The 143,891-nt window shown below is 29.7% G+C and overlaps 10 protein-coding genes across 38 annotated transcripts; 6 read left to right on the top strand and 4 right to left on the bottom strand.

Annotated features, from left to right (window-relative positions):
- The first annotated feature begins 8,030 nt into the window (after nucleotides 1–8,030).
- Nucleotides 8,031–9,737, top strand: LOC101256065 (probable WRKY transcription factor 41). The gene is made up of 3 exons (XM_004234227.5): nucleotides 8,031–8,548; nucleotides 8,625–8,756; nucleotides 8,845–9,737. The coding sequence occupies exons 1-3, from the start codon at nucleotides 8,196–8,198 to the stop codon at nucleotides 9,419–9,421; spliced, it is 1,062 nt and encodes a 353-aa protein (XP_004234275.1). The 5' UTR covers nucleotides 8,031–8,195; the 3' UTR covers nucleotides 9,422–9,737.
- A 1,139-nt stretch (nucleotides 9,738–10,876) lies between these two features.
- Nucleotides 10,877–24,458, top strand: LOC101256354 (pentatricopeptide repeat-containing protein At5g40400). 25 transcript variants are annotated; one of them, XM_069296142.1, is made up of 7 exons: nucleotides 10,877–15,053; nucleotides 16,215–16,559; nucleotides 16,973–17,014; nucleotides 17,183–17,261; nucleotides 21,121–21,222; nucleotides 23,328–23,474; nucleotides 24,022–24,458. In XM_069296142.1, exon 1 carries the CDS (start codon nucleotides 13,151–13,153, stop codon nucleotides 15,038–15,040), a length of 1,890 nt encoding a protein of 629 aa, XP_069152243.1. In that variant the 5' UTR covers nucleotides 10,877–13,150; the 3' UTR covers nucleotides 15,041–15,053; nucleotides 16,215–16,559; nucleotides 16,973–17,014; nucleotides 17,183–17,261; nucleotides 21,121–21,222; nucleotides 23,328–23,474; nucleotides 24,022–24,458. The 25 variants fall into 25 exon arrangements, with proteins under 25 accessions (XP_069152243.1, XP_069152245.1, XP_069152254.1 ...); XM_069296144.1 differs by having other exon boundaries at nucleotides 23,407–23,474; nucleotides 24,022–24,336; XM_069296153.1 differs by having other exon boundaries at nucleotides 16,210–16,448; nucleotides 16,524–16,559; nucleotides 16,973–21,222; nucleotides 23,407–23,687.
- Nucleotides 24,459–30,723: 6,265 nt separating this feature from the next.
- LOC101256653 (transcription factor SPEECHLESS) lies at nucleotides 30,724–33,330 on the top strand. Its single transcript, XM_004234229.5, has 3 exons — nucleotides 30,724–31,257; nucleotides 31,796–32,344; nucleotides 33,021–33,330. Exons 1-3 carry the CDS (start codon nucleotides 30,868–30,870, stop codon nucleotides 33,084–33,086), a joined length of 1,005 nt encoding a protein of 334 aa, XP_004234277.1. The 5' UTR covers nucleotides 30,724–30,867; the 3' UTR covers nucleotides 33,087–33,330.
- Nucleotides 33,331–41,623: 8,293 nt separating this feature from the next.
- Nucleotides 41,624–46,774, top strand: LOC101253356 (uncharacterized). 2 transcript variants are annotated; one of them, XM_069296159.1, is made up of 5 exons: nucleotides 41,624–42,433; nucleotides 43,396–44,476; nucleotides 45,679–45,880; nucleotides 46,093–46,224; nucleotides 46,491–46,774. In XM_069296159.1, the coding sequence occupies exons 1-3, from the start codon at nucleotides 41,893–41,895 to the stop codon at nucleotides 45,863–45,865; spliced, it is 1,809 nt and encodes a 602-aa protein (XP_069152260.1). In that variant the 5' UTR covers nucleotides 41,624–41,892; the 3' UTR covers nucleotides 45,866–45,880; nucleotides 46,093–46,224; nucleotides 46,491–46,774. The 2 variants fall into 2 exon arrangements, with proteins under 2 accessions (XP_069152260.1, XP_069152259.1); XM_069296158.1 differs by having other exon boundaries at nucleotides 45,679–46,224.
- Nucleotides 46,775–48,107: 1,333 nt separating this feature from the next.
- Nucleotides 48,108–56,504, bottom strand: LOC101253663 (mitochondrial carrier protein MTM1). Of its 2 annotated transcripts, none has more exons than XM_004234134.4 (11): nucleotides 56,150–56,504; nucleotides 55,304–55,598; nucleotides 55,032–55,121; nucleotides 52,093–52,221; nucleotides 51,882–51,941; nucleotides 51,585–51,755; nucleotides 51,273–51,369; nucleotides 50,423–50,514; nucleotides 50,188–50,337; nucleotides 49,216–49,274; nucleotides 48,108–48,654 (listed from the first exon to the last, which is right to left on the bottom strand). In XM_004234134.4, exons 2-11 carry the CDS (start codon nucleotides 55,571–55,573, stop codon nucleotides 48,522–48,524), a joined length of 1,251 nt encoding a protein of 416 aa, XP_004234182.1. In that variant the 5' UTR covers nucleotides 55,574–55,598; nucleotides 56,150–56,504; the 3' UTR covers nucleotides 48,108–48,521. The 2 variants fall into 2 exon arrangements, with proteins under 2 accessions (XP_004234182.1, XP_010317482.1); XM_010319180.4 differs by having other exon boundaries at nucleotides 55,304–55,586; nucleotides 56,150–56,310.
- Nucleotides 56,505–64,001: 7,497 nt separating this feature from the next.
- Nucleotides 64,002–69,376, top strand: LOC101253973 (plastid division protein PDV1). Its single transcript, XM_004234135.5, has 2 exons — nucleotides 64,002–64,517; nucleotides 68,629–69,376. Exons 1-2 carry the CDS (start codon nucleotides 64,194–64,196, stop codon nucleotides 69,142–69,144), a joined length of 840 nt encoding a protein of 279 aa, XP_004234183.1. The 5' UTR covers nucleotides 64,002–64,193; the 3' UTR covers nucleotides 69,145–69,376.
- A 22,955-nt stretch (nucleotides 69,377–92,331) lies between these two features.
- Nucleotides 92,332–94,375, bottom strand: CRF4 (cytokinin response factor 4). Its single transcript, XM_004234136.5, has one exon. It carries the CDS (start codon nucleotides 93,821–93,823, stop codon nucleotides 92,633–92,635), a length of 1,191 nt encoding a protein of 396 aa, XP_004234184.1. The 5' UTR covers nucleotides 93,824–94,375; the 3' UTR covers nucleotides 92,332–92,632.
- Nucleotides 94,376–121,021: 26,646 nt separating this feature from the next.
- On the bottom strand, nucleotides 121,022–125,007 carry LOC101254567 (SUMO-conjugating enzyme UBC9). Its single transcript, XM_004234137.5, has 5 exons — nucleotides 124,767–125,007; nucleotides 124,584–124,661; nucleotides 123,412–123,539; nucleotides 122,138–122,242; nucleotides 121,022–121,343 (listed from the first exon to the last, which is right to left on the bottom strand). The coding sequence occupies exons 2-5, from the start codon at nucleotides 124,651–124,653 to the stop codon at nucleotides 121,200–121,202; spliced, it is 447 nt and encodes a 148-aa protein (XP_004234185.1). The 5' UTR covers nucleotides 124,654–124,661; nucleotides 124,767–125,007; the 3' UTR covers nucleotides 121,022–121,199.
- A 4,998-nt stretch (nucleotides 125,008–130,005) lies between these two features.
- LOC101254872 (uncharacterized) lies at nucleotides 130,006–133,217 on the top strand. 2 transcript variants are annotated; one of them, XM_004234139.5, is made up of 4 exons: nucleotides 130,006–130,418; nucleotides 130,782–131,100; nucleotides 132,328–132,386; nucleotides 132,514–132,868. In XM_004234139.5, exons 1-4 carry the CDS (start codon nucleotides 130,166–130,168, stop codon nucleotides 132,543–132,545), a joined length of 663 nt encoding a protein of 220 aa, XP_004234187.1. In that variant the 5' UTR covers nucleotides 130,006–130,165; the 3' UTR covers nucleotides 132,546–132,868. The 2 variants fall into 2 exon arrangements, with proteins under 2 accessions (XP_004234187.1, XP_025886160.1); XM_026030375.2 differs by lacking the exon at nucleotides 132,514–132,868 and adding an exon at nucleotides 132,970–133,217 and having other exon boundaries at nucleotides 130,032–130,418.
- Nucleotides 133,218–134,193: 976 nt separating this feature from the next.
- Nucleotides 134,194–137,941, bottom strand: LOC101264309 (probable inactive receptor kinase At4g23740). Of its 2 annotated transcripts, none has more exons than XM_004253392.4 (3): nucleotides 137,182–137,941; nucleotides 135,458–136,741; nucleotides 134,194–134,988 (listed from the first exon to the last, which is right to left on the bottom strand). In XM_004253392.4, exons 2-3 carry the CDS (start codon nucleotides 136,677–136,679, stop codon nucleotides 134,333–134,335), a joined length of 1,878 nt encoding a protein of 625 aa, XP_004253440.2. In that variant the 5' UTR covers nucleotides 136,680–136,741; nucleotides 137,182–137,941; the 3' UTR covers nucleotides 134,194–134,332. The 2 variants fall into 2 exon arrangements, with proteins under 2 accessions (XP_004253440.2, XP_069152237.1); XM_069296136.1 differs by having other exon boundaries at nucleotides 137,801–137,925.
- Between the last annotated feature and the right edge of the window lie 5,950 nt (nucleotides 137,942–143,891).

A 143,891-nucleotide genomic window follows, 5' to 3' on the forward strand; every position in this document is an offset into this window, starting at 1 on the left:
TGGGCTAAAAATAGTTACATCAAAAAGTGTCTTTTACTTTTTAATTTTTTATTTTAAATTATATTATTTATTATTTAACATTAATAATTAATATAATATAAATATATAATAATATAATATATTTTGATAAATCGAAATACCGAATAACACAAAATTACATACCGAAAACCGAATCGAAATACCAATAAATATAAAAACATATATTGAATATCGAATCGAAAATCGAAAAACCAAAACCAAAATATTAAAAAAAATCAATTCGATACAATATTTCAATTTTCCGGTGTTTATACTCAGCCCTACATTGAAAATTTTCATGCCCTTTGAATATTGGAAAGGTTCCCATATTGTTGAATGATGAATGTACTTATATGCACATGGCTTAGAAATACTAATAAATAATAAATCCATTTGATTTGAATCTGTTGATGTGAACCAAATAGGGCCAATTTCAACCGTCACTTTGCATGCATTTTTGTTAGTTAGATTTCTTGATTAACCGATAAATCCATTTATAATAGTTTGAATTCGGAGGTGGAGCTAGGTGAAAGTTTGTGGTTCAAACGAATCCAATAGTCTGGAGCGGAGACAGCATAAAGTGAAGGGGATCATCGGCGAAAAATATCACTATTTATATATGATTAAAATTATTTTTAAGATATGTATAATAGATGTGGAACCCCTTTTTCACTAGTTCGTATGTTTACTTCTCAGATTTTGAACCCCTCATTAAAATTTCTTGCTCCACCACAATCAGTAGCTTTTCTTATACACCATATATTTGTACTAGAAAATTAAGTACAATAGTTTGTAAATCTCTAACAAAATTGATCGACACTCCTACAAACTCTTAATACTGGACCGACCTCTGCCGTTTGTTAATAATTAAGTTTCGAATTAACTGATATCTTATTAGTAAGGCTAAATATATATAGCATATTTAAAATATCAATCATTGATAATCTTAACTATTAAACGCAAAATATTCAATTGAATTGTTCGATAAGCACCCATGATAACTTGTCTTGTTTTCATGCTCCTAATCAAGCTCATTTTTTCCGTCCTAATTATGCGTTATTTAGACTTGACACGGATAAGTTTAAGAAATAAAGAAATATTTTATAAATTTGTGGTCTAAAATAAGTTATAGATATCAAATAAAATAAATATTTAAAGTTAAAGTGTTATCAATATGGAAATGTATCATTTTCTTGGAATTGACTAAAGAAAGTAAGTCGTATAAATTGAGACAAGAAAATGATTAATTTTGAGGGTGTTTCATGTGTGTGTGTGTGAGAATCTCTTGTATATCATGTATATATATGCGTGTGTGAATATCATGTATATCATGTAAATATATTGTGTGTATATATATATACTAAAAGAAATGATACATTATCACAATGACATTTCCAAGATTAATTTTTGAAATTAGGTCTTAGGCTTAACTCACACCACAAAAGCTAGCTCAAAGGGAGGAGGATTGTCTAAGCCTTATAAGAAATTCACTCATCTCATTAATCACCGACGTGGGACTTATGTCATTCTTTTAACAAAATTTCGTTTGACATATTATATTGTGTATTGTGCCAAAGCCAAACTACATATGTTTGATGTTGTACCTCTTTGAAATTAGCATAGATGACTGAACTTAAGACATTTAAGCTTAAACCCTCATATATTAAGTCATCTATGCATCAAGTTCAATATGTAAAATGATTATATCCATTAGATGAATGTAATTTATTACCTACTTTCGAAATAATTGTAATGGTGCAACTTTATGTTTTGCAGGTTTTTATAAATATAAAAATAAAATTGTTGTAATACATGTCATTTTTCAAATTTCATATCCTAAAAAAAAAGAAGTAGGATTTCAACTTTTTTAAAAATAAATAAATAAAATTTAATTCATAAATTTATATTTTTTAATGAGATCTATAATTTTCTTTTAAAATGTTTTAAAAAGAAGACTTATGTTCTAAGCAATGATATTATACATACAAAGTGAGATGATTATATATTAAAGAATATCGAATTACAACCACGGTTGTTAATTTATTTGACCGGTACATCTTTTGTAAAATTATGTATATTATATTAAAAGTTATTAATCACAATCATTTATATATAAGAAGAGCATAAAGATGTGTGATTTGTTAATGTTGTGCATTAGGATATCTCAATATCTTATTTATAAACTATAATTTACTTTACTCATGATGAAATTTATATTTAAGAAAATACAACTTCAAAGATCCAAATTATATATTCAACTAAAATTTTAATTTTAAATTAGTGTCTTCTTGAAACTCAGGACAAATATATGTAATTTATGTATATGCAAACTACAGGACCAAACAGTTACTTAGAATTGGTCAAGTTAATTTAGTGCGCACAAATGAGCAATTAAAATTTGAGGAGAGGGAGTTTTACCTGAAATTTATTAATATTGACGGTGAGTTAAATAGAATATTCAGAACTATTCGATGAAATTAATACTTTCATTTCTTTACGTACTTACACTGTTTATCTTTTGAATGGATTGATTTTTAATTTTTACTCGTCGAATAATTATTTTTATCCTTATAAACAATCGAACTTATGCATGGTGGGACCAAATATGATAAGAACAATTGAAAAAATGTGCTGAATTGAAAGGACCAGGTCAATTGAATCTCCATTTTCTTCTTCAACAAAATATAAGAAGAGAAAGAGATTGTATATATAATTTGAATTGTTAAAAATTCAGTTTTTCTTGCACGGCTAAATATTTTACAATTCAAAACGCACTATCGAAGTCTCAAAACGCGTAATTACTTGAGCGGGTCATATTCAATTATCAATACTCCATCTTCCCTCTCGATCTCAATTACGCGATGCTCTTTATTTTTTAGTCTGTTTTTTTAAAAAAATATTACTTTTTTTATTTGATAATTATTTAATATCATCTGATTTAGAGTTAGTAAATTTCACTTAGCATTTTATTGTGAAGAAAAAATCAATTAAAAGTAAGCATTAAAGTCACTCTGATAAAAAGAGTCCGGAGCCAAAAGGGCGACTCTTTTCTTTTGAAAAATCAAAACAGCACATCAAAATTTTTTTTAACAAAAGTGGCAAATAGCTTCGTCAGGAGCGATTTTCTTTTGATAAAAAAGTAAAAATTCATGCCTTTCCAGCAATTTTCTGAAAGAAAAAAAAATTCCTTTAAAATCGTTGCTATAGCAGCGTTTTTATCAAAAAGTATTTTGTTAAAGTTAAATCCCTGCTATAGCAGCTATATTGGTTAAGATTTTTTTAAAAAAGTGTTGTTATGTATCTAATCTTTCTCTTTTTAAAGTTTTCTTTTTTTAATTCAATATTCTTTTGTTATTATTTATGACATATAATTCAATTTTCCTTATGCTTTTAACAATAGACATGAAAAACGCTGCCCCCGCAGCAATGTAAGAAAAACATTAGCAACGATTTTTGATTAAAAAAAGAAAAAGGTTTTTGGATAGCAGCGATTTTTATTTTTAGTGTCAGACGAAATCGCTTTGTGAGGAACAATTTTACCCTTTTGATTTTAAGAAAAATTAATGTGCCCTTTTTAAAAATTTTGTTATGACTTAAACTTTATATCTAACAAAAAATATCACGTAAATTAACAGATAGAAATATTACTTTACGAGTGGAACATATGTGGACTTTATTTTATTTATTCACTAGAACCAATTATCATATACCATCCTTTTATAATATCGTTTTGGTTTAAGCATTCTTTGAAGGACGTGTGGGTCCATTAATGGAGAAAATGAATAAAAAAAGTGCTCTATATTTTTTTTTATAATTCTTAATGGTGTATAAATTTGTTTTTTTTTAATTGAAGAACTAACATAACACAAAGTTATAGTCATTTTAAATACGCTGTATTTTTTAAAAAGAACACGAAAGGGCGTTAATTGCAACTATTATGAGTTAGAAAAAGTCATTATAGTAAATCAAATGTTTTTTTTAATAGGAAAAGTAAACTTCTTAATTACACGTAAAGTCATTATAGTAAATCAAATGTTTTTTTTAATAGGAAAAGTAAACTTCTTAATTACACGTATAGCACTTGACAGACTTTATTAATTATTATGAATGTGCACAAATTATAGCTTTGAAATTGGGTTACCAAGATTGTTTTTACCATTAGATAATCAAGTTAAATCAGATTGTCTCTAAAGTTTATAGCGATATTTAATCTAATAACTTAATGTTAATAAATATTTTAATACTTTTTGTGTGTGTGTGTATATATATATATATATATATAGTCACTAAAAGTCATTTTTGTCGGCAAATAATGTTATTCCCGATCAATTGTCATGTCCACGTACTAACACTTTGTTTGGATCATTGTTACTCATTGTTTCATAATGTATTGTATTGTATTGTACTCTATTGTACTGTATTGTATGGTAGATACAATGTTTGGCTAGACTGTATTGTTTGTTGTTGTTTAATAACATTTTAATTGTTTGATTTGATCGTATCGTACTTTATTGTAATTTATAAATTTACTAAAATATCCTAATTATTCTAGGATAGGAGGTTTGACTAGATTTAAATAATTAAGATAAAGGGTAAACTAGTATTTTGAAATATTATGTAAGTATATAATTGGAAAAAGAAATTAAAAAACAATGAAAACACACAAAATTGGTTGTTCCATAAAATAGAGGTTTTCATTGTTACGTTACAACGAAATTTAACAATACAATACAATACATTTTAAGTAACAATCAAAACAAACATTGTAAGTACAGTAACAATACAATACAATACAATACAATGGATAACAATGATCCAAACATAGTGTAAATGATTTTATTTATCAAATTCATTTATGTGGTATATAATGAAAAATGATAAAAAGCAATAAATTAAAATTAAAAGACAAAAATATAAATTATTTTATCTTGTATTCTAGTTTTTAAAAACTAATTAATTGTATAATAATAATAATTATTATTTATCTCATTAAATAATATTATAATGTTGAAATAAATTTATTGTTCGACATATATAATAGGATAACTATTTTCATGTCTTAACCTATAGAACCTACTTTGTCCAATAACCGCAAGCCTTTTGTTTTTCATTTTAGTAATCTCGTTCGTTTTTATCTGTCTATTTTAATTAAAATATTTATGTATTACATTTTTAAAAAAATAAATTTACTTTATCATTTTTGATATGTCAATTTGTTACACGTTTTATCTTTGATATTATTGATTACAAATTTTTCTAGTTATTTTTCAAGACTTACGATAAAACATTAATTAATATGATCATTATAGTGATATAACAATCATATATGGCATTTAATCTAGAGACAAGAACACAATTACTCATAGAGTACTCAAACGTACCATGTTTTGACTTTGTTAACCTAAGTACATTTTTCAAATAGTTAATATAATATTAATGTATTATGACATATATATAGCTCTATTACTAATAAACTTGGAGTAGACATGCAGATACATTTTTTCAATTAGAATTATTGAGTCTTAATTAGTAAATGGCATATTCAACGTAAATTATATTCTTAAGTTAATGGTTTTTTGACTACTCAAAATTAAGTAAAGAAGAATATAGCAATAATTAACAATGTGCATAATTAATAAGCACTATTGAGTCTTAATTAGTGAATGCTATTCAACGTCAATTATATTCTTAAGTAAATGGCTTTTGACTACTCGAAATTAAGTAAAGACGGATTAAAGCCCTAAGCAATAATTAAGAATGTGACTAATTAATATGCGTAAATAACCATTTAAATATTCTAGTTTATCTTTTTTCTCGTACGAGGTTTATTCAATTAATTCAAATTTATATTCGAAAAATTTAAAAGTAAAGCGCTTAAATTTCATTATATGTTTATTTTTTTTTTATAATGTGTAATGAAATGAAATGAATAAATTAGCTCATTTACTACTTAATGATCAAAGATTGTAAATTCTTTTTATATTAATATAAGGTTATCTTTGACTAGCGCAAGTTTTGGGACAATGTTTAGCAACTTAATTTAAAGTTATTCAGAGCAAATTTTTAAGTCAAATCAAATAGAACTATGAGTCAAACTAGTAGAAGAAAAAAAGGGAAAATAAATAGATTGAGTATTGTATTTACGTATCGATTAAATATCTATGTTTTTTAATAATCTATTTATATTATTACGTTTATAAATTTTCATTTAATTGAAAATAAATTATTTCAAAATTTATTATAGTGCTTAAAAGACATTATGTACTACCATTGGGGGTAAATTTTTACTCATATAGGACAGACATCACATGGATTTTTTTTTCTTATTATAAACATCTAGTTGGTCCTGTTTCTTTAAAATTAAATTAAAAGAGCACAACCTGTAAATAATTTTTTTTTCGTTTTTTCAGTCTACCCATTAAAATAAAATAAAATAAAATTGGAGATCTAACTCAAAGTAGAGTCAATAGTCAAAAATATACCTTGAATGGTCAATGTCTACAAAATAAAAACAAAACAAAAATGAGATGCACTGTTGACTGTTGAGTATGTAGTACTGTTTCTGTTAAAATATTAATACTTTACTAAATTTTATGATGAAACATTATATTATAACTAATTAAAGAAAAATAACGTAACGCCCATGCATGTTGAGTACTACTAGTTGTAATGAGAAGCTCAAAATCGCGAATTTATGAATTCTGAATTTTATAAATGATAACTTATTGGATTTTGAGTAAATTAGTTATATAATTAAGTGAATTTCTTAGAATAATATATTTTGTGTATATATCAAAACTTTGACATAAGAAATTTATAAGTTTTTGAAAGTTTTCACATTTGCTGGTAAAAATTTTAAGAAGTTTTTAAAGGGTGAATTAGTAAAATTATCTTTTTATTTATGATTTCTTAAGTATTGTGTAAAATAAAAAGTAATCAACTAATATGAAAGAAAGAAAGGAAGGAACAAATCATAAGAATTATATTGAGATTCAATGTTAGATCATTCATATTTTACGATTATCACGTTTCGACATTTTTTTAATCATAATATATTTATGTAAATTATTTTTTTTGTATTTGAATTAACTTATACTCCCTCCGTCTGGAATTATTTGTCATGATTTCTATTTTTAAAGTTAAACTATAAAAACTTTGACTAACATTTTAAGATGTATTTTTTCATCATATTAATATGCAAAAAAATTTATAATTTATAGTACTTTTCATGTAGTTTTAAAATATCTATTTTTTTAATTTAAAATTTTAAAAGTCAATTTGACTAATTTACAACTGATCCTGTTTATTTTCCTTTTTCTTCACGTCCTTTAAAAATATATTTATTAAAAAGGCCATTTGTTCAATTTATTCTTATTTATTTCAATCATATTAATTTATCTTTATATTTTATTAAGAATAAAAGTGGAAGCTAACCTTTCATTCATTTCAATTTATTCATCCATTTTTTTTAGTCTATTTCTCTTTTTTTGTTTAACAACTCCTTATTAAACACCTAATGACATATTTAAGATCATAAAATTAAAAAATATTTAATACATTTGACATATATTTATCCTAACATCATAAAATTCAAAGTCTTTTTTACTTTCTTAAATTTAATATTAAGCTAAACGTAAAATCCAAAAAATTATAACGTAACGAACGAAATAGTTAACAACGACAAGTAAAACTAAGAGGAACAGTAAACGCGGCAAGAAGGTTCTTTGGTCTTCATTTTTTTTGTTGATCATTCCATTTTCTCAATATTTTTGACTTCCATTCCCAACTCTAATGTTTATTATTTTGCTCCAACATTATATTATCAAAGACCAACTTATTTTTTTTCTCTACCCCACCCCCCAAACTCCCCATGGGGGTAGTTTTTTGAGTTCAAAATCTTAAAAAATAACAGTTAAATAGACATGTTATTATAAAGTTATTAATTAGTTTGAAATAGTCAGCAATTAGACTTGCTTACTTATACTACAATTCCCTTGACCATAGACTGGTCTAACCAAACTATTCTTCAGTCAAACTTTCTACATTCCCTTTGTTACTATCACCTTATATTATATATAGATATTCTCTACTTTACATTCAAAATCACAAATCTTTATATGGTTAATTAACAACTCTGTCTCTCCCCTGTCTTTGTATTATTTCAAACGATTTCTCAAATGGATAATTACGGAGCTGATAATAACAGTCACGAGATCAATAGACTTGTAAGTCATGAATTAACTCAAGGAAGGGATCTAGTTCAACAGCTTCAACTTCATCTTAATGCTCCTAATTCGTCGTCTTCGTCAGAAAACACTAGGGAATTTTTGCTTCATAATATCCAGTTCAAATTTGATAGGGCTCTGTCCTTGCTACAATGTAACACTATTAACGGAGACAACTCTAATTCATCACTACCACGTTCTAATTCCCCTGCTATTCCGATTATTGGAATGTCTGATTCTCCGCGATCAAGTGAAGATTCTGATCGTGATCTTGAGCCTAAAGAGCATCATGCAACACGCAAGAGGTTTATAATTATCTTTTGCTCTTCTTATAATTAACTTTTTTTTTAACGTACGATCACTAAACTTATAATGTTACAGAAAAAGCAGTACACCGCGTTGGACTAAGCAAGTTCAAATTCAACCAGGGGCGCCAATTGAAGGGACTCTTGATGATGGTTATAGTTGGAGAAAATATGGACAGAAAGATATTCTTGGTGCTAAACATCCGAGGTAACATACATATTAAGATTAAAACGTTTGAATCCTGTATGTATTTATGTAGCAATGAGTACTTATATTTTTTGTCTGTTAAATGCAGAGGTTATTACAGATGTACGCTTCGACATGTCCAAGGTTGTTTGGCTACGAAACAAGTTCAAAGATCCGATGAAGATCCCAACATTTTCGAAGTCACGTATCGAGGAAGGCACACTTGTAATCAAGGTGGTGGTGCTAGTGTCAGTAACGTGAATCCAGCACCACCACCTTTACCTTTGCCTTTAGTGATACATCAAATTCAAGAACCAAACATAGGAAATCACGAACAATATCAACAACTTAATCAAAACCCAAATGAAATTCTCCTGAATTTTCAAAAAAGCCTTAGTATCTCCAAAGACGACTTCAACTTCAAAAATACTCATCATGATCAACCTAACAATGTGCCATATATACCCTCGTTTAATAATTATCCTTCATCGTCGTCCAACGATCATCAAGATTACAACTTTTTGAATAATTCTTCCACAATTCCAAACAACATCTTTGTGGAGAGTTTTCCCCCTTCCTTTAATAACATGTCTACAGGAACTTCTCAGCAAAATGAGGCAGATTACCAATTTAACTCAATGGGATTTGAATCAAACTTCCCATATGATTATCACAGATTCTCTTAATTACTAATTAATCTTCTAAGAAAGTAACTTAATTAACTCAAGGTCATGATGAATCAAGGACAATTTTGCAACCAATTTGTTACTAGCTAAGCAAGGGATTACCACTTAATTATTAGATGTTTCAGTTTAACCATTTGCTAATAATTATGATGATAATATTTATTTTTGTTTTCATGTGGTCATCTTGAATTGTTGTAGTCTCTCAATTAATCTTGTATCAAAACCTTTCAAGTTTTGTAACAATCTTTTAATCATTTGCAAAGGGTTAAAAGAAATGTCCTTCGTCGATCGAAAAATAGGATAATTTCATCTTAAATATGTGTTTATCGTTATTGGAATCGTTCATATTTGTCCTTCAACTTCATAAACTACAACTAATTTGCCCTCCATTTAGATTTGGTCTCAAATATGCCCTTATAGTCGGAGAACTTCCTCAAATTTGCCTATTAAAACTAACAAAAAAACCACTTTTTTTTTATCAATCCTTTTACTTTAAGGTCGAGTTTGTTTGACTTCTATAAAACGGACGCCTAAACTATGAAAAGTCTTAATTACCCCTCAAACATAGATTTTTGAAATTATTTACTTCCTCTAAGTCATGAAAAGTCTTAATTATCCCTTTAAACATGTATTTTTGAAACTATTTACCCTCTAATATGCCACATGGCACAAAAATATTGCTTCGTCAATTATATATAACTCACTTTTTAGTCAATTTCAAAAGAAATAACATATTTCTATATTTAGTATAAATTTAATCGCTATTTCTATTATATGATGTAATTTGATTTGATATGACGTTTAAGAAAGATATGTTTCAAATTAGATAATAATTAATAAATATTGTGTGACTATAATCAATTTATCTGGGATAAATTAAAAAATTCTAAGTTAAACTTTTACTTAATATAAAAATATCTCATTTCTTTTAAGATTGACTTAAAAAAAAGTATATCGTATAAATTGTAATGGATTTCTTTGGGTGCTATTTGGCATATTATTGAGTGTTTGAGGGGTAATTAGAACTTATTAATTTTCATAATTGAAGTGTGCATTCAATAAAGTGTGTCAAATTTATCTGGGTTTTGAATTATTAACTCTAAATATTTTAGAACTTTGAATTACATAATTTAAATCTTTGTAATAATAAATAATTTTTTGAAATAATATCCAAGAGAATATATGATAAATAAATAAGTAACCTTATAGACTAGAATTAAATTTTAAGTTCTATAAATAATAATATTATTACGTGAAATTGATCAACTATTTTATGTCGTTTAAATATTATACTAAAAATAAGAGTGCCATCAATCACTAAAAGGTTTTACTCAGCACATTTTCATGTCTTTCTTTTATTTTTACAAAGTCTTGTTATGATAAAAACTAAAGGAGAGTTATGATTACAAATACTTATTATTATGTGCTTCAATTAATATTAACAAAATATTTTTATTTTTTCTTTTTTGGACAAATGTTAAGTGTAAATTTTTATTGGCAAAGAGTTAAAAGAGAGTAGTACACACATTAGGTAAATGGAGCATAGAGGGAGAGCCAAAATGTCTTTGTTTTCTTGGAAGTTTCGCCGAAGTTCCCAACCGAAAATGTTGTATCTTGTAGTAGTGTATGAAAAACTTTTAAAAATTTAATTCTAAAATCCATGCTTCAAAAAAAAGTAAAAAAACTAAAGAGATAGTTCTTCTTTCATTTATACAAACACAAACTAAGAATATAGTTATATGAAATTGTTAGTTACTCTCTAATTTTGTTGATCTTCATGAATTTATTCAATTTAATTTAAAATATTAGTTAAATAAACTCTCAAAAATAAATAGGACCGCATAAATTAAATTGAAAAAAATATAAATAAATAATTTAAAACAATATTTTTATCCATAGATTCTTTACGATTTTGCCAACCATGATTCTTAACCGTGCAAGCAATTCAATGTTGTGGTGATTAAGATTTTGTTCGTTGCCCTTATGTATGATATGGTAATGGATAAGTGAAAGAATAAGTTGAATGAGAATATGAATTTATGTAGACAGAGTAAGAAATGTCATAAAGTTTCATAAACTTACAAATTAAATTTTGGGAAATTTCTGGGATAGATAAAGATTTGTTTTAATCTTAAAGTAAGTGTCATTGGCCTTCTAACTGCAAATGCTCTAAATATCTCTTTTATTTTTTAGATAAGTGTTAAAACTCATCTAAACTGTCTTTTTTTGAGTTTTGTATCTAAATTATTAAGAGTGTGAGTTTCATACCTTAATTATCATTTACTAGTTTGAGAAACATCTCTCTATTTAATTTGAAAAATCTTGACACATGGCATTCATCAGGAATAAAATATTTCACCTTCACAAAAATTAAATAATAAACTATTAATATTAATTAAAAATTAAAAATTAAAGTATGACTAAAAAAAAGTTAAATATAAAATTTAAAATATATTTCTAACCCCACTCCAACCCCCCTCCCCCTCTCAAAAATAAAAACACCCACAGATTCTCCTAAAAAAATGATATTATTTTATTTTAAAATATAAAAATTCTACGTCATCCTATTTAACCATTCACTTCTAATTTATTTATTTTTCACGTTTTATGTTAAATATGTACATATATTTTTTTAAAAAAATTTCTAACTCATATACTAAATATAACGTAAATAAAATTTTATTTTTACAAAAACAAATAATTTTTTCCTGATATGCATATACATCTATCAGTAAAACGAGAAAAAAAATTGGATGCAAAAGGCTAGGTGAAGCGGGTTAAATAAATTTTTTTAATTAAAAAATAAAATAATATCTAACTTTAAAATTTGAGGGGCTAAAATAAAACAAAAATAAAAAAGAGAAACGTGTTTCTCAAACAAATTACTAAGGGCCCGTTTGGCCATAAATTTTCCAAATAATATTTGGGAAAAATTTGGCAAATAATGTTTGTCCATATAATTTGTCATTATTTGGCAAATATTTTTGGCAAATATCCTAAATTTCCAAATACTAGTTTTTTCTAGTATTTGGGCCAAATATCATTATTTGGGATATTTTAAAAATTAAAATTTTACCCCAATCTTTTATCTTTTACAAAAACACCCTTTCTAGTATTTGCTTGCATTGTATTACATCATTTTTTACGTGAACACCAAAATAGTGATGAAATATTTAGTGAATATTAAATAATGATATGATTGTTGATGAAAATTATTAAAAATTGGCTTTAGGTAACAAAGTCATATACTTTATCTACTCCACGATGTATGGAATAATTCTTATTGCACTCACTCCAAATTACCACATTGCTTCAGTGTCATGGACATTATTTGTTATTGTTGTAACTAACATTCAATTGACTTGTAATACAAACTTTTAGTTAGTTTGATAGTTTTTAAAACTTGTGTGTATAAATCATATTTTTCTAAAAAGGTGAAATATATTTCCCAAATTTTATGGCCAAACACATGGTGAAATTTCACCCAAATTTTCACTTAAATAATATTTGCCAAGAATATTTGAAAACGCTAACTAAGTTATAATTTAAAAAGTATAAAATTCACTTTTTCCATAGTTGGGTTTATGCGTGCTTTTGCCAAATTTAATTTTGAGAATATGGTAGAACGAGGATCTTCAAATTTCAGTCTCCTTAGGTAATCGTCTCTTTATCTGTATTCAAATTTACTTTACTCCTTGAAGAAATTAGCTTCATTTTCTTGATTTCCCCATGAATTTAACGCAGAAATCAATCAAATCTACTTGTTCAAATGTAGAATTACTTATTAATTTCAATAATCGACTGAATTTTTCATCATTGTCATCGTCAAATTGTCTCCAAATTCTAACAGATTACAATGGGTCTGCAAGACCCATTTCAAACCCTCTACATAACTTTCTACCTAAAACCCAAAACCCCCAAAACACAGTGAGTCTGATATGTTCAGCTTTAAAGAATGGAAACAATGACCATTTGTCCCTCCTTCAGAAAACCATCCGAGATAATGGGCTTATTTGTTACTTCAGTGACAGTGAAATCTCAAGGGTCCTGTTGAGATGCCAGTCTGATTCATTTAGTGCTCTTAGTTTCTTTAACTGGGTTAAGAATGATTTGGGTGTGGAGCCTAACACTCAAAACTACTGTCTTGTGATTCATATACTTACTTGGACAAGGAACTTTTCACAAGCAATGAAATTTTTGTCTGAATTGGTTGATTTGAAGAGAAATGGAATGGAGGATGTGGATGTGTTTGAAAGTTTGCTTTCATCTAGTGGTTTATGTAATTGGGACCCTGTTGTGTTTGATATGCTAATTAAGGCTTTTCTCAAGGTGAATATGGTGAAAGATGGATTTAGAGCGTTTAGAAAGACGGTGAAGCATGGTATGTACCCGAGTGTTATTTCTGTGAACTGTCTTTTGAATGGTCTTTCGAAGTTGAATTATAGCAAAAAATGTTGGGAAGTTTATGCTGAAATGGGAAGAATTGGAGTGCACCCGAATTCGTGTACCTTCAATATATTAACTCATGTATTGTGCAAAGATGAAGATGTGAACAAGGTCAATGACTTCTTGGTTAAAATGGAAGAAGAAGGGTTTCAACCTGATATAGTTACGTATAATACATTAGTTAGTAGCTATTGTAGGAAAGGAAGAATGAAAGATGCAGTTCACTTGTATCAAATTATGTACATTAGAGGCGTATCACCAGATTTGTTCACATATACTTCTTTGATAAATGGCTTTTGTAAAAAGGGAAATGTGAAGGATGCTCATCAGTTGTTTTTAAGGATGGCTGACCGAGGGTTAAAACCAGATATTATTGTGTATAACACTCTTATTTCTGGTTATTGCAAAGATGGGATGATGCAAGAGGCACGTTCTCTGTTGCATGACATGATTGGAGAAGGGATGTATCCTGATAAGTTCACTTGTTCAGTTCTTGTACAAGGATTTCAAAAACAGGATAATTTGGTTTCAGCTGTGAATTTAGTCACCGAGCTTCAAAGATTTAGATTTATAGTATCTCATGATATATACAATTATCTTATTACTGCACTTTGTATTGAGAATCGACCATTTGCAGCCAAAGCTCTAATTCATCGAGTTTCTGGCGACAGATATGAGCCTGGCAATATGGTGTACGGGGAGTTGATTGAATCTTTCTGCAGATGTAATTTCCCCGATGAGGCTTTATGCTTGAAAGCAGAGATGGTATCAAAAGATTTGAAGCCTGATATTGGTACATATAGAGCTATAATTAAATGTTTGTGTAAATTAGGCCGAAGCATGGATGCTAACTCCTTGATGAGAGAAATGACTGATTTTGATGTGTCACTTGATATTGAAGTCTGTAGAGCTTTAATAAATGGTCATTGCAGGGAGAACAATTTCTGTGAGGCTCAGTCGCTGTTAAGCTTCTTTGCTCAAGAATTTAAAATATTTGACACAGTTTGTTACAACACAATTGTCAGGCTTCTAAGTGGTGAAGCTGATATTGCAAAATTGATGAAATTTCAAGATAAAATGAGGAAAGTGGGTTTTGCGCCAAATCAGCTGACATGCAAGTACATTATTGATGGATTACAGAAAGCTGTCGGAGTTCACAAGATCAACAGCTGAGTGCAGTAATGAGGTATACATTTTACATTGGGTCTTCTCATCCGGTGAATCATTCTTAAACCAATTAAAAAAAATACTAATGCATGAAATCTTATCTTGTTATGTTGAGCCAAACTCCGGTTTTAAAAAATTGGAATCCTGCAGGGTGATAACTGATTGCAGTAATGTCTAGGAAGCATTTTGTTAAAGAAATAATCCCCCTTTCCTCTGAAAAATACTGCTTCACATTAGATGCATTTATTTGGAGAAATCTTGTGAAAAATAATTATGTTCTAGTTGCCTGTGGTTCCTTTGCCTTTACTTTTGTTTCAAGATTGTACAAGAACTCCAATGTAAAAAAAGTACCTTCATTTTCTGAAGCAATTACCCCTACTTAATTACTTCTATATTAGGGATAAATTCATAGACCTCTCCCCACGTTTGGCTTCTTCATGATAACCTCCCTTGTTGTTTATGATATTAAGCTTACTCTCCTGTTTTGATTTTTTTTGCAATAATTCTTTTAGTATATTTTATTATTCATGCAAAGATATGGTGGTCTGAATTAAATTTCCCTTCTAATATACTCTTTTGTTTTAATTAATTTTTTTCCTAGGAATTCATTTGCCTTCTTCATATCTGTTACTTCGAAAAAATATCAAAGTCCTATTCTAAAGTTGCTGAATTTGATTTCACGAAATAAATCTCCACGATCTTCGACTTCCTAAATCTATGTATTGCATTTACCTAAGCCAAAAAGTTGCCTCAAAGGCATTCCTCTTGCCACCACATCAATTTGCCCAAATCTCTCACCTTTACAAACCATTTCATTATGAATTGCAGAGTGCTCTACAATAGCCATTGCTTTCCAAAGTGAGAAGCCAAGTCAGCTTCTCATGTAGTTTTTGTTCCTGTGGTCCTGCTAATTTCCGGGACAACATGAGTTGCATCAAAGGATGAGGCTGTTATTCATTTACGTGTTGTGACAACTCATACAAACAATAGTTACTAAAAAAACGAACTACTATATAAACAAAATTTCCGCATTCCAAATAAAATGTATAAGTAGGCCTTTATATCGCAGTTTCTATTTCAAAGTCTTCATCATGACAACTTTACATATTCTGTAGTGTCAGTCCAGATGGTCATTTAGAGAACTCTCCGAATGTAATATCTTTTTCTTTGGGCAGTTCAGTCTTTGGTGGCAATGATTTTCTTCGTTAAGATGTCATTGCTGCAGTGGATCTCTAATGACTTTAGCTTCTTTACTGAAAGGTGCTTGGATTCACACATCTTGAGATTGGAAATGGAGGTTCTTGATCTTGACGTTTCAGAAATAGAGGATCAATCACTTCAGGGTACAGGATTGTGAAATATGAAGCTATACTACTTGGAGAGGGATTGACATTGGTTTCTGTTAGAGTTGAACGTAAGATCCTCAGTACTAGAGCCACAGATCAAGTTTGAATTATATGCTCACTGGTTCTTTGTGTATTGTATTCAGCTGTATTATGGTCCCTTCATGGCTGACCTAAATTTGGTAAGAAAAGTTCCGTTCTAAGTTCATCTCTACCTAATTTGCCTCACTGCCTTTTTACCTTCGTAGTTTCTGAATTTGAACAAATCTTTTGATAAACAAATGAAGGTTGAATCATCTGACTCTGTTATTGCTGTATTATGTTTAAGCTTGTTCATACAAGAAGCCTAACATCTATGTCAATATGGTTCATATAGACGAGGGAATTATTTCATAGAAGTCCTCTAATGTAATTTCAATCTAACTATCTAAAAGCACTCTTAGTGCCCGAGTATCTAGTCCAAACTTGTGAATTCCGTAAGACAGAATAATCTAAATTGTCTTTATTAGCTAGTGTTGTTTGGAACAGATAATGTACAAAGTTACTGTGATAAGTAGTATATCTGACATGTTGTCAGCATATGCTCAAATTTCAGGAATTGTAAGTGGATGGCTAAAGAAGGTGTCAATGCTCAAAGGTCTGATCCTGCTTCCATAGTATTGGAGGTCACCTGTATTTTCCAGTTAATTGTGAAGATTTCTGTTAATATCAAAAGCACCGGCCTTTGCTGCTATGTTTTGGTTTTAATACATGGGAGGAAACAATGAAAAGCTTCTTCAGATTTAAAGTTGGTTTTGACATGCAGATGCACATCTGGGTTGGTAGAACTTCCTTTAAGATTTTTCGTTGTCAAGGATCTCATTCAACCACTCTATCTTCACAAGGTAGGTTAAGGCTGCATAGACCCGACCTGTGGGATTACACCGGATATATTGTTGTAGGGATCTCATCTCATAACAAGACCTTGTACCCTGCTGTTCAAGAGTTTATACATTGTTGAAGCTGATGCATCTGTCTGCTTATATAAGATGCTTCTGTTATCCTTTCATATCTCTGCTCTTAACCTATCACAAATTTGCTTTCGCTTTGTCTATACTTTTTATATTCTTTATTACATTCTTTTATAGAATACTATGGAAGCAAAGAAACCTCAGGTGTCATGAGAATATTCCTAACACTATTCAGAAGGTTAAAGAAAATTGCATTAGCATGTTGTATTTTTGGTGTAAAGAAGATGGTATAGAAGAAGTAGAACAATTGGTAGATCTTCGGGATCTATGTAATTATGGAAATAGCTGGTAACTTTTTGGAGGCAGCCAACATACACATAATGCCGAAGAATACAACTTTATCTTTATCAAAATAATTAATAAAAAATCTATGAATGCAATATTAATTAGTTGGGACTGGCCTAGTTGTCTTTGTTAAACTTAGATTAGGCCTGGACATGGATAATTGTAAGACTTAGAGATCCACAAGCTTTATGAAACCCCAAATTTGTGTTAAAAGACAAAACATTAGAGTCTTCTAACTCTTGTTATTACTGATGTAAGGTTGAAACTGGTTCCTGATAAAGGTATATAGAGGATTCGTAGCCTACCCTATCTAGGTTGTGGTTGAAGCATAGTAGCTTGATTGATTTGCCTTCTTTCTCTTTTCAATCCAAGATACAATTTGATCCGTCTTCTGGTCTTTTTGCCTCATCCTTTTACTTGGTCTTCCTTATTTTCAGAAACTACTGTACCTCAAGAATTTACTCCAACTATGACTAACTTCAGGATATTTGAGATTTGGGCCTTATCACTGCTATTGCACTTCTTGTTAAAGGTTGATACTTTGTATGCTAACCCACTTAAAGGCATACTCTATTTCTACAGGCATCCATAGCTGCATCTGTGCTGTATAAACCACATTAGGGGTGTGTCATCAGGTTGTCATTTGTTTCTGTCAGCCATTCATGTTGATGGTCTTACCTGTTGATGGAAAATCTGCCAAAGCCCTTGGTCAACTGAGTTCTTAAATTGGGCTAGGGGGTTCAAGTGGAATAAGTGGATGACCCCTTAGCTCTCGCTTGAGTGAATGTAATCGTTTACTTTAATGACACAAGTGTTCTCAAGATACTTAAGTAGTAAGTTCTATCAGTTACTATTTGTCGAAGCCCATCTTACATAGACTTTTTTTGAAACTGGTAACATGACCCATCTTACATAAACTTTTCATTTGCTTTGATATATTATGTGTCAAACAGGTTTTACGTGTGTATTGGTACTTCATAAAGACCCTTCAAAATATACTAAAAGTTGAACTTATGCAACCAAATACTTACCTGGTACATACTTGTATTCAAGTTCAGCAACATAGGTTGAAGCGTAAGTTTTTTAATGTTTAGTCCCTAGTTTATGGAACAGGACAACAACAAATGCACTTCACAAAATGTATATCCTAACTTGTGGGCTGTATCAAGCAGTACAATAAACCTTAAAAGGTAGTCTCTTACAACTTTCAAGCATACTGACAATTTTTTTTATTATCTGAGCACAAGAAATATTACTCGGAAATTTTTAGAAGAAAAGGTGATAATTAAGTAATAACTTCACGAAAATATTTGTAACAGACTTTTGTATTCATCATTATGGGGTCTAACCTTCTGTTTACACTCATTTATGGGAGTGATAATAGTAGCTGCATCCTTGGAACATGGTTAAGTCCGAGACTCATTCATCAGATCAAGCTAGATCTCCTTATGTTAAAATCTATAAAATTCAAACAATTGACTTCCTGAACATGATTGTGGTCTTTGGCAGACTGTTCTTAAAGTTATGAGAATCTAAAAGTGTCTCAATTTTTAATCAAATCATACAAGCCTATTGCCTTTGATAAGTGTTTGGTCTGACAGTAGCAGAAGTTAGGCAGTAAAAGTTTGAGGATAATTGATAAGTCATTGGGTTTATCCATTCCAACAGAAAGAAGTTAGAATTAAACAGAAAATGAATGTTGACGGAATCAGTTTAAATAGTTGCATTTCTATGAAATTACTTTTGCTCGTCACATTTCTATGGAGTTGTTATTCCAAAGTATTCAGTGTTCAGCTGTTCATTTTGGGTTTTCAAGACAGGTAAATCGCTTCTGTTTCTTCTGAACGCGCATAGTAGTTAGTAGTTAGTACTACAACAGCTGTCGATGTTAGAGTGCTTAATAGTTCTGGAATTTGTTCAACAATCTAGTTTTATGAGAATTAGAGTCTTTTAATATTGTTTAGAGGGAGAAATATGACAAAAAATTGTCCCTCTATTTAGTAGGGTAATTTTGTTGAGGTTTGACTATCTTTGCTTTAGGGACCTGAAGTTAAAGACATTCCTGCTATATGGTGTGGGGCTAGAAATGGGAGCTCGGAATTACATAATTCCAACCACCTCAGTTGCTCACTAGTCACCATCACCTAAAGGCTGAAGGAAACCATCATTGGGATTATCTCTCTAGGTAACTAAAAGAGCAGCTTCCAGAAAAGAAATTAATCATATTCTTGAGAGTACAACTTTAGCCCAAGTAGGGGCTTGCACAATTTGCATTATTTTCTTTTTGTGCGTGAGTTAGCCCTTATATTAACTGCACGATGAACATCAATGGTTAAGGATACATTAAATAGAAAATGAGTATGGTTTGAGTTAGACGTAGCAACTGAATAGAGAGATGTATAAATTGTTTTCTTAATGCTTAAATTTGGAATTATATTTGTGCACATAAAGTGGTTGCTAGACCAATTATTTTGTATGGGGCAGAGTGTTGGTTGGTCAAGAACTCGCACGTTAGAAGATGAAAGTAGCGGAAATTAGGATGTTGAGATGGATAAGTGGACATACTAGGAGAGGTAGGATTAGGAATAAGATATCTGGGACAAGGTGAATTGTGGTGGAAAAGATGAGAGAGGCTAGATTGAGTTGGTTCGGGCATGTAAATAGGAGATGTCCCAGTGAGAAGATGAGATGTTGGCTATGGTGGGTCTTAGGAGAGGTAAAGATAGACCGAATAAGTATTTGAGAGAGGTGATTCGACAAGCCATGACACACATGTAGCTTATCAAGGACATGACCCAAGATAGGAGGATATGGAGGTCAAGAATTTGGGTGAAAGGTTAATAGGTAGTCGAGCTTGTCGAGTTCTCTTTATTTGTACTGTCCTATTACCTTTTTCTTCGATTTTAATTTTTACCTATTGTGTCTTCTGCTTCGTTTATCGTACTATTTGTAGTTGATGCTACTTTTCTGCATTATTTTCTATATAGTTTGTTCACTACTATACTTTCTTTTCTTTACTTTACTTTACTTGAGCCGAGGGTCTATCAAAGACCACCTCTCTATCTTCACAAGGTAAGGGTAAGGCTGCATACACATTACCCTCCCCAGATCCCATGGATACTTCAGCGTGTATGTTGTTGTAAATTGACATGATGTTTACTCCGTGCATTATAAGAGGAACTAGGACAAACCAAAGACAAGAAAAAATGCATTTAAGTGCTTCTTTAAGTTGTACATCAGATTTGTATGGTATCCTAAGAATTAGAGGAATTGAGGGCCCAAAAGGTTCTTGCTTTGAAAAGGGCTCTTAGTGCACTAAATTGAGATATAAGATTGGGACAAGTGCCAACTAGAGTGACAAAACAAATCTCTTTTGTATATATTTTGTTTTGTGTGTTTTAAATTCAAATTGATTTGTTTATTCTTTTTTGTTGATGAGATGAGGAAGGGGGCTTGAACCAGCAGGCATAAACACAGTCTTTCAACCGTTAGAGGGAAGAATGGGGACAAGACATCCTAATGGGACATGGAAATCTATACAGCAATCAAGGTAGTAGGTCCCTCTACTCCCTCACCCACCCACCCCCTTCTTACTATTGGGTATCACATTCCCCTAAAACTCCCGAAATTTCAGCTCCAAAAATATAATTATTTGCCTGCGTGGATTAATGTACATGCATTTTGGATTTGCTATAGCTGTGTGGTGATTGGTTATTGATTCAAAAAGAAGAAGAAAAAATGAATAAATTGGGAGTAATGTATAGCTCATACATTTCGTGGTGATCTTAAATGAGTTTGCAGATTGTGAAATGAATGAAGTTAGGAGGGCCCCGCATATTTACTGTCTTTGTTTTTAAAATTTGTCCTGCATTCTCATTTATGTTTGTGTGCAGGTTGCAGTATATGCCATCTAATGCATATCTCCATTTGCCCTTTAATAATATAACATTTCATTTCTCTATTGGACTACTAAGTTTTACTTCCACTTGGACATAAAATTTTTTTAAAAAGAGTAAAGGGTAGTAACCACTTATTTTCTTGTCGGCCGCCAACTTTTGAATTTTTTTTTAAAAAAGTATGAAAACTCAAATTTGGTGACATGCTTAATGTGTTAAGCTACGATTACTGACATTTAATTTTGACTACATCCCCCATTAAGTGTCTCGAGTTTGAGTTTTAGATGTCAAATTGGTCTATTTTAAGTGTAACAATCAATTAACTGAATTTCAAACTAATTGAGGTTGTTTAGATGAATCCTGTATATACATTGTGTTTTATTTGCATTTTTTTGATCTAAAAAATGTATTTTAAGATAAGTTAGATGTTCCTTAATATAACAATTATTATTAGAGTGAGATACAATCTCAACATGACTGAGAAGAATCCAAACGATAATTCCAATTAGTTGGTGTCGCCCATGTGGATCCTTTTACTTCTAATGCTATACTTCTTAGGTTGATTTGTGTTGATTTTGAAGGATTGGAAGTTGTAACACTTCTGAGACATTTTTTCTATGTGATTTTAGATTTACTTTTTTTTTTTGATTGTCACTTATCATCATATCGTTAGAATCCTCATTTCGTACTTATGGACCGATTTAATTTTAGGTAGGTGTAGAAATGACAGATCATAACAGGCATTACATTTGTCTAATGCGGTCGTTATATTCCTTCGATATTGTATTTTCGTATATCCATCTCAATATGTGGATTTTACGACTCTTATCTTGTAGATGTGTTGGGCCTTAGAGGTTCAATATTGAATTCTGTATAGCATTATTGGTTTTACAACCGGTCTACTAAACGTTTCAAGTTTGATAGATATATTCATCTTATTGAATAACAATACCCCACAGTACTTCACCAGTTTTACAGTCTTATTTTGGTGTTTGTTAATTAAGTATTTCATCTATCATGCCATTCTACTGGAAGATTTAGCTTTTACATATATGAATTGGGTGCATTTTGGGCACCGGAATCCCTTTCGTTACATTTGTTCTGCTTATGAGGATTAAACTTGCAACGTGCATTTCTTGTTTTATTTCAGTTTAACCTAAAACCTTACTTCCAGTGCGCTTCCTCATAATTATCATGTTTGGTTTATTGCTTTGCTAATTCGCTAACTATCTTAATATCATATGCAATTAACATGCATCCTGTACCTCATCCAACAATATATACTTGTAGTTCGCCCCTCCAACTAGGGTAAAGCATGGATTCAAGGGACATCCCAGATGCAAACCCTTGGTGGTTGGAGATCTTAATTATATCTTTTTGTCCACTTGATCGTACATTTTAAATCAATGTATTTGGACAGATAGAATACACCTCTAAGTGAAATAGATAGAACCGAAGGAGCAAAGGAAGATTAGCACCATAAGATCTAGGTGAGCTATGAAAATTTAGAATTATGGAAACTGAAAAGATACTGGAAAATCGCGCAAGGGTCTTAACACAATTTGTCACAAACAATTAACATAAATATGTTAGGTTACAATATTAGGTGATGTATCATTTTTGTTGTCTGCTAAAGCAACTTGAGTGGTTTGCTGAAAAAAAGGGTACCAATTTTGTATGACAATGATATATATATATATATGTAATGATTCTATAGTGAATTCCAGTAAAATAATTATTTGGTTATTTGTTATTTCAGTGTTTGTTGTGGCAACTGGCAAGTACCTTGTTGCTTCTTCATTCTTGTTGTTGGTCTAATGAAGGGTGCATGCATGCAGACAAGTATACTGCGTACACAGTGAAAGAGAGAGCTGGAAAGGGTTGGTGAGGATAGTAAATGTGAAAGGTGATTTCTGATTCTAGAAAATACGAATTGGTAACACCGAAAATTGAGAGGCCTGGTAAATATTGTCCTCTCTCCTTTGAAATGCGTTGTCAGGAGTGAAAACCATGCTTACCAGCATCTCTTTTGTGTTTTGGCTATGTGGAACTCTTGTTCTAAGCTAGAGTGTCATCTCTGCCAGAGCGATATGTACTCGAAATTATACTGTGTAGCTAGGTAAAAATTTACTTTATACATGTATATATATATATGGACACTCCTCTGCTTCTACATCATTTGCTTCTTTATATTTTGACACTCCTTAGTCGTAAGAACTTTGTTAAATTCCTTGTGTAACAGTCAAATCTTTTCTACCGTTGAACTTACAGTCCCATCTCTTTATTGTTTGTAGTAGTTATTTGATTTTACTGCCAGTGAAGTAAAGTGTCGTTCTCTTGTTCCGCATTTTGTCATAAAACGCACTCCCATGCGTTCTTCATCCATCAGTGCATTTACTGCTCCGCCTTTCAAACTTCGCAAGTACTGATTAAATTCGAATTGTGCATTGCAGGATTCATATTCGGGGGTTTCGAAATCGAGACATACTTCTGATTAAGGATGAAATAGTCTCGTCATTTCATTGTCTACGGTGAAACATAAAAGTTTCAACTTGGTATTAATTTTTTTTTTTGATAAAAAAGGGCACGGAAATGCCGTGTGTGGGCATTGAAAGCTAAATTTAAGCAATGTCTGAAGAGACAAGTTGCAGATCTTTCTTTGTTGGGGCCCTATCACACTATGCTTCTCTCATCTTCTTTCCATCTCCAACATTAAATTTACTTCCTACCTTATTTACAATACAAAATTTGTCGCTTTGCATTTAAAACTCACAAAAACTCCTCTTTATCTAGGGGCGGATCTAGAGTGTGTTGACTTACTATTACTATCACATGAATTGTAATTTGTTTTAAAAATTCATTAGTAATGAATTACCTTCTTTATCTCGTACCCATATAATATTTCACAAGTTATGAACGCTGTCTAGCGTCGTAAAATAACTTAATGTTCCTCACACCTCCATTAGTTTTGGGAAGGGAGGAAAAAAACCTATTTGAAGGGAAACTGTGCAATTAAATAAATTAGTTTGGCACAAACTTGTATTTTATAACTCATAAGCTTCTGGTTTTATCTCTCCATCAACTTAGCGTTATCAAAGGCGAAAAACTCTAAGGTCTGTGTGACTTTAAGCGTAAATAAAGTGGGTTTTAATGAAAAAAGTCGCAAAGGGAGAGAATAAAATAGAAATATATATGTTTAGTCCAAAATTAATACGTATAACATGAATGATGAATATATGATCAATTTTTTTTTATAAAAAGAAAAATATGATTTGAAATTTTCTTCAATTTTTTAGTGTCGCTTATTAACGAGAGGTTCATTGACAAGAAAAAGTTACGTTTGAGGTTCTTTTACAAAATTAAAAATAATACTAGTATGTATACAACGTTATTGAGTCACTGAAGTTAATTTAACGAGAGAATAACAAATTTAAAATGAGAGAGGACATTATTCAGTACTATGATAGAAGTTTTTAAAGTTTAAATTTCAAAATGTTTTCGACTTTGAATTTTTGAATCTTGGGAATGATTTTTTTTTAAAGATTACATTTTGACAAGTGCCTATCGACATTCTGTGCTAAGGAATTACAAGTGGATGGTGTTATTGCGGGGCAAATCGTATAAATTTATGAAAATTTTAACTTATAATGCATAATATAAAATTTCGTTTTTAATCTGTTTCACGTAAAAAAAAAATAGTTTCAAATGAATTTTGATGGTAAAATATGAGAAATCATAAATTTATTTTCATTGTCTCTCTCACTAGGTATTAATTAATTTATTTTGTTATTGAAACTTCTTATTTTAAAAATCTATTTTTTACGTTTTGCTTCTTTTTTTTTCCTTGCTACTTTACTAGTAAGAATGCGTAAAGTAGTGCCAAACTTGGCATTACTTGAAATCATTTACTATTATGATTTAAAAAATGCTCTGATAAATTCTATAAGCATTTATATTAAAAAGTTTACGTTAGAAATATGTATTATCATATTATGTATAGTTAGGAGCGGAGCTAGATGGAGTTCAGATAAACACATTAGTTTTTTTTATAGACACAATATATATATATATATATATATTAACTTGTGAATTTCTTAACAAAACTGATTGATAGCTCTATGATTATGATTAATTAATGTTAGCTTTAAGATGCCTTTGTATGAGTAATTTTGTGTCATCGATCATATTCCACAAGTTATATCTCCATTTCTAGTGAACTTACGTTTCTTCCATATAAGTTTGACTCAACGCATTTGAAGGGCAAATATGTAATTTTCCGAGTTAATTCCTAAAGATGATAGACCGTATATTGGCTTAAATGTACGTACATATCTAACACAAAATGAAAAAATGTAAAAAATTAAAATAAAAAGTCTTTTCTATTTATCATATGGATAGTAATATTTAATTTTTAGTTAATATTAACAGTTTATTATTTAATTTTTGTCAAATATAGATTTTCTTTAAAATATGAGCAAAAAATGTTTAATAGAATTACTTTTTCATATGCTTTACTGAAATATGTGATAATTCAAGTGTCTCAACTTGCGTTTGGACACGCAATATGGAATAATTATTTTAAATTAATATTTATGCGATATAAAATTTAAAATTTTGATTTCAAATCAACATTTGAATAAATGATTAGGGAGCAAATCTTAAATTCTTCCAAAAAAAAAATAAAAATATAGTTTGAAATTTCAAATCATGGTTGCAAAATGTAAACTCGATCCAGAAGTTTATATATACTGTATAGAAAAATTTCAATAAAATTTGCCAAAATGGCTCATGCTTTGCATCACAAATAATTATTTATAAAAGAAACATCGAATATGTTATAATTTTATTTAATATGTCATCTCATGATATTTCAATATCTTGTTTATGAATTATGATTTGTTTATTTCTTAAAATTACGTAAGAATTGAAAAAATTTGGAAACTTTTCACAAAGTACTGAATTTTCATATTTATAAAAAATTACAATTTAAAAAATCCATATTACATATCTAAATGCATCATTTACTTTTAGAACACATAGTCAAACGGGTCATAAGTAAAGTATATATTAATAAATTTAAGAAATTGTTGATCAAAGCAAAATTGAATTATAAAAAAATTAGAAGACAATACAATATATATATATATATATATATATATATATATATATATATATATATATATATATACAATTAAAGTTTGGTGCCAATTTTGCATGCATTAGGCCTGCAACAAGTTTGGTCCACTCTATATTTAGGAGAAAAATAAATAAATTCTTATAGTAACTTTGTTATTGAACAGTGATAACTATCATTCAGAGAAAAGAATTATTGTTTTTTATTACTATATGGAGTTAATTGCCTTTATAAAGAAAAGAAAAAACACTTAAAACTTTTGCAGAGATAAATTGAAAGCAAAAACTTCTTTTTCTAGTTATATTCTATTTTGAACTATCAATGATGTTTTTGACAAGACAAAATATCTTTTTTTGGATTTTAATAAGAATAAATTAATTAAATCTGATCTGCTCATTCAAGACACTGTATGTTTTTGATTCCTGGAGCAGGATCTAAATAAATGGATTATTAAGAGAATGTTTCACAAATAGAATTAATGTTATCTCATTTATTTTTTATTTTTCATTAAATAAGATTAAGAAGCTTTATTTATGTTAATGTTTTGGAAAAATATGTGCTTGTGGAAGAATCAGTGCATGCTAAAATTTTCTAAAGAAAAGGGTGAGAGATGAGAGTAAAGTGTTTTATAGATGTATTGTGTAAGTTCACGTAATACACACGCTTTTGAGTTCGATATTCAGAGTTGAATTTATGTGGTCTAATATGGTGTCACGATTTGAGGTGTTATTAGTATAGTGGTGGGCACGAATCTCGGTGGGATGTTATGTCCCTTAGGGAAGGTGTGCATACATACATGACGCTCATGACGGCGGAGTCATTTTCCTCGGATAAGTTGAGGTGTTTTTGCCAGTTATTCGACCCCGACCATGAATCCATCGCCCTTCCTTTAGCGTGATTGGGCGATTGGTTAGAAGGTAAGAATAGCATGATGAAAGGAATTTCATTTGTGTATGTGCTCCCGATAAAAAAGAAATAAGGTACTCTATTCCATTACATACATGGATCGGGTTGAAAAACCAGACCCAGTCTCTCTGGGGGGCTATTGAACAACTCGAAAAAGCTCGTTCTCGTTTACGGAAAGTAGAAACCGAAGCCGAGCAGTTTCGAGTGAATGGATACTCCGAGATAGAACGAGAAAAATTGAATTTGATTAATTCAACTTATAAAACTTTGGAATGGAGGGTGAAAAAGACCGACTATTTAAGAAAAATCGAGATGATATTTGCGTCGTCGGAAAATCCAAGGAAAGGGCATTTTTAGGATTTATCATGCATTAATATGCTTGTTATATACATACATGCATATATCATATATATATATATATGTATATGTATGGTTTGTTTATCTACATAAAAAAATTTTAAAAATTGATTATTATTATTATTATTTTTTGTATAAATTAGGTATAATAAACATAAACTTATGGAGTAGTATGGCAATATTTTGATGCATATTAGTGGGTCCAATAAATATGATATATTATGGAGGTAGATACGGCTACAATAAAGCCACTGTCGTTGAAGAGCCCAATTAACTGACAAAAACTTTACACAACATTCAATTTGACAATGGTTCTCTTATTATAATAACCATATAATATTGATATAATAATAATTATTTTATATTATTTAAAATGGTACATATATATTACTGTAATTACTAACAAAGCAGAAAACTTAAAAAGAAACGCGACGTGGATCGTAATGAAATGATAAGTACTTTTATTGGAGAGTTTTTTACTCCAAATATGAAATTTAGATGCATAAATTTAAATTTAGTCAGATCGTACAAATGAATAACCAAAAGAAAAAAGAAACCCTAAGAAAGAGCAAGACAAAGTCTGTTTGAAATAGTTTGCTAAATTTGACATAATTTTGATGAAAAAGGAAAGTAAGTGAATATCATGCAAGAGGGTTTTTTAGTGCTTTTCAATTATCAGTATTGTATATAAAACCTAGAACCAAGTCTAAAAAAACATACAGATTTTGACTAAGAGCTTGTTTGGCTCTGCTTGAAAGCTGGTCAAATTGACTTAAAAGTTGGTTTTTGACTTATTTAATTGTTTGACAATATTCAAAATAACTTATTTTATGTAAAAAAAAACTTATTTTAAGCAAAAAGTTAAAATATGGGGTAGGGGTGGGTTTTTTTTTAGCTTATAAGTTGTTTTAAGTTGACCACATTTTTATCGTTTTGCTCTTTATATTTTTATACTATCTCTAAATTACCCACATAACCCTAACATCTCTTTCTTCCATTTTTCCCTTTTCACGTTTGGCATAGCAACTTCAGCACTTTTATCCATACGCATAACTGCTTATTTTAAAAATAAGTTTTAGCACTTTCAAAAGTACTTTTTAAAGCTACTTTTATCAAGCTCATCCAAACGGACCCTAACTATGAAGTATGAGTATATATTTACTCAAAAAGGGAAATTACTACAACAAATAAAGGATTTAATTGCTACATTAATTACATTGAGTGAGAATGATATAACATGATTATTTTTTAACAAATACTTTATATAAATACTATTAAAGACTTAAAGCAATATTAAAAATATAATAACATTAACTTAATTATTGATAAATACTTTTATCATCAATACAAAAAGAATCGAAAAATCAATTGTAAATTGGAGTCTGTTGTTGAAAAAATACCTGTCACAATCAAGGACAAGGAAAAATAAATATAATCTACACATTAACACGGTTTGTTTTTCTTTTGACACTCTTGAGGTACTACCAAAAACATATAATTTAAGTAGACATTGACATGATTTCAAACAAGAAAAGAAGTTTGTAAAAATGTTTTATTTATTGAGTTTGAATAAATTCGTAGCACATAATTTCAAATAGAAAGATACGAAGGTCGAAGATTAGGATAAAAGGTTAGCAGGTAACTGAGTGTAATTGTCAGTTAGGTGGGAGGAATAGGGGGCTAGCCTCACATCATCTTGTCTTTATCAATTAGTAGTATTTAGTAATTGTGTAGTTCTTTGCTATTTGTTGCTCTATTTATATTTCGATCTTCTTTTTTTTATGATTCTTTTCTAAATAACTTTACTTTTTGCGTCAAAGATTTATAACAATTTTTTTATTTCATCAAGATGTGGATAAAGTTTATCTTAAGGAGTATTAGTTGAATTCTTTACCCTCTAATATTGAATGATTTTTCTCCTTAAAAGGATAGGTTAAGGTTCATAAATTTACTCAAAATAAGAACCCGTTTGAACTTGCTAACATAAAATTATTTTTGTAAAGTCGTATTAATTTGAAGTTAAATTTAAAATTTTATTTGTACATGTAATTTGAATTTAATTTTCTTTCATAAATTTAAAAATCTGACAACTTATGAAACTATAAAAAAAAATTCAATTCTTAAACAATTTTATCAAATAAGCTAGCACGCTGTTCATAAATAAAATATTTGAATATTAAGGCACCACTCAACAAAATGGCATATATCTCCATATTCTTTTTAAAAAAATAAATGTTTATAATTACAAATTTTCAAAATTCATACGTAAAGACCCACTAGTCAATATTCAATAATAACAATAATTAGTTGTTACTTAATATAATTATTTTCCATTATAATACAAACAAGCTAAATGCGAATTTTCTTTTTACAAAATAAACAATGAATCTTTTTCTTGAAAAAAATATAAATTTATAATTCAAAGTTTACTTTTACAAAATTTAAAATCACAATACAAAGTTAAATCATATTTATTAAAAGTTCAAAATTTCAAATCATAAATCCACATATTTAAATTCATAATTTCATATCCGAACAAAAGTAAAAGTGCAGAAAAGGTAAAAGTTGGTGTTTTTATAATTTCACCAAACTTTTTTTTTCTTTTCATCATTAACCTATTATTATAAACCTTGTTCGTACTCTTTTGACTTCATTTTATACTTAAAAAACTACATTTTAGTACACATATATACTCCATTATTATTCTCTTTTTAAATAAAGTATATTTACTTATATAACACCCTTACCTTTATTTATTCAGCAATAAATATCCATCCATTGCTCTCTCTCTTATTCCCTTTTCTACATCTCCTCTTTTATTTTATTTTTCCTCTCTAAAAATTTCCTTTCATACGCTCACTCACATATTATTACATTACCTCTACTTTTTTCAACGTTGAAAATGGATGGTGACCAAAATTTATCTGATTTATTCGACGATTCCGAATGCGATATCTTCGGTATTTTAGAGGCTTTAGAAGGCGGTGGAGGTGGAGGTGGTAATAGTGGTATTACTTCGAAATTTAATGATAATATCAACAACCAGACTGCAACAATCGCAACCACAATCACAACCACAACGTCTGATGAAATTACGGGTTTGGTGTCAGAAGAAGGAAAGAAGAGGAAGTTAATATCTCAAAAGTCCACGGGTTCATGCGCGACTTTACAAGAAGAGGAAACTATAGAAAATAAGATTTCTCATATAACAGTTGAAAGGAATCGCCGCAAACAAATGAATGAACATCTCTCCGTGCTACGCACTTTGATGCCTTGTTTTTATGCTAAACGAGTACGCCACACTCATTTCTATTTTTATTTATTTTTTCGATCTTTTCATATATTATTTTCAAAATTATACTGAGTTTATTATTGTCATTGTTCGTTGTGTTCAGTTGTTTTAGACATATACATAACATCTTAAAAAAACCACAAATTTAATTTATGGATAAATACTTTGCTATTTGCCACTAATCTAATTTTTTTTTTCCCCACAAATTAATTAACACATATAATACATAATAAAAGTAAAAGGAGTTTTGATTTGGAAGGTAAAGGCGTTGGAGCTAGGGGCAAGGTTACTTTTTATATATATATAATGGTAAATATTGAATTCTTTAATTTCATATATGTTAAATTAAATTCTGATTTCGTCACTCAACTATGAATTATTTTTTACATAGAAGGTCGCTTAATCAAATATATATCTGTTTAAATCATTTAATGACTTACCCTACTTGATCTGACCCGTTGGAAACATGCATGTTGAAGATATAAAAGTTGTTTTTTTTTCTTCTAATGTTTTGTTTTTGTGGTTGTGTAATAAATAGGGTGATCAAGCATCAATAATTGGTGGGGTTGTTGATTACATAAACGAGCTACAACAAGTTCTCCAATCCTTAGAAGCCAAAAAGCAACGCAAAGTTTATAGTGAAGTTTTAAGTCCAAGAGTACTCCCACCACAACTAGTCCCAATTAGTCCAAGACTATTAACACCTTCACCATTAAGTCCAAGAAAACCACCACTTAGCCCTAGAATGAACTTACCAATTAGCCCAAGAACCCCACAACCCACAAGCCCATATAAACCTAATGCTAATGCTAACAAGCCACCTGAACCATCTCCTACTACTTCATCTAATTCTTCCATTGATAGTCATGTCAATAATGAGCTTGCTGCTAATTCAAAGTCAGCCATTGCTGACGTTGAGGTGAAATTCTCCGGCGCCGGCGCCAATGTCATATTGAAGACCGTCTCTCCACGTATTCCTGGCCAGGCTGTCAAGATTATTGCTGCTTTAGAACAACTCGCACTTGAAATACTCCATGTTAGCATTAGTACAATTGATGGTACCATGCTCAACTCCTTCACCATTAAGGTAATCGTAACTCTTTCTTTACTTTCCTCAACTCCATGTAAACATTAAAACGGAGAAAGTTATGTATGTACTATCACTACTTAATAACTAACTCCCAAGTTATGGAACCCTAAAATAGTTTGCATATCATTTGAAACAACACAAACTTGTACTTAATTGGTAACTTTTCTACATACATAATATCCCACACTTTTTTAACACCACACTTCTCTCAAAAGTGTTAAAAGAATGACAAAACTCTTACATCGGTGGTTCATGAGATGGCTGGACTCCCTTTGAGTTAACTTTTTGGGTGTGAGTTAGGTCTAAGACCTAATTTCACATGGTATCAGAGCAGAGCCCGTCTCACCCGATGTTGGGGTCCCCAAAATCAAAATTGCCCACGCACCAGATGTTAAGCACTGGGCGTGAGGTGGGGTGTTAAAGAATGGATGGACTCCCTTTGAGCTAGCTTTTAGAGTGTGAGTTAGGCGTAAGACCTGATTTCACAAAAAGGCCTCCATTTTGTTTATTCAGATTCGTCTAAACTATCACTAGTCTTAATTACTCTTAAATTTAACTAACGATGTATTATCTATTATATATATATATAAAATTAAATTGAATATGTAGATATATAAATGGTGTCATTAAATTAGTGAAGATTTCAAAGCTAATGATTGGTAATTTTTGGCAGATTGGAATTGAATGCCAACTAAGTGCTGAAGAACTGGCTCATCAGATTCAGCAGACATTCTGCTAAGAACAGTACTCATTACTCTTTAGTATAATACTAGTCGTAATTTTAGTACTTTTTTTTTTTTCAATTTGGGAAAATTAGAAGTGTCTCAATCTAGTAGAGATCTGACTAGGGAGCTGTAACAATAATAAGAGAATGTAGTACGTAAAATAGTTGAGGTTCGTATAGATTGTAATGACTTTTATTTAAATTATTACTAGTAGTCGATCGATCGATTAATTAATTAATTAAATATGACCCTCCTCAATCTATGTTATTGCTTTAATTTTGTTCAGTCATTGTAATTTTCATTTATGTACACTCGATTTCTAGTAATTTCTTATATGATCAAATTTCATGCTACTTTTTCAATATTAATTTACCAAAAATTATATTTTTAGATAAAAGGTTTAGGATATTATTTTGTTGAATATAAGAATGACTCTTTTTAAAGATGAAGTAAATGCTCATATATATATATATATATATATGAATTCGGAGTTAAAAGGGCTAAAAGAAATTGTCAAAAATTCTAAAAGGGCATATCAATTTTCTTTTTAACCAAAATAGCAAAAACGTTCCGGATGGAGCGATTTTGTTCTGACAAAATTAACGTCGTTACTCAATAAAAAACATAAAAATCACTGTCAAGACAGCGGTTTCGTCCAATTCTTTTTTCTTTTTTTCACTAGAATCGCGATAATGGTTGAAATTTTTTGGGAAAATAAATGAATCTTTCAATGTACCCCAAAAGTGAAGAGTGTACTAGTTCTCTCAATTGCCTTTCACTTATAAAGAAGAAATTTTAAAGATTTCAATTTTAATTTTTTTTTTTTTTTGAGAAACGGTACAGGAGCAGCGATTTTTTTTTGTAACGGCGTCAATTTTGTCAAAATGAAATTGCATCGTCACAAGCAATTATATCCTTTTCATTTAAAAAAAATTAATATGCCCTTTTGAAATTTTTGACAATTTCTTTCATCCTTTTAGCTCCAAACTCATATATATTCGTCTCCACTATATTCATCTCGAACATAATGACAATAAAGGTAAAAATGAAAGAATGACTAATAAAGAAAATATTATATGACAAATTAACTGATGATTTTGTTTTAATGCTCTCAACAAATTTGGCCTCTAAAATCATATTCAAAGGGTATATATTTAATTATCATCCTGTGAAATTATATTCAAAATATATTTATGTTGGCATACAAATATTTCAGTTGGACCGTTGACAACCTAACATCTAGAAAATACTTCAAAGGACTTAAATCCTTCATATCGAAACACTTTGTGCACATATATACTCTTTTAAATTAACTAATGTAATTCCAATAATGTAATTCCAATCGTAGTTTTTTTTTAAAAAAAATAATCAAGTAATTCACATAAAATAAAAAGTGGATTTGCACACTACCACGATATTAGGTAAAAAAAAAAGGAATTGTAACTTGGGCCAACATGAAAAAAAACGAACCGAAAACTCAGTAAGATGTTGGAGAAACGAAATATTAAAGATGATGACTTAAAATTGAGTATTCGTGATTTTATTTAAAATTTGTTAGACAAAAAAAACTTTTATTTTTCATTCGGCATAAGCAATTTTGGTTCAAACAAATTCATTTTCTCTGATTTATTGTAATGTCTCGAATTTCTACCTCGTAAAGAAAATTATTTTATGTTCTATGAACAACTTTGTCTAGCCAATGTTATTTTTTTTAGTTCGATAAGTAAGGTCAAAGCTTCAAGATCATCTTTTTTGAAGATCATTCTTGCAAATAATGTGATCGCGATTGCATCGTCTTCTTTTTTGTTCTTTTTGCTTTGTATCCTACATAAATATTCAAATTAGAACTTACAAGCAAAAACGTAATAAGTAGTTGAATACAACATTACAGTACAAGGTTTTTGGATTAACTTAAAAATTGATCAAATCTATAAGTTGGTTTTTGATTTCTGGAACTGTTTGGTAATTATAAAAAATTACTTAAAATAAGTCAAATTATTCAAAATAAATTAATTGTTTGACAAGATCAAAAATAATTTCTTCCTACTTTTATTTTTCTGACTTATGAGTCATTTCTATTTAAACTTTCATTTTTAACCTAAAAACTACATTATTAAGTCAATCTGCTCTCCCCACATTGATTTAATGTAAGATATTGAATTTACTTTTTTGGTATTTTAATTACAATTTCGAAAGTGATCAGAAATGACAGTTTGTACTATTTATCTTATTTAGCCACCTTTAAATTCCTGTACGTAGCCACATAAAAACTTAAATTCTCCAGCTTTTATTTTCCCTTCCTTGCAATGAATGTAGTCATTAATAATTTTTTACCCATATAAAGAATTTTTACATTATCATCACGTAAGTTACTTTTTTTCTACAATAAGGGTTCGAATCGATTGATCTTCTTACACCCCTCTTAGCTCCGTTCCTGATTGTAACAAGCCAAGACAACAGTACATTTTTATTTTTAAGATTACAAATTTTACGAAAAGTTAATAATATATCTACCTCTAGCAATTAAAATTAGTTTGGAATATAGTAAATGCCTCAAATTAGGATGACATGATAATCATATGATATTCCTTCTAGCATAGTCCTAAGCTAGTCTTCTAGTCTAACAACTTTTTTAGATTTTTGTATTAATGGGAAGACCTGAACCTATATATAGTACTGATCAGTTTATAAATAGGTTTTAAAGCCAGAAAACTAGCTATAGGTGATCCTTCAACAACCCTTAGCCTTACAATTGATTGACTACTTCCAAATATTGTAAGGTAAGTAAGTCTTCGGTACCAGTGGCGGAGCCAGAATTTCAACTAACGAATGTCAAAATATGAAAAAGTTTAATTGTGTGAGTGTCCAAATGTAGACATAAAAAATGTTTTTTTTAACTAGCTATGCGATATATTTTTTCGACGAAGGGGTGTTGATCGACACCTGTTATGGCTCTGCCACTGTTCGGTACACTATTATGAATAACGGTGCTAATAGAAACATAATCTTTTTCAGCGAACCATCTTATCGAGAAACTATAGTCTATAATAGTACGTATATTTTCGAAAAACTGTTAAAAGGTACATATCCATGTATACACTACCGTACATACAGCTAGCAAAAAGAGATGCGAAGGTGAGGCCCTCCGTTGGATCGAATCTCATCAAACGAGAGAGACTACATTGATCCAACGGTGGTCACTCAATCAAACACCCTTTGTTAGAAAATTATATTATGTATATATAGAATAAATAGGTTAACAATATTTTTTAAATATATATCGTACATGAAAAACCCTTTAAAAGGATTAATTACTTAACTAGATTTTTTATTAAAAAAAATTACTTATTTTAAATATACTCTTTAATTATTATCATTTATAATAATATATAGCAATACTATATATTTCATTAAATTTGTCTTTCTCGCTCACCTCATTTTCCCTTATCTCACTAAGCTTTTTTTTATCTCTCTTTCTCGCTCTTTCTCCCTTTTGCTCTTTCTCTTCTATTTTTCTTTCTTTTCTCTGTTGCTTTTTTTTCTTGTTCTTTTTCTCGTCTCTTTCTCTGCTTTTTTTCGTTTTCTCTCTATTTTCTTTCATACAGTAGTTAATGATTTTTAGACTAAAAAAAATTAGATAAAAATTAATTAATTAGGCAAGTAATATAATTGTAACGAATGAATAGAATTAATAAATTACAAAATGAATTAAACTTACATTAAAAATGAATTCCACAAATATTAAAATTGAATTAGAATACAACTAAATATGAATGCAAAATGTAGCAAACGAAAGAGCATTCTATGTTCTCTAAACTGAATGAATTTGTATTAACAATGAATTTCACAAATAATTCAATAAGTTGCAAAATAAATTAAAATTGTATTAGACAAATAATAAAACAAGTAAACAAATTATATGTGCTTTAAAATTGAACTACACGATATTAAAGTTGAATTAGAAGAGAAAATTAAGAATGAATGAAAAACATAACTAACAAAAAAAAGACATCAATTAATAAACCAAATTAAATTTGTATTATTCATGAATAATCATGTCTTATATGTATCTTATAAACTATTTTGAGTTTGTATCACTAAGAACGTAAGTGATGTTTGTAATATGTATTAAAAATGTATTGTGCATATATTATAAGTGTGTTACCTAAATTATTTTTGTTGATACATTAAAAGGGTAGTGAAATTTGCCATATGTATTATAAATGTAGGATGTATTGGTCATGATTTTAATATACAATTTTAATATAATTATAAAACATATCTAATACGACTTTAATACAAACCCGATATAGTTCCAGAAACTTCATCATTTTCGAGCTTCAACGTAGCATTTCTCCTAAAATCAATTCTTAACTTAGCCAAACCTTTTTAAAATTGAGATATAAACTCCAAAAGATACTTTCAATTATTTGTAGGAACAATCTGTTCAAACTAATCGCAAACGAAATAGCAAACAAGTAAACTAATCATAACAAATGAAGAAACATAATAAACTGCTGAATGAATTAAACTTGAATTAAAAATGTATACACACATATTAAAATTGAATAAGAAGCGAATTAAACATGAATGCAAAATGTAGCAAACTAAAGAGTATTATATGATTTGTAAACTAACTAAAACTTATATCAATAATGAAATAATCAAGTAATTTAAGCGGAGCAAATCAACCAATAAACTCCAAAATGAATTAACTTGTATGAAAAAGTGAATTACACAAACATCAAAAATGAATTAGAAGAGATAATTAAACATGAATAGAAAATTTAACTAATGAAAGACTAGCCAATGATCTACATAGTGAATTCAACTTATATCAATAATGACTTAAGCAAGTTATTCAATAGTAACAAATAATAAACTACAAAATGAATTAAATTTGCATTAAAAAGTATACACAATATTAAAGTTGAATTAGAAGAGAAAATTTAAAAAAGATGAAAAATGTAACTAACAAAAGTCAAGACAATAATCTCTGTACTGAATTAAGCTTGTATTATTCATGAATAAAACATGTATTATATGTGTCTTATAAATTTTTATTTGTATCACTAAGAACATGAAAGATGTTTGCATATGTATTAAAAATGTAGTGTGCATGTATTATAAATGTATTATTAAGTGGTTTACCTAAATCATTTGACTGGTATCACTAAGAAGAGAGTAAATGTATTGGTTATGATTTTTATACAATTTTAATACAATTATAAAATATATCTAATTCAACTTTAATACAATTGCAATACAGTTCCATAAACTTTACCATTTTCGAGGTTCAATCTTATATTTCTCCTATAATCAATTATAAACTTAACCAAACCTTCTTAAAATTGAGATATAAACTTCAAACTGCATTTTCAATTATTTGCAGGATCAATCTATCTAAACTAATCATGAGTTCGTATGATTCATAAAATGAAATCAAAATTTAAAACTTTATGATGACCATCAATGGTGAATTCTTGTTGTTGTAATATTAGAGATTTGAAAATTTTGTTTGAGAACACAATATTGTACAAATTTTTTATTTTTTTATTTCTCTTCTCGTTATATTTTTGGATAAAAATAGTGAAATAGGAACAAAAAATTATTTGAGAGTAATTATTTAAATGAAAATTTTAAAAGAAGAAGAAGAAGAAGAAGAAGAAAAAGAAGAGGGGGGAAGAGAAAGAATAACAGAAAGAGACGAAGAAGAAAATAAAAAGAAGACGACGAGGAAGAGAAAAGGTCAAAAGAAGCGAAGCGGTACAACTATTCAATCCAAAAAAATGTTATATTTAGTTAGAAAAAATTTATTGTCATAAATGATAAATATTTTTTTAATTTAACATATTTATATAATTTATCCCATTAAAAATGATTAATGTAAAACTTATTTATAATTGTATAACAATCTAATTCCTTACATCCATATAAAGCAATGTATGTGGTCCAATATATTTATATAACAACTTTACACTTTTTCTTTTTCCAAATTTGAATAAATTAAATTAGAAATTTGTGTGTTCTGTTATTTAAGCGTGTTTCAAATATTTATATTATATGGTCCCAAAAAAAAAATGCAAGAGAATTCTCTAATGTCATCAAAGTAGGCTGCGACGGACCACATTTGATTGTGACTTCTCTCTGCTACTAATATTAGCAAATTAATGATTTTATTTCTCTCAGATTCTTACTTTTATTCAATATTATATTTATTTTATTGTAGGCTGAACTTATAAATAGATTCCTAAATTCATTTGATTTTTTCCTTCAGGTATCTCAAGTACGCTATTTTTCTATTAAATCATTGAACCATCCATAATTTATTCCTTTTAAATACTGTTGATTGATTTTGATCAGTTTTTCTATTGCAAATGTCTTCAATTGTGTTCGTATTGTAATGATTTTGATTGAAGAATTAAGAAAAACTCTACAGATCTCATTTGCTTTTAATGTGTTCAAATGACTTTAAGTAAAACACAATTATTTTCAAACATTTTCATTATCAATTGGACTGATGAGTTTTGGAACAAAATATGTGTCTCTACCAATACCCCTCACAAAATCTGATTCAACATCAGCCAACGATGTTTGTTTAATAGGAACAAATTATGGGTGGTTCAATGATTCAATAGAAAAATAGCATAGTTGAGATACCCGAGGAAAAAAATCAATAAATTTAGAGATCCATTTATGTATTTGACCTTTATTATATTATAAATAGAAAATAAAAATAACGAGTAGGAAATTGAGTGTTACGTGACGTGAGTAGACGTTTATTATTTTGCATGAATTTAATTTTTTTTATGACAGATATATACTACTCAATTGTATGTCTGGTGGCTGGATAAGCCAAACTTACACTATGCATGAAACAATAATACAGTTATATATTCATTTAATTTCTCTGTTCGAAAAATATATCCCAGAGGCATTTAAAAATAATTGATTCGATGTGATCGCGTATATTATTATATAATAATAAACAAATAATTCTAATGGAAAAAACAATAATTTTTTCCATTTACAATACTCCTATCACAATATTTAAAAGTTATGGATTTGATTGGAAAAAAACAAAAACGAAAGCAGCTGGTGTCCTTTTTATTTGATAAAAAAATAAATAAAACAATATTCAATACCGAATGGCTCAAATTAAATTAAATACCAAGTGGAAATTGCAACAAAACGAATATTTAGAATTTATTTTATTCGTTCTACGGATATAGATTAAATTATTTTTCTTGGCATTATTTCTAGTCTAATAGCTCAGTATAAGATCAATGAAAGAGGAGATGTGAAATTGACAAGACTAGCGAGGTAGAATTCTTTTTTTACTTTAATAGTATTGCACGATGAAGACGTAGTAGTGCTAGACCCGATTTATACGCACACACAGTTCAAAAATGATTTAACTCAAAATCAATTCTGATTCTTTTTTTTAATCAAAATAAATCGAATTTGATATTTAATAGATAGGATGAAGATGTTTGTTTGATTACGTAGTTTAAAAAAAAAGGTATAACTATCTTCTTAAACATACATTCATACCATATATATTAATTCTATCCATACTTCCAAATAATTACATACCTTACCATTAATTAAGAGTTTCCTATTATATATTAAGGAAAATACATCTAGATATTTTCCTACCAGATAAACTAAAATAGGGAGAGATGCAAGCGTTATGGGAGGGAGATAGTCATGTATCCCATATACATGTGATTCACACTAGATACATGTATCTGATATAATTCACGTGTATTTAGGATATCATGTACATAGGATAGTTGTGAGCAAAATGGGAGAGAGGCGAGGAAGATTCGTCTATGTATCCTAGTTACATGCAAACCCACTTTGATACGATGTATTAAGGATAAATCACAACTAATTCTGGACATATATATCCTGAAATACATGTATCTAGACATATATAAAAGATTCGTAATATTGTAAACTAAAGTATACTTTTAAGTAATTCTCTCCTAAAATAAACTTATGAAATTTCTTTATTTTGGGAATTGGTTGTATCCAATGAAATCCAGCACAAGTGCCAAACAGGCCGAGTCCTAAGAGGAACATATATAATTGGGCCTGTTATCTGGATCTACTTGGGCTAATAGTATACGAGCAGAAATCAATATGGGCCCGTATAAATTGGAACCGTTTTTCGTTTTTTCTAAAACTTACGTAAATATATTATAATAAAAAATAATTTTTTTCACCTTTTCACTTTAAATTCATTTATAAGATAAATTTAATACATATTACAAATATTATTCACATATAATATAAATTTTAATAATGAATAATACATTTATTTCATATTTTAATATATTTATAATACGACAATTTTTCACCTAATAAACATGATATATTTCAAAAAATAATTATAATTTATATATATTGCATACATAATTCACTTTTAATATACATTACAGATTTAGCAAAAGCATTACTATAAAGGATAATAAACAAAAAAATATCGCTAAAATCAGTAATTTTTTTAAAAAAATATATTAATTTATGTAATTTTTTCAAAAAAAATTGAACAGACAATGAATGAACCCGTAACGTCTGATGGTAACGGATGCCAAAGGGTGAAAATTTGTTCCGGCGACCCTTTGGGAGTTGCTCGAAAATGCTTCAGATTTCGTAAGTTTTTTTCTTTTTCTTTTCAAAAAACGCCATTGAAGGTTGTCCAGAAGAATCGATAGATTTCGCTTTCTTTAATACTAGGGTTTAAGCTAACTTTGGAGTTTTCAGTTTCTCTTTGAAACAATGGTTATATTGAAATAGTTGGGGAGATGAAACATGGACAGTAGTAATGAATCTTTGAGGGTTGATATGGGGGTGATAGTAGGAGTAAGTGGAAATACTAAAAATTGCGATAATTGTGTAAATCTGGTGGAAAAGATCAAGGCAATCGAATGTAATTGTTCCGATTTGCGGCAGGGGATTGAACAGGAGAGAAATGAGCTTGAAGGTAAGTTTGAGGTGTTGAAGAGAAGGAATCAAGAGTTGGAAGAGCAGATTCGTCGAATAGAGAGTAACGGCAGTAATGAGGAGGAAGAGAGGGTTTTGCAATGGATGATCGAGAACAGTGTACTCGAATGCGAGAAAAAGAAGGCTGAAAGTGATGTTGAGTACTGGAAATCCAACTGTAACGAGCTACAGTTAACAGTGGCGGAATTGGGAAAAAAGTTGGATGCAAATGCAGGAGATACAGTTTCAACTAGAGTACATGGATTGCAAGATGAATGTGATGATTTAACGCAGAAAATCCATCTGCAAGTAGTTGATGAAATGCAAAACAAGGATGGAGAACTTGGATCTCTACTATCTCAAGATTCAGGTATTATCATTTTGTCTAACCAATTATTGTTGACAAGTAGTAGAAATCATGTTAGTAGTTTGAAGTTTTGGATTTAATTATTCAAAAACTAGTGCGAGAAATTACTATGAATTACAATTTTTTGCATATTAATATGTCGAAAAAATACATAGTAAAATGTTACTCATAGTTATTATTGTTTGACTCTAAGAATGAAAAGCATGACAATTAAAAATGGACGGAGAGAGTAATTATATAGTCAAATATTCAATATAATAAAGATGATGGAATAATAATTTGAGAAAAGTAGAAAAAAGATGATTTTGTCTCTGGAAGACTGTCTTTAGCACAGTGTTTTGAACGGCGAGAGACGACAAAAGGCAACAAGGGCCTGCCCTGCCGCCAGTTAATACCAAAATTAAATATATTTAATTGCACATATAAATATTCAAAATTTCAATAGCAATAACATATATTAGCAAAAGGAAAAAAAGAACAGAGCAACTGAAGAAGAAGAAAACCCAAGAAGAACTGAAGAAGAAGAACAGTAAAGATTGCACGAGGAAGAGGAGTCGAGGAGCAGCAAAAAAGAGGTATACCTCATGTCCTCAGTGCAGCAGCAACTCGAAGTCTCGAAGAGACGCGACCGGTGAGGGGAAGAAGAGTCGCGCAGCAGCAAATTTTGAAAATAGAAAATAAAGGCCTAATATTGTTAAGTCAAATCTTTTTTAAAAAATTAAATCAAAAAGGCGCCGCCATTTGTCGCCATTAGCTTGCCATGGGTCGTCTTTTGTATGTCGCCTCGCCTCCCCTCTCGCCTTTGGCGATGAGGCACTCGCCATTCACAACACTGCATAAGCAAAATTACCAATCTAACATTTCTATGGATCTCAAGGACCTTCATGGTTTTAAAGTAATATGGATATTTTGCTTTAGAAAGAATTCTTTAACTTATTCCATTGCTTATTGATTTTGATGGACAGGAAAATCTTTAGCAAAAACTCCAATCTTGCAAGCCAAGTTTGTGAGAGAAAACAAAGCTTTACTATCTGAAAGTGGCAATAACTGTGTTAACAAAGTGAGGAAGCGATTGAAATTTGAAGAAGAAAGGGGGTCTAACAAGAGGATGGCTCCTTCTACACCAGCTAGTGAAAGTCGTGCAAAAGTTGTTGTTATTGACATAACTGAAAGCGATGATGAAAGAACTACTGGTCCACCTTATACATCAATAATGGGAAATGACTTTGAATTTTCTGTGCCCCTCGGTACACCTCCCGTTCCAGGTAATGTTTGTACTGTACCTTTCTGTGGATCAGGGAGCAACTTGTCCAATTCTGAATTGCCTTCAAAGAATGATTCAAAGATGACTGTCATTGAGCAAGTTGAAGACAGTGACATGGTTTGCCATGATGAGGAGCCTTTATATGTTCCAACTCCAAAAAGAAGAAGAGCTTCAAACATAATTGCTAGTGACAGTGACACCGATGATGATGATGATAAAGTTCCAATCTGCATGCTCAAAACTAGGCATTTTTGTGAAAAGAGCTCCAATGATCATCCCAGAGGCCACTCAACTCAAACCGGTGATTCCGATGATGAAGTCAGGAATTTGTCTAGTAAACGGCGCCTAGTGAAGCTAAGTCAATGCGAAGGGAAAGGTGGCGGTGGCAATGATATTGAAGAAGAAGTGTCCAACAGTGAAGGAGAAAGCTTAGGTGGATTTATAGTTAGCAGCTCTGACATCTCAGATGATGATGACACCTCTAATTCTGTTGGTGCATTGCAAAGTAATTCTGCTGTAGCTGAAGATTCGATAACTGATTCAGAGTATGTATCAGAGAGTGATTCAGATTATGGTGAGATAATATCGAGAATTCGAAGGAACAAAGGTGATAAGTTAGAGTGGGAGTTTGAGGGGGACATGCTTGCTGCCTTTGGTAAGGATCCTGAATTATGTATGAAGGCGGTTTGTGTTTTGTATAGGCAGCAAACATCTGAGGAGCAATGTTGTAAAGGAACAATAGATCACAATCAAAGAGGTTTTAGCCACTGTGATGCCTTCAGGTATGTGCTTGAATGAGATGTGAATACTACATAATCTATATATTCCGACAACATGCACATTACAGTCTTTAAGTGGTGTTGGTCTGGATGAACGGAAACTTAATTTAGCTCTACATGGCTAGTTCTTGTATGAAGTATCTCCACTATGGCGTTAACTATTTGTTTGTTGCAACTTCTCCAAGCTCATAGCCTAGATAAGATAAAAACACATGATTAAAAATGTGTCTGCATAAACTTTTTTGTCAATGTCAGTAATTTTCCATCTCTTACAATTTTTTTGAAAACAATGATGTTTGGGCCAGCTTGTGTGCCTCGACTAATTCCACAATGTATATATTACCTCCTACCATCTACCATTACAGGTACCTTGTAGTCGGGTACAATTTGGATGTCTTATATATCTGGGATATTGACTTATTATTGAATTTAAGGATTAACAATCTCCTCCTCTCGTACATTGAGTTGTTAAGCATGATACACTTTGGTCGTATTCCTTGATTCCTTTGGTGCTGCACTGCATTTTGGGTGATCAGTGAATCTGTGATATGGACATATTTCACCGTATGACTGTATGACAGAAGGCATCGTCTGTCGAACTCCCATTTTTATTCGATTTGAAATTCGGGGAAAGAGTGATAGAGCGTGAACTTACGATGTAAGCAGTTGTCTCGAAAGACCTACAATTTCTAGCAATCAATGCCAACTTAGCTAAAGACATATGGGACAAAGGAGATCCAGATTAATGTGATCTACTAGTTGGGATTAGGTTTTAGTCTTGTTAGAGGACTTCCATTATTATCATTATTAAGTTTACCCCCGCTTGTGGAATTATACTGATACAGGCTTGTCTAATTACATAATGAAACGTCAACCATTAAATTCAGAGGGTTTGCTCTGCTTCTCTCGAAAGAGTTCATAGTGTGTAAGAGAAGGAAACTATTGCTGGGACATATTACGGTAGGCCAGGGAAACTTGGGATTGATATTTTCTCTGCAAAAAGGATGACTGCAAAGGCAGCAAATCTGTAAAATATGAAAGTATTTAATGCTAAGCATTCGTTTGAAACATCTAAAATTTATTCTTTTAACCAGAAAGGCATTTGGGCATTGATCCTATTTTATGCTTCTTTAACTTGCATTGAAACAATGTTGAATCGGAAATTTGATTTGTATGTGTGAGGTTACTCTGATTTCACATTACAGGGGAAGTACCTTGGCTGAATTTCTTACTGATGGAGATCCGAAAGGTGATATGACCAAGTCCGTGAAGGAACTGCAAGCTTATGATCCCAAGGGTATTGAACTGTGCAGAACTTTGGCTACAAGATACTCTAAGCAGCTGTTTTCTATTTACAAAAACGAAGAGGATCCCTTTTTCTCAGCTCCTTGACATAGTGTATGCACGGTTTGTTCCCTTTTGCCCGAAATGATGGTCCAAAATCACTCCTCCTAACCTTGATATAGCTTACATCTTAGCATGTATAGTCGTTCCCTCTGTATATACAACCTATATCGTAGGTGCTTTTGCTATCAAGAATTAACTATTACAGACTTTTGAGCGTTGGTTCGTTTACTTGGATCCTCACTGACCATGTCAACGGTCTAAGTTTGCCTCAGATCAGCGAAAGATGTGCTGAATTTTTTCATAAAGCGGAGAGCAGAATCAAGGAATAAAAAAAATGGAGGTCAAAAAGGCAACAACTTCCCCTTCTACAATAGCCTGTGATAATATTGTTCCCACAAGTGACGGTACACTTTTTATTTAATTTTCTTTCGATTATTGCTTCAAATTTTGGATAAATAGTTTTTCGAGAAAAAAAAATGAAGCTTTTTTCATAAGAATCGTTTTTAACCAAAGAAATCAAATATAGGGGAAAAAGATTTTTAAAGCCTCAGAAAGACTTTGAGTCTTGATGATTCGAGATTCATAATAAAATACGCAACTAAAAAGAGACTACCCAAATACATAATGTATTTATCTCATATAATACTTTGGGTTTCATTTATGGTTGCAGGGACAAAAATAGACCAAGGTATTGCATACGGCCTAATGCTGGTGGCATTGGTGCTAACATACTTCATTCGCTGATTCGGGTAACGGAGCTAAGATTTATATTAAGTTTAAGAAGAAATCAAAGAGAATTCAATGTGTGTTGTATATACAAAATTAATAATATTAATTATGTATAAATAATGTAATTTTTTATCGAAGAGGATTCAGATAAATTCGTCGAGCCCTCCCTCCCTTGTATATAAAGAAAAGAAATTGGTATAGAGATGTACGTACATGTTTGTTTTATTTTTTGCATTCTTCCTACTTTTAATGCCTTTTTTCCCTAGAGTATATCTATTTATGCATTTATTATTATATTTTAAAAGAATTAATTATGTCACCAGTATGGTGAGAAGTCTGGCAGGGACCTCAACTTAGTAGGTATAAAAACATGTAGGATAGGGACAAATAGTATGTCTACTAACAACCTTTTGGAATTGAAATAAATTCGCCTAAATGTAAAAAATTTCGTGATCTTTTTTTGCTATAATTATTTCTTAACTATGACTCAAATTTAATGAACATTTTTATATTATCTATTTGAAAAAAAAAGCATCTTTATACTATTCAAACAATAACATGAATCATCCCTCAATATATTTTAGTTAAGAAACCGATAGAACCAGTAAAAAAAATAATTTGATCATGTCTTGGCCATAACGAGAAGATCAAAGTTAGCTAAAAAGAATAAGGATATAGATAGAAAATAAATCTTCAATTCTCAGGATCTAAATTTGAGTGTTGTTAGTTTATATGTATCATCAAGTCAATTGACTTGCACCAATAATAAGTTTTGAAATATTTATACAGCAGGTTTCGATGGTTAGAAAGATTATGTTAAAAAGATCATTTCAAAAATATTACGTTCAACTTTTTAGAGATTTTCTTTAATACAATATTTAGGGCGTATCTAATATATATACAATGCAGTTTACATTTTAAACAACGTGCAAAAATACTGAAAATTTAGTGAAATTACGTAGACATTTAGTTATGAAAATAAAATAAAATTACTTTATCTAAAAATTTTGAAGTTAGAATAGTATTTGGCCATATTTTACAAAGAAATATTTAGAATTTGAATATATTTTGTCTGAATATGATTTTAATCACCGATGGTTTAGATCTTTTTTTATTGGTCGCATGAATTTCTTAAAAAAAATAGATAAAAGGATGAATCTTGCAACTCTTTGGATAGTTCAAAGATGTTATTCGTTCACTTATATAACACAAAGATGTACTTTAGGTTTAGATCATACTTGAAAGACGATTTTAACCAAAAACTCATTTTTTTTACCTAACAAATAGAAAGTCCACTTCTAAAATCATCCACCATGCACCCCCCCTTTTTCAATAGTTGGGTCAAAGTGGTTTAAGTTTTACATGTTGTTCCAACATTCCAAGAGCCGAACTTAAGACTGATAATGCCATATACAGCGAGATAAAAAATTAACTTCGGGAACATTCGTTTTATTGTATATATCGACAATTCAATTTATTGGGAATAAATACTAGAACAAACTAATCATTCCATCTAAAGCAATGTACCAAATGTAACATAAAGAAGATTAAGACAGTATTTTATGGTAATGAAAAATAAAATCGATAAAAATCCCTCCGCATCAATATTTTTAGCTTTGATATCACCAGACAAATAATAAAAGACATGAAGAACTTGAACATTTTTATGAGAAGTGAGGAACATCTCAGGAAAAACTGCTATTTGATGCAACCAAAGTATATCAAAATCTCTTCTTAGTCCAAAGACAATTATGCCGAAAAAACAACCAATATTGGCTGGAAAGCAAAGAAGAGAGGGATTATTTTCTACAAGCTAATCTGTGTAGGTAAATCTACCATGGTCAAAACTGCTCCTTAGTGTGCTACCATATCCACATTAGAGCTGAGCGTCAGAATCATGGCGCTATTTCAGCAACCAGTGCCCGATCCAAGATGTTGGAAAGAAGATACCTAATTAACCTGACTATGCTCCCTATGAAGAAGCATATTGTTGGTGTAACATATATTTGACAACTTCATAGAACGAAACCACAATTCCAACTGAAGGGCCAGCACGACCAACACGAGGACCTACTCCAGTAAACAGTCCCTTGAGCCCTCCATCCCTGTAATAGTCAGAGCATGATTTCATTCAGAATCTACTTAATGGCCAGAAAAATAGTGAACAAAAACACGCACATGCCACTCTGTTTAAGGAAAATTGTCCAACCCTATGAACTCACAAGACTCATCACAACCGAATGTGGATCTCTGGAGAAGTACTAAGTCCAACTGGTGGGGTGCATGGATTAATCAGGTTCAGCTTTTTTTGCAGTGAAAAGAAAAACTAAAAGCATAAACAAAATGCTTTCTGACTTGGAGCATTCAGTGGGAGTTTTTTATTTTTAGCGACTTTAGGCTTCTAGGCTAATTTTTTTGGTGCTTTTAAGCATTTTTTTGGAACTGAAAAAGTACCCAAAAAAGCCAAAAACCCGACTTATGACTTTTAACTTATTAAGTCACTTAAAAGAAGCCAATCCAAACAACCCCTCTGCACAACAAACGATCTGCTGCCATAATAGCTTTTCCAATAGCATGTTCGGCAATATCATCATGGATTTAATATATGCAGCTTATATGTTATTTTGCACAGGAACAATTCAGTGGGCATATTCTCAAAGCTGTACCTCCAAATCTCAAGTAGAGTTTGCCTTGTCGTCATTGTCAACGCCCTGGCAGGGTCCATCTGTAATAAAGAAAAAGAGGTAGATAAGCAAACAATCGAATAGATGTGGAGAAACAAGTCAATTATCGTTATGGATCCTTGGTGCAAAACAAAAACAGCACTCTCAAATGTAAGCTTATTTCAGATACTAATCCCTTTAATTTTAAAGACAAATTGCAATCACCCGAGGGCAAAATAGTGTGCATGGTTGTAAAAAGAATTATATCGGTTATACTCTAGTGTAACAGAAGAAAGGTTAAAAAAAAAAGAGATAAATGACTACAACGACAGTTCACCAGAAGTTCAAGACGTCAATTATGAGACTTTCATCCCAAATGCGAACCTGGTATTGCATCCTACCATCCACTCACTTCCTAGATTTGAGGTCCATAATGAACACAGCACTAGGCTAAGGGTGCCAAAAGTGATAGATATAACTAAACAGACATTCAAACTGTGATGTCTATGACTATTCATTCCTGGATCAAAGAAGAAAGATAAAAAAGAAGAGATAAATGACAACTACAACGACGGTTCACAAGAAGTTCAAGACGTCAATTATGAGACTTTCATCCCAAACGCGAACCCGGTGTACATCCTACCATCCACTCACTTCCTTGTTTTAAGGCTTATAATGAACACAGAACTAGGCTAAGGGAGCCGAAGTGATTGATATAACTAAGAAGACATTCAAACTGTGGGGTTTAAGGCTCATAATGAACACAGCACTAGGCTAAGGGAGCCAAAGTGATTGATATAACTAGGAAGACATTCAAACTGTGGGGTCTATGACTATTGATTCCTGGATCACTTCCTAATTTATATAACAGACAAGAACAATGTTGATTTTAATTGATTGAATGATGCTTGAGCCAAGTGGACAAATCTAAATATCAGTATTCCATATATGAGGATTTGGATGAAAAATAAACACCTCAATCTGTCTTCTAGTCTTAGCAACATCAAGGGGACATGTTGCAGCAGCAGCAATGCTTCCTGCAACAAAACCAGCAGAAAAGTTTGCACCTAGGACACCTACGGCATTAGCTTCATCTCCCAGCGGACAAAGGAGCCGCCTTCTTACCTGCAAATATGTGTGAGAATAATGCTTGAATCAAATGAAATTCATGAACGGATTAGAATCTAACAAAAATAGAATTGAATCATACTGGTTCAAGAGTTGACCAACAAATTGCAGAAAAAGGAACGTCGCGAGCAAGCTGTGCCCCAAGTCCAGACCAAAGTACACGATAACTTTGTACTGCAGCAGAAAATAATACGTCCACTTCAAAGAGATTGCGAGAGCATTCATATATAAAGAGTGAAAGTGAGACACAGATTTTAAGTAGAGAAACAAGGAGCTAGAATGAGAAGTAATGGACTTTTAAGAACTATATAAGCTATGTGAAGATTCAACTTTCTGAGGGACCATGCTTTGGAAAATATTCTCCTCTCTTACACAATTTAGGACATCACTCACAGCATCTCCATTGCGAAGCTTGGATTCACTTACACATGTTGTAATAGTGCTATTAGAAGACGAGCAAATGAACTGGCACAGAGACGAGAATTTAAAGATCACAACTGTTGAGCTTAAAGTTGGGACACAGAATTTTAGGAATATATTCCGATGGCACCTTTAGTTTTCTTTTTATGACATGGGAAACCCGCAGCCGTTACCCTTTGGGTGCGCACAGGGTAAACCCCTGCTCTTATGCAATAGCTCGCAAACCACATTGGAGAGGTAGCCCGCACTAGGCAAGCCTGGTTCGACGAGCTCGACCCAAAAAGCAAACCCCTTGCATTCGCTGGCAAGGAGTTTTGAATTTGAGACCTCCAACATGGAAGTCTCAAGCTCAAACCACTGGACCACCCCGAAGGGTTTATTTATTTTTTCGGTATGTAATAAAACCTTTAACACTACTATGGAATCTGCAGCTACTCATTTTCACTAACAAACAGTATCTATAAACTCTTTCCTATAGCTAGAAAGCAGGACCAGGGAAAAAATTGACTTACAGCCAAAATTGGTACTAGTTGTGCTCCTGACATTGGCAATAACCTCAAACAAAGTCTTCCAGACTCCAGCAGGCTTCTTGTTCATATCCTTAAATGCCTGTAAACAGAAGCAACTCAGTGAAAGAGATAATCAGAACAATTGAAGGAGTGGATCACCCTTGTTTGTAGCAAGTAAAGAGCAACAGGAACGCCTTGAATGACACATACATAACAAAATATGCAAAATAAATTATTTATATACCATCCAGACCCTTTTCTCTCCAATAAATATGGTGGATAGAATAAACCTTGACAATAGGAGTTGTGAGATACCTGCATTCGTGTTCTGGCAAGTTCAATAGGATAGCAACTTGTGCAAGCTAAAGACCGTGCCAGAGAACCAGCTAATAAAGGGGCATATGGTGTCAAGCTTGGGGCATGTTGAGCTGTGAACTCCTCTAACTTGTTGCGAAAAATGTCATAGCAAGGCAAGTAAATTCCGACCTGCTCAAAAAGCATCAGCACAAAATTGTGATCAAAACATATAGCCTTTACTTACTTAAATACACAATAACAGAGTCATTGCCGAGTTCAAAGAAACTAATTATAATTAAATCAATAGGCACATACTGTTGGTACAGCCAGAGCTAGACCAGCATTTGTACCTCTCCATAGCTTAGAAATACCCTCCTGTGAAAAGACACCAGCTAGAGTCAGAAAAACTTTAAAACAATCCAAACTGCAAGATGAAAATTCAGAAGATAAACATGAAAGAAACATGAAGACTTGAGCAATCAACACACTCGAGCATCTGGGAGAACATGAGAATAAACTTGCCAACCTGCCGAATAATTTTGTCGAAGACATCAAGTGCTCCTTTGTACTGGAAACAATCAGGTGGGCAGATTGATACTGTACCATGAACACCAGCTCGGGTACATGAAGGTGAACACCTCAGGTCTGCAAACATCTGAGTGAACAAATGAATAAATCAATACTATATTGCTCATTTCAATAGAAGAAAAGATCTATAAAATTCCACATTCTTCAAGAGATGAATACAGATATATATATTTGAGACGAGGGAAACAGTTCACCCAGGAAATACTGTATTTAAGACCCTTTTTTATTTTTTATTTTTGAAAAAGGCAACTTTATTACAAACAAAAGAATACACGGAGTATTCTAGTAATACTCATATCCAAAAGTTGCAAAAGAGAGAAAACTCCAATGTAGGTCGTTAGTAATCTAAAATACTAGGAATATCCTCTACATTTGAGGATATTCATGTTTACACCCAAAAAAAAAAGGAACCAGACAATTCAGCTTCAAATTCTGCATAGAGAAGCTCTTCTTTTTAAAACATTTCTTATTCCCATCTCTGTTCCAGCTAGCTAGAACTTCTTTGATGTTCCCTGGCATAGTCCAACTGATGCCCCTTGAGTGGAAGAAATCTGCCACAGCTTCACTGTCTCTCTAAAATATAGAAAGAAAGGCTTATTGTCTTGACCTCACATTCACAAAACCAACACATGGAACAAATTTGCACACCTCTTTTCATGAAGTTGTGTTGAGTGAGTGCAGCCTGTTCAGCTAGCAACAAAGTGAAACATTGAATGGTATCTTGACTTCCCAAATCATCTTTCCGAGGCCGTCCACCTATATGAGTCCCAGGTCTTTGTGAGCTTCTATAAGCTGAGCCAACTGAATATCTGCCTTGCTTATCTAGATACCAAAATAGATTGTCCTCATCTTTGCACTGCCCAATAATGTTGAGCAGCTCAACTACTCTATTGACCTTTCCATCATTTAGATGTCTTCTAAACCTGAGATGAGATCCCACCCCTGATTATCTCATTTCTCTGATAGTAGCCTCTTTTGAAGGCTTGGGTTGAGCAAAAAGAGGGAACCTATTTCTCAACGTCACCTGATCCACCCATCTGTCTTCCCAGAACAGCGTCCTTCCACCATTCCCTACCTTGGTTTTGCATTTGTTAAAAACTTTGGCCCATAGATTTCTGATGAATCTCCATAGGCTAGACCCATAAGGTTGTGTGGGCAAGCTGGTAATCCACAAACTCTCCATTCCAAACCTAGTCTTTATGGTTTCCTTACAGAGAGCTTGTTCTTGTGAGTCAAATCTCCATAGCCACTTCACGAGTAAGCTTTGATTCTGGATTTCAGATTCCCAATCCGTAAATCTCCTTCCTTTTTGCTGAGAATAACTTGGTCTATGTACTTCTATTTTATGTTGATGCCCGAGTTAACTTACGTGAATCTCGACTAATCTACGGGGTATATACTACTAGCACATGCACAGAGTAACTACTTCCCACTAAGTAGGCAAATTGGAAGAATTAAGCTAATAATGTCTCATCGGATTTGAAACTTGATTCCTATGATATTACTTCTAACTCTTCCATCACTAGGCCACACCCTTGGAAGTTTTTACACCCTTTATTAATGACAAAAGATCTATGCTAATAACTTTACCATCTTGAAAATACAGTTTACGGCTCATAATAAAATCATGTTTTACATTTTGTCTCCAACTAAGAAAGGAAGTTGCTTTCACCTCTGCTTATACCATAAAGGTGGTTGAAATCAGCCAAGAACAGATAATATTTATACCTGCAGAATCACCTCAAACTTGCTGAACGTGCCCACTATGAAGGAAGGCTATTCATACTCCTGCTATATCTAGAAATTCTAAGGATGAATAATTCACATCTTTAAAACATTCTATCAATTTATCTTTCTCACTATACAAAGTTTACGTGCTATATTTGTTTCTTGTGCAGTCGCAACTGTTTTTCCAAATTTACACTTTAAACTAATAATAGCATCAAATTGATTTTTATCAAAAATTAAACAAATAACACTGTCAACTTTGATTTTACTTCAATGATTATGTAAAACATGCTCTAATTCCACTCCCACTCCAGGTCTGGTGTCTTGGACACTACTCACAAGTAATCAAGCAGGCAGGCACATGTAGTACTTTAAACAAACCACTTTATGCAAATGCAATAAAACAAGGTGTAAACCACTAAGAAACATTAGGAATAAGAGTGGAGCATTAGCCGTAATTTGTTCTGCAAGTCCATCCTTCCAACAATAATCAGAACCACTAAAAATTAATCAGGTTAAACAGGCAATAAGTAGATAAATGCATCCAGCATTTCTTGTGGCAGCACCAATGCAAAGAGTTTTATGACACAATTAAGTATTGTCATAGCTTATTGATCTATCTTCCACTTGAAAATCCAAAACTTAGCAAGCCATTCAAGTTGATCAGACAACTTTTTTCTATTTAGAAGTTCAACAAAGACAACACCAATACACTAGTGAATGTCCTCTTTTCTTAACTACCTCATTTTAACATAACGATTAACAAGAAAGCATATAGATTTTGCATGTCTTTCCACAATAGTTCTGGGTTATGCTCAAAACTTAGCAAGCCATTCAAGTTCACCAGACAACATTTTTTCTATAAAAAAGCTCAACAAAGATGCCACCAACACACAATTCAATACCCTCTTTTCTTAACAACCTCATTTTAACATGAGGACTAACACGAAAGCATATTGATTTTGCCTGCCTTCCCACAATAGGTTTTGAGTTATGCTTAATACCATAGTACTCTATGTATGAAATAGGAAAAGAACTTCAACGGGAAGAAACGAACATATCTACATTCAAGGATCAAGGAAGACAAATTAAAGTAAGACACAAAAAGTTGTTTCCACATAAAAAAGAACACTTCAAAGCAAGTAATACCATATTTGGCCCAAAAACTGCCATGCGGCTAGTCATGTTACTCATTGGATGTGAATAAGCAACTCCAGCTGCCTGTGCTTGCAATCTGGTCTGTAAATTAGTGCAGAAACAGAAATTAGTCAGCTTATCAATTATATTGTATGCATGTAACATTCCTGTATCTGAAATTCAACGGAAGTATCAAAACTTCTGGATACAACTGAAATGAACATCAAATGATAAGTAAAGGTGAACAAAATAATCGGGTAATTGTCCATATTTAGCATAAGTACCTTGACAACATCAAGTGGATTAACAAGGACTGCAGAGAGAAATGCTGCACCAGCTGCTGAGACCGCTCGTTCAGGAAAGCCCAACGGGATATCCGAGGAGGGGTTGGTACCCTGAGGTGGAGGCTGCTGCGGATGTAAGGGTTCTACCCCATCAGTGATAACTACTGATTGAGACATCAAGCAAACATCATTATCAACATTCAATACTCTATCCGACTGCTCGGCAGTGTCTATCCATGAATTTTCTCCTTGCTTCAATTCATCCACCATTTTCTCTCTCAACCTATGGATCAACCTGACGTGAATTATAGCCAGAAACAAACGAAATGAATATCTCCGACCTTTCTACTCTAACTTAATATGCTTCTACAACAAAAGGAGGCCAAACTAATAGCAAAAAAATTGGAAAAAAACAAAGCTAAAAGAGAAATTAGGGCCAGAATGTCAACATAGATGAAAAACATCCAACCAAACCCATACAAGCAAAACCATAGAATATGTTCCTTTCAAGAAAAAGTTGACAACAACAACACCTCAATATCATATTAGAATAAGTCGATTATATGAATCCTCAATATCAATTTCTCCATTAAAATACTCAATATTTCTTCCAAATAAAGGGAAAAAAACTTATATCCCCTCAGCGCCTCAACCCAAAAACAAAATGAAGAAAAAAACCAAAATCCATGAACTGGGTTTTCAAGATATTCATAGTAAACAGCAATCAACGAAAAAATACACAAAAAAAAAACCGCAGAGAAATCAAAGGTTTAACCAGAAAATCGATATACAGTAGGGGAATCATTACTCGACGAGAAAAATAAAGAAAAAAATCAAAAAAAAAACCTGTTGATCCGAGCTTTGATTCAGCAACAGTGATGAAGGAGTAAAAATCAAAATGATAATTATTATTATTATTTTGGAGAAAGGAGTTCCCTAGTTCCTTGGAGAAGAGGAAAACCAAAATTGCCACGCCTCGCGGGGCAGTAAAGGCCAGAGAATTCTCTAGAAATTAGGGCTTGTTTGGCACGCCTAAATATTAGCGCCTTTGTTTTTTTTTTTCTTTCTACTCCTGCAATATTTGATTTAAAATATGTGGAAAAGGAAATTTGATTTAAATATGGAAATTAGTTTAATAGATATTTCTTGCTTTTTTTTTTATATATATATATATATATATATTTGTAACATTCAATGAACCAACATGAAACAGGAAATTTGATTTAAATATCGAAAAGACCGAAATAAAATTAAAAAAAAAAAAAAAGCTGTCTAGAAGTACGACTTGTATATCTGAAGACCGCATATAGGACTTTCTATTTTAAAAAAAAAAAAAGAAAAAGGAAAAACTTGATTTTTGAGCAAAAAATAAAATGGAAATTAGAAAATAAACCAAACACCACATAAATTTGTCCAAAATATTGACTATTGTGAATTGCCCATTGGTTCTCCAATTTCAAATACATAGTCAAATTATGTATAGCAACAATACACCATCCATTTGAGAAGGATAAAGGGTAAGTGTACTTATTTCTATTTTATATATAAAAAAAATCAGTTTTCGTTAATTCTCAATTTACATTTTAAAAAATGGGCAAATAACAGAAATTACAAACTTTTAAGAAAAAATTTATCACTTATTCTTTATAAGTTTATAATTACAGATATATCTTGATACAATAATATAACCACTGATACATTAATTTGAAGGGCGAGATACATTAGTCGTTAAGTAATATGCGTTACATTTTATACCGGCGTAACCCATCAGTAGCCCCCTAAAGTAGGCACAATATTTCAGTTAGATAACTGAGCGTTGTTTATTTTAAACACTTCATGTAAGATTTCGTTGTGTCATTTTGACACCATTTTTATTATCAGCAACAACGTATAATGTGTGTGAATTACGCTCGTCGATGACGTGTAAAACAACCAATTAAATGACAACATTTGTCATTTGTGTTCAAAAATAATTTTTAATTAATTGATATTGAGTAAAAATAAAAACTGACCAACAAATTAATGACACCTGATATTTTTTCCCAAATAAAATTTAAAAAAATAATTAAGCCAATTAAAAGAAGCTCTCCACCCCACCGATGACCCGTCTTCTCCAAAGCCCCCCACCCTGATCGTCTTCTCCAAAGCCCCCCACCCCCACCCCCCCCTCCTCGATAGTCTTCTCCAGACCCAAAAACCCCGATCACCTTCTTCAAATACACTTCCATCCTACTCGCGATAACCTGCTCCAAAATCCAAAAAACAAACAAATCCCCTTTCTCATTTAAATTTCTGTTTTGGGGTCAGCAATATAGCCCTTGGCTCCCCTGCTGTGCTTTCTCCAAATTCCTTTTCCGTTTTGTAGAAATTATCCCTACCCACGTCTTCATGTTGCGCTTCTTTGAATTTACTCACTGTAAATTATCAAAATAAGCTTTTATTAATCTTTCTTAAATTTCATTTTGTCATAAATATTCAATTTTTCATGAAAGAATTTTACGATTGAGTTTATTCTTACATTTTAAAAATATTTTCCTTCATTTTTGTTGGAAAATCTTCATTCACGGGAAATTTAATTTGATCAAAATGGTGGCTAAAAATGGAGAAGAAGATTGAAAAAATAATTGAAAATTGACAAAATAACTCGTTCACGCGCCTATCAATGAGTGTGTCACACTCATCATGTCATATAAGCAAAAGTGTTCAAATGACATAGCAAAATTCTATATTAGGTGTCTATAACGAACATCTCTCAGTTAAGGTGTCTAAATGAAATATCGTGTCAACTTTAGGAGGTCACCGATGGGTTAGATCTTTTGTACATGATATACTAATCTGATGCACGAGATACATTGATCTGATGCGCAAGATACATTAATTTGATGCGTTGGTACATTGATCTGATGCGCAAAAATGAGGATTTTGAGAAAACTAATAGGAGATTATGGTAATAGGAGAACTTAAAGGTGGATTTCTGTCATTTTTCTTAAAAAGAAATTGTCAATCAGTTTTTAGGGGATGTGTGCTTATATGAGAGCAATATAAACAATAAAATTACATGAAATTGATTGTATTACTCAATAAACTGGGGGAGAATACCAAGTACAACACAATAACGCAATAATTAGAGCACGAAAAAATATCAATGATAATCAGAGTTGAAGATAAAAAAAACTACGAGATTAATGTTAATACTACTGGTAAGAAGAAAGGTTCAAGTATGAACGTCAAACCTATCTAGAAAGGAAAGCAAGAGAATGTTCAACTGTCAACTAAATTTTTGTCATAATTTGTGACTTCCAACCGTATTCTTATTTAAGGTCATGCCATCGGCTAGATATGTTATGTCTCGTATAATCATTCCAATACTTTTTGACTTGCCTCAACCTATCTTAATGCATGCCACTATATATCGATTGCTTACTACACTTTTCCTATTCATATGTCCAACTCATCTTGTCTAGCACGGAGTCTACTTGTACCTTGTCTCGGATATCTCCATTATTAATTTCATCTCTCTTTGTATACCCAAACATCTACCTCAACATTCTCGTCTTTGCAACTTTCGTATTCCAAACATGAGAGATCTTAACTGGCCAACAATATGCCCCATAAGGCCATACAAATATAGTCAGACAAACCATCACTTTTGTAGAACTTACCTTTAAGTTTTCGTTGTACCTTCTTATCATGACAAGACTTCATAGGCAAGCAATTCAACTCATATGATGTGTGACATTATCGTTGATTTATCCATTAACATGAATTAAAGACCTTGGGTACTTAAAACATCGTATTTCATCGGGATGACATGTTCATCAAGTCTCACTTCCACACAGACCTCGTGTGTGATATCGCTAAACTCACACTCCAATTATTCAATTTTGATGATGCTCAATCCAAGCCCTTTAATTAGACTTCAGTATTTTTCTTCAAACCTCTAGTCTAGTGATAACTGTATCGTGTGTCTCATCAATCACTATTATATCATACGTGAATATCATACACTATAATCTCACTTTGAATATGATACTTTCGTAAGAAATAAATAGGCTAATGGTCGACGTCTATTGTAACCCATTATGACTAGAAAGTGCTCTAAGTTTTCTCCCCCCATTCTCATACTGGTCTTGACTCCAACATATATACACCTTTAGCCTTTAAGCATCTTTTAAAACCTATCTTGAAATTTTGTCATATGTTTTTTTCTAGATCAATGAACACTGTAATATGTAAATCTTTCTTCTTTTCCTTAAACTACTCCACATGTTGGATGAGTTTTCTGGTAGATCGCTTCACGTAATCTGAACTGGTTCTTGATAATAGACACCCTCTTCACACTGGGGCCAACTTGATGAAAAAATAATTTTTTTTCCATCGCATCATTAAAGGTGTAGGTTTCAAGATCAAGTCTAGAGTTCGAGTCAAATCGACCTTCCCTCTCATTTCAGGGTGAGGCAATGGACCCCTGGCCTCTGATGTCCACGGAAAGAACACGACGGGCTCAATAATTTGATATTTCTTTAATTGTTGCAATTTTAATATCATTTTTATTTTTGCACAACAAATTTATTGTACTCGTCTTTACTCTTCAGTCATGTTCATTATGCTAAAAATATATTAAATAACCACTCTAAACCTACAATATTAATGTTCTTCCAAAATTCCACCAAAAGAAAAAGAAAAAAAAAGGGGGTTTATTTTATATATATATATATATATATATATATATAAAATAAAAAATCATTGTCCCTTTTTAGATTTGGTAGCCCTGGTCTTAGTTGTTGAAGTCAAGTGCAATAGTAATTAGTAAAATCTGACATGATTTACTTTCAAAATAGTTTAATTTCCAAAGAAATACATATATCGTTATTTACCATCCGTTTATGGAGTTGTATATTTCAAAAAAAATTTGTTCCAAAGAAATAAATTTGTTTTAAGCTAAAGTATGAAATTAAAAGTACAGGACGTATATACAAAAATTAAATTAACCTAAATATGAAAATATGTTTCAAACTTTGGTTAAATCCACCTTTCAAGTAAAATGGCTTTTCTTCAACAAGTCAACTATATTTTAATTTTATTTTTGCATTAGAGAAGATAAGCATTTTCCTCTGGCCATTGTGAATTCTTTTTATATATCCATAAAAATTGTGAGTATTTTAAAAGCTATATTTTGTCTTTAATATGAAAAATAAAAAAAGGTATAAAAAAATTCAAATTTTTGGGGAGTGTTTTTAGTTACTTTTTTTTAAAAGTTATACTCCAAAATTTGCATTTAATCTAAAATTTCACAACTTCAAGTTGAATTTCATAATTTTTAGAAATTCAAAAAAAAAAAAAAAAAAGAAGTTCACTTTTTTCATTAGTAAAATATGTAGTTATTTTAAATTTTCATATCTGAAAGCTTCGTTGAACCACTAAACATTTTCTAAGCTTAGCTATGAAAAATAAAAATTACATTAACCAAATATTACTTGGACAGGAAAAATACCCAAAATTTGTGGTGTAAATGCATGACTGCTGGTCCCTAGTGATTGGACAAATTGAGATCAATTTTAGAGGTGACAAATGGTAGTAGCCTAGTAGGAGTATTAGATATTTTATTTTTAGTTTTTCACTTCGTGTCGATATTCGTATTTGAGTTTGACTATTTCAAATTCATGTAGAATAAAGCCCATTCTAGGTTTGTAGCTTCGTATTTCCTATTAAAGATTTTTCATATTTAGATCGAACTCGAAACCTTAAATTAAAGGAAAAGCAACATCATCTACTACACTATATTTATTTACGGTGCATCAAATATTATTTTATTATATTGTTAAATTCGCTATATAATGGCAAAATATGCTATTTCATATAAAGATCGATTAGGGATGATGACCCTTTTATCTCACTTTTGTTTTTTTGTAACTCTACGCTTATTATTACTTTTCCTTTGGAAATATTATTAAGTTTATTTTTTCATATTACAAGTCTTAATATTGTGAAACGATAAAAAATATATAATTTATTTAAATATTATCTAAATCAAATAAATAATATAAATAAGCATAATGTAGTCATTATCTAGGAAGAGTATAGTTGTGTTTAAGGGCAACTAATAGCTTATTTGGTTGAACTTTAAAAGAAATTTAATTTGAATTTTTTTTTTTGGGTTAGAAATACTTTTTTGAAAAAATACTGTCAAATAAGTAATTTGGGCTTTCACGAATTAATTTGAGAAAATATTTATATTATTATTATATATAGCAAAACAATTTGCGTTTACAATAACAGTTTCAACAATGTTTACGAGAAAAAACTACTATTTTAAACTTTTTAGCAAAACAATTTGCGTTTACAATAACAGTTTCAACAATGTTTACGAGAAAAAACTACTATTTTGAACTTTTGAAAATTAAATGAATTTTATTACTATTGAAAAATATTTATTTTCACCTCATTAAACTAATTAAGTATCTCAACTTTCTAAGGTAAACACTTAAAAACACACATAATTGACTTTCTAAAACTTTCATGATTGAACCACACCTTAGTTAATTGATGAAGTCACATACCACACTAATTTAGTGTGCTATAAAAATCCTTAAAATCACTTAGATACTTAGTGTTCATTAAATGTTAATTGTTTGTTTATTAGTTTATTATTTATCTAATTACGAAATTGTTGTTTAGCTAATTTCATAATGTTAATGTGTTTAAGCGGTTTTCTTCGTTATGTTAATTTAGTTAAAAAAATTAAGTAGCTAAAAAGATTGTTATAATAGGTTTTAGGATGAAAAGTTAATTGTTAGTAGTATTAGTTAAGGGTTGATAATCATTAACTAACAATAAATTTCAAACTTAACAAATTTAAGACTATATCTTTTTAAAAAACAAGGTCCAAAATCTGTATAAAAAATTTACAAGATCGAAGTACTGACGAATTGTTATCTTCTAAGAAATTATATTTTATGCCTTGTAATTTTAAGACTTACAACACTAATAAAACAAACTTGAAAAGATGCCTATTCTAAGTAAAAATAGGGTTTAAATCTTGTCATTTCAAGACCTAAACTATTAATAAAATAGACTTGTGAAATATGTACTTAATTCTAAAAACATAGAATTTAGGACTTATAGATCATGTGATTTTAGGACCTAGCGTATCAACAAAATAGATATGAAAAAATGTCCCTTTTAAAAATAGGGTGTGTACTCATATCCTAAAATATTAAAAAAGTATATAGATTTGGAAAAATGTACCTTCTAATATATTAGGTTCAAGACCTAAATTGCTAAAATAGATTTGAAAAATGCCTTCTAATAAATTAGGTTCAAGACCTAAGCTATTAAGAAAAGTAGATTTAAAAAATATACCTTCTAAAAAATTAGGATTTAACTCTTAATTTCAAGACTTATCACACTAATAAATCAAACTTGAAAAAGGTAACTTCTAAAAAATAGCATTAATGTTTAAATAAATATTTATTAAAGATAAATATAATTCCTTTTTCATTTTTATACAAATTTTAGATATCCTAGATATCAAAAGTAAATATCTTTACATATTCAAAATAAAATTACATATATTAACTTGAGATGTTTGACAATTTCATGTTATATTGTTTAAAACAAATAAATGATATTTATTTTGTTAAATAATCAACATATAATAGATTGGACGAATAAACTATCGAGTAACTAAACTTTAACTCTATAAAATAATATAATTAGAAATTAGATCTTATCCCTAGAAAAAAAAGAATCGAGCCTAATATTTTGTTAATTATATATATATATATATATATAAAGTCATCAAGTACTGAAGCGATATTTAACTACTTATATAACACACTAAATTGATCCATTATGTGACTTTATTGATCATTATAGTATTTCTGAAAAGAAAAGTTGAGTAAATATTATACCTAGAAAAGCCTTAGGTGAACTCCCGCCTACATTTTAAAATGTACCTAATTTTATCTCAAGTCCCATTTATGTCTTAACTATTATTAATTACATCTTTCTTTTAATGAGTCCGTGTTTTAGATGATTAAACTATGTAAGATGGCTATTGAAAAACATTTTCTTTATAAAAAAGGAAATTTATCTAATCAGAACTATCTTCATTGTTCACCAATAACAACTACCTTTATTGTGGTTTATTGTTATCACCCATCATCACTAACTATAATATAATCATCATTATCGTAATCATCAATTTATTTGATTTATAATTATTATCACCCACCATAAATCACCACTATCAATCACCGCATTATATACCATCCACATTATTCATCGTTATTATAAACAATCACCAATCGCCATTACTAGTAACTACTACGTACACCACAACACCATCCTTAAACAATATTCACAACCACTATCGTTACAATTAGCCAATATAATTATCCCCTGAATAACTCTCTATTTTTTTGTTGATATTATACAACATATCAAATATAATTTCTGTAGAGAAATTAATATGTAGTATATTATAGTATCTTAACATTTTATTAAAAAATTTATTATTTTTAAATAAAAACAGTTTTTTATACATTTAAATGCTAAAAAGATAGTGACATATGTAAATACACACGTCTTAAAATGTGACGTAAATAAAAAAAAATTTAAAATTAAACTGTTCCTTGTGGGGACCACCACCCAGAACTGAACAGAAATAATGATGATGAAAATACACCTGACTAGTGAGCCTCACGTTTCCACGCTGTAAAATATGCGTTGGTAGTAGTGCGAAAGAAGCGCTAAATAAATCCAAAAAAAAAGAAGAAGAGGGAAAAATACATAATACACAAAATTAAATAAAATGTAGAAACCCTAGCTAGAATACTCTCTTTCTCTCTCTTTCAATATACTTTCCCTCCAGACTGTGGTTTCCTCCATGAAATGGGAAATGGAGGTGTATGAAATCGAAGCTGTTCTCGAGAAAATATGGGATTTACATGATAAACTTAGCGATGCTATTCACTCTGTTTCTCGAGCTCAATTCCTCAATTCCGTCAAGTCTCGCTCTAAGTCCGATGACTTTTACGGTCACCGTTCTAACAAGAGAAATGATAACAATGGAGATCAGGTAAAGCATGGTTACGTTTTCGTTAAGGAGTTTCCTGTTGATGAGGATGAATCCGCTGTTCATGAGGCTAAGAGTCTCAATGCTATCCGGACCGCACTTGAACACCTTGAGCACCAGCTCGAGTTCTTCCATGTAACTTCTTATTTCTATCCTTTTTTTTTTGTTTGTTTTATTGGTCTATTCATATAATCTATTCGTTTTTCATTTTCTGACTGAATGAATTTAGCCGGCGTTGTTTGAAATTGTCTACTGCTGTGTCATGCGTTAGATTTGATGTTTTGTGATGCTATGCTGCAATTAATCTGGCTTGTGAAGTTCGATCAAAATGAAACGTAATGATATAATCTGAGTAGCTGCTTAGCATTTTTATTACTTACATGTTAGTACATCTTATATAGGATCCTCAAGCAAAACCAACTAATTGCAAGAGGAGAAGGAGGAATTGATTTGAAAAGAAAGAGAACACTAAACCTGTGTATTTGTTTTGTTTTCATGCTTCGAGTTTTAAACAATGTATTTTATTTATTTTTGAAATAGGTAACTTTAGTTTTAAGCTATGTATTTTGCTCGTGCTGATATTGGTGTTATCACAATTAGTGCTGAAATTCCATCTTGTCCACGTCCAATGTAGAGCAATTACTGCAAAAACCTTGTGGTTATTTGATACTGCAACATGCAAGTTTAGCATGGTATGATTGTATACCACACTATCCCTTGCCAAATTTTTCATAGAAACAGGATTTTGACAGCTTGGTTTTTATTTGGTGCTCATAGAGAAAAGTTTGATTCAAGTTGCGGTGAAGACTAGGTAGTATTTTTGTTGAGAAAATGGTAAAAGGCCCTCCCAACATACTGTCGTTTTACTAAACTATACACATATTGATTACCAGGTTCTTTTACCCCCTTGAACCTTTTATTTTTGGAATTTTGTAACCCTTAAATGCTGACCCGTCCAAGAAGTTGAATACACCTCTTGTAAGAGTGTAGGGATTGAACGAATGAAGCTATGATTGCTAAAATTGAAATAAATAGTCCATCTATCGGTTTCCTATTGGAGATTATATATTTAATTCAACTTTACATTTAAGATTTCTTTTTTCAGGTTTGTTTTCTTGCTCTTTATTCCTTCTTATCACAGTAATCACACCAAGACTATAACTACTGCTATCATCATTTCCGTTTGCGATCAGAACCCCAAATTTCAAAGAATAGGCAGCTGTAATATCAGAATTTGAACTCATTAACGCATCCACATACCACTGCCCTGTTTTCCATCTTCCTCAAAATTGATTGTCTCACCATTATCAAAGTTCAAGCATTGGAGTAACCCATAAACACACAATTTACCCTTATCTTCAGATTCTTGACTACCCAACAGTCCAACTAATTTTTGAACTTTTTATCTAATTAGGAAGGTAATATGAGATAAGTTGTTAGGTTACCGAGGAATTAAAAACACAATGTCTCTCGTGTTCGAAACCCAATTGATCTGCGTGTTGTTAAGGTAGGAAGAGATCTGTTTTAATGACAATCTGAGTTTGACATTAAATTTTGTTTCACCTCTTTTTCTTAATTAATTATGAATCACTCTTGTTCCTTTTCCTTTGCGCAAGCTTGTATCTTCATGGCTTTTCTCTGAAATAAATAATGACAGAACTATGTTGTTCGATTCTAATGAACTATGATGTGCATGACTTTTCTGGATTTACTGTATGCATCTCTGATGGCGTACGTTCATTGAGGTTGGTATCAATTGTGTTCTTTGAGGTCGGTATAAATTATTCTTTTGATGTCCACTGAAAAAAATATTAAGGCGTACATGTGCATTAAAAAGTTGTATCCAACATTAATGGCTGTGTGATCTGCTTATAAATTCTTGTATAAAGATAGTATAGTTAGCAATAAAATGGAAGAACAACTAGGAGTGGAAAGGATGAACAATCAATTGGTAACTGGCTTGTACTGATCTTGTTTGGTTTACTGAATAGACAAACCTAGTTCTTTGTTCAACTAGAAGCATTCTGTCTGCAACTGTGTCCACAGGAATAGATCAGTAGATGCTAAAGTAAATTTTAACACTAGTAGACAGCTTGAAACAAAGCAGGTTCTAGAGATGCAGCAATAAGGAAAAACCACCACCAAAGGCTGCAACACTTCTAACTTTGGCCTCTGCAAGTTTATGGACACCCAACATGAGACGGCGAGTGACCTTTGGAGTTGTAATCTTCCATGGACCAAGAGGTGAAGCTAAGAATATTTGATAGAACTAAGAAAGAGAGTGTGAGAGATCTAGTGTCTTAGCTTCCACAACTTGCATGAAGTAATTTTAGGATATGTTTTGCATATATTTCTGTAGTATAACTTTTTGGTACTAAGATTTATTGGTTCTTTTTTGGGATGAAGATTGTCCGAGCGAGCTTGTTCACACCTCAACTATTCCACCGGATACCTACAGACTCCTATCAATATTGGATAAATTTTCTTGCCAAAGATTAGGCAGATTCATCTAGTGATGCTTTTGTCTCTGATTTGAACCTCCTCATGGTTTTCTTCCCACTTCATTTGACTGCTAGGTCACACCTTTGCACTACCGAGACCTCAACAAAAGGTTGAAGCAATTGACGTTCCAAGCCATGTTTTGCCCCAAAGTATCCAAATGAAAAGTACTAGGAAAAATTGGATTTATTGATATTTCGGTTGGCGGTTGGCTGTAATTACATACATATGCCGAACAGCCGAAGTGTTAGAAGTTTATTATTAGTCAAGCATGATCCAAACATGATTAATGACCCAAGTAAGGGAAAAACACACAAAAACAATTGAGGAGAGGCTTCGAGGAAACAAAATATAGCATACTGCAACACCTAAGAATGTGGCCAACGTCAAATGAAGTGGGTTCAAACCTTTGAAAGAAGGGTTCAAATTCCAGCACAGTTACTTGGTACTTGTGTTGGTGGGCACCTGTGGAATAGTTGAGATGCGATTAAGCTGGTTCGGACATTATCATTATCCACAAAAAAGACTGAAAAAGATCAAAGTATAATAATGGACACCACAGTCATTAAAAAAAGATATAATGGTACCCTTCGGGGTGGCTCAGTGGTTTATGTTGGACGTCTCAAGTTCGAAACCCCTTGCCAGCAAAAGCAAGGGACACAAGGCTTGCCTAGTGCGGGTTACCTCTCCTATGTGATTTGCGAGTTATTGCATAGGAGCGGGGGTTTTACCTTGTGCGCAGCCAAAGGGTAGCGGCTGCGGGTTTCCCTTGTCATTAAAAAAGGAAAAAAAAAGGTATAATGTTGAAAAGAGCCAACCAATTCTAATACTGAATCTGTAATCAACTTATCCAAACAAAACATAAATCAAGAATATTACCCTTGTATTAGTTGTCACTTAAGAAATATGTTCACTTCCAGTGGAAGTTTTTTGCTGTCTCAAATTTTTCTGGTATGGAATAATGATTCATGACAACTCTACCATTTATACACTCGTAGATTTATTTAACTGGCTGCTCCAAAATGTTCATAAATTTCACCATGAGAATATTCCGCTTATCCAATGTCAATGTGCTAAATATACATCTAAACCTAGAGACTATGCCAATTTTCAGGTTTAATCTCTCAGCCATTTCTGTTCAATAGAGGTAAATTTGGGGAGTTTTACCATTGGCAATTGCGCTGGTTAGTGTATTTCATTGGTCCATCTGGGGAGTCGTGGTACCTTATGCATAAGACCGACTTTTCTTTCTAATCAGCTTTGATGGCATTGGAGACTTGGAGTAATTGTAGTAAATGCAATCTATATCTTGTTCTTCAATTGCATTACTTGAAGTGGTTCATGATGTGTGAGAGCATTTTCTTTCTTCTTTCTGGAGTTGTGGGGTGTTGGGGCAGGTGCTGCTAATGCGTAACAGAATCAGTTACAAATTGGTACAGAGATGTGGTTGGTGAAGACAAGTAGTTGGTTTGAGCTATTTACATTGATTAGAGTATGTTTAAAGTAGAAGAACGTCAAGTTTGATTTATGAAGATGTAAATGGATAGATTTTTAACTCTTTCTGAGATCCTCCTCTTTATTGCTGAATATGTACTAGAAGCATTTGCATAATGATATCTTAGTTGGCTCTGTTTTTTTTCTAAGAAGTATGACTGCACAGTTTGATTGACTTTAATATTTATTATGTACAATAGATATTAACTTCCTAGTTACTTTTTCTTCTTCTTTTTGGGTGCACTTGTACCAGACCGTACAAAATCAGCAACGTGCAGAAAGGGATGCTGCTCTTGCTCGCTTAGAGCAAAGCCGAATTGTACTTGCAATGCGATTGGCTGAACATCCAGGTAAGAAATACAAATTCATTGAAGAAGCTAAATCTTTGGTGGGAGATGTTCGTAATGGCAGTCAGTTTGTTTCTCCTGAAAATCTGTATGGTCCTGCTACAAGCGCCACAGGTGAAAATTTAACGACGCAGATAAGAAAGAGATCAAATGCTCTATTCAATATATTCTTTTGTAGTTTTGATTTCTTTAGAAAGTCTCTTAGATTGGATGAAGTGGGTGGAATTTTGGGGAATGCAGCGTTGGTTGCAATCAGCATGCTTGCACTGATGCATCTGCAGCAAGTTGGTAGCAAGGAAAAATACCTTTTGGACCTCCCGTTAGGAGAAGACGTTGACTACAGCAGAAATATTAGAAAAATCTCTCAGCCTGAGGGGTCATCATCCAGCCTAAATTTGGATGTGTTGTCAGCCAGGGGCTGAAACCGAATATAGTGAGGATTGGGGAGAAAGAGGACATTAGATTGCGTCTTTTTGTAAGTAGAAATTTGTTTCTCTCAAAAAGTTGTAATAAAATGTTGGATTTTTGCCCCAAATTTTACCGAGGTGGGAAAACCAAGTTTCTTATGGTAGACAGTAGTAAAGGACTATCTATAAATGTTGTAAAGAGCTAAATCTTCCTTTCTTTGGAACATATAACATATTTTATACTGTAGTCTATGTGCATGTTTGATTACCTGTTGCCAATAACTATGTCATTCTTCATCTAAAGGTAATACTCAGAATGTTATCTATTAGCATATAGAAGATTATTAAACATGCACGGGCAAGCGAACCCTGATTGTCAATCTGATTGAGCGTCGTTGCGAAGAAGAAGACATATACGGGTCGTTTTTGTGGGTTGGATTGAAGAATTGGGTTTTTTGGGATTGTGTATGATAATTGCCCCAAAAAGGTTTAAGGGCCCGAACGGTTGCAATTATAACCCATCGGAGTTAAAAAGTTAGTCATATTAAATTTAACGGCTAAAACTTAAATTAATAAAATTTAGGGGAATTTTCACATATAGCCACTAAAAATAACTTGATTACTCTCCATAGTTATAGTTTTAGATAATTACAGTTCGTAACTTCATGTTATTGGGAGGAGACAGGCGGGCGAGACTAGGAGAGAGAGGAGAGAGGCGAGAGGGAGGGGAAAAAGAGTGGCAGAAAGGTGAATTGTATATGTATATTGGTTAGATAATTGTATATTATATATATATATGTATTTGTGTATATGACAAGATTGGAAGTGGGAGGAGAGAGGCGAGCGAGAGAGGACAGAGAGTGGGAGAGAGGTAAATTTTATATGTATATAATTGTATATTATACATATACATTTGTATATAGGGCAAGCAAGACGAAGGGAGGAGAGAGTGGGACAGAGGTGAATTTTATATGTATATATGTTAAATAATTGTATATTATACATATGTATTTGCATATTCTTGAGAATTATACATAAACAAACGTGATTAATTATACAAACTCGAAGTCAGCCCAAGTATTTAATATATAGTGTTAGTCGCAAGTGGTAATTATAGCAAACTATAATTATAATAAGTAATTAAACAGTATAAGTTTGCTTTGTTGCTCAATTTCCCTAAAATTTAAACTAAGCTCAAGAATATAAATACAAACTATTGAGTTTCTATTTCATGCTATTGTATCTCATTGTAAGACTATCTTTCTATTGGATCACATGAAAGCCCAAATGCCCAAAACTAAAGTCCACCATAAACTGAGCCACGATATATCTTCTTTATCCTATAGTTGCGAACGCGTACGATTTACTCAAGATAAAAGATTATTGAGAAACTTACGTAAATATATTCTTTCGCCATTTAGTTTATGTTTGAGTATGATGAATCACTTCGTGTCGACCTGTTCCCAATCCACTTTCCGACCTCATATGAGAATGGAAAACTGAAGCATTTTATCCATCGGTTGATAAAAAATCGCGAACCAAAGTATACATTATTTAAATACTTTGATTGTATATGTTATTTATAGGTATATGTATATTATCTACATCTACATACTATATAGATATTTTGTAAACTAGAAGGTCGAATGATATTTGACTGTAATTTATCCTTGATGAAGAGTGGGACCTAGCTACAAATGAAATGGTCCTCCTGGATAATCTTGATTAATCAGATAAGCATGCTTAACCTAAACTTATAAGAAAAGTTGTTTTATTAAGAAATGGTCCATCCAGAGAAAACTTGAAAAATCATCAATCCTTTAATAAATAATAAAGTAGTGAAATTTGTAATTGCATGAGATTTGGCATGGCCCTTTTAAATCTCTACTACTTTTACTAATACATATCTTTTTAGTTGGCGATTCTTTAATAAATTAATAGTGGGGAATGGGTTGATAGTTGCATTTCCACGTTATACATGTATGCTTATATCATTTTATTTTTTATATAATAAAGGAGTTGTTTGAATCGCGTAGGAGCGGTTATATATTGATAATTATTTTTATAAAATGTCATGTAGATAAATTAATCATTTAAAAGATGTTATTTTTCTCTATTATATGCACTATAACTTTTAATTTTATCAGGAAATTTAAAATTTGAGTTAGAAGATTGTGTAACTAAAAATACTTAATCACATATTCAAGTAATGAATTCAAACATCACATAAAAATTCAAATTTTTGAATGAAATTACTGACAAGTCGAATAAGTTATCGATATATTTAACCTTTTTTTGATACTTGTTTTCTTAGATTTTTGTTTGAATTCTTACTAGAATCATACTATATTATAACATAGCATTCCATATTTGAAGGGCCAATATGTCGATAAGACAAAAAGAACAAAAAAACATTCTCCTGTTTTTTGGTCTACCTTTTCCTTCTTCTTTTTAATTAAAGAATTTAGGCGTGCAATATTTTTGTGCTTTCGGCAATTGGCTATGTAGACTCTAAAATAATATTTTATTTTATTTTTGTATTTTAATTTATAGGTCAACCCCCCAAAAGGGTGATGTATTTATGATACAATTATGAGTTCATCTTTAGAGTACGTTGAGACATATATTATTATTGTTACATGCATGTAATATTGTTAAATTAATAAGATCTCAATCAAAAGTTGCTAGAGGTTTGTTCTTTTTCATGTCTTTTTCAAAATGTTCACTTTCTTTTCTTTCTTCTTTTTTATAAATCATATCGCAGATCCCGATATTCAAATACTACCAAGCTAGAGTACGGTAGGGGCAGAGGGAATTTCTGGTGGAGCGGTGAAATGCATAGAGATCGGAAAGAACACCAACGGCGAAAGCACTCTGCTGGGCCGACACTGACACTGAGAGACGAAAGCTAGGGGAGCGAATGGGATTAGATACCCCAGTAGTCCTAGCCGCAAACAATGGATACTAGGCGCTGTGCGTATTTAGCGATTTTGGGAATATTAAATATCTTGTTTGTTCAGTATGAGCGAAAGTTTCTAATTTTTTTTTCGTGAAATAATATTCCATTGATATAATTTTAACGATTTGAGAGTATTGAGTACCTTATTTATGTTAACAATATAATTTGAGTTTTGTCATTAAGGTTGTTAACACTTTACTAGTTAGACTAAGGATCTCAATAACTTGCTAAAGTTTTACACGATTATTCAAAAGTTTAATTATAATGACTTTCAGTTACTTGTTGGTCATCAAACTCTAATCTTATTTTATTAAAAATGGAAATTAATAAGCTAAAAAATATACTCTCTCTTTCTAGTTATCATAAATGTAATTTCGAACATCACTAAATAATGACATTATTGCAATGAAAATTATCCTAATTGACCTCGAACATAAATATGATTGTATTATAAGATATGCACCTTGTATTTTTCTAACTAATTATCCATCTTTTAAAAAGTGTGCTTCTTACGTTCCGCATGATCATGCACAAGCACTACATATCACTTAATTAATAATAAGACTTCTATCTTGATTGATTACAATTTATCGTCGAACACTGATCTAGATAATTACAAATTAAAGTTAAAATAATAAATCGAGATATTGAGATTTTCCGATATTTTAACATTTGATCTACCTTTCTTTCTTTTTTGGGAAACTTACATAAATATATTATAATAAAAAAATATTTATCATTTATAGCAATAACATTTTATTTTTTTCACTTAACCACTTTTAATTCATTTATAATACAAGTTTAATACATATTACAAAGATAAATTTATCATTCAAATATAATACAAGTTTTAATGATAGATAATACATTTATCACACATTTTAATATAACGTGACAATTTTTTTACCAAACAAACATAATATATTTCAAAAACAATTATAATTCAAATATATTGCATACATAATTCATTTTTAATACATATTACAGAATTATCACAATATTGATATAAATGATAATAAACAAAAAGTATCACTAAAATCAGTAATTATTTTTAAAAATGTATTAATTTATGTTTTTTTCTACTATGTGATTTACATTTTTTTTTGCACAAATCTCAATTTTGATTATATGACAAGTTGGCAAGATCCGTTTTGTGAGAAAAGTAGGGGTCGGTTTGAATTATTATTTTTTTTAAAAAAAAGATCGGACCCGACCCATATTTAACGCTGGCTCGGGGCCCATCAACGTGTTGTCGGTGGGTCAATAGTTGATTAAAATGGGCCCATTTAGTACAGGGCTTTTACCCACTTGGACCAAACTGACCCAAACCACGTGACTCATAATACCTACTATTTATTTGACTCTTCATCATTATAAAATAAAGTTTTTTACAAAACATTTTCACGTTCCCTTCCTTCATTATGTTTTTTTTATTAAATATTCAAAAATCACAAAAAAAATAATAAAAAGTAATCAAAACATTTCATTAACACAATTTTCAACATATTTGTCTCTCTATACATACATACTCACACACGCCCGTATAGGGTTTCGTATCAGAATTTAAGTGAATCTAATATTTTCGAAAGTATTAAATTTTGAAATTAGTGATAGTGAATAATGATATATTGACCTCGTTAAATTTAAATTTCGATATAAACTCTATCTGTAGATAGCAAAAGTTATACGTATGGAGTCCGATATATAGGTCCTTAATTTTCTGTTTGATACAAAAGTAGTTAAATTTTTAATTATTATTCTATGTTTTGGAAAAAAGTGTCATTGGCTTTTGTGGCGAGGACACTATACACCTGGCAAATCATATCAAAGAGTAGTCTTCATTAGTGTCAACCTTTGAAGATTATTGTTTTGACTATTAATTTAGATTTAGGGGTGGTTAGGAATTAGAGTTACATGGGGGAGCTAGTACTAGAATTCATTACGAAATTACGAAAATAATTTTTAGTGACAATAAATACATATATATTATAATACAAAGAGCGCTACAACGTATACTAACAAAAGTTCATCGATATTAAATTTAATGTTGCTGCTAATTGTTCGGCTGCTAAAAATATGTATTAAGAAGGAATTAAGCTATTGCCGCTAATTATGTAAGGTCAATGATTCTAGCTATTGCCGTTAATTATATAAGAGCTTCTTGTAACATCCCCTAGAGATTTCTCCATTGTGATGAAAGTGCATGCAATGTAATTACTCCGTTGCAATATAAAGTTAAAAGTTTCTCATGAGCAAAAACAAGAAGTTATAATCGTTAAAGAATGACAAATATCGGTGATTAATGAGATGAGTGGATTTCTTATCGGGCTTGGGCAATCCTCCTCCCTTTGAGCTAGCTTTTGGGGTGTGAGTTAGGCCTAAAACCTAATTTTACATGATATCAGAGTAGAGCCCGTCTCGTCCGCTGTTGGGGTCCCCAAAATTAAAATTGTCCACGCACCAGATGCTAAGCACTGGGCGTGAGGTGGGGTGTTAAAGAATGACAAAAAGTCCCACATCGGTGATTAATGAGATGAGTGGACTCCTTATAAGGCTTGGGCAATCCTTGAGCTAGCTTTTGGGGTGTGAGTTAGGCCTAAGACCTAATTTCACAATAATACACCTATCTAAATGAAATGTTTATACGTATCATGACTACATATTTGTTGTTTGAATAAGTAACCATTAATGAAAATAATAATAATAATAATAAACGTTTAAAACAACAACAATTAATGAAAGTAATAATAAACGTTTAAAAGAACACATAATTTTAAGTGAAACCATAAAAGGACTTACCTAACGATGTATATAACTTACACTTTTAGAAAAATATCAAAATTACGTTATGGTAAAAGATTTTTGTGTTTAATTTAGACAGCTGCATTATAGGTACAGATGACAAGTTTTTATGCACACACCAACAAGAGAATGAATTGTATCATGTGTGTATATTAAAAGATGGATCAAGCAGCCCAAAATTAATGTACGTACAATATATGCATTGTCAAATAACATGTAAATAGTACATATATAATAGCTAGATATATAAATACATCTTTTTTTTTTATGAAAGAGACGTAACAAACGTGGCTATTGGTTTCAAATATATTATACGTACCAATAATATATTTAGACCTCATAACTAGTGTTGCGTACACTTTGTCATGAGGTCGTTATTTTCATTAATGACTCTATATTTGGAACATATTTAAGTTATATACGTCGATGCTATGTTTGTTGGAATGATCTATATTAGGGTCTTTCGCATTATACATAAACATGATTTACTTGATTTATTTGTTTCATCTTTATTTGAGAAATAATAAGATTAATTGGTGATTGATCGTATTTTTTTCTTCTTTTAAGATTCTCCTGCTTAAGATTGTGTTAAAAAAAACTATTATTGTTTTCGTTAATAGTCGTCTCAAAATAGTGTTATGCCACTTTTTGAGCTACATTATCATCCAGCTTAAAAGTGTATATTTTATGTATCATCATGTTTTCCTCTCTATTCAGATTCATCTAAGTATATTTTAAATTAAATTAACACGTGTCATATAATTTTTCTCTTATTTTTTGACTTTTAATTTTGATTTATTTTAAATTTCACAACATCTCCTACCTCTCACTTCCAAGTGATTCATTCCTTCATTATCTTTTTTTCTTCACCTCCTACACCCCATGTCAAATTGAGCCATACTCCTATTTTTTTTTCTTTTTCTGGTCAAATTCTTTATAAAATTCATATTATTTTTTTTAGACTTTATTGAATTGTTGATAGCAAAATTAATTATTTTTCTAAGAAAATTTAAAATGTATCATAAACTACTCATTTTCATATAAATTCAAAATTAGAAATGATAATTTTAAAAGAATCAATTAATTTCCAAAAAATTGAAAGAACTTAAATGAAATCGGATTTAAAAAAAACTATATGATATTTCCTAATCATCTTGAAATCTAATGGGTTTATCAAATTGTTCGAAATTTAAAAAAATATTTAGATAAAATATTTAAAATTAAACAGAGTAAATTAACAGTGATAAAAAAGGAAAATGAAGTTGTGATAAGAATGATGACATTAAAAGTAAGAAACTTTAATAGATAGAGATGAGAATGGATCTTTGAATAAGAAAGAAAAAATAAAATAGAAAACAAGTTAAAATAACATGAAAAATAAGAACATGTATTTTATAATAAAGTATTTATAAAAAGTAAAATTATATTATTTATAATAGGTTGCTCGTTGTGCACACCACTCTCTATGTCAGGTGGGCGAAAAATGATATAATTAACCTCTAGAGGCAAATAAAGTCGCTACTAAAAAGTACTTTCACTGGCGAAAAATAGAACTTTTGCGGCTACTTGTAATGGCGACTAATAGAGCTTTTAGCGGCAACTAAAGTCGCCACAATAAATACTTTTAGAGGCGACTAGTAGAGCTTTTAGCAGCAATTAAAGTCGCCACTAATAAATACTTTTACTGGCCACTAATAGAGCTTTTAGCGGCAATTAAAGTCGCCGCTAATAAGGCATTTAGTGGCGACTGATAGAGCTTTTAGCAGCAACTGAAGTGGCACTAATAAGTACTTTTAGTGGCGAGTTGTAGATCTTTTAGCGGCAGTTAAAGTCGCCACTAATAAGTATTTTTAGTGGCGACTAATAGAGCTTTTAGCGGCAACATCGCCACGAATAAGTACTTTTAGGGAGACTAATAGAGCTGTTAGATGCAACTAAAGTCGCCACTAATAAGTACTTTTTTAGTGGAATAATAGGACGATTGCAAAGTTAAGATGTCTTTTTAAAATTTGAAACAACTTTCAGTATTGACTTTACTTCTTTCTTCTAAAATTTAATTTGAAACTATACATACTATGACCCTAGTTGAGCTATTTTGTGCATTGATTTGTGCAAAGCAGAAGGCTACAATATAGGGCAAAAGTCGGCTCTGATTATGTTAGTGTTAGATGTACATCACAAATACATATTGGAATTGTACTATTGTCTATGCTTCTGTCTTAGGCTCTCTGTTCTTTGTGAAGTTAAAAGTGTCAACAAGCCAGTAGGTTTAAGATGGAGGGGCCAATTTTACAGTATGATTTATAAAATCGCCCACATTTTTTGACTTAGTCATAGAAGTTACTTTACTCTTTCTCTCAGCCTTGCTATGGACCTTTTAATTTCACCTTAAATAGGCCAGGAGATGTGTGCCACAAACCAATGTTACTGATACCGCGACAACGAGTGACTGAGTCAGAAATTTTATTAGGTGTATCAAAATATAAAGAAGTATTTTATCAAAAATGATTAATAGTGGTGATTAACTTTCAATTGTCACTGAATATTTATTTTTAACGACAATTAATGTTATTTATGTATTTTTCTAAAATCTTTAGCGACTTTAGTTCTAATGACACTTAACTAATGTCAGTAGAGATTTTAGCTCTCTTTATTAGTGTCCATGTTTATTACCGCTAAAAGTTATTTTTGTTATAGTGAAGTAAGATTGTGTAGAAGTTAAGAATTGTCGATATGTAATATATATATATATATATATATATATATATATATATATATATATATATATATATATATATATATATATATATATAAAGAATACTTTTCTAGCTACATAGTCTAATTTTTCAACGAATGAGTGTGAGTTGACACCCTTCAAATATATGTGGTTCTATTATAAGTGCCAAATAGATTAATATTATCGTAAAAATATTTAACAATCACTACAATAAAAATAACTTTTAACGGCCTTAAATATTGACACTAATAAAGAGTGCAAAAGTCTTTACCAACATTGGTTAAGTGTCATTAGAACCAATATAACTAAAGGTTTTAGGAACATATACAAAGAATGATAATTGCCACTAAAAATATATATTTAACAATAATTAAGTATTAAATATCACTAATGATCATTTTGTTATAATAAATAATTGAGTAAATGTCATTATATCGAGAGTTACTAAAAAGTTAAGTGGTAGTATCCCTAGCAAGATTTTAATTAGCTAGAACGTGCATTATGGTTCTTGTGTTAAAAGTCATACCTACAATATCTACTTTATTTTGTACGGATTTGATTTTTCTTTTTTGATCTAAAAGTATTGTTGCTTTCACAAAGTCAATCTTTAATGAGGAATTTGAACTGTTCTATGTATGAAATTTGATGCTTTCATATAGGCAATTGTGGCAAAATCACACACACACAAAAAAAAAACTTATTATCACATCAATTCAATTAATATACAATGTTTGTTTATCTTTACGAGGCATAATTAGTAGTAGAAATTTAGTATATATTGTTATTAGGCCACAAAAAATTAACAGATTTTATGCTGATTGTCACTCGTCAACTTAGCTATCACAATCTTTTTCCCACATCAAAAAGGGGCCATATGAACTACACTCTGGTGATCAGATACCAAAACCATTTCTATCATGTAATAACTAAATTTAAAGTATGTCAGCTTAGTTATTCTCGTCAAAAATCACTTATTTATCTTTAGCTTTTCAACCGCTAGACGTAAATAATTTTTTTTCGTTAATATAACATAATATTTGTATAACGATAAAAATAATATCACTACATTATTATTTAATACTTGGTAGAATTATGGACCACAGAGTTTTTATAAGTGTCCTAGGAAGGTGGTGTTTGTATTAAATATTTGTGTGTGCCTCTTTATGTTTTTCTTTATTTATCGGTCCAAACACAGGTTATAATTATGTATCATACTCTAGTAATAACTCTACAGTTTATATATATATATATTGTCATTTCAAATCTTCACCTAACCATTAATTTTATTAAGGTTATCATTTTTTAAAAATAAAATAAAAATAAATTATGATTACAATGGAAGAAAAGGAAGTTGTAGAACGTGAAAAGACTGAAGAATTATGTAACTACGCATGCATTACTTAATTAAGCATTTAAAACAAATTTATAATTAAATTTAAGAATATATAGTATTTTATTAGATTTGCAAATAATGATTACATGATGATTTTTAACAGCTCTTTTGTCTTTTCAAATAAGCAGCATTGCAATTGAGCAAATATCCCACAAATACCTTTTGTGGAGTACTAGTTTTTACTTTCCCCTTCTAATATATTTATTAATTATTGTATAGAATATTTTACAAAATCTATACCTTTTGTGGACTACTAGTTATTACTATCCCTCTCTAATATTCTCTGGTTCACTCGTATTATTTTATTCATTTTTATCTGTTATAACTTAAGTTGGTGTAGTTATTAAAAAGTAGTAATTATATAGATATTTTATAAATCTATCCCCTATTAATATATGTTTTTGAAAATAAATGTTAATATTAATGGTGAAAAATGAAAAAAAAATATTATATTTTTTTATTATATCAAAAGTGACGAAAAAAAAATCTATTTTAGAAATACATGAAAAATAGAAGGGATTGGACAGAGTAAAAAATAATATTCTCTCCATCTAAATTTATGTGGTACCTTTTGGATTTTAATTCAAACAAGTCTTTTTTATCGTAAAATTTTCATATATCTTTTAGTTACTGTGATCAATAGTACTTTTTGTATTGTTCAAAAAATGTGAAGAAACCACACATAAATTTCAAATTAAACTTAAAATGTTTAACTCTCAAAAAAATAAAAAAAATACATAGATAGGGAAAGAGTGAGTAATTAAATTTTGGTGGTGTAACCTTTTCTTGGTTTTTCTTTAGAAAAGTATATGAAAAAACTACCAAAATTTGATGCAAGTTATTACTTTCATTTTTGTACTATAAACCGCCTTAAAAGTACCCTCCCCATAACTACTCAAAGTTAGATTCACATATAATCTACTACGCATCATATATTAAGTAATTTTCAAACTATTGTAAAAGCACATTGCTCTTGATAAAAAGACTATCGAATTGTTAAAAACACTTACACACTTGGCTAGAATATAAAAATATATTTTACTTATAAAGCAAGTTTGAGAATATATTTACAGTTAACAAAAATAGATATTTTAAAGATTGTCAATCATTCAAACTGATAATTCATACTAAATTTTTTTAAAAAAAATCGATATTACTTTTTTTTTTATCACCATATTACATTATGGATAATTATAAGCAACTTACCATAAAAATAGAATCTATTATACGAGCGAAAAGTATGAGCCAATTGTTTGTGTAATTTGATTTATTTTACTACATATATATTATTTCCACTAATATAGAATCGGCCGATACTATAATTAAAAATTTAATCATATGAGAAATAATAGCTTAAGAATATAATTTTCTTTTTTTTTAATTAAAATTTAAATTTTAAATCTCATAATTTTCCACGTATTGAAGTATAAAAAATTGTTTCTCACTCCTTTTCAATTTTCGAAATTTCATATTTTTAATCTGTTTTTTTTTTAAGTAACTCTTTAAATTTGATTTTCCCTTGATATGTCTAATAGCATGCACAAAATTTAAAATACTTTGAAATAATATACATGTATATCTTTAATTTAACACAATAAAAACTTTTAAACAATCAAATTTATTTTTAAAATTTTGTACAAAATCAAAACGAAATTAACAAACTAGAACAAATGAAGGATACTATTGGCATAAATAAATAAATAGATAAATGAATAAATAAACAAATTGTTGTCACCTTAATATATATTTCTTTGATTTTAAAATACGTGGTATATTAAGCCGCTTATCTAAAGCAAAAATAAAAATGAATTCATATGGATCGAGGATTTCATTCAATTTGAACCCTCTGTAATGAAAAATATAGTAGTGGTATTAATATAACAAAAATAATATTTTATATATTGAATTTCTTATACATTTTAATTGTATTTACTTATTTTTATTTTAAATTTTTTAATCAATAAAAATTATGATTCCATCTGCAAAAAGTTCATCAATGTATTTATAAACGACGTAAAAAGTACTATTTCTTTAGTCTAATAACACATGTCTAATATTTACTTTGCACATTTCTTTAAAAATTATACATAGATAAAAAGGTAATATACTATATCACCCTTTGAATATATATATATATATATATTAAAGACATGTCTTGAAAAATGTAATTTAAAAATGACTATAATTAATTAGGAATAATACATAAATATAACCCTTAACTTGAAGTCGGTTGACAATTATGACCTTAAATTTGCGTATGCACAAGTAGACACTTAAACTTGTACGAAATTGAGCAAAATGAACATATGCATCCTACATGACAATTTTGTATCCTACATGACGTCTTACGTGTACTACATCATGTAGAACACATATGTTTACTCGATTCAATTTTATGTCAGTTTAAGCGCCTAGCTACTTGTGCACATTAAAAGTAGGATGATATAGTTGTTCGCTGAAATTAAGTTAAGGAACATGTTTGTGTAATATGCTAATCAATTATTTGAGTAAATTAGGAACTAAGTAAGCAAGTGTTATTAAACATTTGAAAATAATATAATTGAAGACTATTTTTGAATAGAAGTATAAATTATAATAACTGATAATTTAAAATATTTTAAAAATTATTAATCAATAACAAAATTTAAAATCTCAAAATTTAAAATATATCGAAAAGTAAATTAAAAGTGAAAGAGGATATTTTCTGCCATGGGAGTCAGAATTATATTACTACTTTTTATTAGTGTAAAGAGTTACTAAAATCTTCAATATATCGATTCCTACATCATCATAGTTCTGTATCAATTTATATATAATTACTTTTTATTTTTATTTAGTTCAAAAACTATTACTTTTATTTATTTTTATTTATCATGTTAAATTTATATTTTTTAAAGATAAAGTAGATTATATAAATTTGATATATTTATAAATAAAAAAATTAAGTATTTAAAAAGTATACGAAAAGTAGTACAAAATACAAAATAATAATTTTTATATATCAATATAATAAAAAAATCATAAAATATTAATCAAAATTCTTATAATTTAACTCTTAAATCCTAATAACTAAAAGCGAAAAAAAAATAACTAAAAGCGGATAAAGGGAGTAATATTTTTCTATTGGATGATTTATAATCAAACAAATATCTACAAATTTTTTCAAATCAGTCCAAGTTTTGAGAATATTTCTTTATTTCTCAAATTTCACGTTAAATCAAATTAAATTGCACTTGAGACAGAAAGAATAATATTTATATTAAAAAATATTTTCTAAATGACTTAATATTATAAATCTTTTGAAACGCTATACTCTTTTCCCAAAATCCCAAACGCAAAGCTGCAACAAGGCAGTGATGATCTTTTTTTTTTTTTTCTTGTGAAGAATATTGACAAAATTTACAGCAAAACTTTGAAGGAAAAATATATTTATGGTATTATTGATTTGTCTTTTCTAGTATTAAAAATCTTCTGCATATATATAACATGGACAAATCTGTCTGTTAGTAGATTTTCTGTAGATTTTTTATGATTAATTTTTAACCTATAGTTCGTTACAAATCCAATATCTTTTAAGCGGCCGTGGTCCAAATTGTGTATTTTTTCCCCTCAATTTTCCTTATAACTTTTTACTTTATTACTGCCATTTCTCTGGTAATAAATCTGAAAAGAAAAGGTTACTGTAGCAATGACTGGATAAATTATTTTTTAAAAATAATTTAAAATATGAAAATTGGTAGTTTCAGTTTTTTTGTTTAAATAACATAAATTGTGTGTGTTTGCTAGATTTTTAAATATTTACAGTTTGATAAATATCATAATGATATTAATATGGTTGATATTATATATACTCTTTTTTGTTTGGTATTATTTGTCATGTTATATTTACAGTCAAATTATAAAAATTTTGATTAATATTTTAAGGTGTATTTTTTTATCTTATTAATATGTAAAAATTGCTCTTTATAGTACTTTTCATATAGTTTTAAAATATCTAATTTTTTTTAAAATATCAAATTAATATAAATTAATTTAATTTTAAAAATTCGTTAAATTATCTTTTGAAAAACATAACATTACAGACGATTCCTAAAGGAGAGAGTAATTAAATAAACAAAAACCCATAAATAGAATTCATTCTACTACTTTTTGTAATCTAATACTCTTATTTCAAATTAATTGTTTATTCTTTTACTCCTTTTTTTTATTTGTTAATTTTTATAAATCGAGAAATGATAATGATTTTTATTTGAAAATTTTAAAATTTTAATTGATCAACTTCATGTTATCTCCGTCCACTATTAATTGTCACATTTTTCCCTTTTAGAGTTAAATTTTAAAATTTTTACCAACATTTTAGATATATTTTTCATCATTGATATGCAAATAATTGCAATGTATAATACTTTTCGTATAATTTTTGATTATCAAATTAAGATATCGAATTAATATAATATAATTTAACTTTAAAAATTAATTAAATTAACTTGCGTAAAGCGTAAAATGACAAATAAAAATGAATAGAAAAAATAATTGATAAGAATAAAATGATAATTTTACTATATCAATCATTATTTTTGGAGTAATTGTTATAGATTAATGCTAATCTTAGATAGGACCACTTTTTCCTCTATGTTATTTTAAAAGTGGTTAAGTCAAAATTTTTTGTATATAAATATGTTAATTCCAAAGTAAGTCAGAATTTTCTGTTAAGAAAATTTACTTAAGTATAATTTTTTATGAAAGGCCTCCTATTTCAAATTGATAAACCTGCGTGTATGACTACGTTACTGAATATTAGTAATTATAATCTTTGTACTTTCAAAAGGAAATTAACATTTAAGTACAAATATAAAAAATCAACTGAATTTTACTATGATCTTAGAAATCGACAAATAATTTGAGATATACTTTTTTAATAACATGAATTGTTAAAGAATGACAAAAGTCGTACATCGGTGGTTAATGAGATGGGTGGACTCCTTATGAGGCTTGGGCAATCCTCCTCTTTTCGAGCTAGCTTTTGGGGTGTGAGTTAGGCCTAAGACCTAATTTTCACATGGTATCAGAGCAGGGCCCGTCTCACCCGATGTTGGGGCCCCCCAAAATCAAAAATTGCCTACGCACCAGGTGCTAAGCACTGGACGTGAAGTGGAATGTTAAAGAATGACAAAAGTCCCACATCGATGGTTAATGAGATGGGTGGACTCCTTATGAGGCTTGGACAATCCTCCTCCCTTTGAGCTAGCTTTTGGGTTGTGAGTTAGGCCTAAGACCTAATTTCTACATCAACGGTTAATTGGCTAATTTTTAATATATTGATAGTATAAGCAGTTGTGTGCATGCGCGCATGTGATTGATCATTCTATAAATTATTATGTGGAGCTGATCAAAGGCTAATAAAATGAAGTTTAAGTCTTGTTAACAATGATTATAACTTGCATCTTAAGCATACAACTTTTAAGAATTTTGCATACTACCATACTAATGAATGCTCCCATATATGTAGATTTTAAGGTAATCATAGAGATTCATAATTTAACTAAAAGCTCTGGTAGGAGCGGCTAAAGCATATTAATAGCCTAAAACAAAAATCAAATGGAGCCTTAGACTTGAATTGTTAATAACTTTTATATAATTGATTTCTTGTACTTTTCAATTGATAATATAATTATTCTTATTTTAAATTAATTTTAATGAAGTATTGGACTATGCAATATGTGTTAAAAAACAATAACTTATAACTTATTATTATTAAAAATGAGATCCAATTAAATTTTGAGACCTAAGACACATCTTTTTTTAACACTATCGAACCACCTTTGACCTTTAAATTAATCGAGAATTTAGTTATAGTAGGGAGCACTTTAATAATTTTACACAATATAAATTTAAATTAATCATAAAAATCTTATAACGATACGGAGAAAAGGTGGGAAAACGGGGTGGGTGGGGTGGGGTGGGGTGGGGGGACACTCCTTATGTTATTAAATTTATATTTCATCTTAGTTTTGCTTTAAAAAAATCAAACTTTTAGATTTAATTATATTTTATGTTTGAACTTTTAATTTTATTAATAAAAGAACTTATAATTATATAAAGTTTAATAAATTATGTTTAATTATTAATTATATATTTTTTAAAAAATTATCTTCAATCACACATGTCAAAATATAAGACAAAACAAAATAATGATATTTGTCTAGGCCAATTTCGTAATTAATGAGGAAGTAAATGAAAGTGCAGAAAAATCAGATAGATAAAAGATTTAAATAATTCAAGGGCTTTATCGTAAATTCCAAACTTCATATGACAGAGAAATAAAAAACTAGAAAGGGTTCGATCAAGTATTTAGATAAATTAAGAAATTTTGAAATATTTTTTCTCCTCTTAAAATTAATTTTATACAATTAATTAATGACTGTCTTAATATGATACCAAGAAAAATTCAAAAAATAAATAAAATAAATTAGTAATCAGTCATACGTTCAAGGTTAGACGGATAGGTGTCGTGTCAACAGATTTTGTAGCTTCGCATGTTACTGTTTTTCTTATTTACATGACAAGTGTTTGAACTGACTATTTCTCATATATTTTTTTTAGACGGAAATTTCAAATTTGAGTTCTCCTTAATATGAAGTTATAATTGTTGAAAACGTTTCATCATTCGAATTTAGATATAATTTAAACTCTAACGTGAAAGATGGAAAAAAAGTAAGAAGTGAATTTTCTATTTACCTTCAAAAATGAAAGGTGTTACTATTGTTGAAAATTATAAATTATAAGGAATTTTTTTTAAAAAAAATTATATGAAAATTTATTGAAAAATAAGTTTGTTACAGATTTTTCATACTAATCATAAAAAAAGTCTCAATATAATTAACACTTTTTTGAGGTGTTCGTTAGATTGACTCAAATTAAATTATATTAATATTACGAGTGAAACTTTGATTTTGCCAATGATCATTATAGAAGAAGAAAAGGTAAAGATTAGAAATATTGAGATGTAATGATTGTAATGTAAAAGGAGGCGAATCCTACACATGCATAGGAGAAACACAATTTAATCCATAATTATTATGTTGGATTATCAAAGTAACCACTTGTGGGAAAGGTCATTAATATAATTAACCATCTTATCACTTTTAAAAATTAAAAAAAAAAAACAATCATCAATTAGTCCTACCATTTATTTAAACTAATCTATTAGTTGAAAATAGCGACAGTAAATTTTCTCTTTTTTCTTCGTGTTTGATATGATAATTCTTCGTGTTTGATATGATAATACGTTAATATTTAATTTTTTTATATTCAAAATAATATGTATTAAAAATTTATAAAGAAGAAACTATTTGTTTCTCAAAAGTTGATGTTTTTTCTCGCAGTAATTGATTTTCGTATTATTATTTCATCATTTCACAAATTAAAAAATGACTTCGTATTTATATTAATTACTAATCCCAATAGTGTAACTTATTGCTGAATTTATAACCAAATAAAAATATGACAGTATAATACATTAATACTCCATTAAGATTGTTTGATCAACGAACAACTAATGGGACCTCCCCCACCCCCCTCCTTTCCTCTCCTCTTTTAGTTTCATATACCAATTACTACACTAACATTACAGTAAAAATGATCGTTATCGTTAGCGATAATTAATTTTTAATTTTTAATGAATATATAATTTTAGCGGCAATTGACACTTTTTGTATATGTCCCTAAAAATTTTAGCAACATTAATTCTAGTGACACTTAACTAATGCCGATAAAGACTTTAGCGCTCTTTATTAATGTTAATATTTAATGCTGCTAAAAGTTATTTTTATTATAGTGTAATAAGAAATACTCCTATTTTGATATCTTCACCAACATGGATAGTGGCCGGTGTGATAGGTAATTAACCATATTTAATTAGAGGTTTTAATTTTAAATTTTTAAACAGAAAATAAAGATACGTTTCCACTTTCATATACTGAATTCTATAAAACGTGAATTTGAATTTTGTTGGATTTTAATATGAATTAATTATAGGAAAATCACCTAAATACGTGACTTAATTTATCATCATGTTCTCTAAAATTTTCTATCATTTGAAAAAATTAAAAAAAAATCATACTCATTCAAATTTTCAAATATTCCACTTTACTTGTATCGGAAACGTATACTATATATCAAAATACTGAATGATGTATCCGAAACTAAGACACAATTTATACAAATTCCATCAAATGTAAGAAATCTTTCAATTTAAAAAAATATAAAAATATAATATAATTAGCTCATAGCTCTAATAAAAATCAAGTTTACAATAAATTTCCACTAATTATATAGTAAGAGACGTGTGTCCACCCTAATAAAAAGCATGTTTATAATTCCCAATTTGGAGAAAATAACTTATGTTAATCTACTCATAATTGAATATTATAAAGTGGATTCAAAGATATCTTTTCCTCGAAATTGTCTGCAAATATAGACATATAATTTGTGAGGGTCCTAATATGGTGACTTATTTGCAAAAAATTTGTCCCTTTTATTATATATTTGTCTGGTGGCTTATGACTCAGGGCTCACACATAAATTTCATTTGTCTCAAACTTTTTTATTAGAGACCTTTAGCCTGTGGGAAATATATGTTAATACTCTAATTTATTCCCTTTCACACACAAAATTTTGAAATAAAATAAATAAAGAAAGCAAAATTTTCTTTTCTCATTGACCAAGAAAAAAAAGAAGAAGACATGGTTGACTTTTGTTGGTTATGTATATTGGAATTATGAACTGTATAATTGGCTGATTATAAACTTTGGGACTGTTGCTCTACATTATTTTCCATGTATTCTGGGGTTTTGTCAATAAAATTGAGGCATAACTACTTTTTTTTTTGTCTATTATTGCGTTTGTTAGAACATAAGGTAACCATGACACAATTGATCATTGTTAGTATACTACTATTTTATTTTAAAATCTCACTTTTTTAACATAACTTTAGCTCTTAATTTCTGCTAAATTTATCGTTACTTTAATAACGAAATAAAAAGGAGAGTAGGCAGTGCAAATTTATAATAATAAATTAAAGAAGCTCTATGAGGTATCCATACGAAAATTGACTTGTCCACCAAATACAATGGATCTTTATTGATTAAACTTGTGTTTCCACATAAAGTTAAAGGGCAACTATATATATATATATATATTATTTTTTTAAAAAAAAGTTTGAATTTATATACACAGTGCGATTCTTTTGTGAAAGTATATCTAATGAACCCATATGGTGTCACCTTAACACTCCGTTAGATCATTGTTATCTATTATTTCATAATGTATTATATTGTATTGTATTATATTCTATTGTACTGTATAATAGATATAATATTTGGCTAGACTGTGTTGTTTGTTGCTATTTAATAACATTTTTATTATTTATTTTGATTGTATCATACTATATTGTAATTTATAAATTTTTATGAATATCCTTTATTACTGTATTTTAGGATAATAGGTTTGATTAAATTAAATAACGTAGGGTAAGATGTATGAAATATTATGTAAGGATATAAGTGAAAAAAAGATATTATAAAAACACAAAATCGGTTGTTCGATAAAATAAGGAGTTTTCATACTATAATACAATACATTTTAAGTAACAATCATAATAAAATTATACTCATAGTAACAATACAATATAATATGATGAATAAAGATGATATAGACAAAATATAATTTATTATTTTGAAGATTATAATATTCGTTGGAAGTCAATAGGGTCAAAACTAAATATATGTTGATGAAAACAAATAAACATGTCGATTTTCTTGCAAAAAAAAAGGACACATAAGCAAAATTGTTGTCTTATTGATATGAGTCAGTTATATATATAAAATTAAATTCAAACAGCCCACTTTAAGAAAGTTATTAAGGCTTTTGTCTGAAACAAAAATTCTTTATTCAATTAACAATATAAATATAAAAATATTAAACATATTTTGTTTTGAAAAATCATGTAGTTCAACTTTTTACAAAATTAAGTCAAGTGTAAAATTGACAAATAAGGATAGTACAGAAAATAATTATCGAGGTAGGACAGATGGCACAGCTTGAAATTAACTGAAATGTCATTGTTCTTAATAGATTTAGATGTTAATCTGCTAAATTGTGTTTCACCATATATTTACTTTGTATATGAGAAATATCTGTCATTGAGGACATTGCATCAAGTCTATATGTTGTAATAATTTGGCCTTGTTTATACCCTTATGTACTTCAAGTACATTATTACATATGTTCTTTTCGAAGAATTAAGAAAGTACTCCTTTCGTCTCATTTTATATGGCAATATTTGATCTAATATCGAGTTTAACTTATAATGAAGATTTTGAAATATTAATCAAATTCCCTTCAAAAAAGTAACTCGTTTTTCTCTCTCCTTATAAATGTATTAGAAAATTAAGTGGGCCCAATAAGGGTAAAAGAGAAATGATATCTTTAGATACTTATCATATAAGGAAATGTGACATTCTTCTTTGGACCGACCAAAAAGGAAATTATGCCACATAAAATGAGACGGAGAAAGTATTTAATTGTTTTAATTTGTCACTAGAACCGTCAAAATGGGCTTAGCCATGGGGTCAGTTCAATCCAATCCGTTTTGAGGTAGGCTTGGAGTAGGATTTTTCAAGGCCCTTTAATACTAGGGCTTATAAGCTCGACTCATATAAGCTTTTTGGCCTTGAGACTTGATAGGGGTGGGGTCGGGGTCAGATCATTGATCAAAACTTTTTATTTAAGGGTATCTTACACTATATGTTGTAATATTATGAATCTTATCAGATTTTGGTACATCCAGATACATGTACCTCGAAATATATGGACTCAAAATTAGGTTACTCTGTTCTAGATACACTCTATTCAAGTAGATTCGCATATATTTAAGATGCATAGACAAATATCGTGCGATCGCCTCTCTCCAATGTTGTTTGTCACTCTCTTTTCTCTCTCGTGTATCTGGTATGCGAGATACATGCTAATTACACTAGACTTTTATATAAAAAGAAAACACCATAAGATGTCATATTTGATTTGTAAATCTTCTCATTTTCTTGATATTATAAAAATTGTAAGTCTGAAAAGAAAAAAAAGAAAATAGGCTAGTCGGCCCCAACCCTCGACCCTTGTAGGATTGAATTGAATTGAACATTTTCAGACCGTTCTGAATAAAGAGTCAGCCCTCCTAGCCCTTTAAAATACTTTGGCCCGCGAGGCTTAAGCTGAGTGGGGCTGAACCGACTCTTTTTTATAGCTTTACTTGTTACACTCACATTTGATAACAAATTAAGAAACAAGTTAAATATGATGTTAAAATGATAAATTTTTAGTTTTATTAACAGATTTTTTTAAAAAAAAATGGAAATGGGATTAAACGGGACTTAAAAAGAACTATCAAAGTATTGAGCTAAATTATTATACTAACCAAATTTCTAAAAACAAAAGATCTAAATGATTTTCTTAAACTTGCTTTTAATTTTTTATTTTTTTTTGGGAATCAATTTGTATTTGGTATGCTACTTTTCAAAAAATATTTATTTTCCCCAAATGATCAAATATTTCACTTTTTATAAATAAGCACTTTTTAGAAAAATATAAACACTTTTAGAAAATACTAGTTTGACCAAATATGAAATCATAATTATTAGATTAGTAGGCACTTACAAATATTTTTCAGTTTTATCATTTCAAAAGAAATTTTAATTTTAATACCTAATAAAACAAAAAAATTCTGAAAAAATCATTTTTATTTATTATTTTATTAGTTGGCTAAGAATTCTTGTCTCTTCTATTTATTGCCTCATAGTAGTTGCTATTATCGTTGTTATTATTACTATTATTTATTAAATTTTTATAACAAAAACAAACTAACGTGTAATTGGGTTTATAGGAGACTTAAAAAAGACTATCAATGTATTGAGCTAAGTTATTATACTAATGATATGTGAGAATTACTTATCCCACGATCAAATTCTCAAGTGAAATAACATAAATAACAATCTCATAGTCTGTATGATCAAATTTCTAAAAAAAAAATTAAATGTTTTTCTAAAAATTATTTTTAAATTTTTTTTTGTGGGAATCAATTTGTGTTTGGTATGCCACCTTCCGAAAACAATTATTTTCTCAGATTTTTTTTTTTGATCAAATATCTCATTTTTTATAATTAAACACTCATTTAGAAAACATCAACACTTTTTTTTTTTAAAAAAAAAATACAAGTTTGGCAAAATATGATATCATAATTATTGATTAGCAGGTCACTCAAAAAAAAAAACATAAAAAAAACAGTTTAATGCTATTCGCTTAAAGAAATTTTAATTGTAATACCTAAAAAACATACAAAATCTGCAAAATATCATTTTCATTTATTTCTTTTATTAGTTCGCCAAGAATTCTTGTCTCTTCTATTTATTGTCCACATTAATTGCTATTATTATTGTTGTTAGTTGTTGTTACTATTAGCTTAGATTATTTTCGTCATAATCTCCAGCCGCTACTTCTTTGGTACATATAAATGTAGAAAAATAATATATTTTAGGTGTTGCATTATATTTTTTTCGTCTGGTATTATTTGTTATTATTTTTATTTTTAGAGTTAAATTATAAAAACTTTAACTAATATTTTAAGATGCATCTTTTCATAATATTAATATGAGAATTGTAATTTATAGTACTTTTCATATAGTTTTAGAATATCTAATTTTTCATTTAAAATATCAAAATAATATAATATAATATAATATAATTTACTTTTATAAATTAATCAATTTAACTTTTGATAAGCACAACATGACAAATATTTGAGGACGGAGGCAATACTCATTTTGATATTCAAATTCCACAAAAAATTACAAAAAAAACTTTTCTGTTTAGTGCTTATCATAAACCCAATAGACGTATTTAGCTTCACACGGGTTAAGCTTAAAGCACATAAAACTTGACCCGGTCAGTTGAAAACAAAACCCGTAAATCACGCTTAATGGTATGTGGAAAAGAGAATGCCACTTTGGCAAATATCATAACTATATTTATATGGATTACTAATTATTTTTAATCAAAAATTTTAAATTTAAATTTTGTGAATCATCTTTATGCACTGAACTTTATTCATATTTATAATTAGTCTTTCAAATAAATATTGAATATCAAATAAAAAAAATTTAATATAGGATTCATGTACATACTCATTAAAACTATTCCTTATTAGAATTATAATAATTATAAATAGTATTTGAATAAAAATAACGTAATAAGAAAAGATACTAGAACAACTGAATTTCACTAAAGATTATAAGATTTTCTGTAGAGTTCTTTATACAACTCTTTCCAAGGCCATCTCTACTTATTCTAAAAATAAATAAATATAATTTTTCTATAATAAACTCCACTCTTCACTTCATTCACTTTCACGGAGATTCTAAAACAAATAAATTATACTAATCCTAATATACTAATAATAATAAATAAATAAATAAAACTATAGCCGATTTGTTGCTGTCGCCGGTAGACAAAATTTGCCACTAAAGAGTAGCAAGCCGGGAGACAGTGTTTGAAATGAAATTCAAATTGCTAACAGAGAATCAACACTGGAATAATCAACAACACTGTTGTCTTGAGAAAAATCATCCATTCCTAAATCACCCAGATCATCAAAACTGCCGAATTCAGCGAAATCAGCATCGTTAAACAAGAAATCATTCCCAAAATCCAATGAATCGTTGCACAAATCGCCAAATTCGTTTGGTGTTGTTGTTGTTGTTGTTGATGTTACGGCTGTCATAGTTGAGTCCTCAAGTAACGTTTGCTCAGCTGCTGAACCATCGAAATTGAAAAAATCATTTAAGAATGGAATATCTGTTGGCAAGTAATCGCTTGAGTAATCAGGAATCATGCTGGTCTCGCCCTGACATTCCTCAACGTCCTGCGGAATCGCTGATGGAATCAGCGGTTCAGCAGCACATTGAACAAACGGTTGAACCGTTTGCTCACATTCCATCGATCCTTGAACCGAAGGACACTCTTCCGAAACATGAACCTGGCCGGACCCGCTTTCTGATTGGCTCATTGTACACCGTAAAACAGAAGTTGGAGAGGGGATGTTACGGGACTCATTCCCGGATTCATAGCCGGAGTGAGACAGAGCACTGATTTCGGGCTCTGGCTCTGGTTCTGGTTCTGGCTCGGCCTTGGCAGGAGTGCTGAAGTTTGTTAAAGCATCGGGACCACGGAGCTTAATAGCAGCGTTGTCATAAACCATAGCAGCTTCTTCAGCAGTATCGTAAGTTCCCAACCAAAGCCGAACACGGCGAGCTGGGTCCCTGATCTCAGCCGCCCATTTACCCCACGGCCGTTGACGCACACCGCGGAACTTCCTAGCAGCACCAGCCGATGGAGGAGGCTGAACTTTCATTGGCTTCTGCTTAGTCTGAAGAGGCTCTGGTGCTCTTTTATTCACCGTTTTGCCATTTCCACTGCTAACTTCACACTTGACGGCAGTTTCAATACTGATTTCATTGATGTACTTTTTCACCCGTCGCCGTCCAAAAAGCAGGTCTTCTTCATCGCTTGAAGAATCGGTTGCGTCTGGGTCTGTCACAGAAATCCGAACAGTCCTTGGAACAGAGGGATTCAACTGAGAGGATTTTGCAGCTTCTGAGAGTTTTTTTGATTTCACCAAAGATGGTTTAGTAACTTTTCTAATAACATTCCGATGCTCAGTGTATTTGATCGGACACAGCGAATGATAATCCATCGAATAAATCTTCGATTGGTTATTTTTCAATGCTAAGCCTGATTGATTAAAAAGGAAAGAAAGAAAGATAAAAGATGGATTGCTTTGAGAGTGACACCACAAAAAGTAGCACACTTAATAGATGAGAACGAGCAATGGAACCGTCAAAGAGAAGCTTAAAACACGATCATTCACTGACAAAAAAAAAGACCCAAAACATCAAAAGATGAGAAACACACCCACAGTCAGTCCCACACGGAGAACAACAAAGCCTGAGAGGATTAAAAAAAAAAGAAATCGAACTACAAAAATAGAGAAAGTAACAGAAAAAAACACACTAATGAATCCAAATGGTTGAATAAGGTGATGATGTTTATAGTCCTTTTTGAACGGTGAAAAACAGTGAGATGCTGATTAAGAGAGAGAAACATGAGTGTGGGGATTTTAGAGAGACAAAGTTGTGTCTGAAACTGGCTCAATTGCTGTTTTATATAGGATCCAACCAGCCGAAATTAGAAAATTAATTACAAGCACACCAATTTTTTAAATTTTATTTTCTTCATTTTTATTTATTCCATAATTAAAAGTTTTTTTTAAAAAAAAGGAAAAATACTCATTAATACATTCCTACTCATCAGATTCTGTGAAAATATCTCAGTCACCGGCTAGTAACCAAAGATTCCGGTAACATCGACGGTAAATAAACCCCGATTCGCCACATCTTTAACGCCGTCAGTGATTAAAACATTGGGGTATGTGGGCCCCACTAACGGCGTTGGTCCAATGAGAGTTAACTTCTAACGTTGCTGAATCAGCACCTAATTGTATATTTCTCGAAGTACGTGTGGACGGTCACGTGAGGCCCAGGATACCCGGCCCGGTTAAAATATATTGGTCAATGCCAATAACTCAGCTCTTTGACCAATTAAATAACTGATTTTTACATAATTAATCTTCACTTAATTATTATTTTCTTCCATTCCCTAAACATTTTATAAGTATGTTTAAATTAATTTTAGCTTTAATTTAATATTTATTGTATTTCAACAAAAAATAAAAACTAGGTTCAAAACCATAAATTGAACTTCATCCCACTAGATTTTGGGTCAAGTTAATGTGATGTACAAGATTTAAAATTATCGTTATACAAATATTTAAAATTATATTGAGCGTTTTATATGTTTTTTCATTTTGAATAAGTGACAATGATACAAATTATATTGATTGTTTGCACTGATTAAATCGAGTATTTTTATGTATACTATTTAATTTTAAATGAGTGATAATAATACAATTTATAATTTTTATTTTCATTGGTTATATCGAACATTTTAAAACAAGTGTTGATGATACAATTTAAAATTATTGTTTTTATTGGTTATGTCATGCGTTTTATCTGTATTTTCCTTTTAAACAAGTGATAATGATACAATTTATAATAATTATTTTTAACGGTTCTGTTGAGCGTTTCACGTGTATTTTCATTTAAAACTCGTGATGATGATATAACTATAATTATCATTTTCATTGACTATATTTATTATTTTACTTGTATTTTCATTTTAAACGAATGATAATAATATAATTTATAATCATCATTTCATTGTTTAAAATATATCAAGTGTTTTTATGTGTATGTTCACTTTAAACGAGTGAAGATGTGGAGTTTTAAAAATTCTATTCACATTTTTGCAACTTATGCTATTTTCAAATTTTGTTTTTGTTCTATTTAAAAAGGAACGAATGATGTGTTTATATACTAAAAAATTCTGTAACGATATACTCGGAGTAAAATAAGAACATAAGATTAAATATCTTTCAAAGTTGTGTTTTACCTTTTTTGGATAGATTAAAATTGTATCAAATAAAAATAAACAAATTAAATAGTTTGAGTATGCATGAATATAATCTGTTGTGATGAATATATATGCCAACATCTTTTTTTTTTTAATTAAAGACGTATATACCGACAAATTTAAAATTATATTTTTTGAATAATTTTGTATGTAGCGTTTCACATGCATTTTCATTTTAAGCTTATGATAATGAGGTTACATTTAAAAATTGTACTCTCTTTTATGAATTTTATGTGATTTAATTTTTATTTTTTTAAAAAAGTTGATATAACGTATTTATATATTTAAAAACGGTTTAATTCACATTTCTTGTTTTAATTTTTGATGGGATTTTATGAGTAGTAGATTATTAAAAGGAAAAATGCACAATTATCCCCAACTTATGTTCGAAATATCAGAGATACACTTATACTATACTAAGATCCTATTACCCCTGAACTTATTTTATAAATAATTTTCTATCACTTTTCGAACTACGTGACACTATCTTGTGGGCACAGCGCGCGTTGACCTTTTTTTAAGCTAGTGCCACGTAGGTCGAAAGGGATAGAAAATTATTTATAAAGTAGGTTCAGAGTAAATTCTGCCTTCGTCGGGACCGCTAGAGCAGCGACCCTGAAGTGGGATGGGTCCGCTGGAGCGGGCCAGACGCGATTTAAAGTCGCTAGTAAGCCATAAAACGATCATATTTGGTATTTTTGACTTCTAGGGATAAGGAGGCGACCCCATTTGAGTTATTAACAGTTTTCACCATTTTTAGGCTAAAGGTAAAGTTTTAACTCTCCGAATTCATTTTTCAATTCGTAGAACCTATTTTCTTTGGTTATATCGATGGGGAAGGATTTTGATCTAAGAATTATGGTGGGAAAAACCGAATTTGGATTTTATGATCTTGGGTGTGGTTTAGGGTTATTGAGTTTGTATAATTCTAATTGATTAGACTATTGATTGTTGATCCTTGTGTAGATTAATTGTTGTAGACCTAGAACAAGCGAAAAGAATTTCAAAAAAGCGAAGATTCAGGAGTCTTAGGGGATTCAAGCTAGGATTTGAGGTAGGTGATGGCTGTGATTTTCATGTTAGTGTGATATATGTTTGTTATTGCTTCATTATAATGCATGTATGGATGCGAATATTGTATTATTGACCATACTCTATGTAAATGAGTATGAACGAATAATTATAAGTCATGAATCACCTCTTGTTATATGATCCCGATAATGTACTTGTGTATGTGATTATGGTGTGTTGATAGGATCATATTGTCACGTTCCGACAACCTAACTTGAATCGAATTAGGAGATTCAAGCTTGGATTCGAGATAGGTGATGGTTGTGATTTGATAATGGTGTGATATATGTTTGTTATTGCTTCATTATAGTGCATATGTATGTGAATATTGTATTATTGACCACATGTTATGTAAATGAGTATGAACGAATAATTGTAAGCCATGAATCACCTCTTATTGTATGATCTTGATGATGTACTTGTGAATGTGATTGTGGTGTGTTAATAGGATCGGATTATCATGTTCTGACAAGCTAACTTGGATCGGGTTACCACTTTTCAGAATAAATATATGATCGGGTTGCCACATTTTGGCACAATTATAAGATCGAATTGTCACGTTTCGACAAGCTATATGGGATCCTGTATCACACCAGCGCACTAATAATTTGAGTTTGGATTCAATGAGAGGACTATTGCATTAGGTTACGCTAGAGGACCAACTACTTGTGATAATTGTATTTATTGTATATGAACTATGCCTTATGACTTCTCATAGAGTTCTACTTCATGTGAGTTGGAGAGTGGAACTCCGTTCATGCATTGCACAAGTGGACTTTAATAATGGTTGTGGTGTGGTTCTCTTATGCTACGAAGCTTATGTTAATCAATGTTGTTGATATACAGTATGTTACATGGTTATATTGTTGCTCTTATTTTTGTTGAGTATAAGACGACTTCCGCCGATTATTGACAAACCTTGTTTAGAAGATCAGTTTCTGTTCGAATTCAAGGGTGAGCTAGTTCTTCTGGACTGCCTTGAGTTCTCTTTGTTTAAGTTCACCCTTTTTGGACTCGGACTATTGGTTAAGTTGTTGTTAGTTTTGGGGTTGTACCCCTTGTTCTTAGGTTTGTCATTAATAGAGTTTTGGTACAATGATTTTTAGGTTCTAGGGGTTGTATGTCCACATTTGTGTTAATTCATTTGTTTAGTTCCATGATAAATAATTTAGTTATTTAAGACTGCTTTTGTATCTTTAAATATCTAATTTTTTGTTAAGTTGCTTGGTTAGGTTGTAGTAATAATTATCGCACCGCACGATTAGTGTGGGTGACATTCATGACGGTTTGGATCGTGACATCAAATACTAGAATTTTTATTATTTGGGCCAAGTTCTAATATTTGAAAATTAAAAAAAATTACCTTAACTTTTATATTTTTATAAAAAAAAATAGTCATTATTTATTAATTTCAACTAATATTTGTTACTATCGCCTTGAAAGTTTAAGTTCTAATTTGAGTATGGTATTAATGTAATGCCTTGCCTATATTGTTATTGTGTTATTCTTAAATATCAATTATATTATAAGGTTATTCTTGACAAAACTACAAAATAATAGTAAATAAATTTATGAATATTTTAATAATATTTAAAACGAATTGGTATATATCATTTATCTAATAAATAACCAAGTACTAATAAAAATTTTGAATCAAACACATTATAAAATTTCACCCAAATATATTTTACTTAAAGAGTATTTGAAAACTTGGGGCAATATACTAGCTTAATATGAATCGTAAATTTTTATATAGTGGATCCATTTTATTTTTATTTGGAATTTACTCATTTAGCTCTTTTAGATGAATAATTATATATTTAAGTATCGTTTAAAAAATTAATCAATTCAATATAATATTAATTAACTAGACACTAGTGGATTTTAAAGAGTTTGGAGATAGGGCCTAGAGCGGCACAGCCTGATTTCAGGCTAAGTATGACTAAATCATAATATATTCTTTATTTTAATTTATGTGTTATTAATTAATATTAATATAAAACAGTCAAACTAACAAATATTTCATGAAATAAGATATAATTTTAAATATGTTATTATATTTATATTGTTATAAGAACGTGACCTTATATTTGTCACGAATTTTTAGTAATTAAAAGCGAAATAAACATTAGAATTTTATGACCTGTAAAATCTAGAATAGTGATATTATAATATATTAGTAGAGGATTTTAAATTTAATTTACTTTTTTGCATATTTAGTAAGTTGTATGTATGAATGTTACATGTTCAGGTGAATATATATAGACGATTTAAAATTATCTTTTTAGTGATTGCAATAAATATTTTACGCATATTTTATTTTAAATAAGTGATATGATGTGGTTTTAAAAAATTTACTCACTTTTCAATTTATGTAATATTTTCAAAATTTAAAAAAGAAATGATATATTTATATATTAATAAATTTATTTAGTTTTACATTTCTCATTTTAATATTTGACGAGATAATTTGTTGTCAGATTAGTATATGGCATACTTTAATTCACACTTTACAGACCCTTTTAATTTCAAGTTTAATTAAAGTGCATCATATAAAATCGAACGGAATGAATAATCTTATTTAGAATAAAATAACATGATATTAAATAGCTTTCAAAATCATATTATTCAAGATGGATTAAAATCATATCAAAAAAATTTAAGAAATTATTGGTATGAGAAATTTGAATGTTTTGTTGATGGATATTTTTTTACTTTAAATTTACTCAAATTTAAAATTTACTTAATAGTGCTAGAAATATAAGGTGAAATTTCTTTTATTTTTCACAGATTACATAAATAGACCTATAAATTTATTAAATTTTTTCGTTCAAACACCTCAACATATTTAATTGACATGACACAAAGTTTCAATAAAATATTTTATGATTGTGTGTGTGAAATTCACATTTCGCAGGTAGACAGTGCAACCAGTCAAATAAAACCAAATAAATTTAAAGGCACTTCATTTTCCCAAAATACCACTTCGATATGACCCAAAAGTTCTTCTACATGAGAAAAACCTTTAAAAGTGGTGCGATCTCAATGATTCTAGCAACATATTATTTCAATAAAAATAATTATTAGTTGTAATTAATTTTTAATTATCGTTAAATATGTACTTTTAGCGACAATTGACAATCTTTGTATATGTGTCTAAAGTCTTTAGCAACATTGGTTTTAATATCACCTAACTAATGCCGATAAGACTTTAGCACTCTCTATTAATGTCAATACTTAATTACTGATAAAAGTTATTTTTATTATAATATATTTATGTTATTTATAACTAAAATCCTAAAATATCGAAATAATACAAAATAGGAATTGGATGAAGCAGTTCAAATGGGAATTATTTGTTAGGAACATTACTAAATAATGCAAAAGAAAAGATCAAGCAACAGATTAGCTTGAATGTGCACCTTATATGAATGCAAACACTATAAGAAAAATGTAAATTATATAGAAATATTTTTGAGTTAGTATAAAAATTTATAGAAAAATAAATTTACTGTGAATTTTTATATTAATTCTTAAAAAAATACCCATATAATTTACGGTATTTTTATAGTGCAAAGACATTGACAGGATGAAGTTCGTGAAGAAGTTAATCAAGTTCGCAAAAGAAATTCAGGGATTTTTTTTATGTATTTCGCCGTTATTTTATATTTTCTATATTTTGAGGTAAAGTTAACTTATGTGTGTGTGAGGTTTGTGCATACATAAATTTTTGTATCACCTATGAGTATATAAACGCATGAGAAAGATATGCACGATAAAGAGTGAAAAAAATTGACAAAGTAAATTACTTTATTTTACAAAAATTGTTTGAGAAAATAATCTTTCTCTTGAAAGACATCTAAAAAATTTAATAAAGAGATCAAAATCTCAAAAATTCTACCACAAATTCATAAAATATTTCTAAAGAGATCAAAATCTTAAATATTTTATAAATTCATCGAATATTCATAAAGAAATTTATTTAAAACAACTTAATTTGAGAAGTGCGCTACTAATGACCCTCGAGTTGAAGATCAAGTCAAAATCATTCTAATTCAAGAAATACGCAACTAACAACCCTCAGATTACAAAAATCAAGTCTAAATCATCTAAGTTCGAGAAGTACGTCAGTAACGATCCTCAAATCATGAATAAATCTTATAAGAGAAAAATCAAAGAAGGAACATTATTGTCTTCACCTATCGAACATTATTAAATCTTACAATCAGACTATATAATGTCAGTGTATTAATTTAGTGACATAATCTATAAGAAAAATTCAAATAATTATAAATGTACAAACAAAAAGAAGTGAAATAATTATAATGTTTGTTCTATCGAATGGTGGTTATGTTCATATGGTTGCATGGAGAAATAAAAAATATTCCCGTTATGAATTATGTGGGCATAGAAGAAGAGATAAAACTAAAAATAAAGGTAAGTGTAAATAACGTAATGAGTAGTCCCATTGCGAACAAGATGAGAAAAATGAGGTAAAATTTATTTGAATATGTGAAAAGAAAATACACAAATATTCAAGTCAGGAATTGTGAGAGATAGTGCTAACTAAAAAAAAAATTAGAGAAATAATTAAATAAAATATGACACAACTTCACTTACTCAAAACATATAGATTGAAAGATTTGGAAGGCCTAAAGGGCTTAAACTAAATATGAAATTATTTGATTCCAAATAAATAAATATAGTATTCTTTTTTACGGGATCATAACGAAAACGTATTCATATAAATTGAAATGGAGGGTTGTATATTAATTATGGCTGCAAATATTAAGTCGTACTACTTTTTATAATTTGAATTTGCATTGAGAAATAATCGAATGTGAAATTAAATTGAAATTTCTTTCATTCCAAAAGTTATGAGAATTCGTAACATGAAAGGGAACACTTTTTTTTTTCCATGGAAAGATTATAAGTTCCTTTAGTTTTATATTCCTATTAATAAAGTAGAAATAAATATCAAGAATAATTATAATTACTTATAAAAATATGTAATTATTGAGTAAATGATAGTAACTCTAGAAATTACTAGAGAGTTACTTTTATTTTTCTTTTATTTTGTTCATACCCACATGGTCATTAGTCACCTTTTTAATAGTGTTTCTTAATGTGTACATTTTAAAGTGTTTTAATGTCTCAATCATTACATTCTTATGGTCAATAGATACAATTTTTGACTTTTACATTCATATATATTGGAGTATAATTGCTCTAAAGTTTGATTTATGCTACCCTTTAAATTTACTTTATTGAATAATAGTGTGCACTTTTTGCATTTTGGACTTTGATAATTAGCTTTAAAATAAATTTTGATTTTGGTTGACAATTTAAATACGAATTTTAACGAATAATTATGTAATTACAGTAAAAATAATTTTTAACGAATATATTTTGGCTTTGTTTTTAAGAATTATTCATTATTCTAAGATTTCAATTTTCACGACGGTATAAATAGCTAATTTTAAATTATAAAAATGGAAAAATAATTTCATAATTATTGTTTATATGTGTCAGGAACTAATATTAAGTACGATTATCTCTTACATATAATTTCCTATAATGGAAAATTTAGTAATATTTTTCTCATTTATCTATATCACAATCACTCAATCCACACGCTGGCAATGGTGTATTCATATTTATTGTCTTAAGGTCAAATATATAAGCAGATCTCTAAATTTATTGGGTTTTTTTTCTTAGGTACTTCAATTACATCATTTTTCTATTTAATTATTGAATTTTCATAATTTATTCCGTTTAAACAAATACCGTTGTCTGATGTGGAATCAGATTTATGAGAAGTATTGATAAAGGATACATATGTTGTTCCACAACTCATTAGTCCAATTGATAGTAAAAATGTTCGAGAATAATTGTGTTTTACTTAAGTCATTTGAACACATTAGAAAACAAATGAGACTAACACGGTTTGTCTTCGTTATTTCAATCAAAATTATTACAATTCTGTCACGACCCAAAACGGGTCGCGAGTGGCACCCACACTTATCCTACTATGTGAGAGAACCAACCAATCGGAATCCCAACATTTCAAACATAATAAATAGAAAACAATGTGGAAGACTTAAAACCCATTAACAAAATTAATAATCAACTTCTAAAACTCAATACTTATCATCCCCAAAATCTGGAAGTCATCATCACAAGAACATCTATCCTCAAATTACTAAATCTAAGAATGTCTAGGAAACTAAAACAAATACAAGAGATAGTCCATGTCCGAACTTCAAGGACATCAAGACATGAATGAGAGAGAATCCAGTCCGAGCTAGGAACAATAGCTCACCTTGAAAACTGACGCGGTGAAGACTGGCTAGAGTTGCTGTTGAGTTGAAGACGACGGCACGTTTGCCGCACTCCACAAATAACAAGAGAAAAACATACAAGTAGGGGTCAGTACAAAACACAGGTACTGAGTAGATATCATCGGCCAACTCAAAATAGAAAACAATATGCATCAAATAATATCATAAAATCAACTACAATACTCAACATGCGGCATTTACAATTACCATAACCCTTGGTCACAACATCAAGCACATCAATGAGGACTCACGCCTCCCCATCATACTCATTTGGGAATTAGGTTCATTAAATTGAGTATATTAACATCTTTCAAGATTCATTATCTTTATTTCTCTCGTGTCGGTACGTGACACTCCGATCCTCATATAATATCCTGGTGCCGGAACGTGACACTCCGATCCTCATATACTATCCTGGTGTCGGAACGTGACACCCGATCCATATTCTATTCTGGTGCCGGAACGTGGCACTCCGATCCATATACTATCCTGGTACCGGAACGTGGCACCCGATCCATATACTATCCTGGTGTCGGAACGTGACACTCCGATCCATATACTATCCTGGTACCGGAACGTGGCACCCGATCCATATACTATCTTGGTGTCAGAACGTGACACTCCGATCCTCATATACTATCCTGGTATCGGAACGTGGCACCCGATCCCCTAATCTCACTACTTTCGTTCATCAAGCCTTCTTTTATACCAAGGCATCATCATTAACAAAGTAGATTAGGATTTTTCAAAATTTAGGATTCAATAGCTTCATCATGTAGTTATTTTATCACAATTATATAATCACATTCATGCAAGCATACAATTAAGCATATAGAAGGGTTTACGACACTACCTAATACATATTATTCGCTATTAAGAGTTTACTACAAATAGCATAAACAATAACCTACCTCCACCGAAGAATTGCGATCAAGCAATCTACTTTCCCAAAGCTGCGTTCTTCGTCTCTCTCAATCAATCGTTTCTCCCTCTCTCTCTGTTCTTTTTCTTTTTCTTATTCAAACCCTCTTTCTTTTACCCTAATTAGCATATAATTAAGTATAAAAGATGATAAAATACCCCACTACTTGTTTCAAGGTTCTCTCTTTTAACCCCCAAGTAATTGAATTATTCACATTCACCCACTAACTTTATAATTATAAGCAGGAATAGTCCAAAACGCCCCTTAAAATATTCAACAGAATTCCGACCCAGTCAGGGCCACGCAGCCTGTGACGGTCCGTCACAACTGTGACGGTCCGTCCTGCACGTCCGTCACAAAGTTCAGAGAGTTAATTCTGTGGAAGGATTTGTGACGGTCCGTCGAGCCCTCAACGGTCCGTCCTGCCATTTCGTCGTGAAGTTCAGAGAGTCGATCTCAGTACCCAAATTTCTAAATTCTAAGTGTTTTGGAACGAAACACCCTCGACGGTCCGTCGTGCCCATGACGGTCCGTCGTGGGATCCGTCGACCCAGACAATGATTTTCAGAAATTAACTCTGCTGCTCCAAACGATTAAACAGGTCGTTACAAATTCGAACACAGTTGAAGGCATTTACAATAGAAAAGTCGATCAAAATCAACCAGCAGTGTCTTAAAGGAACAAATTATGGGTGGTTCAATGATTCAATAGAAAAATGACGTAGTTAAGATACCCGAGGAAAAAAAGCTAACAAATTTAAAAATCTATTTATATATTTGGCCTTGTGTTACGAATTATAAACATGTACACTCTGCCAATATGTATATATACTTATAAAAAAAATATGTATCTAAATTGTCAGTTTGACTAAGTTATTTTCTTCAAATTTTTTTAAATAAAATCAAAATTAAATAAAAAATAATCAATTTTGAAAAATGTAAAATTAAGTTAAACCCAAACAAAATCAGTATATTTAATCAATTTAGTTTAATTTTTTCAATTTGATCAGATTTTATCCCCAACCATGAAAAAAAATTACCATTGATCATTTACCATGATTGGTCAACTCAAAGAATTTTATTTTTCCAATACAATAGATTTTCTAAAATTCAAATAAAGAGAACAAGAAGTTAGTGACTCAAATAATACTCAGAGATCCCATTGCAAGTCTTAAATAAATGTATTATTGTACATAGAACTTGTACAAGATATATATTATTGCTAGCAAATTTCTAAATAAAAGTTTGTACATATAATTTAGTTATCTTGAAATTAGGTCCCTCCATTGAGCCAAGTGAAATCAATTAAAAAAAAACAATAAAAATAGAAACACTAGAAATCGACAACATATTATTTGAGATAAATTTATTTAATATTAGCAAACATATTTTTATATTTGGCTTAAACTATTTGTACTACCTTCATTTTTTCTTTGTAACTTCTCAAAAACCAACATTTTTTTCTTGCTTCTTTGTACATGGAGTTATGCTAAAACCCCATTGAGAAAAACAAGTCAACGAGCATCAAATGAATACCCTTGGTCAAATATTCAATTACTTATAAAGATCTATGGAAATTTAAGATGGAAAAAAATAGAAAATTCGACTTTTTCTATGTTATTTCACTTTTTAAAATATTTTTATTCTTTTTAATTTTAATATCTTTTAACTAAAAAATAAAAAAAATTATTTTAAAATTTAAAAAAAAATGTATTTAAATTTATAAGTTTTAAAATTTATAGTTTTCAGAATGATTAGCAGGCAAATTAATAATTCATATTAAGTGAATTTCTTAACATAGCACAAGGAATTTTTTTTTGTCAAAACAATTGTATTTTGCCGGAATATGAATTCAAATAAACCAAAGTCGTTTTTGCTCAAACGACGTATTCATTAAATATGTACATATATTAGTTAAAAATTTATTTTAAAATTTATCGAAGTTAAAATTTTAGCTTCGCTTCTAATCATAACAAACCAGCAATTAACTAGAACTTTAGCTCCATTCCATATACCGTGTAAACAAGAGATCCTATCATGTGTGTATTTGTATAAATTTTTGAATCCACTAATTAAACACAATATTTATTAGATTAATTTTTTTTGGGATCACTTTGATGAAATTTTTCTACTTCTACTATCAAAATCATATCTTAATCACAACTCTTTCACTAAAAAATCAAAACAAAGAGTAACTTAATAGTGTCATCAAACACTAGATGGCCTTGATTCAAGTGCTTACCAGCTTATTCCATTGCTTGTTCTCTGGGTCATTTTTAATCAACATACTTTGTAACAAGTCCTAGTACATCTTTTCCCTTTTAATATTTTTTTAATGATTCTTGGGAAAGTGAAACTAGTATATACCAATACTTTGAGAAAGAAGAGTCCAATATATAATTTATTTTGTTAGATATTTAGGTAGATGCTAATATTTGTTCTATTAGCTGGCTTTTGTTTGAACTTATGGTGTTTTTGCTCAAAAAACAAAATTTCCAGCTAAGGTTACATTTTCTTAAGATCTTCTAACTCAGTTCTTCAAATCTTTTTTTTTTTTTGGTAAAAACAAAGAAAACCTAAAATCAAAGTAGTATCTCATTAATAATAACTTACATTGTGTAATTACGCAAGTGAGATCAGAAAAGGATATTGTGTACGCAACTTACTTGTACCTTGTGAAAGTAGAAAAATTATTTTGAATAGATCATTGACTCAAGTAAAACATGATAAAGTTACGTATGATAGAATTATACACTGATACATGAGAGATTAAAAACAAATATTCATAATAGAATCAAAGAACAAGATAGTAGTCCCTTCATTTCAAAATAAGTAATAACCTTTTTATTTTCTTTTAAAATAAGTGTTATTTTACATGATTAAGAAAGAACTTTTTTTTTTCTTTCTGAAATTATTCTTGTTTTAATAAATGGAGTTTTACACTTCTATTTTCAATGTATTTGATTAAGGATAGTAAAATACTTTCTATTTTCTAGATAAGAGTAGTTTTTTCTAAATAAGAGTAGGGAGTACTTGAGTAATAATAATAACCCTTATAGTGGGGATTAGGCATCGCTCGACTATCTACTAATCTTTTATATCTTAATCTTCGACCTAGTGTCTTTCTATCTAGGATCGTATCCTTGATAAGTTGCAAATATGTCATGTTCTCTTTAATCACATCTCAACAATACTTCTTTATCATATTTATCCCTTGATCTCCTTATCACGTGATCTCCAACCTAACAATACTTCTTTATCATATTTATCCCTCGATCTCCTTATCACGTGATCTCCAACCTCTCGCATCTCTTCATAGGGTGCTTGCGCATCTCTAATTATATCAGTCTTGTCTTCTCTACATTGTACACTACGTACGAGAGCCACTTTCACCATGTCACGGGTATTTCACTCCTAAATACATCTATCTCTCCTGGTACATGTACACATCCCGCTCAACATTCTCATTATTATTCATGTCACGTGTATTTCATTAAATATATCTATCTCTTCTAGTACGCTTGTACATATTCATCTCGATATTTTTATTTTTGCTATTTTAATTTTTTGGACGGGCGAATTGTTAAGTGACTAATATTTTGTCCCATACAAGCTCATTTGAAAGCCATTTTATAAGTCTTTCCAATTGAGTCGGTTGGTTACGCCGGAAGGTGGGGTATTTTAAAAACCACATAGCATTTTCTTAAATTAAAGCTAAAAAAATAAATTTTAAATTTATTAAATATTAATATGTTAAGTAAAAAGGCATGTATGAGTCAATTTTATAACGGTAGAACATATATTAGCCACTTTTTAAAGGGAAGCTATATCAGCTCCACATCATAAAGTTCGGAGGTAAATCATGACCTTTTCCCTATTTTTAATCAAATGTCTTGATTATTTGAGTTTTGAAAAATAAAATTGTTTTTTATCAATAAATATTTATTCAATGGGAGTTGAATCAAACTCTTATTAACAAAGTAAAATTCAGATAACCAACCATCTAAAATACTAAAATTCTTTTTGATTAACATTTTAACTTACACCCTTTAAATAATATTTTTTTTAGAGAGAATCTCAATTAATTGGACCTCAAACTAGATATAACACTTGATAAATAAATAAATTAATGAAATAAATCCAACCTAATATAAATCCAAAATAAAAGGAAGAGAAACAAAGATTAAATCCCTATGTATCTCAAATTAATCCCAAAGGAATCAACAAGTAAGCCAACATGATGTATTCTTAAAAGCAGGGCCACCATAAATTTACAAGATTCGAATTTTTTTTCATTATTAATGACCTACTTTGATACTAGTGATCGAGGAGGAAGCCAACAAAATACATACTCCCCCTTTAATTAGCTCAAATTTTTATGTCATTCAAATTAAAACTATGACTTAATCATAACTTAATACTAAGCAAGTACACTCTATTAACTTCATTTTAATTAATATCTCGAAATCTTTTCACACAAGCAAGAGATGTTGGTCTTTAGGGGTGGCAAAATGGATAGGTAAGACCAAATATCAACGGATTAAAATGAGTTACGTTAATTATTTATATAAGATTTAATTTATTTAAAATTAGATCGCGAATAATAACTCAATATCTCTTTACTTGTGTTGTGTCTAATAATGATTTAAGGGATCTATAGGTCAGAAAAGAGTTATTTATGTATATAATTTATCTGAATAGTTTATACATTAATCAGTTACAGTAAATGAGAAAAAAGAAAATTTCCTCATTAAATTTAGCATAAATTATGTAACATAACATTGTTAATACACTGTAAGATTCATATTTTTTTTATCTTCATAACTAATTTCAACTTCAATTTCATAAAATTTCAAATCAAATAAGAAAATCTATGGCCAAGCTAAGCGGTTAAAATAATTTCAGTACATTTTATTTTTAAAAAAAAACATAAATTAAAAGTTTATTCAAATCAAATCTACACGTTAGTAAAATGAAAAAATGATCAAATATATCTCTTAATTTTATTATTTAGAGTTGATATACTTTTTAATGAAAAAATAATTTATATAACCGTAGCGTTGTACAATGATCACATATATACTTTTACAGTTACAAAAGGAACTCATATATACATTCATTTAAAATAAGTGAAAAAATATTTTTAAATTTATTTTTTTAACTTTAAAATTAAAAATTTTATGTAGGGTTATGTATATGATCCATTTAACAAAATTTAAGATATATTTAATCTTTTTTATACAAAAATTATTATTCTACTTCTTTGACTATCATTATTTAAGTTTCTAATTCTTTTCTCATTCATTCTTTACTATAAAGAAATAATTTAAAATTATTTTTTCGACCATATTGTAATTTAATTTATCTATACGTAAAAATAAAATAAAAAAATAAATAAAACATTTACATAAATTTTATAAGAAAATTAGTGAAATACAAAAGAAATTTATCCATCAAAATAATAAATAAAATAATTAGTAGTTGAAATCAAAAAAGTTTTTTTAAGAAAAAGGTGAGGAGAATCAAATATATCCCATATGGATTGTATAATTTTTTTCAAATAAATAATTTAAAAATTAAATAAAGATCAATTTTTCACTTCCTTTCCAGGTAAAAAGGTATATGTGAGCATTTATATAACGAATCACTTTCATAATAAATATCAGCTCTAAATAGCAAATATATATCAAATATATCCCATATGAATTGTATATATTTTTTCAAAAAATAATTTAAAAATTAAATTAAAATTAATGTTTCCCTTTCTTTCCAGGTAAAAGGTATATATGAGTATTTATATAACGAATTATTTTCATAATAAATATCAACTTCTAAATATCAAATATATATATATATAAAATGGAGGGAAGTGAAAAGGGAGGGAATTCTAAAGCCGTACGAGTGAGACAGAGCTACCGGTGGCAATGTCTTGGGAAGTTAACAACAGTGGGACCCACCTTTTTTTGTGGGCCCCATTTCAGAACCGGCTACCGGGCGTTTTCACGCCGTCCGGCATACCACTTCACGGCACATCGACATAAAGAGAAATATGAATTCAAATGGAAGACTTTGAACAAAGAGAGATTTATTATTCAAACTTTATTATATTAAAAGTTATTTGTTTTATTTTAACCAAATATAAAATATAACAGAGATAATATTTTAGATAAAAATGTATCAAAATAAAATGTTCTTTTTTAGGGTACATAATATAAATTTTATTAATTTAGAGACTAATTATATATTTAATACTGAGCTTTTGAATTTATTATTGTGCTAGATTTTGGTCTCTAGATACAGGTATAGATGTATCTTAATAATATAGAGATAAAATTATGAGTAATTTATAGTGGCTCTATTGCTAACCTCTCTTCTATCTCGCTCACTTCTCTTACGATATATCTGTATTTCATAATATATTATATACTGTAAGAAAAATTCGTAGACATGCTAAAAGTATTTTGTAATTAGATAAAAAAAATCCTTTTTAAACTTGTAAAGTAGATGCAAAGCCACTGAACCATATCAAAAGTAGTTTTATGTATTTCTTTTTTTTAATTTTAATTTGATGTAATATTTATTATTTTTATTCTGTTTCAAATAGTGACATATTTATTTATTTGATAAATACTTAATATTTGTCAAAATTGACATAATTTGTTAATTTTTATGCAAAGATCAAATCAACAAAAAAAGTGATATGTTAAGCTCCTTTAAGGCAAAGACTATGAAATTTCAAAAACACCTTTGACATGAAATAATTAATACATAAATTTAAAAAATTAAAACTTCAAAAATATCTTTAGCATGAGCAGACACATACAAAAAAAAAGGTTACTAGGTCAACATCTCTTATAGTAAGTAGTATAGATACAAGTTAAAAGTCAATATTTTAAAGTATATTTCTAATTTTTTTTCACGTTATAAAACTCATTCGAGGATGGTCCTTTCAACAAAATATTATCCATACCTAAAAGTTAGGGCTTAAATTCGAGATCTTTAATTAATCATGATATAGTCTCGTTATTATATTACAATCCATATTAATAGTACATTTCAATATTATAATATTTTAATTGAGAGCTATCAATTGATATTCCTTTAGTGAATATATGGGGTAAATGAGTAAATTAAGTTAATAAATTAAATAAAAGAAAGAAACGAGGTACTTAATTAAGCAAGTTGGCCATAAGTTAAAAAGATATGTTATGGGACACTAATCATATATTATTATTCTTCTTCTTTTATCTTTTTAAGAATTAGTGGGTCGAAGGTTCATAAATTTTGATCATATTATATCTTTAAAACGTATCAAAAAGGCTAATATTGGAGAATATATCTCTGGATGAAATACAAAAAGTAAAGGTTAATGATTAAGGATAATCATATAAGCTCAAAAGCATCAAATTAATTTATATATCTGACCTGGATTTTGTTGAGTGTTTTTATATTTTATTCCCTTTTTATGTGTATTTTCACTCCGGATAAATAAAAATCGATTTCTATATTGTTAATACGAAGAAAAAAAAAAGGATATATATATGGTAAAATAATAAGACATTTACGCACAATCAGTGCCAAAGTCAATTTTTTAATGAAAAATGATCAAAATGTAAATTATACCTTATAAAAAATTGTTCTTCAATAAATATTTTTCTAAAATATATTATTATCTGATTATTCAACTCTCTGTAAAATAAAAACATATTTCCAACAATCAAATTGAGAAAAGTAATAAGCAAAGAAAGTTAACCAATCATTTAGAGTGTGTTTGGTAGGAAGGAATTTCAATTTTCTCATGTTTGATTGGGATAATAGTTTTAAAAAATATTTTTTCAAATCAAACACACGATAAGTACTTTTTACTCACCAAATAAATATGAGAAAATAAGTCCAAAATCTACTTATTTTTCAGAAAAATATTTTTTAGAAAAATATTTTCCATAAAAAATATTTTTCTTCATACCAAACACACCCTTAATATATTCTATTCTGTTGAGATGTTATTTATAAAATTACATTGAGAATTAAATTACGATAAGTATGTAGTTGTTATTATTGATATAATAAGTAATGACGAAAGAAGTTGTTTTCATTTTTTTTGGACTTCGATTACTAGAAAATGACTTTTTTTTCAAAAAGTTTTTTGGAGATTTTTTTTGACCAAAGTATGATTAGGTGATTAATGAGAAAAAATTACGGAAAACATGTACCCGATTAATTATGTACTTTTTTGCTAATAAGGTTGAAACAATCACAAGATATCCACCAAAAAAAATTAAACGACTACAAAAAAAATTAATCAAAGTGGGATTCAACTTGTCCCTCTTAATCTTGTCTTGAAAATTGACAAACCTTATGTTTAATTTTTGAAAAAATAATTTTGTCTTGACAATTTATATATTTCCAAGTACAAAAATTATTGTAAGGGATTAGGTTTAAAATTCATGAACCAGATTTTCAGTGACCATGCTTGATTGCCTTCTATTAATTAATTATAATTTATTTTCTCTCAGTCGTGTGCACGATCTTTTTTGATTAATTATTTTTTAAAAAATTAATATAAAAGCTTCTTAACAGATTCTTCTGCATATCTCCACTCGACACGTGGAATTTATGTTAATATTTAAATTAAAAAAATAAATTATAATTTCCATGTGAAATAAAAAAAAATTGTAGTAGGAGGAGACAGTGCACACAACATGGGTCACTGCGTCCTTTTTTTTTTTTTTGTTATTTTAAATATTATAAGCTAAACTGGGCCAGTGTATTATTTAAATATTTTGTGGGAGACAACAAATCATATAATAATAAGATTAATTTGCAAAAAATAGTGATGTGAATTTATTGTCTTTGTTGGATTCCTAGGAGGGTACGTACTTTACTTGGCTCTTCACATATCACTTTCTCAAATATTTTCGTGTCCTTTTTTTTTTTGGTAAAATATTAAAGTAATAATAATGATATTTTTCCCACGACATATTTATAACATTTCTCCATCATTTCTTGCTTCACTTACAAGAAATATTGGGTATATTTGTGTATCAACAGCTACACGATCCTTGCACATTCTCTTTGATTATTTTGTTCAATAAATAATAATACTTCCTTCGTTCAGTTCGTCTTAATTTATTAGCATCGTTTAATTAATTCGATACGAAGTTTTAAAATATATAAAAAAAATTGTAATGTTCAAAGTAGAGTACATTTTTGTAGTTTCTTTGTCAAATGAATAGGACCCAACATGAATAAATTATTGATAATGTTATTACAAATAATGATCAAACAAGGAAATGTGGCCTTTTTTTGACTGACTACTAAAAATGAAGAATAATTTACCAAGGAGTAACTTCACAAATTATAACATAAACTCCATCTGTTTCTGATTACTCGTACATTTTTAAATTGACATATTTATTAAAAAAATAATATTTAACTTAGTGAGTTTACTATTCTACCCCTACTAATTATGAAGTGAATGACTAAAAATTTAAGATTTTTTAAAGTAATTAATAGAAAGTATAATAAATTAAAATAAATTATCCTTTTTTGATATATCAAAATTGATAAGTAATTAGAGATAGAGACAATATTAAATAGGATCGTACTCATTCGAGTCATTTAAAATCATGAATTCACGTGAATTCAATATTTTTCTTATTCAATAAATAAATATTACCTATATAATTCATTAAACCGTAAATTATGAATTCGATTCTTGCTAACTTCATTAGTATAATTTGTTCTTTTCTTTTATTGAATTTATAAATAAATCATCTTAGAGTGCTTTTATCTATTTTTATTATTATTAATACCGTTTTTATCTTTATGATTTAATCATAATTTTTGTGCAAAATCTTAAGTTAAAACTTTACACTGCTTGCTGAGCTCTTGCATGACGCAGTAGTGGAATTGAAAAGTACAATAAGTAATACTATGTGCAATTAATCAGTGAGAAAATCAAAACGAAAGCACATGGAGGGGTTCATTTGCTATGGAGACTAATTCTTACAATTAACACTTTAATTGAAGGATCATTAAGAGTTAACACACACTTTCGTGTCAATATATTTATCGCGGAATCAAAATTTTCATTAAAAAATATCAATAATTAAGGTATTTATTGTTATTAATGTTACTTTTCAAGATTTTCGTTCATAAAAGTTTGTAGTGATTTCGATTTACCACTAATAGTGAAAAAAATTAATATTTTGTAAATTTTAAATAGTAAATATTTTTTTAGACGATAATTATTTTGAGACGGAAGAGTATTATTTAGTGACATTTCAGTTTTGACTTTAAGCAGTGACCCTTGAAGGGTTGAATGGTTAGCATTTAGTGGATTTGTGTAATTAATGTTACTGATTCTGACATCTACAAATCTATTTGTATTTGTATTTCTCTTTCTTGTACAAGTATCATTCTTGTCTCATTCTTATATTTTTTTTAAAAAAAAAAAATTACTTCATTCCAAAAACCAAAAAAAAAACTCTGTTTTCATATTATTCTATTCTGAATAGTTGACACCTTTTTAAAACTTTGTAAACAGGTTAAATTCAATTTCTCATTTTATTTGTAAAATATACTGATTTATTATAAATATCATAACATATCAGGGTAGTCGTGATATTTTATGTCATGACAACTTACCCTGAATTTTCAGAGTTTATAATTCCTTTGGTTATTGAGTTAACTACGAGTAAGTTGTTATTTTTAATACTTTGAGTATGAGGTTTTTCACGTAAAATCATTTGATAATTTTAATTTCACTTACAAATAGGGCCAAGCCCGCATAATATTGATGGACCGGACGAAGCCCATACCATAAATGTCCTAAATGATTCTCTTGGATAAGAATAGGAAAAAATATGGCCAAACGTAGAAATATACATTTCTTAACGTGTATATTAATCATCATATATTATCAATTATAAACATTAATGTTGCGTGTTGTTTGTGTTGGATTTTATTTGTCCTAAATTTCTTATCATAAATAAGTTTTTTCTTTTAGGAAAAGGTTTTAGATTTACTATTTTTTTTTCTGGTAGGAAAATGTTTAGCACTCTATAATCAATATTTACAATGTAGTCTTAAGAGTTTTGGTTAGGGAGAGAATTTGTGGGTCACAAGCTTGATATATTATCACTTGTGTTAACCTCCCATGTATTCCGAGTGAATTGGGTGAGGTTGTTTCTCTCTGTATTTTGTACTCTCATATCTATAGTGGATTGCTCATCTCCTTTGTGGACGTAGGCCGGTTCACCGAACCACGTTAAATCTTTGTGTCTTTTGGTATATTTCTTGTTGTTTCTTACTTGTGGTCTTTCTAGGTTTGTTTTGCTAGCTTCCGCATTACTCCTGCTTATTTCGATCCTAACAGTTTGAGGGGGTGGGGGTGTAAGAAGAAGAACGTTTATTACTCTCACCATCCTAATTTATTCGACACCCTTTGACTTGGCAAAAAGTTTAAGAAAAAAACGAAGATTTTAAAAATTGTGGTCCAAAACTCATTGATCATTTATATTTTTATGGATTATTTTATTAAGTGTAAAAAATTAATTCAAGAGTTAAATAATCTTCGATTAAAAAAAGTATGACATTATTTTTTAGACAAACTGAAAAGAAAAACATGTCATATCAATTGAGATAAGCGTTTGCGAACCCTCCGGTGCATAAAAAGACTTTTGTGTTTATTATTAATTGAATACGTAGTAGATATATCATATTTTTAAAAACCAAAAGGATATGACTTCTTTCGATGAATTTGAGAAAATATTATGTTTTTCAGAGCTAAATTGATTGGATTCACGTTAAAGATATTTTATTCATGTTCAAGCTTATCAAACTATTGAACTTTACTATAATAATTACAATTAAAAAAAAATAAGATACGTATTAGACTACTTAAATTATCAATAATTTAGACCATAAAAAGGGATGGTGATTTCCAATATTTCATATCTCAAGTTGGTGTGCCATTTAATAATCTGCCTAAAAAGGTAGTACATGAAATCTCTAAAATGATGTAATGAGGAAGTGAACATGGTGTAGAACTTGTCAGTTTATTTTATAAAAAAATAATTGTGCTTATTAACATGCAAAATATCTTAATAAGTTATTAGAGTGAACTGCTTTTTTCATTTTTGTGAAAAGATTAGGAGCAACACTTCACATTGTCTTCAGTAGAGCTGATTTTTATGATTTTGTAATTCGTTCTAAAGCTTAATTGTTACGGTACTAATTTTATAAATAAGTAGTCCTAATTCATGAAACTACCGATGATCTATTTGTGGTATCGGACGTGCTTCGAGATATCAAATAAAATTAAATTTAGTATATTTTACACGAATCTAATGTTAAAAGCTAAATTCTGTTTAAAATTACAAAAATTTCTTAACATTTAAGGATTTCGAATACATCATTCAACGTCTAATACATTGTGGTCGAATTTCAGATACATCATTCAATGTATGATACATTGCGTCTCAAATACATTATCTTTATTGATACAAGACACACTTATCCGAATAATTACCTTCATTGATACAAGAAATATATATATATATATATATATATATATATATATATATATATATATATATATTTTCCTGATATATCGTATTTGGATACATCGCACAATGATGATGTATTAACTATCAAATAATAGGAAAGAATAAAAATTTGTATGATTTTTTTAAAATGATATAAAATTTTAAAAAGTATAATGAAATAATTTGTATAGTTAAATAATTTTCCTTAAATATATATGAAGAAAATGAGTCAAAGTTTATAAACAAATAAGTCATTGATTCACTAAAAGTTTCATTTAATTCGGGCTGAAATGTGTAGGTCAAAATGCTGAAATGGGAAATAACCCAAACTCCACATAAATGATATTAAATTTAATTGGAACACTTTATTAAGAGTTTGAGACTTTTAATTGAATAAGACTTAATTTAAGTGTTTAAATAAAATATTTTGACAAATATGAGATTAATAAATTAACAGATTAATTTTGTATTAAGTTATTTAAATTGGAATTGATTGATTTTCTCTGTATTGAGTTATTTAAAAATAATTTTTTATTATTATGATTATGTATAACATATTACCCAAAAAAAATTAAAAATCTTTTAAGTGGTAGCTTACCTGAGTTGAGTTAATAAATAATTAATAATTCCTTAATCCACCAAATAAAATATCTTGACAAATATAAGATTAATAAATTAACAGATTAATTTTGTATTAAGTTATTTAAATTGGACTTGATTGATTTTCCCAGTATTGAGTAATTTAAAAATAATTTTTTTTATTATGATTATGTATAACATATTACCCAAAAAAAATTAAAAATCTTTTAACGTGATATTTTACATGAGTGAGTTAATAAATAATTAATAATTCCTTAATCCACCAAACCTGAGCGAAGCATTTGTGTTGCCTAAACAATAGATGGAATATACTATGATTTCATGAGTTAATTTTATCTATCATGATCAGACCATTATGTTATTTTGTAAATAAAAAGTAAAAATTTATTCCTTCGATTTAATAATGGTTATCGATTGTTGATTTGACATACTCCTTAAGAAATAATAAATAATGAGGAACTTTCATATATAAACACTTAAAAATAGCTTGATTACTTCTCATAATTATAGTTTAATAATTACAATTCTTAGCTACATGTTATAGGGAAGAGAGAGACGAGCGGGAGAGGGCAAAGAGTAGGAGAGAGGTATATTGTATATGTATATCAGTTAGATAATTGTGTATTACACACATGCATTTGTATATAAGGCAAACGAGAATGAGATAGGGAGGAGACAGACGAGTGAGATTGGGATAGGGAGGAGATAGACGAGTGAGATTGGGAGAGGGAGGAGAGACGCAAACGAGACTGAGGGAGGGAGGAGAGAGGCAAGTGAGACTGAGAGAGAGGGAGGAGAGAGGTACGTCTGTATAATTCGCGTGTTTTTGTATAATTGAGTAATATAAAGTCTGAAATTAGTCAAATATAATAAAACTCAAAATAACAAATTGATACAAATATAACTATATGAACTTTAAGCAGTTATACAAAATATATTATACAAATTACACTATATAAATTATATTATATAAAATTTAAAAATTACACGTTTATACAAAGTTTAAAAAGTTATACACAAAAAAATTGAATGTATATTATGACAAAACTGAAACTCATAGGAAATAATCATTATATTCAAATACAAACAAAAGTATACAAATACAAATCAAACAAGAATTGTTAGTTGCGAACAAATGTGGCGAATTATACATATACAAACGTGACTAATTATACAAACTTAAGTCAACCCACGTAATTAATGTATAAGTCGAGAGTGGTAATTATGATAAACTATAGCTATGATGATAAATTAAGTACTATAAGTTTGTTTAACCGCGTAACTTCTCGTAATAGAGATAATATTAGTACTATATTATCCTTTTATTTTATAAAATTTAGTGTTTTGAAAAATATGTTAGATGACAAATAAAATTTAATACCAAGGGTAAAATTGACATAAAAATAAATTATCTCTTAATTTTTTAAATTGAATAAATATTTTTAAGCAATTACTTTTATAAAATGGATAACTGTTATTAAAAGGATTATTAGAAGGAGAGAATAATTAATTATAAAACTCAAATTTAATCATAAAATAAGGGAGGAAAAATTAATTTGCAAATCCTATATAAAAGATTTTTATGTTGGAGTTTGGACCCTTATTGAGCCAAGTGAAATCAAATCAGAGAAGCAAATATAACGGAAACTCACTGAATTTCAACCACACCACACCTCACCTCGATTCTACATTCGAGAATTATAACAAATATTTGTACAAAATTAAATAATTCTTCCGTCTAAAATTATTTATCATATTATTCTTAAAAATAATTATCTTAGCATATTTATTATTGAATAAAATTTATTTTTTATTCTATAAATAGAATGATATTATATAAATTACAATAAATATTTAATGAAGAGATCTTATATCTTAAGACATAAATAAAAGTAAAACTGCCTGTAATTAATATCTTCTTAAGCTATGTATAAAAGAAAAACACGAACAGATAACTTGAAAAAAAAATGATGATAAAATGTAGATCGTTTATTTTTGTCTCAAAAAATAAACATCATTCGAGGATTTTCGTACATTGTTAATAATTAATCATTGGGTCATATACATAATTATGTAATAATCGACTAAATTAGTGGTGTCATCAAACACTAGATGCCTTTGATTCCAGTGTCTAACCAGCTAATCCAACTCCTTATTGTCTGGGTTTTTTGTTAAGCAGATACTCAACAAATCTTCATTTTTTCCTGTATAAAATTGGTCAATCATTTCGTTATCATTTAAGAAATTAGCATTTTTATGTTTATTGACTAACAAAATGATTAAGCTAACAACTTTATAATGATATCCCATTGAGAAACAAAGAGATATGGAAATATGATAATAATTCATATATTATAAAGTATTATTAGGAGATTAATAGGAAATAATTAAGGAGGAACACGCACTAAGGAATAATTGCAAAATACAACAAAATAATTAATCTCACAAATTTTCATTTAAAATATAAAAAATATAATACATGAAGAATTTAGTGAGTATTTAATATATCAATAAAAAGTTCTATTTTATTACATTAAAGTAGGATAATTTTTTTTTAATTCATTGAACTGATTGGGGAAAGAACCACTATTTTCTAACTATTTTGTTCCCCCAACTAGTGTGCACGACCCTTGATAGAATTATGTTATTCAATTAAATATAGTTACAAGGTTTTATGTGCCCTCCATATGATATTTTTGTACATCTCTTTGAATATTTAATAATTGATTATTATTTTTTTGATTAGTATAACATAAACATTTAACAATAGCATATATTAACTAGTGACATTAGTGGCATAGATATAACCAGTCGGACACCCTTTATAAAAACTATACTAATATTTATTATTTTTAAAAATTTTATATTTAAATATTCTTAACGAAATTTTTAATTTTACCATGCGATGAAGCCATAATGTCACATGAGTCACCGTGCCCTTTGCCGTTTCTAATTCCAAAGCTAAAATGGACCACCTTTCTTATTTAGATCCGGCTATCGGAACTGTTATATATATAGAGTACTTTACTATCTTGGAATTATTAACATAATATTTTCTCCGTTCATTTTTAATTATTATAATTTTTATTTTTAGGGTTAAATTACATAAATTTTGATTAATATTTATAATTTTTCATGTATTGATATGTAAAAAATTAAAATTTATTGAACTTTTCATATAGTTTTTAAATATTTAAATTTTTTATTTAAAATATCAAATTAATGTAATCTAATTTAACTTTGAAAATAAATTAAATTAACTTTCATAAAGTGTAACATGTGAACGGAGGAAATATTAGCTAGTCATAAAATTGGACGATTTTCTAGTCATAGTTTTCACCTTTTAATAAGTTTTTTTAGATATCAAAATTTTTTTAGGAAATACTATGATACTAATATCTCATAAAATGATTTATTTATTACGGTATATCGGGGACAGTTTCTCGTTTTCTTATCTGATGATTCTATTGTTGGGCTAATATCTGGACAGTCCACACAATACACGATATAAAGTACACTTAACACTAAGCTTTAGGCCAAATGTTTAACAATGATTTTGGAGGTTCAAATATACTTCCATTCACCTATGTATTATGCTTAGTGAAAAAAATAATAAATACCCGAAATAATTAAATTATTATGTGCCAAATATAAAGTTAATATGAAGTTGAGAAATGGAACTAATAGCTTGTTTGGCCAAACTTGTAGCTTGATTGGACCCTTCAATTCCCAACAATCAACGCGGGATGTTGGGAATTGAAGGGCTCCAATGCTTATCCCGCGTTTTATATAATTCAGTTACAGCATAGCTAAAGCATGCAAAGAGATGTAAAATATTCATGTCTATATAAGCTTGTGGAAACAAATGGTCTGCAAATATAAGAAAAGGTTAATTCATTGGTTTCTTTCAAAGATCAAATTGTTCATACAACTATTAAAGAGCAGCATCCATCATTTTCCTCTCCTCAAAGAACAGATGAACTCATTCATATATTCAATGTAAATAACAAAGTGTCTGAAAGTACAATGTCCTGATCCCACAAATACCAATGTGCATTTAGCCCATGGCATACTTCTGGGTCCAGCTCCTTGCAGTACTCTCGTACTTGTTCCGGTCTGTCTTGTACATGTGTGCAATCTCCGGGACCAAAGGATCATCAGGATTAGGGTCCGTCAGAAGTGAACATATCGAAAGCAACACCTGAATATTGAAACAAAAAGTTATCAATAAATAAGTGGAGAGACAGAGCAGAAGTAATCCATCGTCACACACTGCTTTTTTTATTGCTCAGCAGATAAAGCTTCAATAATGCAATACATCCTCGAGTGGCTGATCATCCTAAAAGAGCCTTTGAGTTGTCTGATCTACATTCACTACGCTTCAAAGTCTCCCCCCTTCCTTTTAACATACACCAGTACTGGAAAAGGTAAACTAGCAGGAGGATTCCCATTAATTGAAAAAACTTCGTTATGTGGAGTCAATGAGAGCATTTTTATCTGAAGATAGACGATCAGAGGCATACATTGAGTGGATGAGAAAGATGTTAGGATAGGTACTCACTCTAATGGCATAACTTAAAAGAGGAAATCCAAACCAAGATGATGCCAAACTAGTTAGCAGACATTGTGATTTGCCCATGGTATTATACGGAAATGCAAAATAAGTTTTAATTACTTCAATGTAGAGACTTTTAAAATGTAGCAAATCTCATGGTTCTTTTTTTATGAAACTAATCTCAAGGTTCTGACTAGTAAACAATAAGCTTTTCTAGTGGGGCATTACACAAGGCTCTGTTTCTTACAACGAAGATCTAACTAAATCAATCTTTGTATTAGTTCCCAAATAAAAGGAAAATAAAAATGCAAGATTGTCCCATATAAGTTTAGAACAATTTATTGAAGTACAAGGGTATTATGAACACTTGAAGAAATATCACTAAAACAATAATATTAGTACTTTAAATATAAACAGCTTAAATGTAATAAGAAATGAACCTTGGAAATTGTTAGAGCAGGGCTCCACTGCTCCTTTAAAATGTCAAGACATATGCTTCCGTTGCTGTTTATGTTTGGGTGGAAAACTTTTGTCCTGAAAGCCACCTGCAAGATTTACACCAATAGTGAGTGTCTTTCATCCAAGTTCATTATCAATGACAAAAGTATTAGTAAGAAATGAATACAGAATGTCAGCAAATCAAGCACAACAGCCAAGGAGAAAATGATATTTGTGACTACTCATGGAGAGACCTCGATCTATTGACTTAGTTATTCTATTCGACATCTTTATATAATCTGGAGAGATATTTTCACCTGTTAATCATGGAGAGTCCTTGATCTTTTGCCTTAGTTATTTTAATCGACATCTTTTTATAATCTGGAGAGATATTTTGACCTGTTTTGTCAGATTTATTGATGCTATCACAACTTAGAGTAACTTTTTAAATTATACTGATGTTTGGTTAACTCAAAGATTTAAACGATTATCACAAATCACTCTTTTTACATGCTGGCCATTAATTACTTATTTGTTTATTGTAAACTGCAGAAGGCAGCTAAAATTGGCTTTTGTCACTTGTTACACTTGAAATATTTTGTGCTGTACAATTCTCTCCTTTGCCAAACAATGCTTAATTATACAGTCCTTTCTGCAATATTAAATTTAACATCATATACTTTTATCTCCTTTGAGGCTACTAAGATTACTCTCAAGTATCTGGGTAAACCAAAAAAGAAAGTAACTAAAATGCTCAAAATGCACAAGGAAGAATACTTCTATATGATATATCGAACCAATCAACCAAACACGATTCAACAGAGATCAGGGTATAAAGAACACAGAAGATACAAATAAGGAGTTCTTTCATGTGAATATCAACCCATCAAGCAAGAACTATTGGGATCTTCAAAAGACAATATACTGCAGCTAAAAACAACATAAGCATGGTAGTCCACACAAAATGTGAGCTGAGTCTAGTCCTTCTTCAGCTATCTGTCGAATTTAAGATTAAGGAACTGTGCCTGTCATCCCCCCAATTTGACATAAAGGAGCTTAATTAATCATGTTAAAGTTAAGAATTCAATAAAACAAAATGTCTTGTAGCATCGATAATAATTGAAAATCAGGTTCACTTATATGATATACGGGATGGGATCTCTTAGAACCAGCAAATTCTAGGATGTCAAGGGCCCATACCTAATCTATGAAGTCATGTGTATCAACAGCTATGATCAATGCGATATTTAAGGAACGACAAGAGCTCACAATGCACCTTAGGTGGCTTGAATGGATAATCTGGAGGAAAATGGATTGTCACCAGGAAAACTCCACCGGAATAAGGACTGTCTGGAGGACCCATGATCGTTGCTTGCCAATGAAACATGTCCTCAGCAACAGGTCCTGCGAAATCCAGTTTAAGCAGGTAAGTAAAACAAAATACAAATGACAAGCCTAACAAAATTATCCTTTAGAGAGGTTTAACGATAAGTGGTCAATAGGGTCTGGTCTAGATGCTTCATATGAATCCAAACACTGATAAACAAAGGAAAGAACCTGCATGACTGAAGTTCTAGTTTTTTCTTAAAAGGAAGTACAAAAAAATAAGCATATTTTGATTATGAGAACGATAATTATCACAGCGTCTTTATTAAAAGAAAGATCTGATTTAAAGGCACAACCGTTTATATCAAAAAGCATCTAAGTTCTAACCAAATCGACTTTGACTACTGATTTCATCGGAAGTATTCAAGAGAAGAAGAAACCACTAAATTATAACTGGCAGGGGAAGGAGGAGGATGGCTCGTTTATCTAGCACATACAAAGGAATACACAAGAATCCATCTGTATAACATTATTGCAGTTTCACATATAAAGGTTCCGACACGAACAATGCCAAACAGAGAGTTAAGCATTCTAGCACCACATCTCGCTTAAATTTTCCTGTCTCCTTGATATCCAATTCAATTATGTCACTGCCAAGCCTACTAAGCAATCACAGTCATAGAAATGACACACGAACCAGAATGTGGATCATAACTTCCATTTAAGTGATTGAATATTCAATCATTGACATGTCTAGAGTTAATGAATCAAACTAACAAACCGGAATAACGCCAAAAACAAAACATTGATGTAGAAAAACATAAGAATTTTGTGGCAGCCAGATCAGCCGTAGCAAAATGAACTACGTTTCCAGACCGCGATATCAAAAAATGGTCAACAGACAAATCTCAACAATGATATCCTCAACGATCAGATCATACATCCAACAAATCAAATAACAGATTCGACGATTAGATCATACATGAAACAATTCAAATACTGTAACAGATTTGTTTAGCAAACAAAATTTCAAACAAAAGAAAGTAGGAAAACAAATTTAATTGCGTGTATGTATAAAATGCACGAAAAAAAAAATGTAGCAAGAGAATTGAGTTTTTTTACCAGCACTACAAGAAGTAGGAGGATCCTTTTGAAGATCTTTGAGCTCCTTCAAGATCCGCTTGGAAGCCATAGCGACTCCTGCAATTCGAAATTTCACAGATCCATAACACATTCAACAGATAAATTGATGGAATTTTGCTTAACAAATACAACAAAAACATTGATGAAATTGATGAACAAGACCTGACAGAGAGATCGGGATCCTCCTTTGGTTGAACAGCACAAAAACACGGAAGAAGAAGAGAAGATGAAAAATGATGAATCCGTCAGAGAAAAAAAGACCATTTATATAATGGCCTCGCCCAGCATAGTAGGAATAGTAGTTATTTTAGTGATTACTAATTTTTAAAGATTTCCATTTTTCGCCGACCCGCCGTTTCTTCAATAAATTCTATAATAATCATTCCAATTCATTTAGCTTCAATTAATATTTATATCTTCGTATTAATAATTATATACATGCATTATGAATCCAAAATGAACATTTACGTGAAATACATTCACTAATTATATTATGTGTATATCTATTTGCTTAAATATAGTTCTAAAATTAAATCAATTTAAATGACATATTTATATATTATTATATTTAAGGTTGGACATAAACATCAAAAAACCGAAATATCATATCGAATCGAAATCTTTTGGTATTTCGGTTTTGATTTTCGATTCGATATATATTTTTGTATTTTTTGGTATTTTGGTATGTAATTTTGTGTTATTCGGTATTTTAGTTTACCGAAATATATTATATTATAATATATATTTATATTATATTAATATTAAATAATAAATATTATAATTTAAAATAAAAAATTAAAAAGTAAAAGACACTTTTTGATGTAACTATTTTTAGCCCATTAAGTTGAAAAATCAAACAAAAAAATTGTAAATTTTTAAAAGCCCAACTAAGCAGGCATTAAAAAACTGAAATAACAAAATCAAACCGAAACAATAAAAATCAAACCGAATCGAATTATTTCGATTCGGTATTCGGTACACATTGTACAAAAACCGAAAACTGAAAAAAACTAAACCAAACCGAATTACCGAATGTCCACCCCTAATTATATTTATATTTGCTAGTCGCTACAGTATAAATCATGCAGCATTTCGATGGTTGAGTGACACACTCGGCTAGAAATAAATATGTTCATTTTGGATGAATAATTTTGACGTTATGGTTATTGACCAAAAAGAAAAGAAGCATAAAGTAATAAAGAATCTCTTGTAACCAATGGGAAAATGTAATGACAAAGACAAAAAGAAAAAGGGAGAAAAACTCTTTTAAAAATATTTTTTTCTAACTTTAACTTCAAATATCTCGTCATAAATTTCAGCCAAATATTATTCAAAAACTCCAAATATATTCATTCCATTTATATTATTTGAACCCAATAGACCTGAGATGTCATTTAATTTTTTAAATTAAAAACATATGTTACTAAGTTAATTTTATGAATAATCTTTTGAAACTCTATATTTAACTACTATTATTTTATGTAATTATTTAGTATCAAATATAATATTAAAAAAATAAAAGGAATATTTTTTTTTATAAATTGAAATAGCTATTTTTAGTGTACAATCTGCCAATAATTTGAAATGGAACAAGTACGTGAGAAAGCCACTTGTTTCTTTATTGTTGATATTTTGGATTCTCAATTTACTTAAAAGCTAGATGTAATTTAAATATTTGAATTAAGTATTATTTAATTGAAAATCTTTAATTTTTAATAAAAATATTGTTTTAATTAGAAATATACGATTCAAATTTTGTATACAAAATTACACGTGATTTTTTCTTATATTAATTGATTAAGTTAATCATATAAATATATCAATTTTTTTAATTATACACAATTATCTAGAAGATGTATGGAGCTCTACAACTTATTGAGGTGAATGCATATAAAAAAAAAAGGATATATTTTATGTAATTAATTCAACCATCTAATAACGAAAACACGCAATAAAAAATAAATTAAAAAAAATACCTATTTAAATCTTTTTGTAAGAGATTAAGATAGTTAATTAAAAATATTCTAATAAGGGATCGATTAAATACTAAGCACATAGGAAATGATTAAATAAACATTCAAGAATCTTTACATAGATTCTTCATTAAAATAGAGGAAATATGAGCTGGATACTTGGAATTTATATATATGAGTTGGATACAGTGGATAGGCAACTGGCCAACTGGGCTGATGGCTTTTAATTGTAGTGAAAATTTTATAATATATAGTACTTTCACCATGAAAAAAAAACAATCAATTGGTGGTAGATAATTTTTTTTATAAATAACAAAAAATCATATTAATATGAGTTAGTTATAAATTAGCGATGAATTATATAAAAGTTAGGGTAAAATTTATTTAGTAATAAATTGATTAAATTTTTTTAATAAATTTAGTAGATAATTTAATGTCTTACGATAGGATTTGCTTTCCAATTGGTGTTTAATGGCCAATCTACATCCCATATCTATATTCTTTTCAAAGAAAACGATTTGTCTATATTAGAATCGTTTGGTTGATGGTACACAAATAATTCATGATATCATATAATATTGTATTTAAATGGTGTTATTCAAATAATTGATGCATAATTCAAGTAGCTTTTATTCACGGTGTTAGCAATATACACATTTAAAGTTAAAGAAATTTAGATTCAATTTTTATATAATTTTGATATGATTACCTCACGATGGAAAAAATTTCTTTATATTTTTATAAGACAAAAAGAATGTTATTTATACACCACGTTTCTCAAATTTCACTTGTAAAATGACGTAAAATATATAGTATTGTAAGAGATAGTGTAGAGAAAAGAAAATTAACTACACAGAGACTAAATTACTTTAAAAATTCTAATTTGTTGAAAAGATAATTAAATAATAAACTTTGACGTAATTAGAATACAATACATATTAATAATCTATTCATTCTTACTCGGCACATAAATAACTCATGCATAAAAGTTTCAAAATAATTATCAATTTTTTACCTTAGTTACTATATGGACCGTCAATAATATTTCCTTGATCATATTATAACTTATACTAATATTATATATACAATTTTAAATATGTGAATTATATTTCTTAAAAATAAATGTTTTAATCATTTTAAGAAATAATTAAATTAACTTTCATTCTCTGAATTAAATAACGTAAACGAAAACAAGTCTACAATGTAATGTCTGACCATATAAGGTATAGATTGGAGGCTTAAAATTGTATTCGCTGAATCAAATAACGTAAAAGAAAATAAATCTACAGTATAATGTCTGACTATATAAGGTATAGATTGGAGGCTCAAAGTTGCATCCGTTGACTAAGTCTTTCGTGCAATTTGCATAGAGAGTCTAATAAAACATTTATCAGCTTTAATACGCTATGAAAGGCTAAATGATTAACCTTTATCTTATTATTAATTAATAAAACATACTATTTTAATGGAACATAAAATGATTACATACCTCTTGGGCATGAATGTATCCACAAAAATGAAGCTTATCTCCCACAATCTTACATATTATATATGTCCTTTCATAGGTTTAGAAATATTTTTTCATGAGCACTCTTCATAAATTTGTATAGGTAAAATTATATCTTTTAATTTATGAATTCTCAATATTAAACTTTATAAAAATTACGTTAGGTCTATATAGCATAGTAACTTGTTTTGTCTCTTAAAATATTCCTATGATATATTATAATAAAATGTATACATTTATACAGAATGAAAGAGTTATTTAATTTGTCAATCTCATTGAAGGTATTGCCGATCAATTATTTTTTACTCAAAGTGTTTAAAGGTAAAAAAAATTAAGATAATTAAATCTAAGTGCCTCAATTTAATTGCACTCATAGAAAAAATACAAAAAAATTGAATTTTATATTTCAAAAAATAAATATAATCTTTTAAATCTCATGAATCATGATATTGAAATTAAAAACTTACTACTTGTTATAAATCCATTGAATTGTGTGGATTATCCTTTAAATATACTCAAGACTTAATTGTATTAATGTATACATGTTTACAAGGTGATAAGAATCATTTGGATAACTATGTATCTACTAATTAGGCATTTATCATTGTGGCCTTTGGGGTGATATCTCAAATCTATAAATAGAGATATCTTTCACATTTTGTAGAATACACTTGAATAAGAAGAAAGTCTTCTCTTACATCTACTTCTCTTATCTTTTTTCTTTGTACTTATATTATTCTGAGCATAGATTTTATAACACTACTTAACTTGAGATAAAAATATAAAAAAGATTTTGATATGATAAAATAAAAATAAAATATAAAAATATTTAAATGGAGAGCATAAATTATTAGGGGAAAAGAAAAGGAAAAATTACATAAATTAATACGTTTTAAAAATAATTACTGATTTTAGCGATACTTTTTGTTTATTACCATTTATAGCAATGCTTTGTTAGATCTGTAATATGTTCCAAAAGTAAATTATGTATGCAATATATATGAATTATAATTATTTTTTAAAATATATCATGTTTGTTTGATAAAAAATTAGCACACATTGTATTATAAGTGTATTAAAATGTGTGATAAATGCATTAATTATCATTAAAATTTGTATTATATGTGAATAATAAATTGATCTCTGTAATATGTATCAAACTTATACTATAAATGAATTAAAAGTGATCAAGTGGAAAAAAATATTATTGCTATAAATAATAAATATTTTTTAGGGCAATTTTCACATATAGCAAACAAAAAATTCATATTTGTATAATATAGCAAACTTTGCATAATTGCGCTCCATAGCAAACATAAAAACTGTATAATTCGCTATACATATACAAGTGTATAATTCGCTGGCCTATTTCGCTGCAATTGTATAATTTGCTTTGCATATAGTTGAATCGAATTAAAATGTATGTATATTGAATAATTATAAGTTTATAGCAAAAAGATATATGTTTTTCTCGCTTTATACAAAAACAGAAACACAATATATACACTTCTGTTGTATAAAGCTAGAGAAAATTGTATTTCACTGCAATTGTATAATTCGCAATTGTATAATTCGTTGGCCTTTTTATCTGCAATTTTTGAAGTAAAATGTTTGTAAATTGTATAATTAAGTGTATAGCACGAAGATATACATTTTTGCATGTGTATATACAATTTTCTCTCACTTTATACAAAACAGAAACAGAATTATACACTTCTGTGTATAAAGCGAGAGAGGCGAGCGAGAATGGAGACTGGCGAGCGAGATTCTTGGGAGAGAGACGCTGGCAAATTTTAGATAATGTTTGCTATGGAGCACAATTAAATCAAACCCTATCTATTCTATTTAATTTAAGTTATTAGTTTACTATTCTATACAATTTTTCCTATTTTTTATTATAGTATATTTATTTAAGTCTAAAGAAAAATGTCCGGTGGGCCCATCTGAGGAGCCAGGTGATGTACAACGGACGCCAGCTGTGCACGCGCTCTCTTCTCACCGGCAAATCAACAAACTTTTAGACCTCGCCAATTCCGCCAGCCATTTCTTCGCCGGCTTTTTCCCCCTCAACATCTCCGGCGATGTCACGTTATCTATCAAATAGGGGAGGAACTCAAGTACAAAAGGTTCGTTTCGATGAAGAAGCGATTCCCGACGAGGACGAAGTAGGTGGGACTTTGAAATTGAGGCCCTCCGATAGCAACATCACCGAAGATCAAGAGCCTTTTATGGGAGTTAAAGTCCGTAGAAAAGCTTCTATTCATAGGGATTATCTCGGTGATTATGTCGATGTGCCTTCTCGACCTTATCTCATGAAGATTCTCGAAAAACAAGGTATTCTGTGCTTCTCTCTGTTTTAATTTTTAGGGTTTTTACTCTCAATTTGTTAAAATTAGTTCATTTTATCTTTAATTTGATGTGACCTCTTCTTAGTTACTGCATACAGAGACATCTTCTCTGTTAACAATTTGTATTTCGGAAAGCAAACTCATTTACTTCATTATTTTTTGGGTTGCTGAATAGCTCTTACTGAATCTCTTTAACATCTATTATTGTGCTGAATATATATCTGGAGTGGTTACTCATTTTAATGGACAAGCAAATAGGGGAACTTGAGTTTGAACAAATATAAAGCACAAATTTTCTTGTGTAGGTGAGAACAGCCCTTATCTCTAGATTTGATGTGTTCTTTTGCAGGTGACAAAAAGGTTCTGTTTGCAGACACAGTTCTGAAGTTTACAAGCACAGGGAAGATGAAGCGGCGCATTCTCCTTGTAACTGATTTCGCCATTTACATTGTAGACCCAGAAAGTGGTGCACTTAAACGGCGGATTGCCCTGGCAGCTGTTGAGAAGCTGTGTCTGAGTGAATTAAGTGATAATTTTCTTGCAATTATCATTCCGACTGAGTACGATCTGTTCATGGCCACTACTCGGAAAACAGAAATAGTAACAATCTTAGTAGATGCTACCAAGAGTCAATCTGACTATGAACTCGATGTTCTCTTCTCTAATAGGTAATTTGATTAGTGCATTGTCATTTTCTTATTCATCGTTTAAGTCCAAATTGTTTGTTAAGTTGTACGTCTGAACTTGATAAATTTTGAGTTGCACATACACACATCTCCAGTTATTTTCATAGATGCTTAGGGCACTGTTGTTAAAGACGCGTGTTTGATGCAGTTAAACTTTCTACATTAGAGAAAGATAAAGACTTGGAGCATTTTCTGTCTCAACCTTAGGACAGACCTGTTCATATCCTAGCAATACTGTGGCTTGAGAATGATTCACTATAATTGCTTGCTGTCATATGAATACCCTCAATTCTGATTGCTATATCACTTGTAAACTGCTGATATGTGGCGAACATGATGATTCTAGGTGTCAAACCTTCCATTTTGTCCTAATGTTTGTAAAACCTTTTTTGTGGACTCTGAGAAAAAATGTGGGGTGGAGGCCTTTTTTTTTTAAACATGCTGGATAGAATATTGAGTTATTGATGCCAAAACTGATTCAGGCGAAGAATTTTAAATCCGAGAAACAAGTGATGCTTTTCTTTTATCGTCACAGGTGATGTGAAGGTTGAAATTACTTGTTTTTTTTGTAATGAAGTAAGCATTATCATAAATGGCATCAAAAAGATGCAAATAATTCAGATATTGCAAGAGATAGTAAGTACAAAAGAGATTTTGTAGCTCTATACTATGAGGCTTAAGTTAAGGATAGGTGTGAGGAGAGTTTACAGGAGCTAAGTTGCTCCAAATACATAAACCTAAGAGTCATTAGCTTTCAGGGAGTGGTTCGGAGAATTGGAGTTGATATTCCATCGAGACATCTTCTACTCCTTCCGTTCCAAACATTGAAATTGCTAGTTCTAGAAACAGAAAAAGAAAAAGGGCATGGGGTAGCTAGGGTAGGGTTGGAGCTATGTTGTCACACATGATTAGAGGTTGACAAAAATGCTATTTTCTCATGGCATCACCTCTAGGAACTTGTATAACTTTTTGTCCCTGATACTTCTTCAATCTGAAAAGATGCTAAATATTATGATGCAGCGCAGATTTCATTTGACTATCAGAGTAGCATTTAGGACTAATGTATTGCTTGCTGCTCGTGATTATCTATTGTCTTTATACACATGCTGCTTCTTTTCCTCTTCCGCTACCTTGTATATTTTGTCATTTCATTTCCTTGTAAATGCTTAATTCTATTGTAAATATTGTTTTCTTATCTTAATCGTGCAGATTTGAGTACAGTGCAACTTCTGAGCTTGTTAAAGAAGTTCAATTTGAGCAAGTTGAAGGTTGGTAGTGTTTCTTTCTCACGAAATTTTCTATTTACTATCTTTCTCTGCAGATCGTGGTTGGATTTGATAGTTTTCTAGATTCTCTTACCCTGAGCTGGTTTATTTTCTTCTCCTTCAATTTCAGCGGGTGTCAAAACAAAAATCTCACGCAAATGAACTACCCTTAGCGTGTAATGGTCTAAGAACGCAAACTGCTCACTACCATGCCTGCAAACGTGTCTTGCTAGTTGAAAGGGGAACCGTTTTGCACTTCATCATACAAATAAACGGTGTGTCATTCCATGTAGAAATGTGATCAATATTTACTTATCAAAGAACAGAAAAGGAAAAAAGCGACAGAATGTATTATGATGAGCTTGTTTCTTCACTTTAGCTCTATGCCTGTCTATGTTTTCTTAGCTTGTTGCTCTCCTCATCTGGCTGCGTTGTGTAATATCGTACATTATCCTATTTATAAAATTGAGATTGTTTGGTGCCAAGTTTCTACACCTAAGGGTAGATTGACTTTAACCATTGTGGATTTTGTATACTATTGTTTACAGTAATAAGATAAGCTCATTTGTTACAGTAAATAATGCAGGCAAGTTGATATTTTCTAATAGAGAAAAGCAGGTAGAGTGCTGTGGACATTGAAGCCTTCTTTACGGCACAGCAATGACTAATATACAAATGTAATGCACTATACATTTGAAGTCTGCGCCTACCATGTGCAAATTGATACGGCCTGTTTGGCTTTCTATTCTCAAAATTATTTGCAGATTTATATAAATTTGTGATTAGTATTTGACTTTTGATCAAAATAATATAAATTTGTTAATTGCACCGAAATTAGTTTTCTTTGTATAAGTCCAGATTCTGATAATGTATTGACATTTAGCTCTGATAATATAAACCAAATACTACATTTTAGCGTCTCTATTCAATGTGGTAGTTGAACAAATATTTGGCAGACGCTAGAGAAAGAATATAGAAACAAATGTAGAATATTCATGCTAATACATACATGTTATAGTAATACACAGTGATACATGTTGTATCATTTGTATTCATTCGTAATATATAAATTCAAAGTTCGATACATATAGGTTAATACAGATATATCAATAATATTCATTTGTGATATAAAAATACAGAAATTTGAGTTGTATTCCATACAACCAAACTGATATATAAGTTGATGCACAAAGTTAATACAATATTGTTTGTTGATACAATCCTTATATTGAAACTGTTGATACCTACAAGTATCCATATTCAGTATTTGATGTAATATAATGATGCAATTAAATGAATCATATCTTTGTCATGGAGTCTTTCGATACAATCTTAAATCATTGTTTGATCATAAAATTTTCAAATTTGAAAAATAGCTTATAACATGTTTTATATTCCATTTTTCACTTTTGGAGTTGTATTTAAGTACATTCATGCATTAATGTTGTTCCAAAAACTTTTTACAAAAAATATAACGAGTACGTTCAACCCTAAAAATTCCGAAAAACGAAAAAATATTTAGAATCTTATGGCCAAACACCAAAATCTTGAAAAATAATAATAATACATGGTCGCTTAATTTATTAGGCACCAAGCTATTCGCACCTTTCAATTTAAGATCTGACCTACCATGTGCAAATTCATTCTGTTACCATTCAAAGGTACTTGCTACTTTTTACCTGTTTAGTTAGAATAATAAAAATTATTACTAAGTCATTATCTCTGATTAAGTGATGAAAATAATGAATGCTTTTGAAGCACAAACACTTGTATATTAGCATAATAAAGTTACTTTTGATCTGAAATAATATAAGATCAAGTAAATGTTTCTATTCAATTTGGTAGTTGAAATAATGTTTGACAGGAACCTGAGGAGAAAAACTTATAACAGTGAAACAATTGAGCATATAGAACAGTAAGTAATCACTAAATGGAGTAACAAAGAAATATCAATGTGTAACAGAAGAAGACCCTATTTCAGTCATTGGTGGTGTGAGGTTTGGTGTAGAAGCTTCCGTGGATGGTCGAGTCCCCGTATTCACTCTCCTAACACCCTCTACCATCTTTACTACTTCCGTCATTTTTGGTCTCTGCTCTGGCATTCTGGATACACAAGTCAAACCTATTTGTAACATCTCCACCATTTCTTCTTCTATATTTGGATACCTCAAAAGCTCCACGTCGAATACTTCAGCAGTCCACTCCTCACGAACGACAGAATGTACCCACCTGACTAAGTGGACAATGTCGCTAGTACCTGTGGCATGTGTAGGGGACTTTCCAGTGAGAAGTTCAAGTATTAGGACGCCAAAGCTGTAGACATCAGTGGCTTGAGATACTTTTCTTGAATCTGTAACTTCTGGAGGTTGATAACCAGCAGCTCGCACGATTGGTATAGCAATTGGACCCATTATAGTTGCCAAGCCAAGATCAGAAATACAACCGAAACCTTGGGAGTTGAGGAATATGTTTGAGGATTTTATGTTCCCGTGGACAAGCCTTCCCCCAGACTGTCCATGTATTTGAGCAATGCCTCTAGCTGCACCAATGGCAATTCGTAGTCGGGTTTCCCAGTCAAGAGGAATTCGATCAGCAGACCTCTTTGCTGCAATTACAGAGTGCATCAGATATAATGATAGGAATACTTGAAGGTGCAGTTAAAAGACTATCCACCTAACATTGATGGAAGTTGTCTATAACGCCAAAGCAAAGTTCGCGAGCAACATGACAGCTCTTGAATTTTGACAAATTAAAAGAAAAGCTGCACTTAGACATGGCCTAAAAGTGGCACTTAGTTATGACTTGGAGAAACAAATGCTGTCCTATAAGCTATTGATGATTAAGGACAACAACAGCAGATACTCTATTCTCTTGATGCAATTGTACATCCTAATGCATTCAATGGCAATTGGTTACACTATAATTAGCCTACAAGCAATTTCAAATACTACTGCACAAGACATATCATAGCTAAAAATGATCTGCATTATGTTTTTGGTCCTGATAATCAGTTCTCTATGGAACGGTTCAAGAATAAAACAGCAAGAGTAGTAGATATTGGGTGCTTAACATACCATGCAGCAACAAAGCTGCACTCCCTTGGCTGTAGAAATCATATACCATGAGTTTCTCATCCTTGGAATAGTAGTATGCCCTCAGCGGGACCACATTCTCATGCCTGATATTGCCGACAACCTCCATCTGTTGCTCAAAATCTTTTCTTCCCACGCTCTCCTTCAATCTCTTCACCACAACTGTGGTAGAATCCTCCAAAGCTGCCTTATATGTAGTGCCAAATGTTCCCTTTCCAAGCACTTCTGCTGAAGCTCTCAACAGATCTTCAAGGTCAAATGCAAGATTACAACCCTCGAAGAATGCGAGATTCCCTACTCCATGCTGACTGCTGGAAACTCCCTTCCTGACTACATCTTCTTTCTTGATTGATTTCTCTGTGGCCCCACTGTTACCATCTTTCTTTGAAAAGCACATAATTAGCACTGCAGCTACCACTAAGAAACCTAAAACACATCCTCCCATTACAATCCCAAGTATTGCAGGTTCACGGAGTTTAAACGATTTCTTTTTTGGTGGGACACTTGGAGGAGGAACTGGAGGAAATGAAGGTGAAAAATTTGCAGGAGAAAGCGGGTTACCAGCAAAAGCTGAACCAGGAAATCTTTGAAGAGAATTGGGGATACTTCCAGTGAAGTTATTGTTGGACAGATCTAATATTTGCAAAGTAGGGAGATTGAGATCAGGAATACTGCCAGAAAGCGAGTTATTAGCAAGAACTAGAGCAGTCAAATGAGTCAAGTTCGATATTGAAGAAGGTATACTCCCACTAAAATCATTATTTGACAAATTCAAAACCGAAAGGCTTTTCCAAGCAGAAAAATCAGTAGGCAATGGACCTTGAAAGTTATTGGATTGAAGATATATAGAAGTAAGATTTCCAAGTTTTGCAAAATCAGTAGGTAAACTGCCACTAAAACTATTAGACCTTAAACTCAAGATCTGAAGAGCAGACAAGCGGCTAAGAGTGTTTCCAGGAATCGAACCACGGAATCCAACTCCAGGCAACCTGATTGCTATAATTCTTGATTTCTCATGATTACAAGTGACTCCAGTCCAAGAACTACAAGCAGAAGTTCTCTCATCCCAATTCAGGTACCGCGAATGATTCACATTATTAAGGAAATCAAGAAGCGCTTCTTTGTCTTCATATGGTTCACTACTTGCTAGCCAGAACAGAGCTGTGCCGAATAAAACTGAAACAAACAGGAACTTTGTAACCATCCTTCTCTTCCCCTGAGCTAAACTACAAAGACATCAACTTCTAGTAACAGCACCCTTCATCTCTACAAGAATTTCGAAAAAGAAATGGAATCAGACATTGAAACGGCATGATGTTCGTTATTCACTATAAATAATTATCATTTAAACTAGAAAACCGTTTCTTAACCATAAATAGAACAATTTACAGGGCAAGTAAAGTTACGTAGACACTCAGAACACATTTTGTTTTTGGGTCAACCACGCAAATTAAGTAAAAGTTAGGTTTCAATAAACAGAACAGCTAAAGTAAAAGAAGAACCAGCCAAAATTTCTTCCGTCAACTTCTTGGGGCTGCCAAAAAATGAAAAAAAAAAGGGAACAAACAGGCATTTCACGTTCTTCACCTATTTCCAAACGCATTACACACAAAAAGATTGAATCTTTAACACTTTTCTTGACCGTAAAGCAAAGTATGCATAATTTGAAAACTGTCGGCAATAACAAAAAGAAGATTGAAATGAACCTGAATAGCAATACCCAGATAGCCAAATCGCATAAAAAATGTAGAAAACTGAAAACCCCACAAAATTCAGAAACTGTATAGTATACTAGCAAGTACCAGTGAGGCAAAAAATCAAACACTTGGTAGAGTAAACTGAAAAGGAGGAGTAGATGAAGAGGAAAATGATGAGAAGTAAATGCAGAATTAAGTAAGTAGCTAGATAGAGAGAGAAAGAGAGAGACAATGATTAAATGAGCAGAAGAAGGGGAGTGGGTGAGAGACAATAAATGATTGAAAGGCAGTTAATTTGAAGAAGAAGAAATCAAATAAAGAAATGGGGTATATGTATTTGGTTTAACAAAGAAGCGAAAAGAGTGGGAAAAGCACGTGGAAACAAAAGTGGAACTTCTACTAAGATACGAAGAAGTTTAAGTTAACAGCAATACACAAAATCAATTCTTTAACAATTTGCTTGGGTTTAGAAGAAGATGGGTAGTGGGTTCACGTGGTGCCAGTAAGGCAGGGAGCACCAGAAGAGCATTATCCACCATTTCCGCCATTTTTTTTTTGAAGCTCTTCACTAAAGAAAGACACAGATTGCAATTACGAAAAAGAGGAGAAAAAGGGAGAGGAAATTAACCACTCTTAATCACGTCCTCCTGTAAGTAAAATCTAATTGGGGTGCGGCTTTATTAGGTGAAATTAGTAGTCATGTAACACGCCAAAAATCGAACTCTGGTCGATCAGAGTTAGACGAAGATAATTAATCAATTAAGTTATTAAAATTTTCAGATATTTTAAGTTAAGTTATGTGAATCATTACGAAATAGGTCGACATTGAACGATAAGGTCAATTTTCTTACACAAAGTTGATTCTCTTTCCGTACTTTTATATTATCATATTTACATTTTTTGAAAATCAGATTTAATTGACTTTTAAAGCTATATTACGTTATATTAATTATATGAAAATTACCATTAATATTAATTTTTTTAATCAATATGATTGAAAAATACATTTTAAATGTTAGTTAAAATTTAGTATGATTCGAAGGAACGAAGGTAGTACCAAATTTATGGATTTTTCATAAATATACCTTTAAAAAATGTAACTACTAAGGGCCCGTTTGGATGGGCTTAATAAAAGCAGCTTTAAAAAAGTACTTTTAGAAGTGCTGAAACTTATTTTTAAAATAAGCAGTTATGCGTTTGGATAAAAGTGCTGAAGTTGTTATGCCAAACGTAAAAACGAAAAAGTGGAAGAAAGAGATGTTAGGGTTATATGAGTAACTTGAAGATTGTATAAAAATATTGAGGGCAAATGGTCAACTTAAAACAGCTTATAAGCTAAAAAAAAAAAAACACCCCTACCCCAACTTTTAACTTTTGGCTTAAAATAAGTTATTTTGAGTATTGTCAAAAAGCTAAATAAATCAAAAATCAGCTTTTAAGTCAGTTTAACCAGCTTTTAAGCTGAGCCAAACAGGCTCTAAGAATCAAATGGACACTTTTATCACTCAACTACATATGCTTTTTAGATAAAATATTGTCATAATTTTTTATTTATAGTCTTTAACTAAAATTTTGTACTAAAAAAAATAATAAAAAAATTGAGGGAATGCATCGTCGATTTTTTAAAAAATAAATTATAATTTTCACGCGAAATATCAAAAAACGTCTATCAATTTTTTTATTTCTATCTTATTTTTTAGAAAAATTTGACGAACAATGTTGGTTTTCCCTCTATTTATTGATCCTATTCATCGGGTCTGTCTTTTCATTATCTTTAGTAGTGAACTTTAATTATTATTTTGACAAATTAAATGAGAAAAATTACAAATTGTAATACTTATGGTATATCTTAAAATATAGATATAAAATATTTTATTGATGTAATCCAATTTAGTTACAAGAATATATTCCCTTTTTTTTCCAAACACACAATCTATTAATTTGGACGGAGGAAAATATAATTAAATTTTCATTTTACACTCGATCATATAAATTTAGAAAAACTTTTGTTTCTAAGTTTAATCGTTGTCTTCTTAAAGGACTTTAGAAGAAAATTTTTGGAGAATAACTTTTTTATATATATATAATTTGGTTTATTTTTATCACACAAAATATGGAATATAAAATCAATGGATTGTCAATCGAAATAATAAATTTATCAAATATAAATAAAATAATTTGGCATTTGATTTTGGATAAATCAAACCACCTTTCAATGATCAAATCATTTGATTGAAATGTCTTTCTTTTTCATGCATAGAGAGCTAAATAAGCAAATTTTAGTTTAATTTTTGATGTAAAATATTTATATTAGAGCTCGTTTGATGGTTTAAAAATAGTTTTTAAATTAAAAATAATAAATAAATAAATTTAAATGACTTTTAAGTAAAAAATAAAAGGTAGGGAGATATACTTTGATTTTTTACTTATTTTAAGAGAGTGTTAGAGTTGACTTAAAAGTTAGTCAAATTTGACTTGTAAAAATGTTTGACAGATATAAAAAAATAACTTAAAATAAGTCAAAATGACTTAAAATAAATAACGAAGTGTTTGATAAGGTGAAAAATAATTTTAAAATAACTTAAACTAAGTCAAAAATCAAAAGTAGGTCTCCCCTACTTTTTATTTTTTAACGTAAAAATCATTTTAGTTTGAGTTTTAAAATTAACTAAAAAGTTTTTTTTAACTCAATCCAAACGAGTTATAAGTTATTTTAAATTTATATTTTTTAAATAACTTTTTATATATTTGTTAAACACTTTTCTAAAAATAGACTCATAAAATAGGTGTGATCAGCTTTAGGTCAAATAGCAATTCAAATACTATCTTAATAGTTCGATAAATGGTTGCTATCTTAAATTAAAAATAAAAATAAAAAGCAGTGTAAAACAAAAGATTTCCATTTTCAGAAAATCAGACAAAAAAAATATGGATGCAACCGTTTCTCACGCAACGTCAGTAAAAGTTAATTATCTCTAAATCACATTTTATCGGCTAATTTTTCAAAATTGAATTGTTGGACCTTACACTTAATTAGTTTCATTCAAACTTAATCCTGATCATAGATAAATCATTCAAATTTCGATACCACAAAGTAATTCTTCTATGTTTATTTTGGCTAATCCAAATGATTAAGAAGAAATAGGTGAAATTCATGAACAGGTTATTAAACTTGTTGGGTGTTTTTTCTTAGGTACCTTAACTATGTCATTTTCCTGCAAAAATCGTTGAATCATTCATAATTTGTTCTTTTTAAATACTGTGGGCTGATGTAACAGAAAATGTGATTTCATGTCGCTTGAACACGTGAAGACATTTCGACTTAAGGCGCTCATGTGGATCCCTGAACTACCCACCAACGCTCTTCTTCCCCCTTTAACCTTAATTTCTTTCCTTTTTATCTTATTTCTCCTTTTTTCTTTCTCTTCTATCATTAAGTTGGAGTTGCTCATCAAAATATATTTTTTTCTTCATTGATTTCTTCTTAATCATCAAATTTCAATGTTGAAGTTATCTTGTTCATCGATTTTTTCTTCTTCAAGTCTATTTTTTTTTGGGAAGAGGAGAGGGTGGGGTTGTTGGGGGGGGGGGGGGTGAAGGGGCTTTAGATTTGAGAAATGATTATGGCGCTGGCCAGTAAATAAATTGAAGTTCGTCTGATTGCAATTTTCATTTGGGTAAGATGAATCGCACGCGCACAATCAATAAAATACATTTGAGGAAGTTTTGTGTCACATAGCTTACCGTATTTTAAAAGGAATAAATTACAGATGATCAAGGATGCAACAAAAAAATATCGTAAATGAGATATATGAAGAAAAAATCCCAACAAATTTAAAATCTGTTTATGTAATTTGCCCGAAGAATATATGAATAAAAAAAAGGGTATACTATATATGTAGAAGTTGGTTTAAACACTACTTAATTATAAATATTAATTATTCATATGTTTTTTTAATTCTTCCCTCAATTAGTGTGAAGTCAAAATCAAAGGGATAGGGAGTATAATTAACACGATTCCTCTTGTGTATTCGTTGGCCTAATTTTGACAATTAGGCATGTCTCATCATAAACAATATGTGACATCTTCCTAAGATGGTGGCAAATATAAAATAAATAGACTTTATTTTTTAATTATTACACTAGTTTCCCTTTGTCTTTTATGTACACGATAATGGAAATTAATGTTTAAAGATATATTTTGGCCTTATTTTATTTAACACCTTTCTGCTGGTTTGCCACTTACTAAAAGATAAGAAAGGACTTATTTACGAGTTATTATCTCAAAAGGTTACTCAATTTTAAAAATTTATTTATAAAAGTTCTTAAATTTTATTTTATATCAAAAAAATTACTCAATTTAAGCTTTTATATCAATAAAATTATTCAACTAAATTTATCACTAAAAAACATTTGATATAGCCAAAAAAAATATTTTTATGTCATATAAATATGAACCCTAAAAATGAATATTTTTATAAATTGGAGAAAATCTCTCAATTTATAAAACAAATGGTAGTGCGAAAAAATTCTTATTGTGCCTTACTAGAAAGGTCACAAACCTTTGAAAAAATCACAGTCTTTCAGAAAGGTTGTCAATTTTCATAAAAGTCGCAACTTTTCATAAAAGTCGCAATCTTTCATTGAAAGTCACAACTCTTCATTTTTCATTCACACCTTTTAAAACCCAACAATTTATTTGTCGTAAATATATAAAACTCAAACTCATAATTAAACGAAAGTATAATTATAGAGATTACTTATAATAGAGTTTGTGTTGAGAAACATGGAGTTCTTTTTTGAATAGACGAAAAGTTTTCACTGAAGAATTATTCTAAATTATTGTTTCAATTCTTAAAGACAAACTTTTCTCTAATATATAATGCTCCTAGTCTCCTACTCCATTGAGCTTTAGAAAAATAATAGGAGTAATTATTACATTTATTAAAAAAAATAAAAAGGCTATTATTAATTATTAATGTTACGTAGCCCGTGTTACCTACTAAAGTATGCCGACCGGCCATAATGACTGAAACCAAAGATTAATTAGTATAATTAGTACTACAACAGAAAAATTAAACAAAGGAAAACAACAATTAAGCAAAAGAAGACAATTAAAAAGGGACAACTTTCACATATAGCAAACAAAAAATTCATATTTGTATATTATAACAAAGTTTGCATAATTGCGCTCCATAGCAAACATAAAACTCTATAATTCACTATACATATACAATTGTATAATTCGCTGGCCTAAATTGTATAATTTGCTGGTCTATTTTGCTGCAATTGTATAATTTGCTTTGCAAAAAGTTGAATTGAATTAAAATGTATGTATATTGCATAATTACAAGTGTATAGCAAGAAGATATATGTTTTTCTCTCGCTTTATACAAAAACAGAAACACAATATATACACTTCTGTTGTATAAAGCTAGGGAAAATTGTATATACACATGCAAAAAAATATATTTTCGTGTTATACACTTAATTATACAATTTATAAACATTTTACTTCAAAGGCAAATTTTAGCTAACATTTGCTATGGAGCACAATTAAATCAAACCCTAGCTATTCCATTTATTTTAGGTTATTAGTTTGCTATTATATACAATTTTTTCATAGGGGACAGAAAATATATTTATATACACTATAATTTTACAATATAATCCATATTTATTGCTACGAGAAGTAATATTGTATTCCAAACAAGCTATGTTACAACAAATAAAATTCTTGTCACAACGATTGTGATTTCAATTACATTAACTCAATTAGTGACAAAATATTATTAATCATCTATTGTCCAATGTCTCTTTTGAAAATTTGCATGCACGAATATTCGTAGTATTAAAAATCCAACTAGCATGCAGCCTAAAATTGTTTAATGAATCGTTATCATTTTTATTTGTCAGCTTAATTAGGCTTTTTCTATGGTCAATAAAAATTAATCGATGACATTATTGCTGTCTATGATTTATTTAATAATATGGTGGTAGATCAGACATCACATACATATTACAGCTAAATTCACCAGATAACATATGTGGTCCTGTTGTTTTAGTTTAATTTTGTTCACATTCGTTACCTTAATTTAATTATTAATTACTCTATTTTTGTACTATATATAGTGCCATCGTGGTTCGTGCATACTTCAGCCTTCAAATACGTAGTATAAATGGTCCGCAACTTCCATTTATATGCTTATATTATTGATTGGGTAGGGGTCATTTGGTAGCCGTAGATAGATAAACAAATTAAAAGTTATTCTTATGAGATTAGTCATTTATATATAAAAAAATTATATTGTTATTATGATTAAAAAAATAAAAAAATTATACGGTTAAGCAAACTTATACTATTTAATTACTCAGCATAACTATAGTTTGCAATAATTACCACTCGCGACTAACATTATAAATTAATTACGTGGGCTGATTTCAAGTTTGTATAATTAACCATGTTTGTATATGTATAATTCGCCAGGATATACAAATAAATATGAATAATATACAATTTTTTAACATATATATATATATATATATATATACACATATACAATTTACCTCTCTCCTACTCTCTTCCCTTTCTCGCTCGCCTCTCTTCTCCCTCTCTCAATCCCGTTCGCCTTTCTCCTCCCTCTCTCAATCTCACTTGCCATTTATACAAATGTATATGTACAATATACAATTATATACAATTATATACATATACAATT

The sequence above is a fragment of the Solanum lycopersicum genome, chromosome 3, assembly GCF_036512215.1.
Source record: "Solanum lycopersicum chromosome 3, SLM_r2.1".
Classification (NCBI taxonomy): Eukaryota; Viridiplantae; Streptophyta; class Magnoliopsida; order Solanales; family Solanaceae; genus Solanum; species Solanum lycopersicum.

What these genes read in the sequence shown, in the direction of transcription:
- LOC101256065 (XM_004234227.5), top strand. Translation starts at nt 8,196, where the DNA reads ATGGATAATTACGGAGCTGATAATAACAGTCACGAGATCAATAGACTT. An exon ending in CATCATGCAACACGCAAGAG is followed by an intron (nt 8,549 to 8,624) that starts GTTTATAATTAT and finishes ATAATGTTACAG; the next exon opens with AAAAAGCAGTACACCGCGTT. An exon ending in CTTGGTGCTAAACATCCGAG is followed by an intron (nt 8,757 to 8,844) that starts GTAACATACATA and finishes TGTTAAATGCAG; the next exon opens with AGGTTATTACAGATGTACGC.
- LOC101256354 (XM_069296145.1), top strand. Translation starts at nt 13,151, where the DNA reads ATGAATTTAACGCAGAAATCAATCAAATCTACTTGTTCAAATGTAGAA.
- LOC101256653 (XM_004234229.5), top strand. Translation starts at nt 30,868, where the DNA reads ATGGATGGTGACCAAAATTTATCTGATTTATTCGACGATTCCGAATGC. An exon ending in CTTGTTTTTATGCTAAACGA is followed by an intron (nt 31,258 to 31,795) that starts GTACGCCACACT and finishes TGTAATAAATAG; the next exon opens with GGTGATCAAGCATCAATAAT. An exon ending in TCAACTCCTTCACCATTAAG is followed by an intron (nt 32,345 to 33,020) that starts GTAATCGTAACT and finishes AATTTTTGGCAG; the next exon opens with ATTGGAATTGAATGCCAACT.
- LOC101253356 (XM_069296158.1), top strand. Translation starts at nt 41,893, where the DNA reads ATGGACAGTAGTAATGAATCTTTGAGGGTTGATATGGGGGTGATAGTA. An exon ending in TCTACTATCTCAAGATTCAG is followed by an intron (nt 42,434 to 43,395) that starts GTATTATCATTT and finishes TTTGATGGACAG; the next exon opens with GAAAATCTTTAGCAAAAACT. An exon ending in AGCCACTGTGATGCCTTCAG is followed by an intron (nt 44,477 to 45,678) that starts GTATGTGCTTGA and finishes TTCACATTACAG; the next exon opens with GGGAAGTACCTTGGCTGAAT.
- LOC101253663 (XM_004234134.4), bottom strand. Translation starts at nt 55,573, where the DNA reads ATGGTGGATGAATTGAAGCAAGGAGAAAATTCATGGATAGACACTGCC. An exon ending in ATCCACTTGATGTTGTCAAG is followed by an intron (nt 55,122 to 55,303) that starts GTACTTATGCTA and finishes ACTAATTTACAG; the next exon opens with ACCAGATTGCAAGCACAGGC. An exon ending in CAGTTTTTGGGCCAAATATG is followed by an intron (nt 52,222 to 55,031) that starts GTATTACTTGCT and finishes TTGTTCACTCAG; the next exon opens with ATGTTTGCAGACCTGAGGTG.
- LOC101253973 (XM_004234135.5), top strand. Translation starts at nt 64,194, where the DNA reads ATGAAATGGGAAATGGAGGTGTATGAAATCGAAGCTGTTCTCGAGAAA. An exon ending in ACCAGCTCGAGTTCTTCCAT is followed by an intron (nt 64,518 to 68,628) that starts GTAACTTCTTAT and finishes CACTTGTACCAG; the next exon opens with ACCGTACAAAATCAGCAACG.
- CRF4 (XM_004234136.5), bottom strand. Translation starts at nt 93,823, where the DNA reads ATGGATTATCATTCGCTGTGTCCGATCAAATACACTGAGCATCGGAAT.
- LOC101254567 (XM_004234137.5), bottom strand. Translation starts at nt 124,653, where the DNA reads ATGGCTTCCAAGCGGATCTTGAAGGAGCTCAAAGATCTTCAAAAGGAT. An exon ending in TCCTACTTCTTGTAGTGCTG is followed by an intron (nt 123,540 to 124,583) that starts GTAAAAAAACTC and finishes TGGATTTCGCAG; the next exon opens with GACCTGTTGCTGAGGACATG. An exon ending in CTGCTCTAACAATTTCCAAG is followed by an intron (nt 121,344 to 122,137) that starts GTTCATTTCTTA and finishes TTCAATATTCAG; the next exon opens with GTGTTGCTTTCGATATGTTC.
- LOC101254872 (XM_026030375.2), top strand. Translation starts at nt 130,166, where the DNA reads ATGTCACGTTATCTATCAAATAGGGGAGGAACTCAAGTACAAAAGGTT. An exon ending in GAAGATTCTCGAAAAACAAG is followed by an intron (nt 130,419 to 130,781) that starts GTATTCTGTGCT and finishes GTTCTTTTGCAG; the next exon opens with GTGACAAAAAGGTTCTGTTT. An exon ending in TCAATTTGAGCAAGTTGAAG is followed by an intron (nt 132,387 to 132,969) that starts GTTGGTAGTGTT and finishes TAAATAATGCAG; the next exon opens with GCAAGTTGATATTTTCTAAT.
- LOC101264309 (XM_004253392.4), bottom strand. Translation starts at nt 136,679, where the DNA reads ATGGTTACAAAGTTCCTGTTTGTTTCAGTTTTATTCGGCACAGCTCTG. An exon ending in TGCAGCTTTGTTGCTGCATG is followed by an intron (nt 134,989 to 135,457) that starts GTATGTTAAGCA and finishes CTGTAATTGCAG; the next exon opens with CAAAGAGGTCTGCTGATCGA.